Here is a 144,179-nt window from a genome sequence, read left to right as displayed (position 1 = left end):
AGAAATTAAAGATGTGGGGCGCCTGGGTGGCTCAGTCAGTTAAGCGTCTGACTTCAGCTCAGGTCATGACCTCACACTCTGTGAGTTTGAGCCCCGCGTCAGGCTCTGTGAGGACAGCTCAGAGCCTGGAGCCTGCTTCAGATTCTGTATCTCCCCCTCTCTCTGCCCCTCCCCTGTTCATGCTCTGTCTCTCTCTGTCTCAAAAATAAATAAAAACATTTTAAATATTAAAAAAAAAAAGATGTAATCAAGGTCTTTTACTCCTCTCTAATCCCATTCTCCTCCCTACCTTCTCAAAAATAACTGTTAGGAAGTTTGTGTGTATACTTCTTGTCCATGTTTTTATCGTTTTGTTATATATATATGTGTATCCATAAACAATAAGAAGTGTCATTTATAAGCTCATTTTTAATTAACCAATTAATTAACATTATGTTTCTAAGATCTAGTCCATTATACAAAAAGCCATAATTTATTCATTTCTCTACTGACTGATACTTAGGTTTTTCCAATTTTGCATTATTATAAATAAAGCTGCAATGAATATATTTGACGTGAACTTTACATGTATGTGCATAAACATAAAAAGTTATTACAAGTGGATTGAAAGAATACACCCCAACTTATGATAAAAATTCTGGGCATAGGGTGGGAGGAAAATGGGATTCGATAGGAATAATGAAAATATAAGAGTTATGTAACATTTTTTTCTTTAAAAAACACTGAACACATATACAACAAGACATTAATATATGTTAATTCTTAATTGTAGGAATATAATTTTTGAATCCTTTTTTTTCTATTTTTACAATTGTTATAAAATATTTCAAAAATGCAGAAATGTTGAAAAAATTATGCAGTGAACACCCATATACCTACCACCTAGATTCTACAGTTAACATTTTACTATATTTGCTTTATAACATAACTATCTACTCCTCATGTCTTTCTATTCATATCATCCAGATTTTTTTTTATACATTTAAAAACAAGTTGCCAGCATCAATACATTTTATCCCTAAACACAAAACATGGGTATCATTAACTTAGGTGGAATAATTGTTTACAGGTTTGGCTTCTTTTTTAGGTAAAACTGACATGTAATAAAATATATAAATCTTAGGTGTTACCTACACCTCTACCAAAATATAATATGTTGCCCTAGAAATATATAACCCCTAGAAAGTTCCTTTATATCCCTTCATGGCTAACACAAGCCATCATTCATCCCCCAGAGGCAGCTCTGTTCTGATTTTTTCCCCACCATTGATTAGTTTTGTTTGCTCTTGAACTTCATATAGATGCAATCATACATTTTGTGTCTGTCTTTTGTTGTCTGGCTTCATTTGATCAACACTACGGTTTTAAGATTAATCTCAAAATTGTTGCATGCTGTAGCAGTTCATTCCTTTTTACAAACAGATAATAAACAGATTTCTTATTACAATTCGTTTATCCACTCACTTGTTGATGGATAATTAGTTTGTTTCCACTTTGAGTCTATTACAATGAATAAAGTACTATGAACATTCTTTTACCTGTCTTTTTGTGGTCATACGTTTTTGTTTACTTTGGGTAGATATCTAGAAGTAGAATGGTTGGATCATAAAGTATTTAACTTTATAAGAAAATGTCAAGCAGTTTTGTAACGTGATTGTACCACTTTATACTCCAACCAGCAATGTGAGAGAGTTCAAGCAATCAACTTTTTGCCTTGAACACTGTATTAGGTACAAAAGAACTAAAAAAATCATCCTTGTCTAAAAACTTTACAATACAATTTGCAAGATTAGGCAAATACAGATAAAACAAACGAAGTTTGAATATTCAACTGTGAAAAGGTGATTTTACATACAGAAAGAATTATGTGGTCTTTTTTTTTTTTTTTTCTCCCAGAAATATTATGTGGTCTTAAGATGCCTGAAGCACCTGGCTGGCTCAGTTGATAGAGCATGCAACTCTTGATCTCCACTCGCAGTCATGAGTTTGAAGTTCCACGTTGGGTGTACAGATTACTTTAAAAAGAAAAGAAAATGGGGTACCTGGGTGACTCAGTTGTCTGGGCATCCGAATTGGGCTTGGGTCATGATCTCATAGTTTGTGAGTTTGAGCCCCGCGTTGGGCTTTGTGCTGACAGTTCGGAGCCTGGAGCCTGGAGCCTGTTTCGGATTCTGTGTCTCCCTGTGTCTCTGTTCCTCCCCCACTTGCACTCTGTCTCTCTGTCTCTCTCTCAAAAACAAAGATTTTTTAAAAAATTAAAAAGTAAAGAAAAAAAACCAAAATGCAGGAGGCCTATTACCTCAGAAATTTATTGAGTCAGGTGCTGCAGCTAACCTCTAGAAGGGAAGGAGGTACCGCATAGACTGTTCCTTATGGTAATATATTTCCTTCGTACAGTTCACAGGGCAGGACTAAGCAGGTAATCACTGAAATTATCAAGAAATTCATCCCATCCTAAACTACTAGGTAGCCTAGTATGAATCCGAACAGCCCTGTTGGATCATTGATGCGAGCAAGATCATTTTTAAAATCAATATTAAGACACATATTTCATGTTTTCTTACATATGTCACATCACGATATTTTAAATAGTGTCTTCCCTTGGACTACATCAAAATTTAAAACTTTTGTGCATCAAGAGACACTCTCCACAGAGTGAAAGGCAACCTATAGAATGGGAGAAAATATTGTAAGTCATATATCCATAGGAGGTTAATATCTAGGAGCGCCCACCTGGCTCAGTTGGTGGAGTATGTAACTCTTGATCTTGAGGTTGTGGGTTTGAGCACCATGTTGGTTGTAGAGATTGCTTAAAAATAAAATCTTTAAAAATATGTTGAAAAAGAGGTTATCATCTAGATATATAAAGAACTCCTACAACTCAAAGACAACAACAAAAACAACCTGATTAAAAAATGGGCAAAGGACTTCAAGAGGTCCAGGTTCTGCTGAGGTCATGATCTCACGGTTCATGGGTTCAAGCTCCTCATCCGGCTCAGTGCTGGCAGCAGGGAGTCTGCTTGGGATTCTCTCTCTCTGCCCTTCCTCTGCTCTTTCTCTCTCAAAAATAAATAAACTTTAAAAAACCCCACAATGAGATGTCAATTCACACCTATTAGGATGGCTATTATAATAACAAAACCAAGCAAGCAAGCAAACAATAAAATAACAAGCATTGACAAGGATTTGGAGAAATTGGAACACTTGTGCTCTGTTACAGGGATTGTAAAATGGTGCACCCATTATGGGAACAGTATGGGGTTTCCTCAAAAAGTTAAAAATAAAATTACCATATGATCCATTAATTCCACTCCGGGTAGATTCCCAAAAGAATTGAAGGCAGGAATTCAAACAGATATTTGTGCAGCCATGTTCAGAGAAGCGTCATTCACAAGAGCCAAAAGGTGGAAGAAACTCAAGAGCCCCGTCAATAGACGAATGGCCAAACGAGATGTGGTGTATACAAACAGCGGAGTATTACTCCGCTCTAAATAAGAAGGACATTCTGACAAATGCTATAGCAAGGAATAACCTTGAAGACATTATTCGAAGTGAAGTAAGCCAGTCATAAAAGGACAGATACTATCTAATTCCACTTACAGGAGGTACCTAGAATAGTCAAATTCCTAGAAATAGAAAGTTGAACGCCCGTTGCCAGGAGGTGAAGGCAGGCAGGCATGAGGAGTTACTGTGTAATGGGTACATTTGGAAGACAAGAAAATGTTCCGGAGATGGATGGCGCTGAAGGTTGCACAACAGTGTGAATGTACTTATGCTGCTGAACTGTGCACTGAAAGATGTTTAAAATGGTAAATTTTGTGATATGTATATTTTACCACAGTTAATAAAAAGTAACTTGTAGTAAGACATTACCCCTCTCTGACGTGGCAGAGCACATCTGTGTGTCCTTTTTCCTCGGGGAACAATGTTTCTGACAATGCCTCTGGAATCTCTCTCTTAAGGATTATGACTTTTCAAATTAATCAAGTTTTTCATTGTAATTAGTACAGAATGTCACAAGATGTCACTCTTTAGCTGAGAAACGATTCCAATTCCGTTCAGTAGCCGATCAGAAGTCATGCCAGAGCAACAGACAAGTCTGTAACTCTCCTTAGCGGTGCTTTACTCTACAGACATGGTTTTCTGGGAAAGAGAGAAGTTTCCATCTTTGAAGTACATTAATATGCTACTCTTGTTTATGAAACTTACATTAATATTTGTTAACTGCATAGGTACTAATTGCTTTTCATTAAACATCGAATTGATGTAACAAAGACATAACTGACTTGGAAAGTGATAATGTAATACAAAACTGAAATGTAAAGGTTATTGATTGCTGAAAGCTTGTGGCTTTATCGCTAAATGATGTGTGACCTTGGGTAAGTCATTTAATCTGTCTGATCTCACCAGAGATAAAAATTTCCATTCTTAGATCAGTATAGACTACTATATATTTAATATATACTAACATATATTTAAATTCATTCTTCTAATTCTGAAATATTTTGGTTTTTATAAGTGATCAAATTATAACTGTTCAAATACAATATCAAAAAGGAGTTCAGTCATAGAAAATACTGTCTGCAGTAAAACACTAGGAAATATAATGAGACTTCTTGACATCTTGGGTAATTATTTTAGGAAAATACTCACATGTATAGAACAATTATAAAGTGTTACAAACTCTTGAAATGAAAAAACACATTTGTTACTGAGAACATTTTTTTAAAGATGGAATATTTTAAGCTTTGCTTAAATATAAAAATTTCAAGATTCAAGAATACATTAACTCTTAAAGATGACAGCATTTGAATTGGTAATATTACCTTGTAACTATAATCCAAATAAGTTATTTTTTTAAACTTCTAATTTTTGCAAGCAGTTTTATAATCGATTTATAATACTTAAAAATAATCAAAAGCCCAAATGCCCATCCCTGGGTGAACTGCAGGACACTATGGTATATTAATAAACTAGGATACATTTTTATTAGTACATTTTATTATTTTTATTCAGATTACATTATTAGGATAAGAAGCACTACGGAAGTGCTGGGTGAAAATATAGAACTCAGAATGATATGACGAGAGTGCAATGCCTGGTTTAGAACACGGACAGTTGTTTTGTTTCTAACATGAAATTTTTTATTAACTCTTAAAATTTAGATCTGTTTAACTTTATGCTCGGATGGTTAAATATGTAAAAGGAAAGAAAAGAATGACTTGTTAAAATTTGCATGATTATTTTAAACATGGGAAGCTAAACACAAGATGTATATTTCATGCCAGTGTCACTTCTATCATACATTTGGGGTGTGTATGTATGTGTGTGGTGGTGGGAAATCTCCCAGTGTGAGAGAAGTCTGGGAGGGGCACAGTGGGGGAGGCCCCTCCTGTCCCATTCATAACACGTTCATTCACTGGGAGCCGGCTAAGACCGACTAATCTCTCACGCAGTCATTCCCTCTACCCTAATAAAGATCCACCACCTCTCCTAGAACTCGGTAAGTCCGAAGTGCAGTCAAAATGCATGTTTCCCAGAAATAATCTGAAATGTTTTTGTAGATAGTTTACTGGAGGGTGAAGAAGGGAGGGGGTGGAAGCGGCAATTTTCAGGCATCGCTTTCTTTTCGTCTTCGCGCAGGGTTTCAAAAAGATTTAAAACGATTTTTCAGACAGTAATTGATTTTCTCAGAGGGCCTCTCTCAGGCTGATGTGGGAAGGGGAATTCGTAGATGCGTTTGCAGCAGCGGTCTCTGCTTCTGTGCCCAGGTCCGAGGGACGCTGCTCTCCTGGCCCTGCCACCACTGAAGCGCCCAGGCGTCCCGGAAGATCCGACCTGAGCGCAGACCCCGCGGACCATGAGTCCTCGGAGGCAGCGAGCGTCGGTCCCGCTGCTGCTGCTGCTGCCGCTGCTGCTGCTGGGCGGCTGCCTCCTCGTGGCCGCCCGGAGAGACAAGGGGGCGGCAGGCAGCGCGGCCCAGCCGGCCCCGGGTCCCGCGGGCGGCTCCTCCGGCCGCTTCGTCAGCCCCGAGCGGCACGCGTGCAGCTGGCAGCTCCTGCTGCCCGCCCCGGGGCCAGCGGCGGGCAGCGAGCTGGCGCTGCGCTGCCAGGACCCGGACGGGACGCGCCACCAGTGCGCCTACCGCGGGGAGCCGGAGCGCTGCGCCGCCTACGCCGCCCGCGGCGCGCACTACTGGAAGCAGGTGCTGGGCGGGCTGCGCAAGAAGCGGCGGCCGTGCCAGGACCCCGCTCCGCTCAAGGCTCGCGTGTGCGCGGGCAAGAAGGGCCACGGCGCTGAGCTGCGCCTGGTGCCCCACGCGTCCTCACCCACGCGCCCCACTGCGGCGGGCTTCCCCCCGGATCCCAAGCCCCGCGCCAGGAGCCGGGGGCGCCTCCGGGAGCCCGCGCCCGGCCCCTCCGGAGGGGCCCGACTTCCCGCCGGCGCGTCTCCCAGAGGGAAGCCCTCTGAGACCAACGGCGGCAAGAGGAAGGCGGCCTCGGACCCAGACCAGGAGCGACCCCTGGGGACCGGGCCCGATCCCGACGGGCTGGACGAGAACGCGAAGCTCACGGAGACCTACTGTGCTGAGAAGTGGCACTCCCTCTGCAACTTCTTTGTCAATTTCTGGAATGGCTGAGGCTGCCCGCCTGGGGAGGAACCTGGGTGGGGGGAGGTACGCAGCCGGGGAGGAGAAGTTAAGGGCATCTTAGGCCAGGAGATAAGGGATGGAGAGTGGGGAGGAGTCCAGGTTCTAGAATGGGGCGAGGGGGTGGGAGGGCGTGGGCCTTGGGATGAGAATGTAAGGGGTATGGAGAATCTCTGAGACAGCAGAGACGTTAAACATTTTTGAAGAGTCTCAACCCTGATTAAGAGCAGAAAAAATAGTGGAAACAGAAGTAGGCATACCTTAAATGTGCAAAAACTGTAGACTGGGGAGAGAGACAGGAGTACAGAGGGGAAAAAACTAAGGGGGAAAAGTGAGGAGAGTGATGTAAATCTCATGTGGGAAGCAGGATACAACATGTACTGTTTAACACATTTGTATTAAAATGTAATCAGGATCTATTGATACCCTGAGCCAGGTTGAATTGTTTAGTGACTTCTCACCCAATCAGCTGACGAGATTCCCAACTTTTTTTTTTTCTCCCCCTTTTGGAATTAGTATGAACTTGGGTACTGCTTCGTGTCATAGATGACCTCTATTGGGATAGAAGCCATTCAGAGGTCGAAATTGCCTCCAATGAAAAGATTTTCAGGATGGTTGCCCTTGAATTCTTTTAGATGTGTTACTTTTAAACAGAGGGATGCCTTATGTTCTGAAATTTTCCCATTAATCTTCTAAATTCAGAGGTGGATTGTAGTGCTCCAGTAGGTTTTAAAAAAGAATTCTCTTTACATTTGACCATATATTTTTTAAAAACCTGAAATTAAGTATATATCTCAGAGTCATTTGGACCATCATGGAAGTTGTATCTGTTTCATGTAATTAATTGTTAACATATTTCATTTTAAGTAAGATGCGATGACCACTTTGCACATGTTAGGTGCTCAATAAAGACTGTATGGGTAACTTGAAAGAGCTGGCAGGGCAATGGAAATTCTGACTGCATTTGATATAGTTCTGAGTGTAGCTTGAAGTAAGTTCCCAAACACCTCTTGAATGGTAAGGAAAAGACAAGAAGTCTGCATAAAGCAGGAGTGTCAAACTGGCAAACCTTGGGTTGTATCATTGTTCTTTTGGCCTGCATGTGGTTCTCTCAGTTTTCCTCTCTTCTTCCTCCCTCTCAATTTGGAGGTGTTGCCAGCATTTAAAAATTAAATAATTTCATATAAAAATTAAGATTTCTGAATTCTCTTGAAAAATCAGATCTATACATGTTTTGATCTATCTTCCAACAAGGCTGACACTGAATATTGATTGCCCATTGTAGTTCAGGCATGTTGTGTAGTTTTCTGCTGTGCCTAGAAATCTTATCTATAAACTTTATTCATTCATATTACAGGCCTGAGCCCATGAGACTTTTAAGCCACTGCTAGATATAAGGTTACCTTTTTCTGACCTTCTGTTCTTCTCACACCCACTCCTTTAAAACAGTGGTAAGTGCAACAATCTTACAGATACCGAACATCTCCTGAACTCTTCTTTGACCAGCCTCTAAGAAATGTTAACTGTGTCTCACCTTTTTGTACCTTCTTGTAGTCACACAATTGGCAAAACATTCAGACTGCACATGGTTTCAGGCCAGGTTTATGAGGCCATATTCTGAGTAACATTGACCATTAGATAAAATTCATCTTGGCCGTGGAAAGGAAGTTCAGAGTAGTTAGAGACCACTCCCTTAAGACTGGGGCCAGGGGGCGCCTGGGTGGCTCAGTCGGTTAAGCGTCCGACTTCAGCTCAGGTCACGACCTCACGGTCCGTGAGTTCGAGCCCTGCGTCGGGCTCTGGGCTGACGGCTCAGAGCCTGGAGCCTGCTTCCGATTCTGTGTCTCCCTCTCTCTCTGCCCTTCCTCCATTCATGCTCTGTCTCTCTCTGTCTCAAAAATAAATAAACATTAAAAAAAAAATTAAAAAAATAAAAATCAATTTAACTAAACAATATATACTTGTTGATACTGTGCCAGATGTCCTGGACTTTGTTTGGTGCTGAGGAAGCGGGGTGGGTACACCCTGACAGAGGACTAGACGTCAACAAGCTGGAATTTAGGATTATACACGAAACCCTTCGAGAACAACAATAAAAGAAATTAGGCTTCTACATGTAAGAGATTAGGAAGATGAGCTTTAAGTGTAGGTCTGGTTATCTGGGAAGCCCACTTAGAAGGTGTTAGCTTGAGGTAAACTTGGGTGTACTGTAACTCAAAAAACAGGTGTGGGAAATGAATGAAAATCTAAATGAAATGATGAAGAGAAATGATGTAAATTTAAAATTCCTGGGCCATGTCCCAGTTCTGCCTCTAGGTCTAATTCTGGGCAAGTCATAAAAATTTTTGTGCCTCAGTATGGCATAAGGAAAAAATATATACTATGCCGCTGAAGGCTCCAGAAAACAAGAGTTAAGATAACATCGGTGGGGGTGTAAATTGGTGTAACCTCAATGGAAGAGAAGTTGGCAGTTTATTTTCTCAAAATTTCAAATACCCATACCCTTTAACCTGGATAGTTTTTTTTTTTGTTTGTTTGTTTTTTTAAAGAGAGAGAGGGAGGGACACACAGCATCCAAAGCAGGCTCTGTGCTGACAGCATAGAGCCCCATATGAGGCTCAAACTCACTAACCATGAGATCATGACCTGAGTCAGAGTCGGACACTTAACCAACTAAGCCACCCAGGAGTGGCTAAAGACAAATTAATACAAGGTGCGAGAAGTGAGATGATTCATTTTCAAAAATTCCAAATAAAAGCTGTGCTGTCTAGTTAACAATAGGTTTACAATCTATTGGAAATATGTACAACTCCCCATCCCCACCCCCTTCCACACACACACACACACACACACACACACACACACACACACACACAATGGAGTCCCAAACCCTTAGACATTTCACTTCTTGGTTCTTCTTCCCCTCACCATTTCACAGGCTTATTTTTTCATGGGCTTGGCAATGAGTATGCACCAAAAAACTGAAGTATCTGAGTCACCTCAAGGAATGTACATTTGTTCCAATCAAAATACTTTTTACTTTACATGGGCATTGGCGGCTTCCAGGTAAGACTAACCTCAGTAGTCCTCAGCCAATGAGGAATTGGGGGAGGGACTTGCACACTAGGAGATAAATTGTCTGCCATGACTGCCCTGAGTGTGCCTGTCCATCAGTCACCCACTTTTTTTTTTAATGTTTATTTATTTTTGAGAGACAGAGAGACAAAGCATGAGCGCCGAGGGACAGAGAGAGAGGGAGACACAGAATCTGAAGCAGGCTACAGACAGTGAGCTGTCAGCACAGAGCTTGACAAGGGACTTAAACTCATGAACCACAAGATCATGACCTGAGCTGAAGTCAGATGCTTAACCGACAGAGCCACCCAGGTGGCCCCAGACACCTACTCTTGCAGCAAGAACATTGATTAAAGCCTTGCTTCTCCGTGCTCCGCGTCTCCTCATCCCTCCTTTGATTGGGTCAGTGGGCTTATTTCTCACACAAAGACACATAGAAACACATACAAAGTTATTAATAGCAACATTGTTTATATTGGCCAAAAAACAGAAATAACTTCAATCAATGGGAAAGTAAGTTGCAACTCATTTATCTTTTTTAAAATTTTTATTTATTTGAGAGAGAGAGAGAGAGACAGAGAGAGAGAGAGAGAGAGAGAGAGAGAGAGAGAGAGAGATAGCAGGGGAGGGACAGAGAGAGGGAGACAGAGGATCCGTCTCACGAACCACAAGATCATGACCTGAGCCAAAGTCTGACCTTAACAGACTGAGCCACCCAGGTGCCCCAAGCAACCCATTTATATGGGATTGAGCCATATTGTGTGAACCAAACTAAGGCCATCTTGGACAAATCCACTTTGATGACTGTGTTGTGACCAGAAACCTTCTTGAGCATCCCTGCCCCTCCCACATTCTTTCCTTTTGTTTAACCACACTCTTAAGTACATCCCAGGAGCATAACATCCTTGATCTGCCCTGGAGCTATAACTGTGACACACAACTACCCTTAAACATTTCCCCTTGGGTGGTCCCCCAACAAGTACTCTCAGCTTCTAGGGCTATAGGAGTAGGTTTTTTGTTTTTGTTTTTTTTAACGTTTATTCATTTTTGAGAGACAGAATGGGAGCAGGGGAGGGGCAGAGAGAGAGGGAGACACAGGATCCGAAGCAGAATCCAGGCTCTGAACTGTCAGCACAGAGCCCAATGCAAGGCTTGAACCCAGGAACGGTGAGCTCATGACCTGAGCCGAAGTGGGATGCTCAATGACTGAGCCACCCAGTCACCTTAGATGAGGGTAGGTTTTAAGAGAGGCAGGGTCCAGGAGATCTACTGGTTTTGTGGAGCCCAAGACATGCTTCTGTCTGTAAGTCCCCTTAATGAGCCATTTCTTGTCAAGCTAGCTTTTTTCTTCCCTTTTATGGCTCCTTCAGCCTTTGGAAGTCATTTTGCATATTCTTCTCTTTCACAGAATACACGTGGACCTGTTACTTGACCATTCTGACCTACAGAAAAATGTCAATTTTATGTGGTTCAACTTAATACAATACTACGTGGCCATTTAAAAAATGAAAGATCTAACTGGGAGGCTCAGTGGGTTAAGCTTCTGACTCTTGATTTCAGCTCAGGTCATGATCTCATGGTTCATGGGATCGAGCCTGCATCAGGTTCTGCATCAGGGTCCTCACAGGTGTGGAGCCTGCTTGGTATTCTCCCTCTCTCCCTCCTCTGCCCCTCCCTCGCTCTCTCTCTGTCTCAAAATAAAATTTATAGAAATATCTCGGGGCATTCACTTTCGAATGTCCCCTGTCTGTAAAGACAGCTTTCCTACTATTCTTCATTTCTAATCTTACCCTGGGGTAAGGTGGCGAGGGGAGGGGAGAGGATGTCAGAATACCACTTAATGATTATTAGTGAAAAAACTTCTTGGAAGAATGCAAGGAGACCATGTGACAAATACTTACTCCCAAGCTTGAAGTTCAGCCCTCATGGTCATTTTCTTCTTAGCTAGGCAGGATAGTTTTATTCTGAACATTTGGGTCCTCCATTTGGAACATATAGCTACATATTACATTAAAACAATAAGTTGTTGGTCCTTACAACCTAAACACCTATGACTCCAAATGCTAAAGAAAACAAAATCTATCTAAAAGAAATCAAAGTTGGGGCTCCTGGCTAAGGTGGAAAAGCATGTGACTCTTGATCCTGGGATTGTGAGTTTGAGCCACACGTTGGGTGTAGAGATTACTTAAAAAAAAAAAACTTAAAAAATTAAAAAAAAAAAGAAATCCAAGTTAAATCCAAATTTTTCAAATAAAAGTATTTTATTTTATTAACTCTATGAGTTATATACTGTGGCAGATGTATATGTGAGTATATAACTAATATAATTACTTATATTATCCTGCCTCCTAGTATTCACACCCCTGTGTAATCCCTTCTCCTTGAGTGTAGGCAGGACCAGGTAGCTTGCTTCTAATCTCAAAGGAATGCAACGAAGGAGATGAAATCTCACTTCATTAAAAAAAAAATTTTTTTAATGTCTTTTGGGGGGGGCGCGCAGAGAGAAAGGCAGACACAGAATCTGAAGCAGCACAGAGCTCCACATGGGGCTTGAACGCACGAACTTCGAGATCATGAGCTGAGCCGAAGTCGGCCACTTAACCGACTGAACCCCCCAGGCACCCCTTCATTTGTTTTTTAATGTTTATTTATTTTAGGGAGGGGGGAGGGGCAGGGAGAGAGTGTCAGAAGATCCGAAGCAGGCTCTGTGCTGACAGCAGCGAGCCCCAAGATCACGACCACAAGATCATGACCTGAACCGAAGTCAGATACTTAACCAACTGAGCCACCTTTGCACCCTGAAATGTCACTTCTGTAACTACATCACATAATACTGTATCTTCTCTCTTGCTAGCTGACTCTTTTGCTGAATTTGATGGAGTAAAGCCACCATGTGGAAAAGCCCACATGGCAAGGAACTGAAAACAGACTCTAGCTGACAGCTAGCAAAGAGCTGAGGCCCTCAGCCTGACATCCACAAGAAATTAAATCCTGCTAACAACTCCGAGTTTAGAAGCAGATCCTTCCTCAGCTGAGCCTCAGATGAGACTCAGCCCTGTTTAAGACTCTACAGGGTCATGAAAGAATGTGAAGCAGAAGACCTAGCTAAGCTGTGTCTGACCCACAGAATATGAGATAATAAATGTGTGTCCTTTAAGCCACTCAGTCTGGGCAATTTGGTACACAGCAATAGATAACTAATGTAAGTACATATAAATAACTTTAAAATTATTTTATCATGTATACATGCAAGTATATCTACAAGATAAACTTAAAACAATTTTTTTTTAACATTTATTCATTTTTGAGAGTGTGAGAGAGACAGAGTGTGAGCAGGGGAGGGATAGAGAGAGAGGGAGACACAGAATCCAAGGCAGGCTCCAGGTTTTGAGCTGTCAACATAGATCCCAAAGCGGGACTTGAACTCACAAACTGTGAGACCATGACCTGAGCTGAAGTCAGATGCTTAACCCACTGAGCCCCCCAGGCCCCCCAGATAAAGTCTTATACATGGAGTTTGTGGCTTAAAGGGTATATGCACTTAGGACTTTAAAAGGTATTGATATACATCTTCATTAAAATTTCCTAAAACAAGTAAAATGTGAAAACCCCTATTCAGCTTCTTTCTCGTCTCCTTCCTCTTCACAGAAGTAACCACTGACTGTTAGAATTTGGTGGGAACCATTAGGGTTTCGTTTTTCCCTCTGGATGTGATAGATACTTAGACCACTGAGAAGTGGCCTGAGGTTCTCAAATTTGGATATATGTAAAGTTTCAGACTTTGTTCAATACAAAGTGCATATATGTATTTAATATATATGTTGTTTCTTTCGTACATAAATGGAATCATGCTATATATATTAAGCTACAATTTACTTTTCACATAATATATTTTCAAGATCCTTCTAAATTAGCATGTGAATATAAATATACCTGAGGCTTTTTCATCGATACATAGTACACAGCATGAACATAAAATAAGTAAAGTTTTTTTAACTACTTCTCTCATTTTTCTTTTTTTTTAATTTTTTAACGTTTATTTATTTTTGAGACAGAGAGAGACAGAGCATGAACGGGGAAGGGTCAGAGAGAGGGAGACACAGAATCCGAAACAGGCTCCAGGCTCTGAGCTGTCAGCACAGAGCCCGACGCGGGGCTCGAACCCATGGACCGTGAGATCATGACCTGAGCCGAAGTCGGCCACTTAACCGACTGAGCCACCCAGGCGCCCCAACTTCTCCCATTTTTCACTGAAGTATAGTTGACACACAACGTCACATCAATTTCAGGTATACAACATAGTGAGTCAACAACTCTGTAACGTTATGCTATGCTCACCACAAGTATAACTACCATCTGTCGCCATAGAAAGTTATTACAATGCCACTGACTATATTCCCTATGCTGTGCTTTTTATTCCTGTGACTTACTCATTCCATAACTGGAAACCTGTGTCTCCCATGCTCTTTTGCCCATTTTGCCCTTCCCACAACCCCTTCCCTCTGGCAACCACCAGTTTGTTCTCTGTATTTATGGTCTGGCTCTACTTTGTTGATTTTGCTTTTTTGATTCTACATATAAATGAAATCTTATGGTATTTGTCTTTGACTTACTCACCTAGCATCATACCCTCTAGGTCCATCCATGTTGTCACAAACGTCAAGATCTCATTCTTTTTTGGTGGCTTAGTCGATCGAGTGTCCCACTCTTGATTTCAGCTCAGGTCATGATCCCAGAGTCGTGGGATGGAACCCCATGTTGGGCTCTGCACTGAGCATGGAGCCTGCTTAAGATTCTCTCTCTCTTGGGTAGCTGGGTGGCTCAGTCATTAAGCATCTGACTTTGGCTCAGATCATGATCTCAAAGTTTGTGAGCTCAAGCCCCACTTCGGGTGAGCATGGGCCCTGCTTTGAGTAAAACACAAGCCCTGGGTAAGCCCCACTTCTCTCTCTGTCTCTGTCTCTCTCTCTCTGCTTCTTGTGGGATTCTTTCTCTCTGCCCTTCACTCACTTGTGTCCTCTTATAATCAGCATGTCTTTATCCACTCATCTATCGATAACTTAGGTTACTTTCATATCCTTGGCTCTTGTAAATAATGCTGCAACAAACATTGAGGTGCATTTATCTTTTTAAATTAGTGTTTTTGTCTTCTTTGGGTAAATATCTGGTGGTGGAATTACTGGATTGTATAGTATTTCTATTTTTAATTTTTTGAGGAAACTCCACACCGTTTTCCACAGTAACCACTTCCCACTTGATGAACAAAAGCTAAATCTGTTGGGGCAGCTGGCTGGCTCAGTCAGTGGAGTGTGCTACTCTTAATCTCGAGGTTGTAGGGTCGAGTTCTACCTTGGGTGTAGAGATTACTTAAAAGAAAAATAAAATCTTTTTTTTTTTTCTTATTGAGAAGGGGGGGTGCAAGTGAGCAAAGAGCAGAAAGAGAGAGAATCCCACGAGGGACAAAGGGAGAGAGAGAGAGGGGAAAGAGAGAGAGAGACAGACAGACAGACAAAGAAGTGGGGCTCACCTGAAGTAGGGTTCCAGGTCACCCATGCGGGACTCGAACTCATCTGACCATGAGATCATGACCTAAGCCAAAGTCAGATGCTTAACTAACTGAGCCACCCACGTGCCCAAAGAAAAATAAAATCTTAAAAAATTATTATTTAAACAAACACTAAATCTCTTTAGTTGCATAGGAAATGATTACAAAGTTGATATCACCTGAGTATTTCCATAAAGTTTTATTCTCTGCTTAGATCTTTAAATAACTGTGCTAGTTTGCTAAGGCTGCTGTAACAGAATACCACAAACTGGGTGGCTTAAACAATAGAAATTTATTGTCTCATAATTCTGGAGTCTAGAAGTCCAGATTAAGGTATCAGCAAGGTTGGTTCCTTCTGAAGGCTATGAGACATGATCTGTTCCATCTCTCTGTCCAGACTTCTGGTAGTTTGTTGGCATAATATTTGACACTCCTTGGCTTTTAAAGTCCTGTCTTCTTCATATGGCATTTCCCTTGTGTGTGTCTGACTCCAAACATCCCATTCTGATAAAGATACCAGACCTTACAAAAGGGCACCAGATAAGAGGCCCACCCTCCTCTAGGAGGACCTCATTTGAATGGCATCTGCTATGACTCTATTTCCAAATAAGGTCACATTCTGAGGCACTGGGGATTAGGACTTTAACTGAATTTTACGGGGGATACAATTCAACCCATTGTAGTAATAAACCTCTCTGACCCCCTCAACTGCCACACACACACACACACACACACACACACACACACACACACACAAACAGTCCTTTGTTGTTATACACAAACATATTCCCTTTTCCTATGGATATTGTTTTTGTTTATTTTCTCTCTCTCTCAATTTTATTTAACTAGAAAGAGATATCTAAGAGACTAGTCCAATTTGACTATAAATCTCCTTGGCACTCATGGGAAATGGCTAGTCACAATATGCTTGGCATGCTGTCAGTCTACCCTGCATTTTCAATCCAGGGTACTATCAATCCTGTACTAATATGTACAGGAATATTAGTAGGCTCATAAATGCCAACTTTCTACCATATCTCATTGCCTGGGCAGATTGTCACTGAAAAACGTGACTTAATTTTCTGCATTCTGATGACTCAAAGACAATTCTAGGGGTAAACCTCAACAGGACAAAGTTCAAGGCCAAAACAAGATTCCTTAAAAAGGTCCAACTAGAAGCAGCGGGCAGTCAGGCCCACCTGAGAGAAAATACACAATGGAGAATCCATTTCCTGCCCTTTCCAGTTTCTGGAGGCTGCCCACATTCCTCGGGTCATGGACGCCTTCCATCTTCAAAGACAGCAATCACCTCACTCTGACCTCTGCTTTCATTACCGCAACTCCTCTCTCCCTCTCTAGCCTCTGTCTTTTACATAAAAGGAGCCTTGTGACTATGTTGGACCCACCCAAATAATCCCGGATAGTCTCTTCATCTCAAGGTCAGTTGATTAGCAACCTCAAATCCATCTGCAGCCTTAGTTCCCTAAAGCTATCCAACATAATTTATGCGCAAATTCTGGGGATTAAGACATGGGCATCTTTGGGGCACCATTATTCTGCCTACCACAAGGGGCTATGCTAATATCCAACAAAGTAAATTCCAACACAATGAAAAATGACAAAGAGTGACATTACAGGGGCGCCTGGCTGGCGCAGTTGGTAGCACGTGCTACTCTTGATCTCGGGGTTGTAAGTTTGAGCCCCATGTTGGGGAGCACCTCTGAGTCCTATGGAGGGAGAGCGGTAGGAAAGAGGATTGGAAAGGAAAAGGCTTAGGTCTTGCAGCTCTGAGGAGCCCTCAGCCAGGCCGGTGGGGAGCCCCAACACTGAGGTTGGAGGAGTCCCACAGAGGACAGGAATGGCCTGGTTCTAGCACTCTGGCAGGCACAGTCATTGGCTGGGAGTGGCCTGGGAAGAACATGTTCTGGGTGTGGACGCTGTGATGGATTCTGAAGGTGTTGCAGCTGGACACGTCCCCTAACTACATTGCTCACAACAGGCCCTCGCTAGGGCAGATCCAAGCAGTGCACTGCCACTGTTATAAAATAATATTTCGGTTTGGTCGAGGCATAATTTAGGTCTCTTTTTCCTCCACCACCACAAAAAGATATTACCGCTTAAAGCTACCAACACTTTAGGTGACAGAGACCAATACTCCTGGGTTCAAACTTTGCGGTTGCTACTAAGCAGCTGTGTGACCTTGGAACAATTTATTCATCTCTCTGAGCCTCAGTCTTCTCCTATGTAAAATAGGAAGGAAAAGGATAGTAATTTCCCACAGGGCTCTTGGTGGGATTCAATGAGATGCTTATGGTAAAGCACAGTTCCTGGCACATCTCAAACAAGCATTAAGTATATCCTCCGTGCTCACACATTCCTTCAGTGTGGCCATGCAAGCATCCAAAGGGAACCTACCATCTTAAAGGGCACTTACACAAAATGGTGATCAGCAATGCTGCATCTTAGCTAAGAACAGTGTGAAAAAAAAAATATGCAAGAAATGTGTGGTTGTGGAAGAGAGAATGATCTGACAATGTGTACGATACACAGTGATGGCGCCCGTAATGTGGAAGCAGGGGGTACATGACACCTCCTTGGATGGGGGTGACTTGAACAGAGACAAGGATGTTTGTGGTCTCAGAAGGCTTGGGGACCACAACTGACCTCCCAGCTTCCCGGCTTTGTCACAACTTCAAAGGGCAGCTCTCCTTACTTTTCGACCAGTGCTTACAGCCGCAGGGCTTTGATGAACTTACCCCAAGTTTGTCCCTCCTGTGACCTCTAGCTCACCACATTCAAACTCTTCCCTGTTTCAGTGTTTAAAAGCAGGCCAAAGCCCTCCTCTCCCTTTTAAAGTAAGAAGGCCATTTCGGCAATATTCTTGGGTGGTCATCATATACAGACAACAGCAGTTAGAAAAGACGATGGAAAGTGCCGTTAGTAACAGCAACACAAGGTAAAGTGTCTAAGAATACACTCAAGAATTTTGCAAGAGCTATGTGAGGAACACAGAAATACTTCTGAGGTCAGAAAAGGAAGGCCTGAATAAATGAAAACATATATACGCTCAATGCCATAATTAAACAAAGGTCCTAACATTTAAAACAATGTCCATCTGTAAATAATCTACTCATTTAAGACAATATTTACATTTACGTCACACAAAATATTTAATCATGTAGCAATGGCTACAATAAAAAACTACCAACAGGATTTTAGAGTGTGAGGCAACTGCTTCTCGAGCACTCAGGGAAAACCAAAATGAATTTGGGGGCTGGAGGGATGCAGGACTGTATGTTTCAGAAGGACAAAAAAAAAAAAAAGAGAGAGAGAGAGAGAGAAAGGATGCTTTCATTAAGCAGACAACTTGAAATGGCTAAATACAGAATCTCCAAAGGAGTATTAGCAGCACAGTGCAAAACAATGTCAATGACGTGAGGGGACTGTTTCTAGGTAACCATAGGGACTTTCCATGAAAGGCCAGAAGCTTCCGACCAGCACTTCAGTTGACAGTTGCCTCCTTTGAGCTGGGTGGTCATGTGATCGTGGTGGGGCTGACGACCCTAAACCTTTGATCCATATGTTCTTTTGTTCCCACGCACAATGGTTACAATGAGAACGATTCTTCTCCAAATCGAGACAGGGATAGGGCCCTTGTGCATTGATTTGAAGACGTGGGGAGACGGGTGAAGGGAAGATGGCTAGTGTGGGATCCCCCAGGAGGGTGAGATGTCACAGCTGATGTTTAACCGTGAACAAGTATTCCTTCACAGTGCCCCAGGGTGAAATATTTACCGGCATTCAGAAGAGTTATTTACCCTTCCCTCTTCTTATCCCTTCCAATGACTGCCCAAGGCTCTCTGGAATGCTCTCAATTTAAAAAAAAAAAAAAAAAAAAAAAGGCAAGGCAAAACAACACACAACAGCACACATACACAAGCACACACAGGATTGGAGTATTTTGAAAACGTACCAGCAGCAAGCGCCTAGCGGAAAGACATTTAGGACAGCCCTATCTTGAATTCCTTAGTTCACACCAACAGCCTCAACCTGTGGCTATGCAACCAGTTCTTAAAAATGTGTTAATGTTTACTTTTGAGAGAGAGAGACAGTGTGCAAGCAGGGGAGTGGCAGAGAGAGAGGGAGGCACAGCATCTGAAGCTGTCTTCAGGCTCTGAGCTGTCAGCACAAACTCAGGAACCCGGGAACGGCGAGATCGTGACCCAAGCTGAAGCTGGCCGCTTAACCACCTGAGCCACCCTGGCATCCATGCACCAGTCAGTTCCTTAGAGGCGTTTAGATGTTCTGCAAATCCATGTTAAACTTTGCAACATAAACCCTCCGGAAAATCTGGAGGGTGAAACCACTTTGAGTAACTGTGAATGGCTGGAGCCTACGAGTGTTCTCCAAACTCTGAGTGAGTCGCCCAGAAGGAAGGAGGACCTCACTGCAAGCATGTGTGCCTGAAAGCAAGTAGGTGCCTTAAAAAGGCTGGGGGCAGATTGAAGGCTGAGCGCTGAAGTTATTCGCCAGCAGGATAATCGGCCTTGTGGAACCAGCTGGTGGGATGTAAGAGGGGAGGGGCAGGAAGTGGCTAGTGGGGGCATTTGGCTGCAGCCTTAAGTTACCAGCAGCCTCAAATTTGACAACTGCTTAGCGGTTAATTTGTTTAAAATAGCAGAAGAGGTCGTGTCTTGTAATAGCCACCCAGTTCCATTTGCCATTAAAAAAGTAACAACTACTGTTTAATGTCTAAAGTATCTTCTTTGGATTTTGAAAAGCATTTGGAAGACAATTTAGGCATGACTGGTATGTTATTTTGGTAGTGCAGTTTTACAAAATTCAATACTGACAACATGAAAGTCCCTTTGTTTATCATTTTACTGTTTATCTCAAAGTTCGCCATGAGATCCGAATTGAAATTCATAGACTTCCCAGCACTTGCTAAATATTGAAAGGGAGCGCTCAGATCTAAGCGTGGGAGGGTACTTAATGAGCTCTGTGAGTTTGTGGATGGGCCCCGGTGGCCTGTTCCCCAGGCCTGAACCCTGCCTGTGGTTGGGGAACAATCGCTGCCTATTAACCTCCCAGGTGTAAGAGCCGGTGGGGATCAAAGGCACCCTATGCTGTGTGGCATTACTCAGATGACTGGGGTCCAACCCCCAGTAAATTGTGCCAGGTCCCCAGGGAGGGATGGGCCACACTAAACTGAGAGGCACATGTCAAAGAAGCTCTGTCTCATTAGTGTTATCTTTGGAAACCCAAAAGGGAGAGGGCAAGACACCAGGAGAGTTCTTGGAAGTAAAGGTCTGAGAGCTGTGGAAATAGGGGTGGGCAATACTGAGATTATTTAGGCAGAAACCTCACACCAAATAGCAGTTGCCTCTCTAGGTCTCCCTCCGACATTTGCAGGACCTTTGGCAAAAGTTCCAATGGAGGGAAATTCACTTATATGTCTAAATATTAATCTAAATATCACATAATCATAACAAGATCTTATATATTCCATCCTATCTTGACTATACCTTCAAACAACAAAATTTTAAATATTTACATATGAAAACTATGATTTTACATGGATGAAAGTTGGCAAAATGTCCAAGACAACGAAATTTAATGATTATGGTGCATGTCTGGTGTTCTGTTGATAGGGCAGTGAACATAAGATGAATAATAGCAACATATAATTCACAAATTATTGTGTATTTATTTTTAATCCTCATTTCAGCAAAATGGCTAATTATGTTGTCGGGATTATAACAGCATAGCCTGTGGTCTATTGCCAGAAACGCCAAATTGGAGAATAATTTTTGAGTCATTATGGTTCTTAGATGGTTTTTATTCAATTCAATTTTGAGATACTTTATTCTGCTGAGGCAGTAGTAATTTATTTGTCAATAGATTTCTTCAATTCAGAAATGAACCCGCAGTTTTACAAATTACATTCGTTGTATTGGAATTGTGCATGATAAACGGACATCCCAGAAAATGTTATTAAATAATTTAATTTCATCATGTAAATTGCTATCACTTATATTGCAATGTTTCCTTTCTTGGAGTAATATCTAGAGCCATACAATGTTTCTTCCTTTAAAAGTTTTTTTAAATTGAAAACTATTTCTTTTAGTAATCTCTATACCAACGTGGGGCTCAAACTCACAATTTGGGGATTAAGAGTCGCATGCTCTTCCGACAGAGCCAGCCAGGTGCCTCCATACAATATTTCTTAAGTTCTTCTTTCAAAGTTTCCTGTTTGTTCAAATGTCTTTTCAGTTGAGATTATACCAATGACCAGAAAATAGGCTGTATGAAATTAGTGTAGGGGCGCCTGGGTGGCTCAGTTGGTGAAGCGTCCGACTTCGGCTCAGGTCATGATCTCGCGGTTTGTGAGTTCGGGCCTGGCTTCGGGCTCTGTGCTGACAGCCCAGAGCCTGGAGCCTGTTTCAGATTCTGTGTCTCCGCCTCTCTCTGCCCCTCCCATGCTCATGCTCTGTCTCTCTTTGTCTCTTAATAATAAATAAATGTTAAAAAAAATTTAAAAAAAGAAATTAGTATACGGTTTTTATCAATAAATCTTTCTTCAGAGTCACGCAAACATTTTCTCCTCCTTGTTTTGAATTCCTTGTTTTATCGGAATGTTACTTTTATTTACATATCACATTACAATTTCATGTAATTAAAAAAAACGATTTTCAGGGTCCCTGGGTGTTTCGCTCAGCCAGTTAAACTTCGACTTTGGCTCAGGTCACAAGTCCTGTATCAGGCTCTCTGCTGTCAGCACAGACCCCACTTCAGATCCTCTGTCCCCTCTTTCTCTGTCCCTCCCCCACTCCTGCTTGCTCTCTCTCTCTCTTAAAAATAAGCATTTAAATAAATAAATAACTGATTTTCTGAAAAATTAAAAAAGCATTTTTATTCCTCTTAAAAGTGAAATATGCTTAGCATAATACTCTCTAGTTCCATCCACGTTGTTGCAAACGGCAAGATTTCAATCTTTTTGATTGCTGAGTAATACTCCATTGTGTGTGTGTGTGCGTGTGTGTGTGTGCGCGTGCACACACACACACACACCACATTTTCTTTATCCATTCACCTGTCAATGGACATTTGGGCTCTTTCCATATTTTGGCTGTTGTCGATAGTGCTGCTATATAAACATTGGGGTGCATGTGCCCCTATGATCAGCACTCCCGTATCCCTTGGATAAATTCCTAGTAGTGCTATTTTTGGGTGATAGGGTAGTCCTATTTTTAATTTTTTGAGGAACCTCCACACTGTTTTCCAGAGTGGCTGCACCAGCTTGCATTCCCACCAACAATGCAAAAGAGATCCTCTTTCTCCACATCCTCACCAACATCTGTTGTTGCCTGAGTTGTTCATTTTAGCCATTCTGACAGGTGTGAGGTGGTATCTCATTGTGGTTTTGATTTGTATTTCCCTGATGATGAATGATGTTGAGCGTTTTTTCATGTGTAGGTTGGCCATCTGGATGTCTTCTTTGGAGAAGTGTCTATTCATGTCTTTTACCCTTCATTGGATTATTAATTTTTGAGGTGTTGAGTTTGATAAGTTCTTTAAAGATTTTGGATACTAACCCTTTATCTGATATGTCATTTGCAAATATCTTCTCTCATTCCATCAGTTGCCTTTTAGTTTTGCTGATTGTTTCCTTTACTGTGCAGAAGTTTTCATTTTGATGAGGTCCCACTAGTTCATTTTTGCTTTGGTTTCCCTTGCCTCCAGAGACATGTTGAGTAAGAAGTTGCTGCGGTCGAGGTCAAAGAGGTTTTTGCCTGCTTTCTCCTCGAGCAGTCTGATGGCTTCCTGTCTTGTGTTTAGGTCTTTCATCCATTTTGAGTTTCTTTTTGTGTCTGGTGGAAGAAAGTGGTCCAGGTTCATTTCTCTGCATGTCACAGTCCAGTTTTCCCAGCACCATTTGCTGAAGAGACTGTCTTTATTCCATTGGATATTCTTTCCTGCTTTGTCAAAGATTAGTTGGCCATATGTTTGTGGGTCCATTTCTGGGTTCCCTATTCTGTTTCACTGATCTGAGTATCTGTTTTTGTGCCAGTACCATACTGTCTTCATGATTACAGCTTTGTAATATAGCTTGAAGTCCAGGATTGTGATGCCTCTAGCTTTGGTTTTCTTTTTCAAGATTGCTTTGGCTATTCGTCGTCTTTTCTGGCTCCATACAAATTTTAGGATTGTTTGTTCTAGCTCTGTGAAGAATGCTGGTGTTATTTTGATAGGGATTGCATTGAAGATGTAGATTGCTTTGAGTAGTATCAACATTTTAACAATATTTGTTCTTCCAATCCATGAGCATGGAATATTTTTCCTTTTTTTATGTGTCTTCAATTTCTTTCATAAGCTTTCTATAGTTTCCAGTGTATAGATTTTTCACCTCTTTGGTTAGGTTTATTCCTAGGTATTTTGACAGTCATGTTCTTTTCACAGAGAATCTAAATGTGTCCTTCATTGCCCAAAGCTCATCATGAAGATGGCTGTGAAAAATGTGAGGGGAGCAACAGAATACTTTGCCTTTGTTGCCTGGAATATAAAAGTTAGTTTCATAGGTTCTCCATTGGCAGCAATTTTTACGTAAAATGAAATACTAAACTTTCTGCCAAGTTAATACAATGGAAAATTGGATAATCATTTATTTGAAAAAAAATTTTTTTTTGCTAGAAACATTCTCATGCTGGCACAAGAATGTGATGACCATTTTTCCAGTATTCTTACCCCCAAAACATGGTTAAGTTCTAGAGGTCCTCTCCTTGTTACCTAGCTTGCTGATTTCGTGGATGTCATTTTCTTCATCTCCTAATAGTCCAGAGTAGTATTTGAGCTTTTGAATTGTGATTTAAAAGTAATAATTCTCTTTTATACTTTATGCCTCTTATTTTTTTGTAAGATTTTATTATTTTTTTAAGTAATCTCTACACCCAATATGGGGCTTAAACTTACAACCCTGAGATCAAGAGTTGCATGCTCTACTGACTGAGCTAGCCAGACACCCCGGAATAATTCTCTTTTAAAATTCTCATTGCTTTGATCAGTCATTATTTCTCCCTTTAGTGAAGAATTTGGAGATGTAGAGATTTTCATCTACTTCTTCAAGCTGTAGATTTGATGAGAGTAATTTTCTAGATATAATTTTTTTTCAAGATTTTATTTATAAGTAATCTGTACATCCAACGTGGGATTCAAACTTACAACCCTGTGATCAAAAGTGACACACGCCAGGGCACCCTGGTGGCTCAGTCAGTTGAGCATCTGACTCTTAGTTTCAGCTCAGGTCATGATCTCACAGTTTGTGAAATCAAGCCTCAAGTCAGGCTCTTTGCTGTCAGCACAGGGATTCTCTCTCTCCCTTTCTCTCTCTCTCTCTCTCTCTCTGTGCCCCTCCCCTGTGCACATGGGCATGTTCTTTCTCTCTCAAAATAAATAAACATTAAAAAAAAAGCGAACTTAAAAAAAAAAGTCACACATGCCACCAACTAAGCCAGTCAGGCACCCCCAGATTTCATTGTTTTGATAAGTTCTAAACAGATAGATTGGATATGTCCTCTTTGCACATTTTATGTGGTTATGTCCTAAGTTAGGGTTTAATTTATAAATAAATTTTTATCTTTAATTAATTAATTTATTTATTTATTTATTTATTATTTTTTAATGTTTTATTTGTTTTTGAGACAGAGAGAGAGAGAGCATGAACAGGGCAGGGTCAGAGAAAGAGGGAGACACAGAATCTGAAACAGGCTCCAGGCTCTGAGCTGTCAGCACAGAGCCCGACGCGGGGCTCAAACCCACAGACCGGGAGATCATGACCTGAGCCGAAGTCGGACGCTTAACCGACTGAGCCACCCAGGTGCCCCCCTTTTTTTAAAAAAAAATTTTTTTTTAACATTTATTTTTGAGACAGAGAGAGACAGAGCATGAACGGGGGAGGGGCAGAGAGAGAGGGAGATACAGAATCTGAAACAGGCTCCAGGCTCTGAGCTGTCCTCACAGAGCCCGACACGGGGCTCAAACCCACAGACCGCGAGATCATGACCTGAGCCGAAGTCGGACGCTTAAGCGACTGAGCCACCCAGGCGCCCCTAAATTTATTTATTTTGACAGAGAACGCGTGCGAGTGGGGGAGGGGCAGAAAGAGAGAAAGGAATCCCAAGCAGGCTCCAAGCTGTCAACGCAGAGCCTTACCCATGAAACGTGAGATCATAACCTGAGCCGAGATCAAGAGTTGGATGCTTAACCAACTAAATCACCCAGGCACCCCAGAGCTTAAAATTTTAAACAGATCACTCTGAAAAAAAATTTTTTTTTCAGTTTTTCTTTCTTTTTTTTTTGCCTGCTCTGATTGCATTTCATGTTTTCTATCACAATCTTGGCTACTATTCAGTCTCAGTGATCTAAGGGATTAAAATATAAAATGTAGAGGTGCCTGGCTGGCTCAGATGGTGGAGAATGCAACTTTTGATCTCCTGTTTGTGAGTTCAAGACCCATGTTGGGTGTAGAGATTACTTAAAAATAAAATCTTAAAGGAGCGCCTGGGTGGCTCAGTTGGTTAAGCGTCTGACATCTGACATCTGCTCAGGTCATGATCTCACGGTTAGTGGGTTCGGCCCCGCATTGGGCTCTGTGTTGACAGCTCAGGGCTTGAAGCGTGCTTCAGATTCTGTGTCTCCCTCTCTCTCTGTCCCTCTCCTGCTCACACTCTGTCTCTGTTTCTCTCAAAAATAAATAAACAGGGGCACCTGGGTGGCTCAGTCGGTTAAGCGTCCGACTTCGGCTCAGGTCATGATCTCACATTCCGTGAGTTCGAGCCCCGCGTCGGGCTCTGTGCTGACAGCTCAGAGCCTGGAGCCTGTTTCAGATTCTGTGTCTCCCTCTCTCTGACCCTCCCCATTCATGCTCTGTCTCTCTCTGTCTCAAAAATAAATAAACGTTGAAAAAAATTTTTTTTAAAAAATAAACATTAAAAAACAATAACTATTGTTTAAAAAAATAAAAGAAAATCTTAAAAATAAATAAATAAGTGTAATAATATTATTCAGTGGCTACAAAATGATATATACTTGTTTAAAACATGTACATCTTAGGAGCACTTCGGTGGCTCAGTCCTTTAAGCATCAGACTCTATCTTGGCTCAGATCATGATCTCACAGTTCTTGAGTTCACATCCCTAGTCGGGCTCTGCCCTGACAGGACAGATTCTCTTTCTGCCTCCCTCTCTCTCTGCTCCTCCCCCATGCTCTGTCTCTCCCAAAACAAACAAACTTTAAAAAATATTTGTTTTGAACTGCGAAAATGGAAGTGTGGTCTAAATGTTAAGAGATATTTAATTAGGGTTAATTTTCTTAAGTGTGATAGTTGTGGTTATGAAGGAAAACATCCTTATTCCTAGTTGCTGTATGTAAAAAAGATGTCCTGAGATCAGCAATTTACTTTCAAGTAATGCAGGAGAAAGAAATCTCTCTACAGATAGATGATAAAGCTAAGAAGGCAAAATACTGCCAACAGGTGAATCTAGATGAAAGAGGAATGTTCACTTCTCTTATGGCACCACACTGGCAACTTTTCTGTAAGTTGACTATTTCCTAAATAAAAAGTCTGAAGAAAAACTAACTGGGGGGAAAAAAAAAACCCAAAACCCAAAACTAACTGGAAACTGACCATGCCTCTGTTTAGTAAGATAATTTACAGAGAAGGGGAGAAAAGTAAGAGACAGGGCTTCTACCTCGGGGCTCCCACGTGTAAAGTGTGGAGGAGGCGCAGTTTTAAGAGCCTGCATGGTCGCTGGCTCCCCTCTGACGGGCGCTTGTGCCGGGACTTCCAGTAAGACAAGCCGCCAACGTTGCATTGGCTTCCCGGGGCCCACAATGACCTTAAAATGTTTTCTAAATCATCTGAGCTGTAGTGAGACTCTAGGGTTCCGGGAGACGCGATCACAGCGATTACATGACGAGATTAAAACAAAAACAAAAAGACAACAGTGACAGAGCCACGCGTCCCCGCGGAGACAAGGAAACTCGGCGGGCGCGGGCTCGGCGGGCGGGGCTCCGCCTGGGGCGCGCACAGGGTTAACGGCAGGCCGAGGGGCCCGCGCCCCCCGCCCGCCCACATTCTGCCTTTGAATGGAGGCGATGGCCTGATGCCGGTGGGGTGATGTCGCTGCTCCGCGTCCGACCTTCCCACTGGCCAGGCCCGCGCCCCTCCCGGGGCGACCCCGCGCGGCGCGGTCACGTTACCTTCGCCGCCTTTCACGCGGCCCGGCGGGGTTACAAAGCGGGACATTAGCGAGTCTGTCGGCGTCGCCGAAGCTGGAGATGCGGGGCCGAGAACGTGGAGACAATTACGGCGGTTCTGAAGGCCCCCGTCGCCCGGCGGTGTAATCTGACCCCTTCGGTGATGTTACAGGGGGCCTGTGTTTGTAGATCTGTTTCTTTGTCTGATTTTGGAAATAAAGCGTGGTTCAACTTCAGAAATGTGCGCGCGTGCGCGCGTGTGTGTACGCGCGTGCGCGCTACCTTTCATTAAATCCGTATGGGCTGGGCAAAATGTACGTTTTTACTGATTTGCCTTTAATTTTGTAAAGCATAGCCTGTAAACTTTTTTTTTTTTTTTTAATAAAAGGGAAAAATCAGGTTTCGAGTCTACAGAAACCCAAGTGAAGATAAAGATGTTTCACTCATAACGCTCCTGAACCAATTCTAATCATTTAACCCCCTCTTGTGAAAACAAAACAAAACAAAAAACACATTTTGAGATCTTTTGATAGCTTCAGCTGGCAGTAGTTCCTAAAATATTTAATAAGATACAGAAAAGATAAAATACTGCAAATGCTTTTTATTACATGATCCAATGACCACGAACATTGGAAGAAGGTGTGATTAAGTGGGCAATTCACAAATTTATTGTCACCAGAGAAAGTAAATCGGCATGGTCAGGATGAGTGAAATGAACTGTTCGAATAGAAAATTAATTCACTCCTTCAACTAGAACTTAGCTCAGGATGGGCCTCGCTGTGGGGATTCGCTCAGTCCTGAGCTCAGGAAATCTCTCAGAGGGGCACTCGCTGCATATTTCAGCTCAGGTCAGGATCTCACCTTTTGTGAGCCAGGCTGGTTGCTGGCATCACAGAGCCTGCTTGGGATCCTCTCCCTCTCTCTCTGCCCCTCCCCTGCTCTCACAAGCTCTCTCTCCTCTCTCTCAAAATAAATAAACTTTAAAAAAAAAAAAAGAAAGAAAAGAATTTCCCAGTATTCCTGAGGAAGAGTGTTGGGTAAAGCGACCAGTATTAGGAAAGGCTAAGTACCAGGTGCCGCAGGAGCCCATGGGAGGGCCACCCCACAGGGTCAGGGTCAGGAGTGTATGGAGATGATAAGAGAGGCAGGGAAATCAGGGAAGTCTTCCTGAAGGAAGAAATAGAAGTTAGGGTGGTGGTTCCCATTAGAATCACCTGGGGAACTTTTAAAAATCTTGGTGGTTTATGTCACATCCCAATTAAATCAAAGTGGGGGTGAGAATGTGGTGTCAGTATATATATATATTTTTTTAAGTAGTGTCTAGGTATGGGGCACCTGTGTGACAGTCGGTAAAGCATCCTACTTCGTGAGTTCGAGCCCTGCCTGGGGCTCTCTGCTGTCAGCACAGAGCCTGCTTCAGATCCTGTCTCCTTCTTACTCTCTGCCCCCTTCTCCGCTCTTGCATGCACTCTCTCTCTCTCAAAAATAAACATTAACAATTTGATTTAAAAATAGACATAAATAAAAAATAAAATAAAAATGAATAAACGAGCACCCAGGTAATTAATTCCAACATACAGCAAAATTTGGACAATTACTAAGTCAAAGGGAAGGAAGATGATGGTTTTTAATTTTCTGTAGGAAAACATTCACTGGCAGGAGCTTAATATGTGCTAATAATTGTTCTTTGCTTCCTCCTCCTCCTCAGCCTCCTTTACACCACCAGGTCTCTAAAAAGCATTCAGGAAATGTTTCCTGAAGTTGGAACAAAAGTAAATCAAAATCTAGATGTATAAGAAAACCAGGTCTTCTTGGGCTGCCTGGGTGGCTCAGTCAGTTAAGCTTCTGACTCTTGATTTGGGCTCCGGTCATGATCCCAGAGTCGTGGGATCCAGCCCTGAGTCGGGCTGGGCTCTGAGTTGAACATGAAGCCTGCTTAAAATTCTCTCTCTCCCTTCCCCTCTCAGGAAGGAAACCGGGTCTTCTTAAAGAATGCCCTTCCTTTCACACTCACCGTGCACTAATTAGGGCAACATAGAGACAACTGGGGAAAATGTACTCTTCTCTTGATTTCCCTGCTTCACCTTCAGCTGTGTGCTATAATTGTTGCTTCATAGGCAACAGTTGACAGACTATTGTTCCTATCTTCAAATGGCCTTCCCCCCCCCCCCCTTTTTAAGGTTTATTTATTTTTGAGAGAGAGACAGAGCTCGAGTAGGGTAGAGGCAGAGAGAGAGGGGGACAAAGAATCCAAAGCAGGCTCCAGGCTCCGAGCTGTCAGCATAGAGCCCAATGCAGCGCTCGAGCCCATGAACTGTGAGATCCTGAACTGAGCCGAAGTAGGATGCCCAACAGACTGAGCCACCCAGGCGCCTCTGGCTTCCCCTTCTTTATTAAAAAATCGCCAGGCCTGCCAAAATGATGAATACATTAGTCAAGAAAGGTCAAGAACAGCCAGCCTGAGAAGGAGGCCACACGAAGGAAGAGTCCTTCGTGTCAGTTAAAGGAAGCTACGTGGGCTGGAATCTAGGGCTCTCCCTGACCAGGGCCACTCTCCTTGCCCATCCCTCTCTCGTCGCTAACTAACATTCTTTGAGATTCGATACCACCTCGGCATGAAATGCCCTCTTGCAATGTATCTCTGGTTTTAATGGTAGTTCCAAGTCTGCAGGCACTTTAAAAGGGAGCGAGAAAAGAAAATCTTTTTTTTTTTTTTTTTTTAATTTTTTTTTTCAACGTTTTTTTTTATTTATTTTTGGGACAGAGAGAGACAGAGCATGAACGGGGGAGGGGCAGAGAGAGAGGGAGACACAGAATCGGAAACAGGCTCCAGGCTCCGAGCCATCAGCCCAGAGCCTGGCGCGGGGCTCGAACTCACGGACCGCGAGATCGTGACCTGGCTGAAGTCGGACGCTTAACCGACTGCACCACCCAGGCGCCCCGAAAAGAAAATCTTTTAATCCAGGCTGAGGCAGGCTGCATTTTCATTAGATGGGAGACCACAGAGTACAAACTTCTTTTCTGGGAGGAGGGTGTGCTATTACCTGACATCCTAAGAGACCCACTGAAGGCCTGACTAAACTACCTCTGACTCAACATCACACCCCTCAGACAGAGCCCCAGGGAGCAAACCTCACTCTGGCTCCATTTCATTAACCTTTAGGTACTTGTGCGGCTCTCTGTAGGAAAGGGGGAGAAGCAAATGTAAGGCGTTTATTCCGTTTCATTGGTCCTCCTCTGAAGCTCTGGGCACAACTGTGACCCCATGGGATTAACAAAGGCAATTGTGTGACCTAGATTCAAGCCAGAAAGGCACCCCTAAGTCCAGGAGGTATGGAAGGGCAGGGCCACCTACAGGTCTGCAGGGAGAGGACCCTTCATTGTCCCATACCTGATGCCACAAGAAGTCTGAGGCTCTGACATCGACCAATTAGCACCAAGTCCTGAAAACGGGAAGCTGACCCAAAATGAAGTCACAGGCAAAGCCCACCGACAAAGGAAGGAGAGGAATGTTTAGTCGGAAGATAGTGTGGATTCTGAAGCAGACTTCCCAAGGGTAGCTGGGAGCTGTTGCTGAGCTCTGAAAATAAATCAGGCTCTTCCAGATATCTTCCTCTTGGGCACAGTGAGGTAACGCCTCCTCACATTTATATGCAGCTTACACTTTGTCAAATATTTTCACAGACATTACCTCATCTGAACCTCAGAGCTCCCCTGTGAGGCATGATCTTTCTCCACACTTACCATTGTGAGAAACGGAGGCTCAGAGCAGGTGTCTTGAGGGAAAGAGCTGTCTCGGAACCCGTATCTGACTCTAGAATGCTCCTCCTATTCACTGGTATTTTCTTCAAATCTGGGCTGAGCATTAGCTCTATTTGAACCACTCAGGAAGCTTGTGAACACAGATTTCTGCACCCCCACTCTGATCTTCTCAAAGTGACCCTGTGGGGCAGCACCTGGGAAACTGCTTTTAACCTGCAAATTGCCCAGATGCTTCTGATAAGAAAACCATGATCGGGGGCACCTGGGGGGCTCAGTCGGTTAAGTGACCTTGGTTTTGGCTCAGGTCATGATTCACGGTTCCTGGGATTGAGCCCCATGGGGATTCTCTCTCCATTCTCTCTCTGCCCCTCCCCTATGCATGCTCATCTCTCTCAAAATAAATAAGTGAACATTTAAAAAAAAGGATACCATGATCAGTAACTACCGGTGCAATTCATCTGGACAAGACCCAAAAGTGTTTCATTTTGGTTCATGGATCTGGCATTTCTTTGGCCTCGTACTGATTAGACTCGTAAGCTACAGGGGAGACCGGAAGTCTACCTACGGTCTTCTTCCCCTAATGTTCTCCCAGAGGTTCTGCTAGAATGCCCCGAATGTCCACTGATCAAGCAGGTCTTTGGGCTCAAGTGGTGTCGGCAATAACACGCACACATGCCATCTGGAGGGTACTGATTAATCTTTTTTTTTAATGTTTATTTATTTTTTGAGCGAGGGGAGGGGCAGAGAGAGGGAGACACAGAATCTGAAGCAGGCTCTGAGCTGTCAGCACAGAGCCCCATACGGGCCTCAAACTCATGGATCAGGAGACCATGACCTGAGCCGGAGTCGGACGACCCAGGTGCCCCTGGAGGGAACTGGTTAAATGCTCTGCTGCCATCTTAGGACACAACCTGTCCTGAGAGGGTAAAGATTGTGACATGAGGAGAGAAGAAAGATGTAGGCATTACTTGGGAGACCCGGGTTCTGGTCCTTCTTATACCAGTGGGGTGACCTTGAATAAGGTCTCTTGTCTTCACTACCCTCTTCTGAAATCCAAGGGGGTATATCAGACACAAATCCTTATTTCTAACAAGATCTTATGCTAAACACCAATGCATAAAGTAGGTGAAGGCTGAATGGGGTAGGAGATCTGCAGCTTGAAGTGAAGGATTCCAGGAGTCCCCAGCTCTTGGCAAGTCAGAGAGTACAGAACATTTGGGAGGCTTCATTTCAGGTTTTACCTCCTGAGTCCTTCTTCCTCTCACATTATGGTTCAGAGATGGAAATGCAAATAGGACATTTAAATAATAAGACAAATCCCCCAAATCACACACATCTTAAAAACCTGTAAGAGTTTTTTCTAACTCTATGAGAATCTTGGGCTTGAGCTAAATTGCTTTCTGGCTGGATGAGAAAAGAAATTAAAAAGAATGATTACAACTGTACCACACTGAGTATGGCTAGAAAATTCCCCTTTAGACTGAGGCAACATTATACTGACACGGAAATATCTTGGAGATTTATTGTAGACAGAGAGAGAGAGAGAGAAAGCAAGGTGTCTTGTGTACTACTATTTGGGTTAAAAAATAAGAATAAAAGAAAGAAGGGGGCGCCTGGGTGGCTCGTCGGTTAAGCGTCTGACTTCGGCTCAGGTCATGATCTCACGGTCCATGAGTTCGAGCCCCGCGTCGGGCTCTGTGCTGACCGCTCAGAGCCTGGAGCCTGTTTCAGATTCTGTGTCTCCCTCTCTCTCTGACCCTCCCCTGTTCATGCTCTGTCTCTCTCTGTCTCAAAAATAAATAAATGTTAAAAAAAAAAAAGAATAAAAGAAAGAAGACATATATATATATATATATATATATATATATATATATATATATATATATATATATATTTGATTATGCACATAATCTCTGGGGAAATACACAGGAAACAAATAATGCTGGCTGTTTATGAAGGGAGCTGAGTGGCAGGGATGGTGTGGGAGGGAGGCTTGCTTTTCACTCTATACCCTTTTATACCTTTTGCATTTTGCACTAAATCCATTTGGTTCCCCCCAGCACTCTCTCTGACCCTTTGGCCAGCAATTCCACTTCTGGAAATTGATCCTAAAGATATACTCACACAGGTAAAATGTGACCATATAGTTGTTCTGAAGCATACTGTTTTTGTTTTTTTTTTTTTGTAATGACAAATATTTGAAACATTGTCCATGCCTATCAGTACGAGTCTGCTAACGTGGATTGTGGCACATCCACAAAATGGAATCCCATGCATTTGTCAAGAAGCTGGGGATGCTGTCTGTATACTAATATGGAAAGATCCACAAGATAGTCATTGAGAGAAAACAGGAAAAATCAGACTAGCGTGTACAGGGGCACCTGGGGGGCTCAGTTGGTTAAGCGTCCGACTCTTGATTTCGTCTCAGGTCATGATCTCAGGGTTTGTGCTTGAACTCTGTGCTGACAGAGTGGAGGCTGCTTGAAATTCTCTCTCTCCCTCTCAAAATAAATAAACATTAAAAAAAAAAAAGAATAGCGTGTATAATACAAATTTTAAAAGGGGGTTAAAGTATATTTGTACATATACATTCATATTTGCTTGCGTAGGTAAAAAAATCTCCAGTAGGGTTACACTAGAACCATGATAGCATTAATCAACTGTGGGAGAGCTGGGTGACTGAGGAATGAGGATAGGAGAGAGGCTTTATTGAGTATCTTTCTGTACTTTAATGATTTTGAATCATGGTAAATATAATACCTATCCAAAATTAAACAAAATATTTTTTTTGAAAATTTGAATGTTTCAAAACAATATTTGAAATATCTGAATATTGAAATATTTCAAAACAAGCCAATATATAAAAATCACGCCTTGGTGTCCCCCTCCCTTACACCAAGCACCGCCATTATGATTTTGCTTCAGGGCCGGAAACAAAACAAAATAACTCTTAAAGAAGCCAAGCCTTGGGCCTCCCTTCATCCTTTCAAACAGGGACTTGCAGAGAAAATCCAAAGCAGCATCTCTTCTAGTCTTTGGAACTGTTCTATGCCAGCGTTTTATCCTTCTTCCCCTACCCATCCCCCTTACTCAAGTCTCATCAATCTTCCCTGGGTGTCTACTCTGACACTGCCGTAGGCTCTACAGCTCTGATTTACAGCACAACTTCGTGCCTGGAATTACAGGAAAGCAGAAGCAGACCTCTGCACACAGGCGTCTCCACAGCTCCCTAGGTTTGGCCAACTCCTGTCTCTACTGCAGGCTCTTAGCTGGCCCCACATTTCACTTTTCTCATGCAGTTGATATCCCAGGGTCCTTCAAGGAGCAAGTAAATTCAGCCTTTCACACCGAGTCAGTTTTCCTGCACTCAAGGCCGGCTGAGCCTGCCCCCAACCCTTGCTAAAACCCCCACGTACCCTGGTCAGCCATGATGTACTCATCTTCACTTGCTTCCTCCAGGTACCTCCACACTTTGTTCAAACTGGTTCTTACAGCCTACGGTCCCTCCACCTCCTCCCGCCCCTCCCCCAAAGCCAGTGCTGGGTCTAAACAAGCTGCCATTCAGGCTTTAAAAAAATCAGTGAACTCCAAAGGGCATCATTATATTCATTTAATACCGATGTCCCTGCCATTGGGCTGGGTGCTGAGTGCTGGGAAGATAGTCATGAACAAGACTGATGTGGCCCCTGTCTACATGAAGCCGCAGCCCAGTTGGAAAGGCAATTTGAACAAGGAATGAAATACTGCAGCTTTCAACTCTGGCTGCACATTAGAACTGTTTGGGATTTAAAAACATACACCAATAGTCTAAGTCCATCCTTTTTTTTTTTTTTTTTTTTTAGATAAAAAAAATTTTTTTTAACGTTCATTTATTTTTGAGAGATTGAGAGAGACAGAGTGTGAGCAGGGAAGGGGTAGAGAGAGAGGGAGACACAAATCTGAAGCTGGCTCCAGGCTTTGAGCTGTCAGCACTGAGCCTGATGCGGGGGCTCCAGCCCACAACCGTGAGATCATGACGTGAGCCAAAGTCAGATGCTTAACCGACTGAGCCACCCAGACACCCCTAGATTTTTTTTTAAAGTGTCTTTCTTAATTTTGAAAGAGAGAGAGCTGAAGGGGCAGAGAGAGGCAGAGAGAGAGAATCCCAAGCAGGCTCCACATCATCAGGAATTGACCTCGCAAACCGTGAGATCATGACATGAGCCAAAATCAAGAGTCAGATGCTCAACTGACTGAGCCACCCAGGTGCTTCGTGTCCATTCTTGACCAACTGAATCAGAATCTCTGGAGGTGAGGCCGAGGCCCACACAGCATTCTTTTCAAACTTTCCAGGCGATTCGAATGGCAGCTAGCATTGGGAGCCCCTCTCTAGCACAATGGATTTACACAACCTCCCACTTAATCATACAATCTACATGACTCCTAGATGATAGTCCTTATTTGACTAATAAAATCCGGGTTTATTTTCCATAGACACAAAGCTAGGAACTAGGGTAGTATTCTGAAAACCCATTTCATACCACAGACAACAATTTAATCCTGAAAATAAAAGACAAGAAGCCCAAACACGTGCTTTAAAAAATATCCAATGGCAGACATACAATCTTCTAACATGCCGTAGAGTGATCGGGGCTTATGCATGAGACAGGATGGACTACCTTGGTGGTAATAATGGGAGAAAAAGAAACAAAGGCCAGACTTGGCTGCAGTTCACAGTCTCCAGGGAGATTTCCTGAGGCTTACAGATTGTAACCCTCCCACAGCTCTCTCAAGGACTTCCCTGGTTGCTTTACCGCTACAGCTTTGCTCTTGTTAGTGTCCCTTTCTCTGATAGCCATAAACACTCCCCAAGATATATGTTAGCGATCATCTCAAACACATGGCCCACAGAAGGATCTCAAGGCTGATGTTTTTCTAGGCAAGAGTCAATAACCTTATCTTAGCAGCAGCTAGCCCCTCATGGTCCTGAAAACTTTATTTCCAAATTCCTTCAAGACTTATGCTGTCCTTAGCCCCCATTAACTAAAACATATTTAATCAGTCACTTCTCACAAGACAAGTGAAGCTCTTTCTGAGCACGGGTCCTGCCCCCAGGCTATAGTAAAGGCACCTTTTGCACAAACACGGCTCAATAATTCTTTCTTGATCGTTTGCTCCCAGCCCGTGTTACATCATTTTGGCACACGAACGAATGTGGGCTCTGAATCTTCTTAACTGGACCCAGAGCCTCGTCGCAAAGTCGGTGAGTACTTTCTCTTCTTTTCCTTTCCTTTCATTTCAGGGCCTTTTCAAGGAGTACAGTCCTAGTGGGAACACGTTCACGTCTGGTTGCTCAGGCTGCAATCCTCTAACTCTACGGGGAGTAATAAAAGCTTGCCTTTGGGCTGGAAGTTAGGACCCTGGCCTGAATGGTAATGAGACCGGGAAACTTGATGCCCTCTCTTTATTCCTATTCTTACGCAAATTGTCTTTCTGGGGCTCGGGATAGCCACCTGTCACTAGGATGGCTGCCAATCTTAAGACTCCCGCGTAAGATTTCCTCCTCGTTGGTCTAATGTGATCTTCCTATCCACATCTATGGAGGCCAAGAGACCTCCCCTGGGAGCCGGCCGAAACAGTACCCGATTAAATTAAAACCCAACCAGGGACTGTTCTCTAGGAAAGTTGGCTGAAAAGGCTACATGACTTGGAATGTCGCTTACAGCATGATGGATTTCCATCTTTCCTGTTTTTCATCAATGTCCCCTACTGACTAACTTGCAATATTGGGTCATTTCCCCTTCTAAAGTTTTTCTTGTGTTTTCCATGGGTTAAAACAGCAGGTTCTTCTTCAGTCCATTCACTGGCACCCATTTGGAGCCTAGGATGCAATGCGGAAGCCAGGGGTGGTGGGGCGGGAGGCATCCCTCCTACAGGACAAGGTGGTATTCATAGTGATTTTCACTTGAGGGACACCTCTGGTCTCTTTGACACCAGGAACCTCTGACGTATCCTGCATGGGACACCTCCCTGGAGTTGGGAGGGATTTTCTTGGTAATGGACCTTCTCTGCTTTTCTAGGATCACAGATTGTCTTCCTCAGTTCTCAAGGACCCTCCCTTGGGGTGCCTTTTAGCCCACTGGAAACAATTTGGATTGCAAGATTTAAGAAAGAAAAAAATTGGGGATGCCTGGGTGGCTTAGTCGGTTGAGCAACCGACTTGGGCTCAGGTCATCATCTCATGGTTCGTGAGTTTGCATGAACCCCTGTGTCGGGCTCTGTGCTGACAGCTCAGAGCCTGGAGCCTGATTCAAATTCTGTCTCCCTCTCTCTCTGCTTCTCCCTCACTCACGTACTCTCTGTCTCTCAAGAATGAATAAACGTTAAAAAAAATTTTTAATAAAAAAAAAAAAGAAAAAACTGATCTTCTGTAACAGAGCATGGCCTCCCTACTCCTTAGGAGAGAAGAAAAAATGGCCCCGCTAATGGGACATTAAACTTCAATACCATTTGTCAGTTAGATCTCTTCTGCAGGAGACAAGGCAAATGGACTGAGGCACCCTATGTCCAGGCCTTCATGGACCTAAATCAGGACCCCGATACAATGGCCTCTTGCAGAATGTTAGCTGGTAACTAGGCTAACAAGCTCTCTTCTGATATATTGGATGATGATTGTCTCAACAGGCCTCTTCCTCCTCCTGACAAGCCCAGATTGCCAGAGGAATCACAGGCCATCCCTAATGAAGGGAATGCTGACTCTCTCACTGTTCCTCCTCCTAATGAACTCAGGTTACCAGAGGAAACTCAGAACTCTCCAAATAAAGGGGACGTTGATTCTGTCACTTCTCCTCTTCCTTACGAGCCCCCCTCACCACTCTTCTGCACCTGGCCCTACTGGACACACTAGGAGTAGGACTCCTTATTTCCCTGGAATTCCCCCTAAATCAGGATTTTATCCTTGCAGGGAGGTTGCTAATGGAGAAATGGGCGGTATCAGAGTCCGTGTCCTGTTCTCCAGAGCAGACTTGGTTCAAATAAAACAATTAGGATAATATTCCAAAAATCCTTCTCAATTTATTTTTATTTTATTTTATGTTATTTTTTATTTTTTAAAATTTACATCCAAATTAGTTAGCCTATGGTGCAACAATGATTTCAGGAGTAGGTTCCTTAGTGCCCCTTACCCATTTAGCCCGTCCCCCCTCCCACACCCCCTCCAGTAACCCTCAGTTTGTTCTCCATATTTATGAGTCTCTTCTGTTTTGTCCCCCTCCCTGTTTTTGTATGATTTTTGTTTCCTTTCCCTTATGTTCATCTGTTTTGTCTCTTAAAGTCCATATGAGTGAAGTCATATGATATTTGTCTTTCTCTGACTAATTTCACTTAGCATAATACCCTCCAGTTCCATCCATGTAGTTGCAATCCTTCTCAATTTATTGAGGTTTATCAACAAAGTATCCATTATGTTTGATTTGACCTAGCAAGATATCATATATGATATATATCATATATGATATATCATATCATATATGATATATATATATATATATATATGATATATATATCTTACTAACTCATTTCTGCATCCCTGAGGAAAGAGCGGGGTCTGGCAGGGGCTCAAGAGTTTGCTGATGGCCTGGCAATGGCGATAGGGGACGCTTTCCAGTAGGGGGCACTGCTGTCCCAATTACCCAACCACACTGGACCTAGCAGGAGGATAGTCAGGGAAGAAATCAGATGATCACCTGCCTGATGGAAGGAATGAAAAAAGGACTTACTAAACTTGTAAATTTTGACAAAATTTGAGAAGTTACGCCAAGAGCTGATGAAAATCCCGCTCTATTTCACGGTCACCTAATAGAGGCTATCTGTAAATACATAAACCTGGACCCAACTACATCTGAGAGAATAACTATCTAATTATTAATTATTATTTTTTTTAAGAGGGAGAGGGAATCTTAAGCAGGCTCCATGCCCACCGTGAAGCCCTATGTGGGGCTCGATCTCACAACCCTGAGATCACGACCTGAGCTAAAACCAAGTGTCGGACATTTAACTGGCTGAGCCACCCAGGTGCCCCTATTTTATTTATTTTTATTTTTAAGAATTATTTATTTTAAGTAATTGCTACACCCAACGTGGGGCTTGACCTCACAACTCTGAGATCAAGAATTTCACGTTCCTCCAACTGAGCCCGCTAGGCACCCCAGGAGTAACTATTTTAAACATGCATTTTATGAGTCAGTCGGCACCTGACATCTGCTGAAAGTTAACTAAAATGGCTTTAGGCCCTCAAATCCCCCACTCAACGCCTCCTAGAGGTAGCTACAGTTTTTAATAATAGAGACGTGGCATTAAGACAGGAAAAGGACCAGCGTGTGAAGTTACAGGGCAAGATATAGGCTTGAGCACTGACTGACACCCTTGCAGACTCCCTCCCCACCACATCAGAATCACCAGGGGCAAGGGCCAACTCCAGACCAGAAGTCAGGTAAGACCCCACGTTTCAGATGCGGCCAGATTGGACACTGGAGCAGAAAATGTCCCAACAGAGGCTTTGTTCCTGGGCCATGTCCTGCTTGTAAAAAAAAGAAGGGCATCGGAAGAGAGACTGTTCTTGTCTTCAGGGAGAGGAGCTTAGGCACTCACTTCCCCGTCTGGGTCAAAACCGGAGGGTCTGGCATGATGGGACCCTAAGGCTGGTCCAGCTCCTTTTACACCAAAATGACTGAGCCCTGGGTTACCCTGGATGTGGGAGGGAAGCTCATTGATTTTCTTATTGCTACAGGAGCCACTTACTCTGTCCTTATTCAGAACTCTGGCCCTACTTGTCCTTCTAATCATAAAATTGTTGACACAGAATGGGAAACTAAAACGTGCCCACCAGACAACGCCTGTAACTTGTACATCCAAAACACCATCGGTTACTCATGTTTTTCTGGTCCTTCCGTCTTGTTCCACTCCATCACTTGGATGAGACTTGATGTAAAAACTAGGGAGCAAATCTGCTCTTATTAAAGAAGAGGATGGCTTGTTCTCTTTAACACTTGGAGAACCAAGACCTTGTACTGATCTCCCTTCTAGTATCTGGAAGGAAGTAAATCCACAGGATGGGACTGTGACGTCCCAGGCTGGGCTCTTAAAGCTCAACCAGTTAAAGGGACTTTAAAGAACCCAACCATTATACCTCACAAAAGACAATACCTTTTAAACCCTGAGGAGAAGCCTGAGTTACAATCACTTATTGATAAACTTCTTAAACATGGTATTTTAAGGCTTTGTCAATCTCCTATTAACACTCCGATTTTACTGGTAAAAAAGCCAAATGGAGAATATTGGGTGGTACAAGATTTGAGAGCTGTGAATGAGACGGTGGTGCCTATTCCATAGATCCAAATCCATATACTCTTCTCACCCGGGTCCCTGGTGGTGTGAATTGGTTTACGGCACTGGATTTAAAAGACCCCTTCTCTTGCATCCCTCTAAGTGAAGAGATGCGGCCGCTATCTGCCTTTGAATGGGCCTCACATTCAAGTCCACAGGCTGCTCAATTAACCTGGACGGTCTCTCCGCAGGGATTTGGAGACAGTACTCATTTATTGGGGGCTGTACTTAGTAAAGACCTTCGTGATATATCCCTGCCTCCGAGGACTGTAATTCAATATGTGGATGTTTTCATCTGCAGTCCCACAAAGGAAATGTCTGACAGTGATTCTGTAACCTTACTTCGTTTCCTGGCAGAGGGTGTCGCGTCTCCCCTAAAAAGGCACAAATATCTAAACAGAAAGTACAGCATTTAGGATATGAGCTAATAACACCAGGTGACCATACTCTAGTTACTGACAGAAAAAAGGCTATATTAGACCTTGAGCCCCCAACTACAAAGAAACAACCCTGCACCGTCCTAGGCATGGCAGGCTTTTGCCCTCTGTGGGTTCCTGGATTCAGGCTCTAGGCCAGTTAAGGGCCCTGATGAAGAGCCTTTACTCTGGACTAAAGGCCAGCACACGGCCTTCAAGACATTAAAAGCTAAGTTTTTATCAGCCCCAGCCTTGGCTCTACCAAATGAAGAAAAAAACCTTTCACTTTATATGTAGCAGAGAAACAGGGTCAAGCTTTGGGAGTTCTTACCCAGAAATTAGGAAATGAAACAAGAGCAGTGGGTTATTTGTCAAAGCCACTTGACAATGTAGCACAAGGGTGGCTGGCTTGTCTCTGAGTGGTGGCTGCAACAGCCCTCCCGGTAGAGGAAGCCTGAAAACTTACTATGCGACAGTCCCTGACTGATGGCTTCACATCAGGTCCCAAGTATTTCAGCAACTAAAGGCCATTCATCAATAGATGATGGAGGTGCCGACTTAATGCCAGTCTATACTCGTAGATACACCTGAAGTCGTCTTTAAGACCTGTCAGACTTTAAACCCAGCTGCCCTTACACCTGGATCTGACCATTGTACTTCTGTAGAACATAACTGGGTAGAAGTTATTGATCTCGTTTATTCTAGCAGATCAGACTTAAAAGATTCTCCTCTTGGTAATGCAGATGACCACTGGTTGACCGATGGCAGGAGTTTCATAGAAAAGGGGATACGAAAAGCTGGGCATGCTTTAGTCAGTCTAACCCCAGACTATTGAGGCCAAAGCCCTTCCAGCAAATATGTCCGCCCAGAAACTGGAGGTAATGGCACTCACTTGTGCTTTACAATTGGCAGAAGGGCTCAAGATTAATATCTATATTGCCTCTCACTATGCCGTCCTAGTCCCACACGAGCATGCGGCAATTTGGAAAGAGGGTCCTTAAGAAGTCCTAACTCTCCCATCAAACGTGGACCTAAAATAATAGCCCTTTTAGACGCTGTACACAACCCCAGCCCTAAAGAGGTGGCTGTAAGTCACCTCAGGGGACATCAAAAGGACATGTCTATGGAATCTAAAGGATATAACATGGCAGAGCACACAGCCACCCAAATTGCACAAAGCCTGAGTCTCATACCAGTCCTAACACCAGTAAAAGATATATCCCCTGTCTGTTCAGATCATGAAATCTGAGTATCCCAGGAACAGGGATTTTCAAAAAATGCACAAGGCTGAGTTTATAAATAAATGATAGAGGAAAAGTCTTCAGACCCAAAAGCAGTTAATGGAAACTAGTGCAGGGTATACATCAGGCTACTCACCTGGGTAAAAAGGCCCTGGGACAAATGGTTAAGAGCACCTTTAATGGAATTAACGTAACCACTACCAGGGCACCTGGGTGGCTCTGCTGGTTGAGCGTCTGACTCTTGACTTCAGTTCAGGTCATGATCTCGTGGTTCGTGAGTTCAAGCCCCACACCCAGCTCTGCACTGACAGCACAGAGCCTGCTTAAGAGTCTCTCTCTCTTCCCCTCTTTCTGTAGCTCCCCTGCTCTCTCTCTCTCTCAAAATAAATAAATAAACTTAAAAAAAAAACAACCACTAATCACTACCATAAAACAGGTCTGTCAATCATGATCAATTCTTACCACCCCCTTTTCCAAAGGCAGGGGACATATCCTGGGGAGCAATTAGATTTTACACAAATGCCATCTTGTAAAGAATATAAATACTTACTGGTTTATGTAGACACCTTTATAGGATGGATAGAGGCCTTCCCTTGCAAAACAGAAAAGGCCATTGAAGTGACAAAAATTCTATTAAGGGAGATTGTCCTTAGGTTTGGACCTAGTTCTTACAAAGTGACAAAGAACTGTCTTTTCTTGCAGAAATAACTCAGCAAATAGCTCAGGCCCTAAAAATCAATACCTATTTGCATTTGGCCTGGCATCCACAATCTTCCGGAAAGGTGGAAAAGGCTAACCATGCCTTAAAAAGACACCTTACTAAACTAAGCATTGAGACTCAAGAAAATTGGATCGCTCTGTTACTCATAGGGCTTCTCAGAATGAGAATTGCCCCAAACAATCAATAGGGCTGAGCCACTTTGAATTATTATACGGAAAGCCTTTTCTCACTCTAGACCTATCAATAGATGCAGATTGTAATGCTCCGTTAAATTATTCGAGGCTGGGTTAATTCATATTAAACAAATACTAGACCATACCCTCCCCAACCCTGATTTCACTGTTACTAACAACCCACTTCAAGTAAATCCAGGAGACACAGTTTATTGAAAGGATTGGAAGTCTAGGGGCACCTGGGTGTCTCGGTCAGTTGAGCGTCTGACTTGTGATTTTGGCTCAGGTCATGAACCTAGGGTCGTGGGATAGAGCCCTGAGTTGGGCTCCGTGCGGACCATGGAACCTGCTTAAGATTCCCTCTGCCCCTCTCCCCTACTCGCACTCTCTCTCTGAAGTGAATGAATGAATGAATGAATGAATAAATAAAAAATAAATGATTGGAAGTCTAATACAGTAGGGGATTTAACTCCAAAATGGAAGGGCCCCTACGAGGTCATTTTATGTACTCTCCCGGCCATAAAATGAGAAGGACATTCCTCATGGACTCCTATATCAAGAATTAAATCTGTTATCTTTCTCACAGGGATCCAGTGTGCCAGCTAATGTGTCTTTTTACTCCTGTGAACCTGTGGAAGCTCTCATACTTCTCTTCAAAGGACAATGAAGGTTGTACCTGTCTTTCTCATTCTCTTTGCCCCGGTTTATACTGGTAATTTCTTCTTACAATGGGCTATGCATTATGCTTCAAAATCAAACAGCTTGCTGGATAGGTGGAATTCTGCTGGTATCGAGTACGTCCAGTCTGCCTTGTTGGGTCTCCCCATTTCAGGGCGCAGATTGGCATTCCTTCTGTAACCGTGTCTTAGATGTCATCTATGACTCAGACACTTTGTGATAGCTCTATAACAAAGCACAATGTCACTCTCTGGCCTATAGTCAGTACCACCTGGAATCTCCCAGGCCACAGATCAGACCTTTTCATACTCTCGAACCATTAAGGTTCTGACTGGCTTCACTCACGCACAAATGCACAGAGCAATATTATGAAATAGGATGGCATCAGACGTTTTAACTGCTGTACATGGTAGAACGCGTGTTATGATAAAAACGGAATGCCGTGTATACATCCCGGCTTACCACAAAAATATTTCTGGGTTTCTAACTGTCACGAACACTCGAGTTGGTGCTCTAAAAGACCCCTCCCTTTCTCTTACTGACTGATGAAGCTCCTGGACAGGAGGGGGATTTTGGTCAACTATCAAAGGACTCTTGTTTGGGCTTCTTTTTCTTCTTGTTACTCTAATCACGTTTTGCTGTTTCTCCGATGCCTCTTCACCTGGTGCCGAGACTCCTCCACTGACATAATTTCAAGCTGACAGATGATCCTCTCTGTTTAAGGAGACTCCTATATGTCATCAACTCTAGTTACAGGTGCGTCAGCCTTCCATAACTCCTGTTATTTTTTAAAATGTTTATTTATTGAGAGAGAGAGAGAGAGCGGGGGCAGGGGGCATAGAGAGAGGGAGAGAGAGAGAGAGAGAACCCCAAGCAGGCTCCCTGCGGTCAGCACAGAGCCTGATGTGGGGCTTGAACTCATGAATGGTGAGATCATGACTTGAGCTGAAATCGAGAGTCAGACGCTAAACTGACTGAGCCACCCAGGTGCCTCTCCATAACTCCTATTAAATTCCCAACTGACCAATGTTGACCATTAGGTAGGGACATTTCTATGCCCCTATTCAGTAGGAGGAAGTCACAGAAGACAGGACCTTCCATTGTCAACAACCTTAAGGGTCAAAGTTGTTCGGAGGGGGGGGAAAGGATGGGAGAAAAGGAAACAAAGGCCAGACTTGGCTGCAGTTCACAGTCTCCAGGGAGATTTCCTGAGGCTTACAGATTGTAACCCTCCCACAGCTCTCTCAAGGACTTCCCTGGTTGCTTTACCGCTACAGCTTTGCTCTTGTTAGTGTCCCTTTCTCTGATAGCCATAAACTATATATTAGCAATCATCTTTCAAACATGCGGCCCATTGAGGGGCACCTGGCTGGCTTAATTGGAGGAACATGCAACTCTTGACCTCGGGGTTGTGAGTTCGAGCCCCATGTTGGATGTAGAGTTTACTTAAAAAAAAATTAAAAATCTTAAACAACAGCAACAACAACGACAAGAAACACCATCTGGCCCGCTGATACACATCTGAAGGGTCTCAAGTCTGATGTTTTTCTAGGCAGTAGTAAATATAGCCTTATCTCAGTAGCAGCTAGGCCCTCATGGGCCTGAAAGCTTTAGAGACTTATGCTATCCTTAGCCTACACTAACTAAAAGGTATTTAATCAGTCACTTCTCACAGGCACAAGTGCAGCTCTTTCTGCCCATGGGTCCTGTCCCTGTGATATAATAATAATAACAAAAATAAAATAGTAATTTAAAAAGCCCCACCTTTTTTTGCACTGAAAACGTTTCAAGAATTCTTTCTTGACCGTTCATTCCTGGCCCACTGTATCACTAAGAGTCCTGGGAAATCAGGAAGGTATTTTCCGATCCTCTTTACTCAAAGTTTTGGATTTCTTGGCTCCCCTCCATTCCTTAGAGGGTTCCAATGGAATTTAAACTACATAAATAACCTACCACCCAAATCATCCCTTGCCTCTATGATGGGGACCCACATATATATATAGTGATGTCGTGATGTAACTCTTCAGTTGGGGGGGGCCTCACAGTATAGAAAGTGGGTACTCTTATATGCAGGTGGGAGTGTAAATTGGTGTAACCTCTCTGGAGGTTAATCTGTAAATCATAAAACAGCATTTCCCAGACTTCCTTTTTAGATATTAAAAGAAGTAATAACAAATATCATCTACTGTGTAGTGTTATATATCAGACTCTTTACCTAAATGACAACCATTAAATTTCTTTTTTTTTTTTTAATTTGAGAGAGAAAGAGAGGGGCAGAGGGAGAAAGAGAATTGTAAGCGGGCTTCACGGTCAGTGTGGAGCTTGATGAGGGGCTCAATCCCATGACCCTGGGATCATGACCTGAGCTGAAATTAAGAGTCAGGTACACAACCAACTGAGCCACCCAGGTGCTCCAATTTTGTTAATTCTAAAGTTGAACTTTTTTGGTCATATTTCTGGTCTATTTTGAATTTCTTTTTTGTATTTATGTATTTTTTTTACATATCAAATTCAATTTAAAAATGTAACCATATTGCTCAATCTTTTGATTTTTAACTTATTTTTTTTAAGCTTATTTATTTTGAGAGAGAGTGTGAGCAGGGGAGGGGCAGAGAGAGAGGAGAGAGAAAAATCCCAAGCTCTCATCTCAGAGCCAAAAATCCCAAGCTCTCATCTCAGAGCCAAAAATCCCAAGCTCTCATCTCAGAGCCTACTGCGGGGCTTGAACCCGTGAACCATGAGATCATGACCTGAGCTGAAACCAGGAGTTGATGCTTAACTGGCTGAGCCACCCAGGGGCCCCTTGATTTATAACTTCTTAAAGAATGCTTTTATGCTTCCTCATCTTGAGATCATATATTCACCCTTATTATTTAGTTCTATTTGAAACATTTTTTATTTTAGAAAGAGAGAAAGAGAGCACGAGCGGGGGAGGGGGGCAGAGGGAGAGAGAGAGAGAGAGAGAGAGAGAGAGAGAGAGAGAATCCCAAGCAGCCTCTTCACTGTCAGTGCAGAGCCCAATTGGGGCTCCGTCTCACGAATGGTACGATTATGACCCAAGCAGAAATCAAGAATATAGGTTGCTTAACCAACTGAGCCACCCAGGTGCCCCAAAGTTACCCATTTCTAAGAAACAGGATAATGGGTGATTTTCACTTTGCTGTAATTTTCAGCCTTTCCCAAAGTTTTACAATGAATGTGCTTTACTGTTACAGTCAGAACAATCGGTAATTAGTATTATGTAAATGGTGTTTTTAAGGCTCAAACTCTCACACCCTCCGGGCTTGTTTGGGCAATTGGGAGGAGTCAATCCCACCCCAGAGAGGAGACAATCTCTCTCTCTCTCTCTCTCTCTCTCTCCCTGGGGAGTCATGCACAGTAGCTAGCCCTGAAAGGGGATGCATTTACCACTTCAGCTCAGTCCTTTTGATTGGGAGATGCTGCCATTAAAAGATGTTAAATACCAAATAACATCATCTGGAATCTCACTGTGACCCTTTGTGTTGCCAGCTTGGAGAGGGGACTGTGGTGTCACCTCCTACTCGCCCTCTCCACACCCCACCCAGAAGGGCTGGGAAGGCACAAAGACTTGCGCGCTGTATCTGGGTGGTATGCAAATGCAGGCTTGTCTCCGACTGCCTAATCCTATCAGGAATGCTTAGGGTGTTAATTTGACCATCTTTCACAGCTCATAAATCTACTTGGGGGCAAAACCAAGCTGCCAGACGCCATCAAGCAAAACTCCTCCTGAGGCTGGCAGTTTCAGTAAAGCAGTCAGGATCATGCCTCAGTAAAGTCCAATAAAGAGCTTTGTATGTGGGGGACTGGAAAGCAGCTTCTCACATTTGGATACAATAGAACAAAACAGTGGGAAATGTGAATGTCTGATTATCCGGACTGGTGGCCTCCTCTATGCTCTGCCTGCCCACCGAGCCACGGATCCTCATTCATTCGCAATTCTTTGCACGCAGATGGATCTGTCTTGCTCCCGAACAACTGCCTGCAAAGAGTCCTGTCGGATTAGTTTATTTAATCCCTGCCTATAAATACAAATTGACTATATTTGCTTCCACTGCAATCTGCTAGCCTTTTTATATTAAAATCTATTAAACTTCAGCCAGCTCATTTCTGCCTAGATTCATTCTCCCTTAATTTAGTGGTCAGAACAGAAGAAATCTTTTCTTTCTGGGACAGAACACTCCCCAGGAGAGTTCCCACTTGCTCCTGACAGATAGGGTTGAAAGTGCCAACAGAAATCAGTTTCAACCTCTGGATTACAGCTTCATCCAGAATCCATCTGTTCTGACGATTGGTCAGTTTAAAATTCAGCTGATAAGAGATCCTCAGTAAAAATATCCTTTCCAGGGGCACCTGGGTGGCTCAGTCGGTTAAGTGTCCGACTTCAGCTCAGATCATGATCTCGTGGTTCGTGAGTTCCAGCCCTGCATCAGGCTCCGTGCTGACAGCTCAGAGCCTGGAGCCTGCTTCGGATTCTGTGTCTCCCTCTCTCTCTGCCCTCCCCACCCCCCCCCCCGCCCCCGCCCGCCCCCGCTCGTGCTCGGTCTCTCTCAAAAATAAATAAACATAACAAAACAAAACAAAACCCCCAAAACATCCTTTCCAGCCTCTGTGAGGGAGGCACTGAGGGCACACTGGGCTGGTGTTCTGCCTGTAGGGACATGAAGCTCCTCTGGCTGAACCTGCACAGAGATGGGAGGAAGTGTTGGCTCTGGGAGAGGAACACAGCAATAACTCCGCATGACCGCAGACTGGAAGTACCAGAAAAGTCAGAGATTTATCCATCCGGCATCTCCGCACGGTTCAGGCAACAAATAGCATTCCCCCAGAGTCTCGAGGAAAGACTCCATACAGCTTGCCAAGAGTGCTTACAAGGTCGAGGAACACGGAGGGAAGGGAATCTGAAAAGATTTATCAGCTTTGGCTCTGGGCTCTAGTTCCCTTATCTGAAAGATAATCTATGTGGGATTATCTGGCTCGTGGTGTAAGGACTTAATACATGGTAACTGGGATTACTGATATTACGTTACTGGTGGTGAACTTAAAAAATAATTATTGATATTATATTATTGCTACAGTGAATTGGATACATAATTATGACAATTGATATTATTATTGCTGGAAGTGGATTTGATAAATAACCACGTTGTTACAATTGTTACTACTGGCAATGCCACTATTAGCTATATGATGGTAAGTAGACTTTAAAAGAATCGAGTGAAGAACATACAAGACCACTCATTAACCACATGTTTATTATCTGTGTCAGTCACTGTTCTAGGCATTGGGCTACATCACTGCAATCCATCCTTGTGAAGCTTCTCTTTCAGTGGGGGAGATGGGCAATAAATATAATAAATACACTATGTTGAATTTATAAACTGTTTAATTGGAAAAACAGAGCAGGGTAAGGAGGATTGGAGCGAGTTGGGGAAGAGGGAGGTTGCAATACATTTAAAATAAGGTGGTTGCGGAAGGCTTCCCTGAGTTGACATTTGAACAATAAGGAAGGAAGCAGGGGAGTAAGTCACGGGGAATGCTGGGCATTCTGGGCAGCAGAAATAGTACCTGCAAAGGCCAGGGCTGGGGGAAGCATGCCTGCCTGTTCAGAGGCTGACATGGCCAGGGGGTAGAGTGGGACATGGTGACACAGGGGTGGCAGAGGCAGGTCATATATGTCAAGCTGTGAATTTAAAGGACTTCACCCCCCCACCTTTTTTTTTAAGATTTATTTTTAAGTAATCTCTACACCCAATGTGTGGCTTGAACTCACAGCCTCAAGAGTCACATGCTCCACTGACTGAACCAGACAGGTGCCCCAGGACATCATCTTTTTAAGTGACGTGGGGCGTCACTGCAGAATTTTGAACAAGAGGCATGACATGGTTTGACTTATGCTTCAACAGGATTACTCTGGTTCCTGAGTTGAAAATAGACTAGAGTTTACTAAAAAGAAAGAAAGGAAGAAGGAAAGAAGAAAGAGAAAGAAAGAAAAAAAGAAAGAATAAAAAGAAAGAAATAAAGAAAAGAGAAAGGAAGAAAGAAAGAAGAGAGAGAAACAAATAAAGAAAAGAGAAAGAAAGAAAGAAAGAAAGAAAGAAAAAAAAGAGAGAGAAAGAAAGAAAGAAAATAGAGCATGGGACGTGCAACGGGTGTGGTGGACAAGGGTGAAAGCAGGGAATCTAAATGGGATGACTCGGGCTGTGAGGGAAACATGAAGACCCAGGGTTCCTGTTTTGAACAACGGGAAGAATGGAGGCTATGAACCAGGAAGAGGCAGATGGCAGATGAAGCAGGTTTGGGTGACTTCTCAGTTCAGTTTTGGTCACACTTTAGCAGACTTGGAGCTTAAAAGAACCCTTCGATATTACCTAATTTAAGCCTCATCTTTAAACAAGTACTACCTATATCTTTATTTTTATGATATTCTTTTTAAGTAATCTCTACATCCAATGTGGGGCTTGAGCTTAGAACGCCGAGATCAAGAGTCTCATGCTCTACCGACTGAGCCAGTCAGGCGGCCCTAAACAAATTATGTTTAAATGAGCCCCTGTAGTACAAAATTCTAAGTCCAACGAATACAGCATGGAAAATTAGCTTTCATTTCCATCTGTAGGTATCCTGCCACCCAGATCTCTCAGATTACTGTTACCATGTATTTGCCATTTATTCCTCCCAACTCCTGAGAGATAGCCTGTGGACAAACAAGTCTGCATGTTGATATTTCTCCTCTATTTTTTTTACAATGGTAAGTCACCATGCACACTGCTCTGAATCTTGCTTCCCTCCCCACTCCCTTCCTCAATAATTTGTCTTCATCAGTACATAGGACTGACCCATTCTTTTCATGACTGCAGACTTTCTGGTGTATGCATGCACTGTAATTTACTTAACCAGTTCCCTACTGATACATGTGTTACTTACGACTCTTGTCATTTCAAATAAGGCTGCGATGTATTTCCTTACCATGTGTCCTCTCACGAAAGGGTATGTCCATTCACAATTTGGGCAAACACTGTTTTCCGAGGTTATTTTTCAACAATGCAAGAGAGGTACTCTCCACCAGGTCTGATAGGTAGCTGTGCTGCACCAGTGGTGTTGTACTGGTTAGGTACCATCATTTCCATACCCACTGGCAACAAGCTCTGTCCCAAGCCCCCTAAACGATTCGTTCTCTCGGGTAGCTCGGCAGCTCCGTTCCCCCCGCTCCCTCCCACAATCCACCATCTAAAGGACTGGCGCCAGGCAGAAGAGGGAATCTTGAATCTGTCCTGATTGACAAGTGTTCAGGGTGTTTATTACTTTGAGTATCACTCCTTGATCTTTGCTAATAGAGGTGGTGTTGTAGAGTATGAGTAAGCTGAATTTCTCTCCCTTAAATGGCATTATCCTTGCCTTTTCTGTATATTCATTTTCTGTTGGGTTATTGTTTTGCTTCTTGATTTTCAGGAGCTTTTTTATGTAAAAGAGAACCGATTCCTTGTCTACTGTGCACACTGCAAATATTTGTCAGTTTGGCATTATTTATCTTTTTGTTTGCAGACGTAACATTTTTCTGAAGTTGGATTTATTAATCCTCTCATTCATAGCTTCTGGGTTTTGTGTTACATCAGAAAGATCTTCCCTACACCTAGATTAGCAATATTGTGTTTCTCTTGTAACTTTGCAGTTTCATTTCTACCATGCCACATTTGACTCACCTGAAATATTCTGACATAAGGAGTAAGTCTTGTTTTTTCCAGATGGCTCCTCAGTTGTTGCAAGACCATTACCTTTCCCACAATTTCATAATATACTACCTTTATCACATACAGTGGATTTGAGCCTTCTGGGCTCTCTTCCATTCCACTGTGATTATCCTATGTGTCAGGATTACTGTTTTAATAACAGTTTAAGAACATTTTAAAAAAAAAAAATTTTTTTTTAACATTTATTTATTTTTGAGACAGAGAGAGACAGAGAATGAACAGGGGAGGGGCAGAGAGAGAGGGAGACACAGAATCTGAAACAGGCTCCAGGCTCTGAGCTGTCAGCACAGAGCCCGACGCGGGGCTCGAACTCACGGACCGTGAGATCATGACCTGAGCCGAAGTCGGATGCTTAACCAACCAAGCCACCCAGGCGCCCCAAGAACATTCTTAAGATGTGATACGGCCAGTAGCCCTTCACTCTTTCCTTAAATATTTAATAAGAATCCTCGTACATTCATTTTTCCATGGGAGCTTTAGAATCAATTTGTATGGGTTTCTACTCCTTCCCTCAATAAGGCTGACCTGTAGACAGAGACAAAAACCATATGATTTCACTTATACGTGAAATCTAAAAAGCAAGCGAATAAACAAACCAGAAGCAGAAACAGACCATTAATAGAGGACAAACTGGTGGTTGCAGAAGGAGGTGGAGGATGGGCGAAATGGGTGAAGGAGCGTGGGAGACACAGGCTTCCAGTTACGGAATGAGTAAGTCAGAAGGATTAAAGGTCCACCATGCAGTTGTACCGTATGGTGACACGCGGCGGCCACGCTGGTGGCACACACAGCGAAGCAGACTTGTGGAATTGCTGTGCCGTTCACCTGAAACTGTTAGTAGTTCATTTCATTAAAAAAGAAAAGGTTTGATATGTTATTAGGTCATGGGAAACTTACATGTTAATTAAGGGAGAAACGAAATCTTTGGAATAGTGAATCTTTCTGTCCGAGAACAGCATATGGTACTCTATTTGTGCCGACTTATTTTGTCTCTAAGTAGCATTAAATATGTTTTATGTATTATATATATATATATATATATATATATATATAATAAATGGGATCGTCCTTCCATTTCATCTTAAAACTGCTTTTTATGTATAAATAGGAAGCCTTCTACTTACTGCTTATTAATTTTGTACCTACTCATCTTACTGAATTTTCTTATTCTAGCAGTTTTTCAGGTGATCTTGAGTTTTTCAGTGTATCAACTGTAAGTAAAAAGAGCTTGACTGTCCCCTTTATCATTTTCCAGAAGAGTGCTAAATAGGGATGATGGACAGCCCTCGTCTGATTCTTGACTTTTGTTTCTCTCATAAGCAGGAGGCTGGCTTTTGGCATATATAGAAAATTGATTTAAATACATATTGATTTATATATGCAGTTTTTAATACAGTCTGAGTTTCTCTGCCCTTTACATGTGCTGCACATATTTTCTCCCACTTTGTGACTTGCCTTTTTACTTTCTTCACAGAGGTTATTAAATGAACAGATGTTCTTAATTTTAATATGATTTTATCAATCTTTTCTTTTAGGGCTAGCATTCATTAAAACTCAGTTAAAAGTTCTCTTTTGTCTCCAAATCAGAAAGTCTTCCAGAGTTTCTTCTCAACATTTAACATACTTTACTTTTCCTACAGAAGCCCTATAGAAAATACATTTAGAATTTTTGTTTATGCATCCAAATACATGTGTTTTTTCATATGGTTATCCATAACAATTTGTTGAAAAGGCCCTTCTTTCTGCATTATAATGATACTGTCATGCTATCTCTGGTATGTATAAAAATCCTATATATACTCCATTCAATTGGTCAAATGAGCCTATCCCTGCACCAATATCACACTTAGTTGCTAGAGCATTAATTCTATTCTCCATCTCTGGCCCTCTCCCCCAACCCCCTTCAGGCATGTCTAGCCTATTCTTAGCCCTTTATAGATATTTCCTACTGATCCTGGATTCTTTTATACCTCTGGGGAGAAAAAGGACATGCATTGCCTGTTATTTCCATTTCTACTGGAGTATTCAATTTTTTCTACCCTTTTTCACCTTTACAATTCTATTTCCACTCTGATTACCCTTAAAAATGTAATATGCATACTGAAGTTCATCAACATTTTAAGGTTTCTCTTATCTTCCTATATCATTGTCAAGTAGTACTTTAAATTCCACCTTGTTTTTGTTTTTTAATATTTATTTTTGAGAGAGACAGAGACAGAGCGTGAGGGGGCGAGGGGCAGAGAGAGGGAGACACAGAATCTGGAACAGGCTCCAGGCTCTGAGCTGGCAGCACAGAGCCCGACGCGGGGCTCAAACTCACGGACCGTGAGATCATGGTGAGCTGAAGTTGGACACCGAACCGACTGAGCCAGCCACCCAAGTGCCCCTAATTCCTTGTTTTTAAAACCTCAAATCTATTCTTTACTTCTTTAGTATTTTTATAGACAACACTTATTTTAAACAGATATATAGTGAAGTCTTTAACACCTTTGGTGTCCTCCCAAATTTATGTGTATCCTGGAGGCATTTTATGCATAAAGAATCAAATGTATATTGTATTTTTTCCTTTTATAGAAATAGCAGTAAAAAACAGGAAACCATCTATACTGGTCAACCTCTTGCTTTTGTTTTTCATTTGTTATGTCTTGAAGATTATTCTCTATCAGTTAATAAAACAGTCTGTTTTTACATGAGTATTTCAGTCCGTTTACCAATTTTTTCCCCCAATGTTTATTTTTTAAATGTCTATTTTTGAGAGATAGACAGAGAGCAGTGGAGGGACACAGAGAGACACGGAATCCAAAGCAGGCTCCAGGCTCTGAGCTGTCAGCACAGAGCTGGACGTGGGGCTCAAACCCAAACTGTGAGATCATGACCTGAGCTGAAGTCAGAGGCTCAACCAACTGAACCACCCAGGCGGCCCTATCAATTTCTTTGTTCACTCTGCTTCTTGCATTTAACTCCTTCCTTCTGGACTCAATTGCCTTTTTTCCTAAAAAACAAACCTATGAGTTCTTTCAGCAAAACCTGAAAATGCGTTTTTATCCTCCCTGCCCGCCCCTTTAAATGTCTACTCTTCCTCCTGCAGCTGTTAATTTCTTTTTTAATGTTTATTTTTTAGAGAAAGAGTGTGTGTGGGGGGGCGGGGCACAGAGAGAGGGAGACACAGAATCTGAAACAGGCTCCAGGCTCTGAGCTGCCAGCACAGAGCCTGATGCGGGGCTTGAACCCACGAACTGTGAGATCACGACCTGAGCTGAAGTCGGACGCCCAACCAACTTGAGCCACCCAGGCGCCCCTGTTAGCTTTTTTTTTTTTTTTAGAAGTTTTCATTTAATTTTGAGAGAAACAGAGCTGGCACACATGGGGGAGGGATCGGATCCCAAGCAGGCTCCATGCTGTCAGCACAGAGCCCTATGAGGGGCTTGATCTCACGAAACCATGAGATCATGATCTGAGCCAAAACCAAGAGTCAGTCACTTAACTGACTGAGCCACCCAGGCGCCCCATATCCTCCCTTTTAAATACTCCTTTATGTGTAGAATTCATAGCTAACTTGTTTCTTCCCCCTCAGTGCTTATTTTATTGTCCCCTGGCCTATATTGCTGTCATTGAAAAGCCTGCTGTTAATGTAATTATTCCTTTGCAGGTAATGTCTTTTCTCTTTGGTTGCTTTTATGTTTCTTTTTTTTTAAACTTTAAAAAAATTTTTTTTATGTTTATTTTTGAGAGAAAGAAGAGAGAGACAGAATCCAAAGCAGGCTCCAGGCTGAGCTGTCAGCACAGAGCCCGACGTGGGACTTGAACCCATGAACTGTGAGATCGTGACTTGAGCTGAAGTCTGACACCCAACTCACCGAGCCACCCAGGTGCCCCTGACTTTTCTCGCCTTTCATGATTCCACTACATGTCTAGAAGTAGATTTGTTTTCATGTGCTCTCCTGGTATGTCATGCTTCAACTTTATGTCTTTAATAAATTGCACAAAAATCTTCAAATCTCTTCCCTCCTATATTAAGTTGGATCTTCTATACTCCATCTCTCTCAGCCCTCTTCTATTTCTCATCTCTTTCTTTTATGTGGGTATTTTCCTGATTTATCTTGTAGTTCTCTCCACTTCTCTGTAGCACTGCTCTACCGGCAGACCATGTGGGGGGCTCTGTGCCTGTGTGTGACGGGGAGGGCAGCTGTGGGTGGATGATGAACTAGGAAGACAGTTCTGACAGTGGTGGCTTGTGAGGAGCAAGAACCACCGAAAAGGGTGTAATTAAGTATTTTAGGTCACTGTCTATCTAAGCTAGTAAGCATGAAAAGGAGGGGCGGGGAGGAGATTGAGCAGACAGCGAAAAGGCCACATTATAGTCTAACTTTATAAGAATATGACAGGTCTCCTGCCCTCCAAAGGAAGAAGGGGAGGCAGAGAATGGGTGGGGAGCTCGAGCACAAGCAACCTGGGTCTCTGAGACGCCTCCACTCTGCACCCCAAGCCAGGATGCCTCCACTGCACGGTTTTAGAAGTTTGACAATCCATAAAGCAAGTCAAATATTAAAAACTAAACCAAACTGGGGAAAAAGAGTCTGACCGTTCTCCTGGTGAAGAATCAGTATTCCTACTTGCTTTCTTCGTCACTTTTGTTTTCTAACAGAGAGAACAAAAGGTAAAGGGCCAGTCAGGAATACTAATTACAAAAGCTTATGGGAATTTATTTACATGTTTTCTTTCCTCACCACCATGAAAAGAACTGTATCGTATCATATACTAGGATGCTTAGGAACTAGCAAGCAAACATATTGTCCTAACTAAAGGAGTAAGACTAAGCTGCTGAAAAATCTTTCAAAGCCAAATGACTCATAGGTTATTTGCACCATTATTCTATTATTAGGGAAAGCAAAGAATTGATCACACACACACACGTGAACACTTATACTGTAATCTAAAATACATACATTACTATAATTTTTAAAAATGTTTTAATATTTTTGAGAGAGAGAGAAAGAGAGTACGTGTGCAGGCAGGGAAAGGGCAGAGAGAGAGGGAGACAGAGGATCCAAAGCAGGCTCTATGCTGGCGGCAGAGAGCCTGATGTGGGGCTCAAACTCATGAACCACGAAATCATGACCTGAGCTGAGGTCAGACGCTTAATGGACTGAACCACCCAGATGTCCCTATACTTTAAGAGTAATAAGTACCACTAACTTTAAGATTTTAAAACTTATAAAAATTGTTTTTAGGGGCACCTGGCTGGCTCCGTGAGTACAGCATGCAACTCTTGATCTTAGGGTTGTGAGTACAAACCCCATGTTGGGCCTACAGTAGCCTACTTAAAAAAAAAAATGTAGATATATATTCCGCTTTAGAAGAAGATAAATTTCCTGGGAATGACCTTTAAGGTTTGCTGAAAGTTGTATTGGATACAGTAAATGTCTAAAAGCATCACATATTAAAGCATCTGAGAGATTATGGTCACAAAACTCAATATTTCAAATTTTAAACTGCATTCTATCACTGTTAGACTCAGAACTGCATTGTTTTCCTGCAATTGTGGTTTATTGCGATCTTAATCCATTTTCTCAAGACCATTCAAAACATTTATACTATTCCAGTAATTACCATGCTACCCAGAAAAACAAATGAACACTTTATTAAGAATTAAATGAAGGTATGGAATGTGATACAGTACAAGTAAGACACCCAAGATGGATATAATAGTACTACCCACACAAAAAGTTAATTCTCACTCCCCCCCCCCCAAAAAAAAATCACAAGACAAAAGAAAAAGCAATTCCATCATTATAAAGTATGATATTTCATGCAAAAACTCCAAAAAAAAATCCCCCCAACCACCCCCCAAAATCCCTCAAACTGTCAACAAACCAAAAGCTATTTGAAAATATTGCCATGCTAACATATTAACCACAATATAATCATTCATAGAAAAATAACACACTAATTAAGCAATGGATTAGATGAAACAATACAGGCTGCAATATCATAAACTCAAAGATCTCGATGATTTTCCATGAAAAGTAATTCCAGATTCACCTACAGGGTGAGTAACGGGCTCAATGCTGAGAGATAAGGTAGGTAAATATAAATTCCATTAACTCATCTCATTAGCTTCTAATTATAAAATCTGGAAGCTTCCAGAATCTGAAAAATTATATAAAATTTGGCATACTCCATTTGTGTTCCAAGAAATTACTTTAGGATCATAACTGCAATTATTAGAGAACTGTATAAAAGCACTTCCAGGTCAGGAACTGACCTCTTAAATAATGATCACAATTTACATCATAGAAACAACTCCAGATATGCATTTACTCTGATTAACTCTCACTTAGGACAAGAAACATGATTTTCTAGCACTTTATGTACAAGTTACTGCAAAGGGCCAGATAATTTAGAGACGGAATAAAATGTAAAACAAAAGTGAACTGGCACAGAGACTGAAGGGGAACATTCCCACTTACAGAGACATAAGTCGGTAAAAATCTTGCCTTGCTTTCTGAGGGAGCTAGAGTCAACAACTAGACTGACAAGCTATAATTCATGTCTCTGTACCAAGATGCTTTCGCCTATTTCATGGAAAAGACAGTTTTACATTAGAAAACAGGAATGGCATTTTATGGGATAGCATTCCCCTCCACAGCTGCCAAACAAGCCTGGTCACCATGTGGTGCACACACAAAGTGTATTTCCAACTGACTGTTAGTGTCATGATGAGGCAACCGAGGACCAGGAAGCAATGGCTCACAGCACCTGCCCATTCAGGCGACCTGGAGAGAACTGGGACACCTATATTTCATGGTTCTGGGTTCAGTTTACCTACGGTGTAAAGATCGGCTCTAACAGTAAGGCCAAGGAGAAAAAACAAGAGAAAGTTACTTAGGATAAAAAGCGACCCACTCTCATTCGCTTCCCCTTCCATCCCCCCGCTTTAGATTTAGGGTAATTAGAATACATTGGAAAATTATTCAGAATTACCGTTCCTACCTCTGAAATGTAACTTCCTATTTACACTCCATGAAAAGAACACCATAATTGTTCACTGGCAGGATTTAGCCTCTAAAACACAGAAGCACTTGCTCTAATTTTTACAAAATGAAATGACAGAATTTTCCAATGTGAAACCTGAGAGTTTGAAGCCAGTAAAGAAGTATCTTTAATTATCAGGACGTTCATAATTAGAGCTCTTTGGAATGTGTCTTATACATACAAAGGTACCAGAAATTAAATCCCCAGAGTATTTATGAAGTAGGTTCTGAAATGGGAAAGATTTCTAATGAGAGATAAATGCTTCCATCAGCAAATTAAATCTGATGTATCAATCTTTCCTAACTGACCAAGTCTTTGCTAATAATAGCTCAACATAGCCTCTGGAATCAAACGTAAAGATCACTCAATCATGATGATGCACGATGAAGTACAGATGGGCAGTACATATGAAAAACAATTTGTAAACCGCTGCAGTTCTAAAACGGATTTATATTACAAAGCAATGTAAATAAATATTGGGCTAGTACAAAAGCTCTTATTTACAGTTTTACAAATGAAATTGTATTCAGTGTAAATGCTGTGTTTTAAAGAACACAGTACTGTATTAGTAAAATGAGTCTGTTGAGGGGATTACACTTTCTGTTAGAATCAATGCATAACATATAAAAGATTCAAGTTAACTTTGTTTATAATTTAGTACAGACAAACCCAGTTTAACCTGGAATGGCATCTGTTAAAGTGCTGAAAAACAGGAAATACTTAGAAAACACTGTACATTATTAAAGCTTTATCAAGTCAGAATGTTAAACTTCTTTCACATTTTTTTATCCTTTGGCCACAGGCTTGTGGACAAGATGACACTTCTCAGCAAAGGAGTAAAACTTAATAGGCCACCAGCTGCTTAGATGACTTTAGGTTCAGTGGATTTAGTTTCCTAAAACAACTATTTATCCATCAACCATACCTTCGGGCCTCACAATCTGGTAAGTAATTAAATATTCAGGGTAAGCCTGGAAGAGAAAGATCAATTTAAACACTGGTAAACAAACTTTTTTAAACATTTTACTATAAGGATTTCCAAACTTTAGAAAAGAGGTTCTAAATTAGTGCTGTGGATCAGAATCATCTAAGGACATTTTCTCAAAACATCCTTACCTTGATTCTAATCACTTGGGTTCTGAATCAGAAGGTCTAGGATGAATACTAAGTATGTGTTTGTTTTTAATAACTGAGGTGATTCTGCTACATTTCCTCAGTTAAGAACACTGCTCTAGAGACTGGATCTGTGTCACTAAGAGCAAGAGGGAATTGTTTGCTTCTTTGCTACAGATAGGTTAACTACTAAATACAGGATTCTGACTAACTATATTTTACAGAAGGTAAGAAAACAGAAAAAAGATCCACTGTAGTTGGCAAAATCTGAATAAAGTCTGTAAGTCAGATAGAATATTGTAACAATGGTATTTTCCCGATTTTGATAATTTTAAGACAATGTCCTTGTTTTGGGGAAATACACACTAAAGTACGTAAGGGTAAAGCAACAAGCCTACAACTTTCCCTCAAGCAGTTCAGGAAAAACTATTCACACACACGCGGGAGAGAACAAAATGTTGACAATGGGAAAATAAGGGACTTCTTGATTATTTTTGCAACTTTTCTGTAAATGAGAAATTATTTCCAAATAAAAGTTAAAAAAAACACAACAACCCAGTTCTCAGGGCAATATGCCGTGTCAGTTTAAGAGATTAGTAAGAAAAGGTTAAAGTATGGCTCTAAATAATTTCTGAAGATGAGCAAATAAAACTGAATTACCTGTTCTCCTCTGTAAATAACATATTCAGCTAAAGCTAGTCCATTTACACTGGGTCGACCAGTGACTGAGTGATGTCCTGGAGGAGAATGTGCCATTTTCATTGCACTGAACTGCAGGAAAGACTTTCCCAGGGTTACCCGGCAAAAGAGCAGCTGCCTATAACATGGAAGGGAAAAGATCTCTCTGAAGACAAGGCAGTATAAGACATTGTCTGTGTAGACTGCATAAGCTTTTTAATGTATTTATACATAAACACAAGTTGTTTTGTCATTTCACCCTTAAAAGAACTTTGTGAGAATGTCTTCTACTCTCATTAATGAATCTGTCACTTTAATCCTTATTTTAACTATAACAACTGAGAATGGAATGACCTTATAGAGACGGAGACTCCACTTGTTTGTATGCCAGCAAAAGCACAAACCACAGCCCAAGTGAGAAGGAGAAGCAAATTTAAGGAACCCCCATGAAGTAGCTTGCAAAGTTGGACATTTATCCAACTAAGTCTAGTTGATTCCACCTTCAAATTATATCTGAAACTCATTCTCTTAATTCTTAATTATATCTGAAACTAATTCTCTTAATTGGCTACCATTAAATTCAAATCACCAAAATTTTCAGTTGGATTGGGACCAATGGCCTCTGAACTACTCTATTTCTACTCTAATTCCTAAACTGTTTTCCATCCAAGCAACAAGTTATTTGGGAAAAAAAAAAAAAAATCCAACACATAAAACATTAATCAAATCACATCACTTTTCTGCTTAAAACCTTGTAGAGGTTACTCAGTATCCTTGGAAGAAAATCCAAATTCCTTACAATGGCTCCAAATTCTCTAATCTTACCTTGTGTTGTGTATCAGGAGCATTAATTTTCTTTCTTCACACAAACCAACTCTCTTACCTAGTGACCATCATACACAGTTTCCTTTACTATAGAGAATGGTATCTATTCTACCACTCTTCAAACGGGCTAACACTTGGTTTTTTTAGGTTTCGGCTGCAATGTTAGTTCCTCAAATAGGTCTTCCTTTACCAGAAGTTTAAGTGGATTACGCTCCCAATCCCCAGGCATATATATGATTGACTTGCCTTATTTCCAATAAGCCTTTTTTATTACTTCATGGCTTTTCTTCTTTTCCAAGGACAGAAAGAGATTTTGGTGAATGAGTTAATTCTATTCTCCAAAGAGAGGCTATCTATACTTTTTATTCTAAATAAGCCTGTTGGAAACCTTAGCATTGCTAATCAATATGTATTATAGTCCCAATCAGCCCTGTGATAATCCAAAGACAAAAGTCTTTTTAATGTTCATCTATTTTTGAGAGAGAGTGAGCATGAGCAGGAGAGGGGCAGAGAGAGGGAGACACAGAATCCAAAGCAGGCTCCAGCCTCTGAGTTGTCAGCACAGAGCCCGACACGGGGCTCGAACCCATGAACCATGAGACCATGACCTGAGCCAAAGTCAGACACCCAACCAACTGAGCCACCCAGGTGCCCCCCAAATTTTTTCTTTAATGTTTATTTATTTTTGAGAGAGAGAGAGAAAGAGAGAGAGAGAGAGAGAGAGAGAGAAAGAGAGAGAGAGAGAGAGAGAGAGAAAGAGAGAGAGAGAGAGAGAGAAAGAGAGAGAGAGAGAGAGAGAAAGAGAGAGAGAGAGAAAGAGAGAGAGAGAGAAAGAGAAAGAGAGAGAGAGAGAGAGAGAGAGAGACAGAGACAGAGACAGGGAGGGAGGGAGACCCACAGAATCTGAAGCAGGCTCCAGGCTCTGAGCTGTCAGCAGAGCCTGATGCGGGGCTCACACCCACGAACTGTGAGATAATGACCTGAGCTGAAGTCGGATGCTTAACTGACTGAGCCACCCAGGTGCCCCTAAAAATTTTAATAAACTTATTTCCAGACAGCCAACCACTCTGTTCTAAAAAGTAATGAGAGGTGGTACTAGAACATTATTATAATCTGAACTATTTTACCTCCAGATAATATGACTGCAGAGTTGAATTTACAGAATCTCAAGAGATTACAAGCTTTCTAAACTGTCCAATTTATGATCTAAAACAGAAGTGGATGGGAGTTCATATCCAAAAGGGCTGACTTCAGGCACCTACACAAGTCTAAACTTAGGGGGAAAACAAGAGTAATACAAAAACAAATCTTGTTTCTCCCCAGGACCAGAGTTCTTTACCTCGGCAACCTTTCAAAATCAGCTGGGAAGCCTTTACAAATCCTAATGCCAGACCAATTATATGAGAACCTCTGAGGGTGGGACACATGCATCAGTAGTTTTTAAAGCTGCCCAGGTGATTCCAATGTGTCACCAAGGCTGAGAACTGCTCTAGGGTTTTCTTCAAGATCAGTGATCAGAAACATTAGCATCACCTGACAACTTGGTAGAAATTCATATTCTAGGGCCTCCTCTCAGGCCTACTAAGTCAGCAACTCAGTAGGTAGGGCTCAGGAATCTGTGTTTCAGTGAGCTCTTTAGGTGATTCTCCTGCTTGCTAGTATCTGATGAAGACTGCTTCAGATCTGTATAAGCAGTACCCTAACTGTTGAGTGAATTTCAGTAATTAACCTTACTCAATTTTTCAAATGACAAAAGATAATTTATATTTACCTATGAGGATTAATTAGGGGCAAGTTATTTGAATGATTTTAACAATTGAGTTAGGCCAGAGTAAAACTGGGGGGAAAAAGTGCAAAGTAGTTATTTGATAATAATGTGTTTTATTTATTTTTTTTATTAAAAAAAAATTTTTTTTTAACATTTATTTATTTTTGAGACAGAGAGAGACAGAGCATGAATGGGGGAGGGGCAGAGAGAGAGGGAGACACAGAATCGGAAGCAGGCTCCAGGCTCTGAGCCATCAGCCCAGAGCCCGACGTGGGGCTCGAACTCCCGGATCGTGAGATTGTGACCTGAGCCGAAGTCGGACGCTCAACCGACTGAGCCACCCAGGCGCCCCAATAATGTGCTTTTTAAAAGGAATATGTTTCATGATAAGTTTTTCAAGTAGTAATATCACAAATTCAGGATTAGGATCATATCACAGTGGAAGAGAGACTCCTACAGGCATTCCTATGAAATACTAGACTTGGCAAAGGAATACTATTTTAGCATTTGAATACACATTTTTTAAAGAATCCACAGTCCTATAATATTTAAGGGCCACAATAAAATCTCTCATGCCCAACGATATTTCCTGCTTCATATTGTTTAAAGCACTAGGTGTTCTAATGATTAAATGAGTTAAATAGGTCAAGTGGTTTGAACTGTGCTTGGCTCACACAGATCATTTAATAAACACTGGCTCCTGTTACAACTGGTGAGAGAGCCAAAAGCAACCTGAAAAATACCTATCTTGGAGTCCTAAGGTTGTCCAAGATGATGCCTTGCTCCCCTAATTTCTCAAATATGAAACTAGTTCTTATTAAATTCTTATCAAACTAAATGAGAACAAGTGATCTCTTACCTGTGGCAAATGTAACAAGATCTGTCTTTGTGAACTGGACACCCAGTACCTCCTCCAATTCCATATACATACTGATTGCTTTTGGAAGAGTTTTCAGCAAAATAAATCCCAGCTCCAAACATGCCACCTATGTAGGCATGCCTTTCATCAAAGCCTTTATGGATAATCGCATTCACAAAGGGAGATCCTAAAACAGATGTAGATGGGTAAGAATTTAAAATTATCTTAGAAGAATAAAATGAAATCTTCATTGAAGTTAAATTCCTAAACATACATACTGACCACCGATATAAAGAATATTAAAAAAACAAGGATAACAAGTTACCTGTCACCTAGTTTATTCCTTTAGAATAACTACATTATTTTATTTTTAAAAATTTTTTAACGTTTATTCATTTTTGAGAGAGAGAAAGACAGAGCGTGAGTCGGGGAGGAGCCGAGAGAGAGGGAGACACAGAATCTGAAGCAGGCTGCAGGCTCCGAGCTGTCAGCACAGAGCCCAACATGGGGCTTGAACTCACAAATTGTGAGATCATGTCCTGAGCCGAAGTCGGACGCTTAACCCACTGAGCCACCCAGGCGCCCCAATAATTAACTACTTTAAAAGAAATGCTAACGTTGACTGACGTTTCTAATAAGGGGGTGGATCAAATGCCAAAAAATAGGACACACAAAGATTCAACTAGAAAAAAAGATCACTTAAAATATCAATGCTAAAGTTACCAAATTCCAGACCCTAAATCCAGAACCAAGAGTCTCATAATTCATCTCCTATAGCAAGGCTGTATGCAATTAAGCCTTACAGTGACATCCCATGTCTGTGTGCTTTTTCTAGATATCAAGTGGCCAAAGTGGTCTTTTCATGTTTATTCTCTTCTTTATACTTCCTTCTCATCTCTCCACTTCGCGGCCTTTCATCCTGTCACACCACATTCTATCTGCAAATGTGTGTTCCTTCACTCTCTGCATACTGACTACTCTCACCCCTTTCCGTGCATGGGTGCCAAGGAGAGCTTAGCCAAAGGAAAGGAGGTAGTCATGGGAACCAGGCCAGAGAGTAGGGTGAGGGGTGGGCGTTAGGAAAAGCCAATGTAACAGTTAACTGATTCATTAAGATTAGTGTCCCTGTTCATAAAGGAATAGGAAAATACACTGAATTCCACTACAGAACTACAGAAGACCAGAATCACTTATTTCAATTAATTTGGAAAAACCAAAATCATTTATTATAAAACAGAAAAATCATTCATTATAACCATCAAGTCAGTACCTAAATGAATATTACACTCTTTGACAAGAGAGCATCATGATGATTTTTAGAGTTTTAGAATGAGAAATACCATTTAGATATTATCCACCAATTCAGTCTGCTATAGCCATTCCTCCAGGGGACTGTAAAATTTAAATGTTGTGTTTCATAGAACTTTACAGGTCTCTAAAAATTTTCTGCAATCAAGGCCAAATGAAGAAACATACTGGAGTTACTATGTGCCTGAAGACTTGATAAACACTACGTTAACATTTACATTCATCTTTGCTATAAATCTCAAAGACCAATCAACACCTGTCAATTTGCAGCATAAAAGAAAACGGGAAATTTCAAGACAAATATTGCTTTCAATCCAACAGAAGTTCTTAGAAAATTCCCTAAGTTCAATGACAACAGCTCTTTATTTTAAAGATTTCATTTAAAAAAAATTTTTAGGTAATCTCCACCCTCAAATTGGGGCTTGAATTCATGACGCTGAGATCAAGAGTCACATGCTCTACCTACTGAGCCTGCCAGTGCTGCCCCCTGCCCTGAGGAATCTTACCATGAAATAGCATTCTTTCATTTGCATGGTTGTGGTTTTCTTCAGAAACTTCTTTTCTTCTGTGGGTGTATCTTTCCCACAGTTTCTTGTTACAAACTTTCTGAATCTATAAAAAAGAAACCAGAGGAATCAAAATCTTTACGTCATAATTACTTACCTACTTTACTTGTTCATCTTAACCTAAATAGGCCACATAGTCAGAAGAGAGGCAAAACTTCTCTGAAATATAAACTATGTTTTATTTTAGTCAGCTAAAAATACTTGGTCTCAAACATAAAGATAGAAATATAGCTACATTTTGGAAATGAAAAACTTCAAAGGGAAAAAAGCTATATACGGACTTATGGGAAGGTCAAGAATACCGTAAACTAAAATACTCCCATTCTCATTAATTTAGAATTATTACTAAAACAGCTCCAAATCAGGTATACTGAATTCTGTATGTAAGTATTAAAAAGAGAACGGTTATCTTTCACCTCATCCTATTTTATTTGGCTCAAAGTATCATCTGTATCTGCTTTTAATGAAAAATATTTGAAATAACCCCCAGCAAAAAACATTCTTAAAACACACACACACAGACACGCCTCTACTACTCTCTCTACCCTTCCCTATCCCTCCAATTCCTAAAATTTTTGTCTTGAGAAGAGTTAAAGATGGATGCTGGTCTCACTAGGAGTATTTCCAGGATCAAAATTCACAACCCTAGAGCTGTTTCTTGGCTGTGCTTAAAGGTGTTACAGCCCCCTGCTGGTCCTAGAGCACATCTGGGAGCTGGTGGATTTAGTCTTGGCTTAAAAAAACTCAAATATGGCTACAGATGTAACCAAGGAACACAACTGACACAGCGATCTCACTTATATTAAGAAAATAAAAGGCATGATTATTTGCCTTATTAAAAATATTACATATGTTCATGAATGGAAATATCAAGATGTCACTCTTGTCACACTATGATATAAACTAACAAATAGGAGCTCCCAGGATTTCTTTATCTTAAATCATCTAATAGGATGAACAAAGCAATCTCCTATAATTTTAGTATTCACTAACTCTAAAATACGACATCTAATATAACACTTGTAATAGTATATATATGACAATAATATAAAACAGCTGAAATATTTGATACTGTTCACTTCTGAGTTTAAAATTTAGGTATTAAAAAGATACTTGCCACATTTTATTTGTCTTATTCCATAATTATTAAGAATATACCAATGTAGTTAATAAAAAGATTTATTCATCTCAAGTAGAGCGTGCATTTTTGCTTGCTGCAGTTCAAGAAAAACACAGCAAGGTTGGAAAAGGCCCTGAGAAGAGTACCTGGTATCAAGAAAAGACAGGACTCTCCTCTGAATGACTTAAAACCTCAGACTATTTTTGGAAAGGATGAAGGTACAGAGGGAGTACTATTAAAATTATAAAAAAGTTGTATAGATGGGGGACTCATGGACACACGTAGTCGTCACAGGACAAATAAGTATAAAGATGGAGTCCTTTCTTGAGCCACAAAGAAAATTCAGCTTTGCTACAAAAGAGTACTTGAATAATTGATACATTTAAGGTCCTAAACCTCATGGATTTATCATGATCTCAAGATAATTCAACAAATGCTGAATTATTTGTTACGAAAACAGCACAAAAAAAGGAAGGAAGGAAGAAAGAAAGAAAGAAAAAATGAAACACAGTACAGGGATTTTGAGAATCTTAACCTTTAAGATCTACCCTTTCCCCAAATATCCCTTGATGCTATGTCAAAGACTTACTAGGCTAGACGATTATATTCTTATGAAAGTTAATTACTGTTTCAGGCTTTGAAAACTACGGTCTCAGAAAACTTTATTTTCACTAACTTATTACCTTGAGAATATTGTATCTGTTGAAGATTCCACCTGCATGACCTCCATCTCTGTGCTCTCGGACTGTACTTTGCATCTGATGGAAAAATATGTCAAATATATGTGTATTAACTTTTGTTTTTCCTTCAAAAATTTGTTTTAATATTTGTTTTTGAGAGAGCAAACAGGGGAGTGGCAGAGAAAGACACACAGAATCTGACGCAGGCTCCAGGCTCTGAGCTGTCCGCACAGAGCCCCATATGGGGCTCAAACTCAGGAACCCAGGAACTGTGAGATCATGACCTGAACCGAAGTCGGATGCTCAAGTGACTGAGCCACCCAGGCACCCCCTACTTTTGCTTTTTTTGATTTGGGGAAAATGGTTCTTGACACCTATGATTCTGTTTTTGAGAATACAAAATGAGATTTTAATATTTTTCTTGTATATATGAGAGTTCTTCTATAACTTCACAAGTACTACTTTCTAGAGATAGCTGTTAGCTAGTCAATCTGGAAACAATACTTTTAGGCGAAAATTATATAATGCAAACTAAAGGAAGAAAAAGGAGCAGATGCATGGGTGAGTTAAACATACAAAGCTAACCACCTCACATGCTAAAAAATAAAAAAAATCTGGGAGTGCAAGCTGGTGCAGCCATTCTGGAAATCAGTATGGAGGTTCCTCAAAAAACTAAAAATAGAACTATCCTACAACCCAGCAATTGCACTACTAGGTATTTATCCAAGGGATACAGGTGTGCTGTTTCAAAGGGACACATGAACCCCAATGTTTATAGCAGCACTGTCAATAATAGCCAAAGTATGGAAGGAGCCCAAATGTCCACTGATTGGATGAAGGGATAAAGATGTGGTATATATACACAATGGAGTATTACTCGGCAATCAAAAAGAATGAATTCTTGCCATTTGCAACTACATGGATAGAACTAGAGGGTATTATGTTAAGTGAAATGAGTCAGTCAGATAAAGACAAATATCATATGACTTCACTCATATGAGGACTTTAAGAGACAAAACAGATGAACATAAGGGAAGGGAAACAAAAATAATATAAAAACAGGGAGGGGAACAAAACAGAGAAGACTCATAAATATGGAGAACAAACGGAAGGTTACTGGAGGCGTTGTAGGAGGGGGGATGGGCTAAATGGGTAAGGGGCACTAAGGAATCTACTCCTGAAATCATTGTTGCACTACATGCTAATTTGGATGTAAATTAAAAAAAAAAAAATTTAAAAGAAAAAAAATAAAAAAATAAAACAAGCATTTATTTGCTCCCATTCATTTTGCCCTAGTAAAGCACAATATGTACTCCATTGAGAGCTGGAGTTTCTGGAGTATTAGAACTCAGTTTCACTCAAGTTTCTATCCCTGTGTTCCTCACACATATAGGATACGTGTTCTTCAAACTGTAAAGCACTATTCAAAGATTTCAGTGGATCCAAGAGTTCTGTGAAAAGAAAGCTGGAAGAAAAACTTCCTGGAAAAGTAGCATCCACATATTCTGGGTCTTGTATGAGATACTGGGGTTTGCAATTGCCTTCATGAAGGGAGGGAATATTTGCATCTCCCCCGCCCCCCCCCCCCATGACAGTAAACTCTTCTCCAACAGAATTCTGTGTCAGTATTAATTGTAGTATTGAACCAAGTTACTGGATTCAAGGTTTATTGAGGGAGTGTACCTTAAACGCTGATTTTGAACATTCATCCAGGTGGTAAAGAGTTAGGGACAATTAAAATCCTATTACATTTTCAAGATCTGGAAACCTCTAGGAAGTTCAGCTATTGAACCAACATTTATTTAAGGTATATGAACATACCTCTTCTTCCACAGACTGAAACTCTTTATCATCAGGAGATAGATCTATGAGAATTGTTCCACTTCCAGAGGTGTTCAGAGTTAAGTATGGGTTAAGACCTAGTAAATAAAATTTGAAGGTAAAAAAAAATTATGCCAAGTCCCCGTCCTCTCCAATTAACATCAACCCAAAATGGCCACCTGATTTATCTGATGCTTACTACTTTTTTTTCTTGCTTACTACCTATTTTTAAAAACTTTTAATTTTGGACTAATTTACATTTTCAGAAAGACTGACATCACGTAGAGAGTCCCTGTGTACCTTTTACTCAACTTCCTAATGTCACCATTAGGAATATTAATGCTCCTCCAATGTTCCCATTCTATATAGCCACAGTACAACACTGGTCACACTTGTCAAGTAAATTACAGAATTTATTTGGATTTCATTAGATTTTCCCATTAATGTTCTTTTTCTGTTTTAGGATCCAAACCAGAACACCACACTGCATTTAGGTTGCTAATTTTGACACAACAAGTTGTAAGGGTTTTGTGGGAATAATTCAGAAAAACCTTTCTATTCTTTACCCCTTATCCTTAAGGAGGTTGTCACAAAATTTCTTCTTCAGATTATTTCCTTTACTAACTATTCAGCACTTTCAGCATTTAGTCTCTTTAATTTCTGTAAATATGAGGAAGAATTAGGACAGAAATTTATACAGCTTCAGGTAATTTTAAATCATCCTAGAATGACACTCCATAGTTTACCGACTACTGAATGCTTATTCTTTTATTCATTTTTCATTTTTTCAATTTATTTATTTACTTAGAAGTTTGTGTGAGAGAGAATGTGTGCACGCTCAAGAGGGGGAGGGAGAGGGAGAGAGAGAGAATCCTGAAGCAGGCTCTGCACTGTCAGCACAGAACCCGATGCGAGGCCTGAACCCACAAACCAGGAGATCATGACCTGAGCCAAAACCAAGAGTTGGACGCTTAACCAACTGAACCACCCAGGCGTTCCCTGAATGCTTATTCTAACCCCTCACAGTCTCTAATTCAGCAATGAATGCTGTGTTTTCTGAATGTCAATGGTCAAGACAACTATGTATTTTGTACCTTTACTCTCACAAAAACTTTTCAAGTGGAATTTTAAACAGAATTTTCTAATTTCTTCCATGTATTTGTAACAAACCTTTCCTTCAGTCTCTACAAGATCTCTAAAGCTCTGGTGTTTTCCCAGGTAGGGCTCAAATCCATTACTGCTGGGTCAATGCATGGCAGTGTGAGTGTAGAGACTAAGAGCACTATTCTAGTTCTGAGTCTGGTCTGAATAACAAGACCACCACCAGATGCTAAACTCTGATAAAGACTTATCAGGTATGTAATGTGAATTACATTGTCTGAAGTACATTATCTACAGGAAGTATGGAGACTTTACAAAGAAGAATATTTCAGAGACTAAAGACTTAACAGAATAAAGACCATGGCACACGCTTGACGAAAGCATCTCTGGACCACCCCAAGATGTCTTATAAACACTAAAAGATCAGGACAAGTAATGTATTGACTTGATGCACTGAATGAGAGCTAAGGCTAAGCCAGCAAAATGAGAGACTGTCAGAAGACTGCCACTGGTTCCACTTTGCAAATTAGGTAGAATGTCGGTATAGAATCCTGGCTTCAAATGAAGACAAGGTAGGTGATAACTTTATGTAGGCAAGAGACCCTGATGTGCTAGAGCAGACACAGTCATTCTGAGTCGTGACATTTCTCCTCCATGTGGGAGTGAATGATCCTTTGCGATTGCAGCTGTATGTATCAGAATGACCACAGACCAGAAGTGGCACAGAGTTACACACCTCTGCCACTTGGAGGCGGTGTGCCTGTTTCTGTCATTGTTTCCTGAGCCTTTCAATGCAGTCTTAATAACTGTGTCCCAGACACTATATGTTTAATGAACAAACACTGTCTGATTTCCTTTTTAACCTGCCTCTTTCATAAGTGACCCTTGTTATTCCAGTACTCCACCGTAATTTCTATCCTACCGGATTGGTATTATTCTAGTAGAGTCATGACGGCTGTCTACAACTGCAGGTTCTAGTTTCTCTTCATTTTTGATACTTTTTATATTGTATACTAACATTCTAGGGAGTCACGGGTTTTCTCTCTTCTTTATCTCATACAATTTTGTCATCTATACTAGACATATCCCAGACTACCTCATATTTTAAACATTTTGCCCTAGTCCCTACCAGGAAAGTAAAGTGCATCCACTTTCAATCGATTCTATTCCAGAATTCCAGTGTAAAGTATTGCTTAGCTTCAGTCACCTACTTTTTAGAGGTAGTTTTTCCTTTTCAAGAGATGGCCCCTACCCTGCCTACCATACATCCTTCCCTGAAAAGCTCTTCATTTTTGCTAGTCTGGGTTTTTCTTCAACTCCAGTTGTACAGCCAGGACTTCAATGACAGGATGTGTCTGACCGCAGACAGGGTAAATCACACCCTTAGTTTAACAATTAAGTTAAAAATGCGGCCTTGATATTTAGAACAATTCACCTTTTCATACCTGGGACTTGGTACATGGGAAATGTTAACATCTGTTGAACAAATGCAATTTGCATTTTCTTTAAGTAATGTTCAGAAGAAATAAAGATATTATTCAATGCTGTTCTGTCAAGTGTTCTCAGTTACAACACTGTTTCCCAGTACTTTCACAGCAAGTGCTAAAGAATTTAGCCATTTACATACAACAAAAAAAGAGAGATTTACAACATTATTTTATGGGCAGACCTCAATGCCTAGGCATTGCCTATTATATTATCATAAGACAGAAAGATATTCAAGTTTCTGATCTTTTAGACTCATAATTTTAGGGCTAGAATAACTTCAGAAGTAACTGAATAGACTTAAGAGAAATACTTCAGAGCTAAAGCAATTCCCAAACTTCTGAATAGCCCAGAAATTTTACTTAAGTTCACCTACTAACTGCAGAAGCTCAATAAACTTAACACTAGCAGCATTAAGACCTGATACCAGGTTTCACAAATTCTAATTATTGCTCTTCCTATTAAATGGACTCTCTCTCATAGATTTTAAATTATCATTTAGTAAGTTGAGGGCTGCCTTTATACCAACCATTAAATTGTTAGCACTGATTTAAAATGAAATACCTTGTTGTCCAGAGAGAAGTCTTTCAACTCCTTTGATTAGTTTGTGTCTATGTCCATAAGCATTGATTCCAATCTCCTTCAGCTCCTTGTGCCCCATCTCAACTAACACATCCAAGGTGATCTTACAAAAGAGGATGAAACTGTTTAGAAGACTTCTATTTGGTAGACATTCACATACTGGTGTTCTCACAATGTATTAGATTCAAACATTTACTTTAGATTTTTTTGAACAGCTTAGAAATGAAAGCAAACCAGTTGTTAAACAGAAACCGAAAAGTTGCAGCTAACTGAAGTTCAGTCATGCACTACCAAAAAATAGCGTTATTTTCATTTAACATAAGAACCTGAACCGAATTAAGCTGCGAAACAAAAATGTACTTTCAAGTTAATCACATTCAGGTATTCTATTTTGTCTTTTCCACCATCACTCCACAACCCACCCATTTACACAAGGCCTTCACTGGTTCCTCCAGACTCCAGACTATGCTAACTGGTACTTGTGCCTCAGGGTTCAAACTATTTCTTTACCCTCAAATATTTTATTTCCACTTTGTGAAACCGAAGACATTCTAAAGATCCTGTTTTATTTATACGTCTTCCATGAAACTTTTCCTGAGTAGTCCAGCTTGCAATAACCTTTTTTTTCCCCTTTGAATTTCTAAAATCTATGCCCAAAACTTATTTCTTCATATGTTGTTAGAGCTCCATAAGTAGATCAAAAGTTCCTTAGGAGTACAAGTCTATGCTAACTATATTTTCTGAACCAAAAAAAGAAAAAAACACCAGTATTCTGATGGCATAAATTGGGACTACTCTGGAAAAGCCCAGATATATACTTAGCATATCTATATACCTTCCCATAGTGGCTAGCGAAGTGTCAGACTCAGAGCAGGCAATGAGTGACACAACTGAACTAAACAAACCAAGCTCAAGGATAACTTATTTTAAGGGCTAAATAAGCTAAGCTTTCTATTTGGGAAAGCTATTTTACTATTACTACACCACAGTCCATTTTTCCATATATTTTAAAATTTCTTCTTTGATTTCCTGGTTGACCCATTCATTGCTTAATACATGTTGTCTAATCTCCATGTATTTATGGTCTTTCCAAAAATTTTCTTATGGTTGACCTGGTTTCAAAGCGCTGTGGTCAGAAAATACGCATGGTATGATTTCAATCTTCTTGCATTTGTTGAGGCCTGATGTTGTGACTTAGTATGTGACCTATTCTGGCGCATGTCCCATGTGCACTTAAAAGAAGGTGTATTTTCATTAGTTTCAATGTACTTCTTATTTCATGAGAGTCCATTTTTATATGCTAATAAACTAAGCAGAAATTCCAAGATCAAGCCCAATTAGAAGAGTTAACTGATTTCCAGTCCCTTAAAAAAACATTCTCCTCTCCCCACAAACAGTTGAATGGTTTAAGGCACTTCAAGGATGTCCTAATTTTTTGTTGAGGTCTCACAGAACACCAAACCAAGCAAATCAATTCATTTACTCACCTGTTCTCTCTCAAATATATCCATCAGGTGCTCAAGCCCAAGATTCCTTACAAATTGAGTTATGCTAAAATCTACTGCTGGAACTGGAAAATAAAAAATCCAGAACAAACAGAATAAGGTATATCAACATTTTAGCAACAAGGTTATGTGGTATTACTATACACATCAAGAATGCAAAGACGAAGCAAAACATTGCATCAAAAATTGCAAAAAGAGAAAGCTACAAAATCTCAACATCATAGAAGAAACAGCCAATGGGGCACTTTCAGGTTAAAAAAAAAAACATTTCATTTAAACAAATTTATTTTTAACTGTATCTTTAAAATAAGTGCCCATACTGAAACTAGTATGTCAATTATATTTCCACTCAAAAAGTTTCCTTATCTTTGAGGATATAAGCTTCTTCACAAAAAAGTTTATGAAAACAAGTTCCACAATGTTACATAAGGTGAGATGAATTTTGACAGGTAAAAAGTAAAGAGAACAGCTTTATAGAGACCACAAGTATGCTGTCTTTTTCTTTCCTTTAAAAAAAAAAAGATCTTCACAACTGGGTATTCTGATAAGGAGAAAAGATATTTCCTAACTCTGTAATAATATACTGGACTAGGTAAAGGCATAACTACTCAAGCACAAGCCATCTAAACCTTTCGAAAGCATAATGTAAAGAAAACAACGAAAGACTAAAATTTTAAGGCTATGCTAATTAATCTGATACTAACAGTTGTATTTAAAAAATGACTTGTTTGCATTCTAAATGACAACTAGGCGGCTACAATACAAGTTAGAAAGTTATTCTCACCCTCCTTTTTCTCCAAGCTAGAGGCACCCTCTGTTCCACTTGAACTAACTACTGAAGACAGTTCAGAAAAACTCCCAGATAAGTTGTCAAGACTGCTGGCTGCAGAAAGACTTGATGGGCTGGATGGACCTGAAGACAGAGCATCTCCGGTAGCTCCTGGGCTTCTCACACCATTGAGCACTTGAGGTTTATAACATGAAGGCAGAGCAGAAGGGGGCATGGCTGCTGTCAGGAGAGCGCTAACATCATCTGCCTAGTGTGTGTGTCAGAGAGAGATTAAATCTGTAATAAGCAAGTTTTAAAATTCTCCTGTACCCAACAGAATACATTAAAAAATATGACAAAAACTCAGATTTGCACTAGAACTGCATATAACATAAAAATGATTATTTTAAAAAGTAAAGCAAGTAAGTGACATCCAGCTAAGCTGTTATTAAATATAAAACATAATTCAGAACATCTCTTCCAAGACACAGAGAATAAGAACAAACCTGTTAAATGTGGCTAAGCATAAAAAACCCTAACTTTCATACTATGATTTTCTGCAAAGCACTGAAATGAATTATATAACAGCAATTTTAATTTTTTTTAATGTTTATTTATTTTTGAGACAGAGACAGAGCGTGAACAGGGGAGGGGCAGAGAGAGAGGGAGACACAGAATCTGAGCTGTCAGCAGAGCCCGACGTGGGGCTAGAACCCATGAACCATGAGATTGTGACCTGAGCTGAAGTCACACACTTAACCGACTGAACCACCCAGGCACCCCTATAGTAATAGCAATTTTAAAAGGTAAGAATTTTTTAACACTATCGCAATTACTCTGAAAGAAGCAGTAAAACCCTGGATCGTGAGTAACTTGTTCTGTGAGCATTCCTCAAGATGAGCAGTACGTGACGCTGAACATCACATGATCAAAACGGAGCCAATGGTTCTTGAAATCCGCTTTAATATACAAATGCTCTGGATTATAAGCATGTTTCTGGAACGAATTATGCTCCCAAACCAAGGTTTTACTCTTATTCAATCTACATGGAACTTGAATCTGCATGGTGTATTTACATTTCCTGGAAAATATTCAGTGATACATCCTTAAAATTGAGTTATTTTTGGGGGGGAGAAAACAAAGATAATAATTTTAATCAAATCTACTAGTATGGGAAAAAAATCCTCAAACTTACTAGCTTTAATTTGCTTAATTAGTGACATATAGTATTTTTTCTTCACAATGCTCAAAACACTAATAGCAAGAAGTAAATCAGTACTTGTTTTCATGGTTAGTCACATTTATATTGCCTATTTTAATCCTTGTCTTTTTTCTTCCCAAGTCTGAGGACTTCCACGGCACCCACATTTTAAAATAATATTAGCATCATCTATGGGGTGCTTTTTATGTATCTGCTATCATGCCTGAGACTTTAAGTACATTACCTTAATTCTTGTATTAACCAGACACACACACACACACACACTCTCTCTCTCTTTTTAAAAATTTTATTTTTAAGTAATCGCTACACCCAACGTGGGGCTCGAACTCACAACCTTCAGATTAAGAGCTGCATGCTCTTCTGACAGCTGGCCAGGCACCCCTTAACCAGACATTTCACCCCCATTATAGATGACATGACTGAGGCTTAGAGATTAGGCAAGGTGAAAGACCGTACATCTTTAAGTGGTAGCCAGAATTCTAAGGCAAGTCTGTTAGGCTCTAAAGCCCACACCTATTCTCTAGAGCACTTTGTTTCATGTCAATTATGTCTGGTGGACTAACAGATGGGTGGAATGAATTAGAAAAGTGCGTTCCCAAGGTAGTTTGGGATTGGAAGGACACTTCCCTGAAGAAATGTTGCAAATATGGTTGGGCTGTCAGCCTGCTAAGAAAAATCTACTTAACCCCCAATGAAGCTGAACTGAATCAGCTTCTCAGTGTAACTTGTGACAGTGAAATCTCTCTCAGTAGAAAGCAATCTAAGAGACTGCTTTTCCTTTGTATCTCAACAAGAATTTCTTCTCTCTTTCCCTCCAGTGCCCTGGCCAATTTCCTCAGTGGTAGAGGTGAGAGAGGAGCCTGTGTCACACTGGCCAAAGAGGAAGTGGAGGCTACAACAGAGACTCCTACATGAGTTCCCTTGGGGGGGGAGGACCACAACCCAAAAAACTTAAGGAACAAGCTTGTTTTCTGAACACTTTTGGGGAGGTAAGCACGGAACCGGAACTCTGGGAACAGGCAGTGTGGGAGGAACTAGAATCCTGACAAGAAGCAGGCTTTGTGGCTGCAGCACCCTGAGGGCAATGAGGGGAAATTCATCAAGACCAGTGTCCTATGTGACCTTGCACAGTATGCCCCTTAACAGCCTTCGCTGAGGGCCTGTATTTGGAAATTTTATTTCCAAATTAACGTAAGCAGCTATACCTCGTACTTCTTTTTCCTATTTCCAAAGGCACTCAGGATACAATAGCTTATTGATAGTCTTATTATTTACATATTACATTTTAATACCAAAGAAATCCTATATTTAAACTGAGCTAAAAAAAGATTTTGCCACATTCACCATAAAGATATTTTATATGTACCAAGCAAACATTAAAAAGTTAAGAAAAGCACTGAGATTTTTCAAAGAGTCCATCACTTACTGAAACTAAATCTAAAGGCGTTTGTCCTTCCTGATTTTTAAGAGTAGGGTCGGCTCCGTGGGCCAACAGCAAAGCACAAAGCTGTGTTCGTCCCTTTTGGGCTGCTTCATGCAAAGGTGTGAAAGCCCACTTGTCCGTAGCATTGACACACGCATTATACTTTATTAGTAAAGCTGCTACATCTACATGCTGTAAAAGAAAATACTCCTGTTACAGTCTGAAATGTTATCACATTTTAGTTCCTAAGAAGAAATTAGCTACATACTTATTTTTCCATATTTTCAAACCTACTCTGGAAATGAAAAAAAAAATCGTGTTTCTCCCCAACATCATAATTTATGGGTAGCTGATTAAAAATTACAATAGACATTTTAATAACTTGAGAAATCAGAAAACATTTAAGAATTCTACACAGGACAGGAACTAAATAAATGAATGCGACTTAAACAACTTCTCATTTATCCAAGTGTTATAACTGCTGGACATCAGTTTAGAAACCAGCAACCTTCCCCAATTATTCAAACTACACCTACTGAAAATGGTCAATACTAATTGTAATATTTAGGGCTGTTATAAACTCAGGAACAATGCACCTGAATCTCTATGGACTCTTAGGAGTCCCAGTGGTTTTCCTGGTACCAACAAATAAACAAAATCATTAACATCTCACTGAAAATAAGAGGTGCTAAGGAAGATAATAAAATGAATGACAAATATGCTGCATGTCACACAGCAAGCTTACAACGGATTCAGAATTGAAACCTGGACATTATTTAATCTCTTTAGCCCTCATATTTATTCCTCTATAAAATGAAAAAGTCAAACTAAATGCCCTTTGAGAACTGCAATATTGATTTCCACTTTGAAAATTTTAGAGATTAAAAAAAAATTTTTTAACATTTATTTTTGAGAGACAGAGTGTGAGTGGGGGAGGGGCAGAGAGAGAGAGAGAGAGAGGGAAAGAGAGAGAGAATCCAAAGCAGGCTCCAGGCTCTGAGCTGTCAGCACAGAGCCCAACTTGGGCTTGAATCCATGAACTGTGAGATCATGATCTGAGCCAAAGTCAGTCGCCTGACTGAGCCATTCATGCGCCCTGAAAATTTTAGAGATTTTTTTAAAGGTAATATAAAAGAACTTACCCCATAAGATGCTGCATTATGTAAAGGAATAAGTCCTCCTTTGTCTTGGGCATTCACATCGGCTCCATGTTGCAACAAATACTCTGCAACTTCTAAATTATTATAACCGGCTAATTTAGAAAAGAATTAAAATTACTTCCACTTGTTAATATAAAAAATTAAATTTACGTGTCTGTATATATCTATATAAAAAGCATAGACATGCTTTGAAAAATAAAGCAAGTTTACAGAAATCTAAAATTCTCCACTAGAATATATTAAAAATTTATCTTATGAAAAAAACTGCCCACTGGTCTCAAGTTGGAAGCTTTCAGTGATATGCCTTCCACAGACTCTCAAAAGTTATACTGACTGATTTGCTAATATATCTTTCCTTTTAAAACCTTCTACCTAAGTCCCTGCCTTTATGGTTGTTATATACAACTTCCTGTACTCAGGTACATGGTCTCAAGGGCTACAAGCATATAAGGCATTTAAGCATATAAAAGCCAAGTTAGAAACACAAGTGGCCAGCAGAATAGGAGACAGCACACCAGCATGGGTCTCAAGACTCCATTTTCCCGGAAGGCTGCAAAGACATGCTTTTTGTAGAGTGAGATCTTAGGGATATACATCTGTGCGCGTCTGATAGTAGAACCTAATGTTGCTAAAGCCACATTTTATAAATATACCATAACTTCTTAGCTGTCATACTGGGAACTGTTAGTTACCTTAGTACATAGTCTTATGGTAAAGTATATTTTATTTGACACACAATCATAGATTGAAAGCAAATTGGGAACTTTGCCAACATAAAACCAGGTATCACTTGAAACTTTAAAATAGTTCAAAATATCTTATTCACATTTATTTTTTTGTAGCTTTTATTCTTTTGCTAAAGGATTTAAAGCCAAAACATTTAAGATCAAGAAGGGAGAAACAAAACCACAGAACTACCATAAACTAAGTATTACAATGAATCCAAAAGTTCTTTCAGGTCTCAAGTTATAAAACTGCACAAGTAGGCAGAAATGTTTTGCATAGACAACTTATTTACCTCTTACAAAGACAACACAGATTTAAATAGTTGTTGTTAAATGTTCTAGATAAGCTACCATAAAGATACAGAAGAGCTAATATAAATAAATATACACAGCATAATTCAAATCGGATGTCACATCACATCCTGTCTTATATGGATGAAAAACTGATTACCAGTGGAAGTATAAAAGCTTTTTGTCATCATGTTAGCGCTTGTGGTTATCACTTCCAAAATTCTCTAAAGACATAGAGTAATTCTTTTCCTTGGACAGTGGGGTCCCAACTTACAGGTGGTGAAAGTTTAAAGGTAAAAATCACATATCACCAAAATTGTCTTAAAAAAATTTTTTTTAACGTTTATTTTTCGAGAGACAGAGAAAGACAGAACATGAGCGGGGGAGGGGCACAGAGAGAGGGAATCACAGAATCTGAAGCAAGCTCCAGGTTGTCAGCACAGAGCCCAATGTGGGGCTCAAACTCACGAACCACGAGATCATGACCTGAGCCATAAGCTGGATGCTTAACCCAGTCGGAGCCACCCAGGCATCCCCCAAATTGTCTTTTAAATACTAAGAGCACACTCAGTTATTCACACTATGAGACTAACATAAACTGAGAGAGAGAGAGAGGAAAAAAAAATAAGAGTAGACATCCATCTCCCATATTACACAAAGTGGCAGAAACACCTGCATTACTTTTTTCTCTGATTTATTTTTCTTTCTAAACTATGTATATTTAGATAAACTTGTATGAGTCAAATTATGCCTTTAATGTGACACCAATGAAGCAATAGCTGTAAGTTCAGGGATTTTAATGGCCCGTTCCCTAGCATCTTCCACGCCGCTAAAGAAACCAGGCTGTACACCTGCACTAAAAAACAACTGCACTGTGCCCATTTCATGAGTGAAAACTTGTAAAAATGTTATGTGCTCAACTGTCTCCCAAATTCCTATGTTGGAGCTCTAACCATCAGTACCTTAGAATGGGACTGTATTTGGAGATGAGGTCTTGAAAGAGGTAATTATGTTAAAATGAGGCTGGTAGGGAAGGTCCTAATCCAAGCTGGCTGGTGTCCTTATAAGAGGAGATTAGGACATACTGTGAGAGACACCAGGCATGTGCACACAACAGAGAAAAGGCCATGTGACAGTAAGAAGGTGGCCATCTGCAGCCCAAGGAGAGACTAATCCTGCCGACACCTTGATCTCCAGACTGTGAGAAAAAAAGTTTGTTGTTGAAGCCTCCAGTACCTTCCTACGGCAGGACTAACAAATACAACAAATTACTTTGGCAACAGGCTTATGTAACTTTTTAGTCTTAAGATTTTTTTCTGCTTGTGCTTAATAGCTACCCCAAGAGTGGAGAGCTTTAGCACGAGGAGGAAAGCTGGCTCAAGCAGGCTAATTTTTCAAGTTTATATGGCCAAAACTCAATCACCAAAGAGGATTTAAAAATTATAGTGACCGGCAGAGCCTCTTTCAATTGTTCTTACCGAATGAAACACACTAGCACTAAAGTGAACATGAAATACAGTTGCCCTGTACAAATATACTCAGGTATAACGGTGGTAAAAGAAGACATCTGAGTTGCATCTTTTAAATTTACTTGCAGGAAATATTTTACTCCGATAAAATGAATCTTAGATGTCACCAGCTTAAAGGTATGCAACTTCATTCACTTACCTGCTAAATGTAAAGGTGTTGAATGTCGGCCTTGGGTATCACGGCAATTTACGTTATCAGGAGAAGACAACTTCTTTACTCTGGCTAAACAACCCTTCTTGGCAGCATCTAACAAAGCTGCGTCTCCCCGAAGCAGATCTTGGATGTCTGTATCTCCATCTTTAACAAGATCCAAAGGAGTATTTCCATCCCTGTTTTTCTTTGTAGGGTCTGCACCATGCTGGGCATGTGAAAAATAGACAAAGGGGTACTAGCTTAAGTTTGCCCTTAGTCAAGAAGAAAATAGTCAATGTAACTGTACCAAAAAACCTATCCTATTTTATATGGAGAGATTCTACCTTAAAGATGAACATGGTTGTTATATTTGATTTAGTACACAGAAAATTATAATAAAAAGAATACAGAGGCAGTTAAATATTATTGGGCTTTAATAATGCAATTAAATTATTACTATTATTATTTTATTTTTTTAAAGTAGGCTCCACATCCAACTTGGGGCTTGAACTCACAACCCTGGGATCAAGAGTCGCAAGCTCTACCAACTGAGCCACCCAGGGACCCCTATAATGCAATTTAATAAAAATTGTACATTACGTTCAAAATAAGGTAGTATTTCATTAACAACTGACTTTCATGTATGCTATTTTTAATTTTCACGAACACTGACATAAAGTATAGATTTAATTGAGTCATATGCTCTACCGACTGAGCCAGCCAAGTGCTCTAACTTTTGTTTTTAGTGTAAAATATCTACACTGGTACCTGTATTAAACCAGTACTATCACTTTTATTAGTGCCAAATAAATCTGGCTTATAAATTACATAATCCATCAAATGTCTTGAGGCTAAAGTACTATATAGGAAAAATTAAGACAATCATCAGAGAACTGTTACATGAAGATAGCTGACTTTATATAATAAATCTGTGTGTGGTAAACATCCTAGCAGATTCAGATATACAAGTGTTCATGACATTTATTCTGAAACTGAGGTAGAGAATTAGCTCTGTTTCATACTCCTTTACAAGTTTAAGTTTATATTAAAAGTTATTAGAAATATAAACATATTCTATGTAATAAACCCAGTCCACAGTAAGCAAATATACCTGGAGTAGGAGTTTGCAAATTTCATACTTTCCTTTTGCTGCAGCTTCATGTAAAGGTGTAAATTTCCATAAATCAGCTACATTAACTACTGCTCCATGCTTAACAAGAAGTTCTGCAACTTCATAATGTCCATAAGAACATGCATTGTGCAAAGGTACAAGGCCTCTGAAATGAAAAATTACATAAGGAATGCAACACAAAGATATATATATATATATTTAATTTTTATTAAAAAAATCTTTTAAAAAGTTTATTTATTTTAATATGAAGTTTATCGTCAAGTTGGTTTCCATACAACACCCAGTGCTCATCCCAACAGGTGCCCTCCTCAATGTCCATCGCCCACTTTCCCCTCCCTTCCACCCCCCATCAACCCTCAGTTTATTCTCAGTTTTGAAGAGTCTCTTATGGTTTGCCTTAAATGCTTATTTTTGAGAGAGTGAGCAAGAGGGAAAGCGAGCGCATGCATAAGCAGGGGAGGAGCAGAGAGAGAGAGGGAGACACAGAATCCAAAGCAGGCTCCAAGCTCTGAGCTGTCAGCACAGAGCCTGACACAGGGTTCGAACTTGTGAACCACGAGATCATGACCTGAGCTAAAAGCAGACGCTCAACTAACTGAGCCACTCAGGCACTCCTATTTATTTATCTTTCGATATTTATTTATTTCGAGAGAGAGCGCAAGCAGGGGAGGGACAGAGAATCTGAAGCAGGCTCCTTGCTGTTGGCACAAAGCCTATGCGGGGCTCAAGCCCACGAACGTTGAGATTGTGACCTGAGCCAAAGTCGGACACTCAACCAATGGCACCACCCAGGCGCCCCCACAAAGACAGATTTAACTTAGAATTACATATAACTGATATATTTCCTTTTATTTTATTATTTTAAAAGGTTTTTAACGTTTATTTTTTTTTTTTTGACAGAGAGAGAGCGCGCGCGTGAGTGGGGGAGGGGCAGAGAGAGAGGAGACACAGAATCCAAAGCAGGCTCCAGGCTCTGAGCTGTCAGCACAGAGCCCAACGCGGGGCTCGAACTCACAGACCGTGAGATCATGACCTAAGCCGAAGTCAGACGCTCAACCGACTGAGTCACCCAGGCACCCCTGACATATTTTTTGAACTGCATAAGAGATTACACTGCTTATTATTATTTTATAGAACGTAAATTTTTTGAAAACAGAAATGGAATTATTTTTGGAGGGTCTGGGAGGAAATTTAAAAAATTTTTTAAATTGCACAGAATATAACAAACACCTGTAGACTATCTAGAATTGAGAACTGTATACTTCTAAAGAAAAATACACACGAAGAATTCAAATATCCTCAATGCATACTGAAAAATTCACTATATTAAAAATCAAACACACTCATGTCCTTAGTCATTATAAGATCACAAAGCATTATACAAATAAGGCTTTATATAAATGCTAACCATTATAAAATCTATTTACTTACTTATTATTTTTAGAGAGACAGAGAAGAGTGTGCGAGCAGGGGAGGGGCAGAGGGAGAGAGAATCTCGACATGGGGCTTGATCCCAGAACCCTAGGACCATGACCCGAGCCCAAATCAAGAGACAGACGCTCAACCGACTGAACCACCCAGGCGCCCCAGATCCCTCGTAAAATCTTAACTGAAATTAAGAAGCTACATTTAAGCCAGTGTTAGGTAACAGACTTCTCTGAAAATAAAAGCGCTACCGACCCAACTATCCGAAAAAGATATTCAAAACAAATTTTTTTCACACTTTCCTAGAAAGGTCAGATAAAGGAAAAGAGGCCACAGCAATTCTTGGTACTTGCCCTTTATCTTTAGCATGCACATCAGCTCCGTGCTGCAGCAGATACTCCACCACAGACACCCTATTGTAGCCAGCTGCAAAATGGAGTGGTGTAGACTGACGCCCTTCAATGTCTCTGCAGTTGACACTCTGAACGGTGCACAATTTCTGTAGGATGGAACACAGTACACACATGATGCTGGCTACCCTGACTTCTTGTTTTCATTTAGTAGAAACTTCAAATGTCTGATTTATTTTCTTGTCTCATTAAATCAGTATTCTCAGAAACTACTTATTTTCTTTTTTTAAATTTACTTACTTATTTTGAGAGAGAGCTGGGGAGGGGCAGTTAGAAAGGCAGAGAGAGAATCCCAAGCTCTGCACTGTCAGCGCAGAGCCCCACACAGGGCTCAATCTCACGACCCTGGGATCATAGCCTGAGACATTAAGAGTTGGACACCCAACTGACTGAGCCACCCACACGCCCCATTATTTTACCTTGTCATTTAAAGGGAATTATATTCTTATTTTACCTTGTCATTTATAGGGAATCCATCCCTCTGGTCCTCTCATCTATGCCTAAAGATGAGGCTAAAGCTAGTGGGTAAATTTTATCATTATCACTACTACTATTTACACAAAGGTAATCTAAAGTACCAATTATCAGCAATCGTTCATGGCAAATATACGTAGAGGTAGACCGGGTCACAGAAGTATTGGCATCACCTGGGTTTTGTTACAAATGCAGAATCTCAGACCCTCATCTATGGAGCCAGAGCCTGCATTTTAACAAAATCCCGAGACGATCTGTAAGCAGGCTAAAGTCTGAAGTGCTACAAGTTCTAGAAGTACTGCTCTAGACAGGGGTTCTCAAATTTTCGTGCGTACTGGATCCTATCTCCAGATTTTCTAATTCAGTGTGTCTGGGGTGAGGCCTGAGAACCTGCATTTCTAACAAGTTCCCAGGTGATGCTTGTAGTCAAGGAACTACACTTATAATCCTCGGGAAAATTAAGAAAAGAGTCAAATAATTTTTTTGTGTTCTTTGCTTTAGATGAGGAAGCCTAACTGAGAAAAGCTGTAAGAATAACATTTTTATTCATGCTTGTATGAAAAGTACAAATGTTTGGGGGAAAAAAGAAACATAATAAATTGTGGTGCTTAAAAAAAGTCCAAAGAATATCAATATTAGTAAAAACTCTTACTTTTTACTATCCTACCTTAAAAGAAGGGATAACTTAAGCCTAATAAACCAAAGTAGGTAGCTATCCATGGGTTTAACTTCAGGGGGTTTAATCAGAGGACTGATAAAGCTTTTTTACACTTTCAAACAAGAGGCTGACAGATCTACAGATTCAGTGTTGCATTTGAGACAGTATTTCACGGCTTCGAAAAATGAATATTTTTAATACATGTGCCATGTGCTGCTAGTTTGGGTAGTTATCACCAGCCACTTTACTCCCTACCTCTCGGTTTAGTTTTGTATACTCTGAGACAAGTTTTCTAACACCTAGGAAGAAATATCTAGCCTGATGTATTTAAACAAACACAACTGAACACATAATTGAGTGTTCATTGGGTAATATGCAGATGTCACTGTCCCAGTGATTCACACCAAGTCCCCTGTCTACGGACAGATAAGGACTAGGAAGGCTGTGGAAATAAATTACCATCAGGTGATCTTAAAAGCAGAGATTAAATGAAGATGGCCTAATGCTTATTCCCAGAGAATGAGAAAGGAAGGGCTCTCCTCAATCCAATGGCATTATTTTGTTCTCTAAGTCCAATTCCTGCCCCCATCTCTTCTCTTTATCTCTTTCTTGCTCTGGACTCCTTTTATCTTTACAAAAACAAAGTCTAGTCTCCACTGTTATATATACCGGATATAGCTTTATGCTCTTGAATATATGTAAGTGAATGAATGCTTAACAATTTTTTTAATGTTTATTTTTGAGAGAGAGAGAGAGAGAGAATGCGCGAGCGAGCACGAGTGGGCGAGGGGCAGAGAGAGGGATACACAGCATCCAAAGCAGGCTCCGGGCTCCAAGCTGTCAGCACAGAGCCCAACGTGGGGCTTGAACTCACAAACTGTGAGATCATGACCTGAGCTGAAGTTGGACACTTAACTGACTGAATCACCCAGGTGCCCCAAGTGTTTAAAATTAACCCAGCACCCTCACCCCCACTCAAATCAGCTGGTAGCCCTTTAACTAGTTGACTTTAATTTTTTTTAAAGTTTATTTATTTATTCTGAGAGAATGAGTGAGCAAGAGCATGTGCACAGGGGAGGGGCAGAGAGAGAGAGGGAGACAGAGAATCCCAAACAGGCTCCATGCTGTCAGAGCAGAGCCTGACTCAGGGCTTGATCCCACAAACCTGTGAGATCATGACCTGAGCCAAAATCAAGAGTCAATGCTTAACTGACTGAGCCACGCAGGAGCCCTGCCTTTAATTTTTTTTAAGTGTTTATTTATTTTGAGACAGAGAGAGCACGAGAGCGCTAGTGCAAGCAGAAGGGCAGAGAGGGGGAGAGAGAGAGAATCCCAAGTAGGCTCTGTGCCACCAGTGCAGAGCCTGGAGTGGGGCAGGGCTTATACTCACGAACTGTGAAATCGTGACCTGAGCTGAAACCAAGAGCTGGATGCTTAACTGACTAATCACCCAGGCACCTTGCTTTTACTTTTTTAATCACTTTTCCAGGAAAAAAAAGAACCAGCTCACTACTTTTAACTCAAGTGACTTGTTTTTCTATAAGTCAGCAGTATTCAGTAATAGAAACCAAATCCTTTCAGTATCTTATTTAACCTCCTACTTAAATGAATAAGAATGTAAATATAAAACATATCAAACAATAAGACTGCATTATAGTGGTGTTTTTTTCTTTCAAAAATGAAATTATTTAAAAAATAAAATCTGAAGTTACTTGGAGATGATTATACTACTATCTACCCACATAAAGCAGCAGGAAAAGATTACGTGCACATTTAAATCAACTTTCAGAGGTCTCTTTTATATTTAAAAGGACAGTGAATAAGTTTCCTTAGAGCTCAAGCTCAGATGCCACCAACATATTTCATTCTCAGGAAATCTTTGTGTGGTGAGTCTGTTCAGGATTGAGGACACAAAAGAAACACAGTGAAATTGTTTTATTTGGCTACTTCTGTCACACATCAACAAATTTCGTTTATAAAACTTATTACCTATCACTGTTCCCTCAAATAGGACCAGCACTGTTTTTGAAAAAGTCTGAGGGCAACAGTGAAAAAATAACACCCATTGCGTTACTGAAGAATTATTAGAATTATTTAATTCATAAAACATGTTAATTTTAACCTATATTAGGTGAATTGAAAAATAGTCTTGCTCTTTCAGAATGTTAGGCTCTGAGTTATTTACTGGGATATGCAATTTCTGTAGGTAACAGAAATATCTGGTACAGGCATTCAACTACTACATATGACTCTATGGTAAAAAGTAAAGCAAAATGTGAAGAAGGGTAATTCAACAGAGGATAACCACAGGAGATGGGCCGCGTACGAACTGAAGTTGGCTAGATGAACTGAAGATTATTAGGAGACAGCGGATCCGAAAAGTGACAACACAGTGGTAGAAAAGGGCAAAGAAATGAAACCAGAAGAAATACGTAGACACAGTGACACACTGTTTAGTTCTTTTCCCCATTCCTGTTTTATGTGTCATATGTAAACAATGGACAATAATTTGGTATCTTATTCTTTTAAAGGGACAAATGAATAGGTGTTTTAGACAAAATGTATTTCCGTAAACATGCAGTTTACTTAATTAAGTTTGTGATTGTGAGGTATTTACTGAGATGCATGTGAAACTAAAGTTTCTTTCATTGCACAATGATCCTTACTTGGAGAGAAGAACTAGATTATCATTATTTACCTTTTTTTTTTTTTAAAGGGTTTTGTCTTTTTTAATTTGAGAGAGACTGTGAATGGGGGAGGAGCAGAGAGAGATGGAGAGTGGGAATCTATGTGCTGTCAGCTCAATTTCATGAACTGTGAGATCATGACCTGAGCTGGAATCAAGAGCTGGACGCTTAACCGACTAAGCCACCCAGCTGTCCCTCATTGTTTACCTTTTAAAACAAGGCACATATACATAACTAGGCTCTTCATTACAACAGTACAGATACATTAAACACCGTGAAAATAAAACCCAAAAGTTAACAAAAACACAAGATCATATCTTACTTTTACAGTTTCTACATCGCCAGCCTTTGCAGCTTCCAGCAATTGTCTGTCTGCCTCTGAATTGCCTAATGGGATGCCCTCTAAAAACAGAGAAGGAAAGAGTGATTAGCTCTTATTTAGAAGGCAGGACCAAGCTTTAAGGGAGGCATCTTATCTCAAAGTAAAGTTCTTTTTGCAGTTTGGTAGATTACATAATAAATCTCCAAGGTAGTAGGGGAAAACCATTAAGACACTGTTAAGAACTTTTTTGAGACAAAAAAAGAATTTTGGGAAACATTAAACATATAAACAGGCAAAATGTATGTAAATGCGAATAACAACTATAAACTGTGATTTAAACAATATAACGGAATGTAAAATAGATGAAAGATGGCATATTCTACAACCAAGGCCACTGGATGGTGGAAAAGCTTTACATTAGGAGAGCAATGGCCAGAGATCTAACCATGGTTCTGCCCTTAACTAGCTATCTGAACTGGGGTGAAGGGCCTCAGATTTTTTCAGTTCTAAAAAGAGAAAAGATGGACTAGAAGATAACTAAAGTCATCTTCAGGTCTGAAATTTTGTTTTATAGCTCACTTAAAATCTCATAGAAAAGAAAGAAAACATGTACTTTGTATCTTAGAACAAAAATTCCAATGGACTGAAGACTGAAGGATAAAAAATTAAACCTTAAAAATACTCAAAGACAATCTAAGTGAATATTTTTATACCTGGAGTAAAAAAGCATCTTAGAGTAGTACACCAAGGCAGGACCCAAATCAATTAGGAAAAATATGTCAGGCAATAACATAACATTAAAATTATGAAGGCAAATAAAAAAAAAAAAGGAAAAAATACTGCAACCTGTATCTTAGAAATGCAAATTAAAATACTGCGATACTAGATTTTTCTTTTTTATCCATTAGTGGGCAAGGTGGAAATGGGGGAAGCTACCCTGACAATATTTCTGTATTTTGCATTAAAAAAAAGCATCTATTACTTCTGAAATTCACACACATTCACCCAACGAAAAGATTAAGAATCATACTAGCGCTGACAAACAGGTCTTGTCATACACTGTCAGTAGGAGTATAAAATGGTACTTAAAAACCTTTCTAGAAGATGATTCAACAATTACATGTTATCCTTTGACCTGGAAATTCTACTTTGACAATTTAAGAAACTCGCTGGAAAGGTAAGAAATCGCTTAGCACAAAACTAGCAAGACTGTAAATGTCCATCACTATGCAAGTGAATAGGACCAGTGTTATAACCCCAAACCTGACACCAGAACAAACATATCGTATACGGGGAACTAAAGACAATCTTCAAAGAGTCTTGTAGTTAGTTCAGCTTTGGCAGTTTCCAGGAGGTTTTACCAACCTGCCTTCATCTATTCAGTGTTTTTCTCAAAAGCTGGTTTCTAAGACCACACGCATAAGGATCATCAAAAGTAACTGTTAAAGATATAAGAGGCTTGATCTGTTAGATTTCTTCTCATTTGAGCCCTGAGATGTCAAAGTCACTTTCAAATTTATTGGACCAGATTTCTAGGCTGAAACGTAAAACCTAGGCAAAATGTAGATATTTGATCTAAATATTTAAAAATGTAATGAATATGCAGGGATTCAATAAATGTTTTATTAAGTCAAATAGTTGGTTACCTGGTACAAATTCTACATGCCTCATATATAAAGGAGATAATAAAACAGCAAAGAGGTAGGGCCAGTCTTTAGAGTATTATTTATCATTATGGATCAACTAAGAGACACCTACCTTTTTATGTTTTCCTTTCTTTAAAGAAATAGCAACTATTATAGCTCACTCTTAAACATTTTCTAGATAAAAACTTAAGAGAAACTGGGCAGAAAACACTACTGGAAAATCATAACTAAGACTTCATGACATCTGGAGCACTGAGTAGAAAAAGTTATGAAATAACAGCCAAATAGTCTACATTTTCTTTTTACTACCAACTCCCATGTAATATGTGAAAAAATTTAAAGGATAATTTTATTTTTATTTTTATTATTATTTTTTAACACGTATTTATTTTTGAAACAGAGGGAGACAGAGCATGAACGGGGGACGGTCAGAGAGAAAGGGAGACACAGAATCCAACGCAGGCTCCACGCTCTGAGCTGTCAAGCACAGAGCCTGACACAGGGCTCGAACTCACAGACCGTGAGATCATGACCTGAGCCGAAGTCGGACGCTCAACCGACTGAGCCACCCAGGCGCCCCTAAAGGATAATTTTAAAAAGTTGATTTCATGAAAGCATTTAATACCTTGAAGAAGTTGCTGCACGTTTTCATTTCCCATCTGTAAGGCAGTAAAGCCCTGAAGGGATATGATGTTAGGATCACACCCATAGCTCAGGAGTAGGCGGCAGGTCTGCAGATGACCACAATGTGCGGCTCTGTGCAGAGAAGTCTGACCAAGATTATCCAGAGCATTAACCTTAACAATGCAGAAAAAGCCAAAATTAGCCTGCAACACAAAACTTAAAACCATCCAATTATGAATTTAACACTTGCTACTGATTTAAAAATCCCAATTATTCTCTTATGAAGCCTCTTATCTGGTGCCAAAACAAGTGTTTTTGCTCAAATCTAGAGCATAAATTCACTAATTCATGAAGGCCGATACCAGAAAAGACCTTTTTTTGGGTTAAAAGCAGGAAATGTTGAATAACAGTTGTGTTTGACATTCAAGTATTAGTAAATTTACTGCATTTTGAGGCAGACACTGCCTAAAAAAGTTTAATCCGTGTGTTTTTAAAGATCTCTGAAGTCCAGAAACGCGGAGACTAACCCTCAAGATACACGACAGTAACAAAGCCAGAGACTAAGTTAGCATTGAAAACATTTATTCCTATCGGCTTAATCTTCTACCTTTTTTAATCATCCAAATATAATCTGTATAGATACACAAACACATTACATACATTTACACAACAGAATACTTCTAAGCAATAAAAAGGAACAAGCTATTGGTACATGGATCAATCTCCAAAATATACTGAAGAGAAAGCCTTACACTGAGTATGTATTGTATGATTCCACAGACATGAAGGCCTAGAACAGGCAAATCTAATCTATATAGGAAATCATCAAAATGGTTGTTGCCTTATGGGTGGAGATTGCCTTGGATGGGGCCCTGCTTCTGCCATGAAATAACATTTTATATCTTGGTAAGTTTTGGTTACACAGGTGTATGCGTTAGTCAAAACTCAGCAAACGTACATTTAAGATTTGTGCATTTCAGTGCACGTAAGTTTTAGATCCCACCAAAAACCTGTACACAAATACTGACCTCTAGATAATGCCTATATGGAAATATTTAGGGAGAAGTGTATAGCAATTTGCAAATTATTCTGAAATATGTAATATGTATATATACACGTATGGACAGAGGGAGAAACTGATGGGTATGTAATAAAACAACATAGTAAAATGTTAATTCCCCCATCTCATCTCTACCTGCACCCCTCCCTACCAGGGAAGTAATTCTTTAAACATAAGTGAGAAATTAAGTTCCTCAGTAATCAATCCTGTGGCCACTAGTGTGATTTGAGACACATCCAATTCATATTCATAGAATTGGAGAATATTTGAACAGGAATATATTAAGACTTTCTCAATGAATCTCAAACTAGATTATAGAGAGCTAGTCTCCATGCTTTTGGAAACTGAAAACTGATTTAAAATGCTCAGGACAATCAATCTATTTATTCCCAAAACAAAACTCACTGAAATGTGAAATACATCCCACTTGACAACTTTATTTGGGTACCACTTTGTGTGAAGATCAGGGTGACAAACTTGTCCTGGTTTGCCTGGGATTTCTCTGGTTTTAGCACCGAAAGTCCTGTTTCTGGAAATCCCACAGTTCCTGAACAAACCTGGATAGTTTGCCACCCTCATCAAGATTGCTTCGTTGAGTTTCACAACTCAAATTTAGTATGTATCCAGATATTCTTCTAGTAATGCACCACATGTATGAAAAAAGCAATCTATGAAAAGTTATAGAACAGACGAGATATGCCAAGCAGTCAAGCAGAAATAAACTTTATTTTATTCAGTAATTTACAATAGGAAAGACTGAGATTATACATTATCAAGAATTCCCCCAAATCAAAGAGAAATTAGAACAGTGAAAGGAAACACAAACAAGAAATTGTAGAAAGAATTCTGAGTGATTCCTTGAGTGGGATCCCACAGAAGGACAGATCAGAAAACTATTCTGGCAAAGCACATTTAGGGAAGAGCCTTGGGGCCACCCAAGGGCTAAAGGGTCTCTACTCCTTTCTTTTCCTTTCATTCAGAGCAGCTCCATTCTTTGTTACATAATGAGTTTCTACTCAAGATTCTGTTTGGAAAAGGCAAGGTTCTGTGGCTAAAAACTGTGAGAGCTGTTGAATCAGATGACTGTCATCTCTTCCAATCTGGGATGCCATGTGTATCTTTTACTGAGTGGTATTTTTTAAAGTTCCTGGGTAACAAGTGATGATCTCTAGCCTGATGAAAACATAAGTATTCTAAGAATGAAATGCTTTGTATACAAATGTCAACTAAAGAATACTAACTTCCCAATATGGGGAGCTATGAATGGGGAGTCGAATTTTTTAAATAATTTACTTCCTTCTGTTCCAAGTCCTTTGGCTTAGTCACAGAAATAACAGACAGTAAGAAAGACTGTGGCTGAGGATAACAAGAGTATCATGGTAACCAAGGAATAGAAGACATGAGTGAGAGGAGACTGGAGATGATGGGTCAGAATCAGTGTGTCTCCAGCTGAGGATATTCTCAAGAGTATTGTTAAAAAAAGACCTCAAAGGTAAACTTGACCAGTGGGGTGTGGGTAACAGGAATGGAGAAGGAAGCATGTATTTGAGGCATGTACTTTTGAATAAATCCTTAGGTTTCCTAGCAAAAAATCAGATAAAGAAAAGTACCTGCTAGTCTATTTTTAAGTATAGATTAAGACGAAAGAAATAGCACTCGTGAGAGAGAATACAGTTTAGGAAGCCAGGTATTTCATCTGCTAAACAGGAAATAATTCACTGGATTACCAAAGATTACCAAAAAGGAAGTATACCTTTGCTTCATGTTTCACTACTACTTCGACAACATCATTATGAGCTTTCTCAGATGCCACGTGTAGAGGAGTCAAGAATCTTAAAAAGAAAAAGTCAGCCAGACAGTGAATATATTATCCAAAAAATAAAAGGTCAATAATTTTTAATTACTAAATGTATACTTACTCTTTAGTCTTTTCATTGATGTTTGCTCCTTTTCTTAGCAAGAGTTCACATATTTGCTTTCTTTTGGGGTACGGAGATGCGGCAGCACAATGCTAGATAATTTAAATTGCAGCATTAATCAAGGACTATACATGACTGATTTTTATTTAAGAACATTTGTGTTTCCAATCAAGAACAACCAAGAAGTTATTTAATTTCTTTGTTTTATTTTTGACCTAACTTTGCTACTCAAAGACTTTCTATTGGATAAAATGTACAACAGTTACCAAATTCTGGCAGGGCCTGCAAATCCTATTTACCAGAGGGTATCTGTTGCTAAATATTCTGGTTGAGTTTTACAGTTGTCCTACATCTTTGAAAAAGTCAATAGTGATGTGATGAAAATTCAAATTACTGTGACCAATGCTCCTTTTAAAACTATTCCCACATAACATGGTATTTATGTTATTTTTAAAGGTTAATTAATGAAACACCCCAAAGGTTGGAGTTTCTTCACATGAAGAAATAAAAGACACTCATCAGCTCTGGAGGCTGCTTGGTAACAGCACGGATCAAATAGCTGCCAAGATTAGTATTTACTTCTTTCTCAACTAGTTGCTTCAACAGAATAAGGAGCTTGGATTAGTCAAAATCAATGGGAGAAGATGAAATGCTCTACAATGAAGGCTGTAGCATCTATATCTATGATACGTCAAAGAGGAAAGGAGTCAGGAAGTGGGGATTTGCCAGTTATAAACCTAGTATGTATCTCATGGTCATGTCCCAAACTCTTTGCATCTCTAATATCCAGGATAATACTCCTATACAATAGGTGTTCAACAAATGTCTGAACATGTGAATGACGAGATCAATGTAAAGATACTAAGTTCAACCGAAGCCTGAGAATTCATGGAATAAAAGTTCTGGATAACTGTTAAGCTAAGTTGTTCTATATATCTAAATTCAAAGTACATATGAAATTTGTTCTCTTACTTTAACCTATTAATTATAAAGCTTATCTGATCTTCATGACTGCTTCAGATTCATTCTGTGTTGTTGCTGTCACCAAAATCATTCCTTTGCCCTCAATAAAAACCATTTCTAACTGGTAAACACGGCTCCTTTGGTATGTCAGGAGTTACCATCCCAGGACATCTATCTATCAGGGCAGCACACAAAATAGAAATAGTTTATTTCCAATTCTTGATCACATTCATCTCAAAACTGCACTCCTACTCCTCAGCCCCATCCTGGGGCAGCACCTGTAATTTCTGGAAGCCTGGAAAATACTGCCCCTCCCTGCACCACAACTATCCACCAATACTTAACTCCTAGTAGGTTTTAACGTTAGTAACAGAAATAAGTTGTTTAATAGCAGACTACTTACAGGGAAAATAATATATAGTATTAGCTTTTCAGACCAGAAAATTTTCCTGTCAGTCTTTTTAGATTTCTCTGTACCATCTTGATAATTTGCACTAGCATTTCTTATTAGTCTGCAGCTTTACCATTTTTTTTGCTTAGATATTTTTTACAACTAGAGTGGCAAAAAGGCCTAAAATGTGTTATAGATAGGTTCCTACATGACCTTCACATAGTTTACATCATGGCATAAGGAAGGAAATTAACCAATAACCAAGAAAATGAATTATCTACAAGATACTAGGTAAGTAGGACTATGAGTTAAATTTGCCCCTAACCATATTTGTTTACTTAGGGTCCTCTTCCCTCACTCAAAGCACATTCTGCAATTCATACAGCAGCACTGACTTTGTTCCTTTTAAACCGTTAGTTCTAAGACAGTCTGATTACACCATTCTCTTTCTATCTGCCATCACTTTATCCCTACTAGATCCCATTCTTTTCTGCTTTTCCACAGACTGTCCAATTCTCATCTACTTTGTTACAGCTCCACAGAAGTGTTACTACCTCTATCTGAGAAGCAGCCTCTACTCACATAGACACATTATTCACACAGTATAGAGGGGATATATACAGACCTTAGACTGATTCTGAAAAAAATTATAATACTGGAAGGAAAAGCAAGTGGTTTTTATATGGATGGCAGAATTATTTTTTTTTTTCATTACTCTGAGTGGGTTCAAAATTCTCGATCACAAGCATTTACAATTTATGTAACAAAAAAGGAAATGATATGTACTATTATGATAGTAAAAAGGCTACCTATAATATATGTCAGTATATGAACAGTTTTTTTTTTCTGGAAGGATACTTAAATGAATAATACTATTGCCTTTTAGAGGGGTGAGGTTGTCTATTTTTCTGTACTGTTTGAAATTTTTTCTTTATACATGTTCAGGTACTAATTTAAAAAAAACAAATCTTTAAAACAATTCTATTAGTAAAAGTAGGACATTATGTTATTCTGTGTCATCAAAAGAAGTATGACGTTATGATTAGTTTAGCATGTTTTTGGTTATTGCATCTTAAAAACTTTAATCTGAAACATTACCAATGCTGTTTCATGTGTTTGAGGATGCTTGAAATTCACCATTTCCAGAGAGAGATGTTTTTTGATTCGTGTAACATCAGCTTCCCGTGCAGCCTGCAGCAACGAGTGGCCTTTAAATTCATCTAGATGAAGAAAAAGCATGTAAATTATTGAGGTTCTGAAGATATTCTCCAAATATAACCCCCCAAAAGGGAGACAGTGCTATACCAGCTTTTCTCAGTTATGACCCAATTCATCCCCAAATGTATACACAGATTTAGCCCATGGCTGACTCAGGGTCTATTTTGGTCTGTAGGGACCCAGAGTACTGCAATGTATTCCCAGACCTGAGAGTTCTAAGAATTTTCCAAAGCAGAGAATTTTTCTCAGTAAACAAATAAAACAAAAAGTGATCATGGTCCCTACACTAGCATGGCAGCAGCAGGTAATTTTGCTCACACATCAGAGAACTGGTGACCAGAAAATCAAGTATTTTTAAGAGCCACCTACTGATGAATAAATGAAAGAGTATTTTCTCAACATTCCTTTCATGCATCAGATTTGTGACACCACCCATTAGCCTTTATTGTTCCAGAAGAATACAAATGTTAACACCAGTTTCCTACTTCTATGTAGTAATACTGTATCTGAACCAGGTGGCTGTTTCTCACTACATCTGTATCAGTTATAGACCGAAAACCATAGAACTGCCTACATAACCAAAGCATATTAGATGGTAAAATCTGGGGACTATGTTTACAAGACAGCAATCCTACAAATAACACTGTAACTTCATGGCAAATTAATCAGAAACTCACACCAAAGATAGGAACAAAACCTAAATTCTTTCTTTTCAAACCCATACCAACTATCTAGACTAATACATATAAAAAGCATTGAACTTGACTTGAAAAAACAAATACAAATATATTTTCTTTTCACGCATCTTAAGACTAGAAGTTCTCGAGTAGAAACCTCCAAGTGACTAAATATGCTAGCACGAAAAACAATAGATACCCATGGCTAAGGGTATCATAGCTATTATTTAAAAATTTCTAAAAACAGTGAGAAAGAACAAATTTTTAGTTTATTGGTATCTTAATATTCGAGGTTGAACATTCATCATTTTATACTCACATGCTAATCTTTCTTTTAACTGTGGTGTGGGAGCCAAGTCTATAGCACTTTTATTATGACAATTCAGCAGTGTTGGATCTGCACCATAACTTAGGAGAAGAGAACACACTTCAACCCTGTTCTTTGAAGCTGCTTCATGAAGAGGAGTGAATTGCCACAAGTCCATTGCATTTACACAGGCACCATGCTGAGGGATGGGAAGGAGGGTAGAGCATATATTTAGTGTTCAATTTGTAAGAGAGTTTAGAATTATTAGTACTGTGTAATTTAACATCATGCATGCTTAAACAAGTTATGTTCTCAAAGTTCACTTTTCAAACTAATTATTTCAGAAATACATTTCTCCCCCCACGGAAAACCAGCAGCTTGTTGCTAGGCCTATGCACAAGGGCCTTATTTAACTCTTTTATTGTTAAAAACACAGTTAAGAACGAAGCTTTAACTTGCATCTTTTCCAATTTCTATTTTTTTTTTTTTGTGGTATAATTTACATATGGTAAAACACAGTACTTCAGTGAATAATCTGACAAGTTTTGACAAATATATACAGCCATGATAACATCACCCAATCAAGATATAGGATACTTTCATTACCCCAGAATGTTCCCTCACGCTCCTTTTATAGATAATTCCTGGCCCCATTCTGTTAGCACCATATGTTAGATTTACCTGTTCTTGAACTTCATAAAAATAGAATAACATAGTATGTACTTTTGTGTCTAGCTTCTTTCACATACAGTGTTTCTGAGATTCATTCATGTTGTATCAACAGTTCATTTTTATTGCTGAATAGCATTCCATTGTACAGATACACCATAATTTACTTATCCATTACTCTGTTGATGGGCATTTGGACTATTTCTAGTTTTTGACTATTATGAATAAACTGTTATGAACATTCATGTACGAGTCCCTTTATGGACACATGCTATGTCCCTACGAATGGAATTGCTGGATGATACGGTAAGTATAGGTTTACTTTTATTAGAAACTGCCAAATAGTCTTCTAAAGTGGCTGTATTACTTTTGCATTGCCATCAGCAATGTTTGAGTTCTAGTGCTCCCCCATCCTTGTCAGTCTTTTTAATTTCAGCCATTTCAAGTAATGGGGTTGGACAGAGCACAGAAGTCATTCCAGTTCAATCTCATCTCTCACAATCCCTTCCACAGTATTCCTGCACAAGACAAATGAATTCCTTACCCTTTTTGGTATTCTCAATAATGGGAAACTAATTCTCAACTAACATGATTTTTCATAATTACCAGGTAAATCTTATTATAAGTTATCTTCTATCTTGAGTTAAACATGTATTTTAAACTTTGATGTACTGATATTCGGAGCAAATGAGATCAATATTCTTTGCAGTATTTGAAAGCAACTCTTATGTTTTTCTTTTTGAGTCTAAATACCTTCAGCTCCTTCACTCATCTTTCTTATCAGATGGTTTCTAGACTTCCTTTCACCCTAGCTGCCCTCAGCTAAATATACTTCAGTTTAAGAACTTCATTAAAAGGAACTCCTGGGGGCACCTGGCTGGCTCAGTTGGAAGCCAATGTGACTCTTCATCTTGGGGTTGTGAGTTCGAGGCCCATGTGGAATGGAGCGATTACTTAAATAGCATACATACATAGATACGTACATACAAATACTTCATTAAAAAAAAAATACTGAGAGCTGGGGTGCCTAGGTGGCTCAGTTGGTTAAGCCTCTGGCTCTTGACTTCAGCTTAGGTCATGATCTCACAGTTCGGGAGTTTGAGCCCTGTGTTGGGTTCTGTGTTGACAGCTGGGAGCCTGAAGCCAGCTTTGGATTCTGTGTCTCCCTCTCTCTCTGTCCCTCCCCTCCCTGCACCCCTCCCTTGCTTGTGCTCTGTCTCTCTCTCAAAAATAAACAAACATTAAAAAAATTTTTTGGAAAAAATAAAATAAAACCATATGGTACCTCATAAACCTCAAAGCGGTCAAATGCTGACCTATAAATCATCTATGTAAGGATTATACATATTCCTTCTATACCCACCAAGCACTGAAAACACATAGTGAACAGATATACGATGTATTTCAAATTGGTTTTATAATTCTAAGAAAAACAGAAGAGAACTAACCTTGACCAGAAGTTCAGTTACTTCATAATGACCATAAGAACAGGCATTGTGTAAGGGCACCAGATCACTGCAGTATGGGGTGAGGGTGAAAAGAAGTCTGTGTTATTACAGATCCCCTAGGCGTAATTGTAATTAACTTAAATATACACTTAGATTTAAATAGCAAATGGCTTTTGTGACCTTCACACAGAAATGTACAGAATTTAACATCCATTTAAGTACTAAATTCTAACAATCCTAACTCCCAAGTCGCTTCCAAATCCATCTTTTCTTTCCTGCACGGCTAACACCACGGCCTTTATTATTTCTTCTTATACTACTGAAACAGCCTCCACTTCAATTTACCCTCCAAACTGTAGCCAGATTTTTCTAAAAGGTAAATCTGACATAGTTACTCCTTGTTTTAATGCCCTTCACTGGTTCTTCCTTGCTTTTGAAAGCTGGTTCCAACTGCTTACCCTGGCATGCAATGGTCTGGCCTTCTGGAAGCTTACCCTTCAATGATGGTACACTCAAGCACTTGCAGTTCCCTTGATGCCTCTGCACATACTATCCCCTTGGTGTAGAACAGACTTCCCTCCCTCCTGGCTTCTACAATCTTTTCCAGACTCAGAGCTCAAAAACTGGCTCTTCTTTGAGACTTTTTTTTTTCAGATTCTGTAGGGTATATTACTTAATAAACTAAAACCCAATTCCTTCATGATGGCAATGGAAAAAGAACTTTCTGTATAGGAAGGTACGGTGGAACCTTAAAACCCTGACTTGTACCTTTAAGCTGCTCTTCCTTGGGGATCACTTATTCATTAATTACCACAGACACTATCGTGATGGCTTCTGGTGAGGAAGAGCCACTCACAGTTTAGCCTTTAATTTTACCTGTCCTCTCTTTAAAGGCTCGTGGCTTTCCTCACCGTTTTTCATTGTAGGATTTCTTTCCTGAGCACCGATTTCATTCCCAACTATCTACTGGGTCTCTCTACTTGAGCCCTCATCATCATCTCATAAAACCGAGAGTTCTAAAAGTGAACTCAGGGGTGCCTGGGTGGCTCAGTCGGTTAAGTGCCCAGACTCTTGATTTTGGCTCAGGTCATGATCTCATGGTTCTTGAGTTCGAGCCCCGCATTGGCCTCTGCCCTGACTACATGGAGCCTGCTTGGGATTCTCTACCTGTCTCTCTGCACCCCCCTCCATCGCCCGTTCGTGCATGCTCACTGTCTCTCTCTCAAAAATAAATAAACATAAAAAAAAAAAAAAAAAAAAGGGAACTCAACGTTTTCTTCCAAGATTTCCCTCCTGGATTTTAGCATGTGTATCACTGGGTCTCAGTCATTCAGCTTCAGAATTTGAAATGTAGTTATCTTTGTATTCCTTTCTCATTCATCATATTCAGTCAACAAATCTTGGCCATACTTACCTTGTAATGTATCTCCTGCACCTATGTCTTCATTTCCATTCCTCTGCAACATTATTATAGATTCTCATCGTGCTTGAACCCCTACAATGATTACTCTAACTGCTCTTTTCCTTCTGGCTCTTTGTCTCCAAACTACTCTACACATTCCTGCCAGAGTGTGTCCCCTAAAACCCCTCTTTTAGAAAAAAATTTCCCCTTACTTAAGATCCTTCAATGGCTCACAGCTCACAGCTTGAATTCTTTAGGCTAGAATACCAAGTCTTCTAAAACTTGCTTCTTACCTACTTCTCCAACCCTAAACTTCATGTCTCCCTCCTGCATAAATCATCTGCTTCAGCCATACTGGTTTAGTCTTTGTTTCTTAAAGATGTTGTAATATATGCTTCAGCATCTCCTCTCACACAGATTCTCTTGCACAAAGATGTTTCCTAAGCTCTCTGCTCTCTTGAACTGAGTCCAGGTCAAGTATCACCTCCTCCTGAAGGATTTTCCAGCCACTACAGCCATCACTGAGAGTTCCCTCCTGGGAACTCCTAAAGTACTATCTCTATTATACCTCACACTCGGTAGAGATCTTATATTGTTAGCTATCTTTCCATTCTCCCTAAATGCAGTGTAAGCCTTATGAGTGGGAGCTTTAAGATTTTATAATTCTCAGATTCCTGAGAGCAATCTGCATATTGTAAAAACTCAATAATGTTTATGCTGTTTAGCAAACAGTAAGATTTTTATAAGATTACAGAGATTATTGCAAGGACAGAAACATCTGAGAAATCCTCACCTGTTTCAAATGCTTACTTACCCTTTGTCTTTAGCATGGACATCGGCTCCGTGTTGCAGTAACAGCTGTACAATTTTTACTCTGTTGTATCCTGCTGCCAAATGCAATGGAGTTGACTGAAATATTAATCAAATTAATGAAATTAAAATAATAGCTAAAAAAATGTGTGAAAAGGTAAAAATCCAAATACCAAAAAACTTGATAAAGGTATTAATTTGGTTTTATAGAATCCAACATATGTACTGAAGGCATAAAAGTTTGTAAGCTCGTTATTAAATAAGAAGCAAACAACTATATATTTATTTTCAATAAAGTATTACTAAATTTAAGAATCCAAACTATTACTTAAAAGAAATATTAGCATTTGCATCAAACGTTTTCTTTTTTTTTAAGTTTATTTCTTTCGAAAGAGAGAGAGAGAAAGAGCGCAGGGTGGGGGGTGCAGATAGAGAGGGAGAGAGAATCCCAAGCAAGCTCTGCACTGTCAGAACAGAGCCTGATGCAGGGTTTGATCTCACAAACCATGAGATCATGAGCTGGGCCACAATCAAGAGTTGAAAGCTTAACTGACTGAGCTCTCCAGGTGCCCCTTCATCAAATGTTTTAATTTTTAGTGACACAAATGCATTTTCATGTTACCAGGAGGATGAACACAAGTTTAGTTGCAAAAGGAAGTACCTTTCTGCCATCACTTGCATGGCAGTTGACATTTAATGGTGTAAGAAGAGCCATCATTTTTTCTTCATTGCCACTCCTAGCACACAAAAAAATGTATTAGTAATTTGTATTCTTTATCAGAGCCTATATGGAGGCATATATGTGACTATTAAAAAAATCATTCTCTTTTAATGTTTGCTTGTTGTTAAAAAAAAATTAATGATGAAGTTATTCATGGTATGTATTTATTACACCAGTACATACCTGGCACTTTCCAAAAGTTCATCTTTCTTATATTCACCTGTGAATTAGGGGAAAAAAGGAGATTAAAGAAAACTGAGTTACAAAAGTAGTAACAGTTTTATGCATAAAGATCCTCATGAACTATATTTGAAGTAGATAAACGAAATTTCCAACAAATGGAAAATGGTTAATTAAGAAAATATTGTACAGTTTAAGAATAATTATAAAGAACATGGAATAATTTTTATAAAAGTAAAAAAAAAAAATCCAATATTACATAATGAAGCTATATGAAAACAATATTCACCAAAAAATGAAAGCCAAGAAGAAAATAAACCAAACTTTCAAAAGTTTGTTCTACGTGGTAGGTTATTGGTGAGCTTTTCCTTTTCTTTTGTAAAGGAAAGAATTTTCCAAATTTCCTAAAACCAATTATGTTATTTGTTCAACAGACAAAATGCACCCACAACTTCACTCAAAGGTAAAACAAAACAAAATTCAATATACCAACATTATAGAGATAACAAAAGATAATCTACGGCATTATCAACTGAACATATTGTTAACATTTTTATGGATCCAGAAGATTTTTCAACACTAAAATTATATTTATTATAATGCTACTTAAATATATGCAAATAAAAATTGGATCAAATATAAACTCTTTATGCCTATAGCTTTCATATTTACAAACGAATACAAACAAAATTTTAAAATGAATATAACTTAAATTAACCTAATGGATAGTGTTTACTGATTTGCTGAAATAAAATCCAAACTGCTGCCCACAGTGCAAATTATATATTGATCACTAGTGCAAGGCTTCTTTCAGCCCCAAGGTATTTAAAAAGAAAAAAGCAGGGAATAGCATGGAATAGGGAAGGGGGAAATAAACACTGGATTTATAGTTACAGCAGTTCACTTCTCTAGAACCCCTTTGAGGGACTAGTCTAAATTTTCTCAGTAGTACCAGAAGAAACATCACAAATTCCAAGCACAAGAGCTCATAGCACAAGCTCTCAGGCTCTTGACTATTGGACTGGACATGATTCTAATGGTGATCACACAGTGAAGAAGAATCCAGAAAATAATATGGCAGAGAGCTGCTTAAAAGGAAACAGTCTGATGAAGGAGAAACATTTGAAGTGGATACTACCACTTGAAAAGGCTTGACAGTCTAAGTAAACCTAGAGACTAAGCCTTACACATCCTAAGAGGTTCCAAAGACATGAATATGTTATGCGAGAACAATAATTGACACTCTTCATGGTAATGAAATTGGTATGGCCAGAATCCTCTGTCTAGAAAAGGGAATGGTTAGAGCTCTTAGAGCTTTTTGAAAGGGTTTCATAAAAAAAGAGAGAAAAAGAAAAAGATTAAAAAATACATTAAAAAAAAATAGTATATTAGGGGTGCCTAGGTGCCTAGTTGGTTAAGTGTCCGACTTTGGCTCAGGTCATGATCTCATGGTTTGTGGGTTTGAGCCTCATGTCAGGCTCAGAGCCTGGAGCCTGCTTGGATTCTATGTCTCTCTCTGCCCCTCCCCGACTCGTGCTCCACCTGTCTCTCTGTCTTTCTCTCTCTAAATAAACATTAAAAAAAAAAAGCTTAAAAAAATAGTATATTAAAAGGGTAAACATGTGATCTTGAAAAATCAGGACATTTATTTTTTTAACTTCTTATAAACTGACAGCCTATACAGAACCTTGTAAAACCATATATATCACAAAAAAATTTTAGCAGAACAACTGCAATGCCTGGAAAAGTAGCATTTTTAGGCAGCTTTAGCTTGGAAACAGAGATTCTCTGATTTCAAAATGAGATGTTTCCTTATTCACTGGCTAATAAAAATTTCTGAGATTTCACTTATTTTAAGCTATTCTTTTTTTTTTTTTTTTTGAAGCTTTTAATTACCTGATACTCCTTACAACAAGTGTACTCCTTAATCCTCATCACCTATTTAACCTGTCCCCCCACCAACCTCCCCTCTGGTAACCATCAGCTTGTTCTCTATAGTTAAGCGTCTGTTTCTTGGTTTCTTGCTCTTTTTGTCCCCTTTGCCACCCCCCCCCCCTTTTTGTTTAAGTTCCTCATATGAGTCAAATCATATGATATTTGTTTTTCTCTGACTTATTCTGCTTAGCATTATACTCTCTAGCTCCATCTATGTTGTTGTCAATGGCAAGATTTCATTCTGTTTTATGGCTCAGTAATATTGCATTGTGTGTGTTTATGTATCTATGTATGTATGTTATACATGTGTGTGTGTGCGCACACCACATTTTCTTTATCCGTTTACCTATTGATGGACATTTGGCCTGCTTCTGTATCTTGCCTATTGTAAATAATCCTGCTATAAACATCGAGGTGCACCTATCCCTTTGAATTAGTGTTTTTGTATTCTTTGGGTAAATACCCAGTAGTGTGATTACTGCATTGTAGGGTAGTTCTATTTTTAACTTTTTGAGTTAAATCTCCATACTGTTTTCCACAGTTGCAACACCAGTTTGCATTCCCACAAACGGTGCACGAGGGTTCCTTCTTCTCTACATCCTCACCAATACCTGCTGCTTCTTGTGTTGTTGATTTTAGCCATTCTGTAAGGTGTGAGGTGGTACCTCATTGTAGTTTTGATTTGCATTTCCCTGACAATCAGTAATGCTGAGCATCATTTCATGTGTCTGTTGGTCATCAGGTATGTCTTCTTTGAAGAAATGTCTGTTCGTGTCTTCTGCTCATGTTTTAATTGGATTATTTGTTTTTTTGGGTGTTGAATTTTGTGAGTTCTTCATATATTTTGGATACTAACCCTTTATCAGATATGTCATTTGCAAATATCTGCTCCTGTTCCCTAGGGTGCCTTTTAGTTTTATTGATTGTTTCCTTCTCTGTGCAGAAGCTTTTTATTTTGATGTTGTTCCAATTGTTTATTTTTGCTTGGAAAAATCAGGGACATTTAAAAATCCTGAATACGTGATAGTAACACACAACTATCTAACACCCCTGACCCAAAATAAGGCAGAAATCACATATTTAAAGACCAATTTAAAAAGAAAAAAGAAAAGCTTTACTTTTCTTACACAAAAATCAAATATCAACTGTCCAGATGTAGAAAAGAGTTAACAATTGAACTGACAGCATTTTGAAAATCTAGTTGACATCATTAACCGCAGGAAGCAGACTGTCTACCTAGCGAGCTCAATTCTTTATATTCTTCCTGGAATACCCAAAGAGAGGACATCGGCTTACCAGTCAGCACTGCTTTGGCAGACGGGTCTGCTAAATCCAACGCTGTCCTTCCATCTGTATTTCGGATGGTTGGCTCAGCTCCGTGCTGTAAGAGCACTGCAACACAGAAACACTACCTTTCAAAATGGTAACCATGACAATATTCTTTTAGTAAATCATTTTCTCAAAAACTCTGGTCCAGAAGTCTTAGAGTTATTTAAAGACCTTTCATATCCTGACAGTATGGTAAATGTTATATTTTAAAGATAAGAATATAGAAAATATTGCGTTATTTAATGTATAAGACACCTTAAATAAATGTCCCCTAAGATTAATGTCAGGTTTCCTTTGCTCTGTGACTGAAGACAGATCAGAGTATATAAAGAAATAAAAGACTAGTTTACTTAAAAGCTTGTTTTCTCATTCCAAAGGAACACTGCCTATGTTACAAAGAATGTCCTACCATAACAAAAATAGAAGTTCCAAAGCTATGAAAGCCCGGGAACAGGGATCTGTGGAATTAAAAAAGGAGGAAAAAAAAAAAAATCACACAGGTAAATTCTTTGAAAAAGAAAAGAAAAATACTCTGTAGGGTTAACAAACCCCAAATCAAAACTGCTATGTTACATCCTAGAGCACATGAAAAGAACAGATTTGAGCTATATTCTCTACTGTTACTTGTTATATAAAGATATTCTAGGGGTGCCTGGGTGGCTCAGTTGGTTCAGCTGATGCTTGATTTCGTGAGATCCAGCCCTGCATTGGGCTCTGTGCTGTCTCTGGAAAGAAATACATACATAAACATGGAAGAAAATTTTTTAAAAAATATTCTAGCATACTCTTTAAGTAAGTGCTGGTGAAAGACAGGCAAATACATGCAGAGCAGGAAGCCTACCTCCTGTTCTTTGACAGGGTTATCATATTCATTCCACTCTACCACTACCTGTAATAGTGCTGTCCGATAGAAATAAAACGGGAGCACGTATGTAATTTAAAATTTACTAGTAGCCACATTAAAAACAGGATAAGTTATTTTCAATATTTTATTTAATCCAATATACCCAAAATACCATCATCTCAACATTTATATTTATATTGTGATCAATATAAAATTGAGATTTTTGCATTCCTTTCTTTCATGGTTTTTGAAATATGGTATGTTAAAAGTATATCTCCATTCAGACTAGCTGCATCACACGTGCTCAGTTACCATACTGGACAGTGCAGATCTATAACCGTATTTGGAAAATGCTGCATTATTAAAGCTGATGATTTATATGTCTATGACTCAGGAACTAGAAAAGGGCTGTGAGCAGAGGGCAGCAGCAATTTCAGATAACACCCAGGAAAGGAGAACAGGGCAGAGGCTACTAGGTAAAGTGTTTTGTATCTTGATTATAAATGACCTAACTTGAGCTAGGCTGGGACTGGTATAAATAGTTATAAATAGCGATATGGGTTTTGGGGTGAGGAGAGAGCGACTTTTTTTTTTTTAAATGTTTATTTATTTTTGAGATAGCGCAAGCGGGGGAGGGGCAGAGACAGCAGGAGACAGAATCCAAAGTAAGCTGCAGGCTCGGAGCTGTCTGCACACAGAGCCAGCCCAATGTGGGGCTGGAACTCACAAACAGTGAGATCATGACCTAAGCTGGAGTCGGATGCTTAACCGACTGAGACACCCAGGTGCCCCAAGAGAGCAACTTTTAAATCCAGCATAGAGCACCTGGACTTTTCCTAGTGCACCGAACTGGTTTTCTAGCTGTCTCAAGGATTTCAGCTGTCCTTGTTTTGAATCAAGAAATAGAGCTAAGGTAAGCAGAGTCTGAAACCCTTGACTGTTAGGCTCAGAAAAGTCAATACCAGGGTTAATGAAAACTCTCAAATAATCTTTTCAATTATAATTTTCTGCCAGTGACCAACCAACCTATCAGGCCAATCCTGTATCATTTGTTAACTGATCATTTGTCCTTCAAATGCTTCTTTACTTATCCTGCCATTTCTATTCTACAACCCTCCTTGATGCCCTCATTTCTCATCGGGATTATTTTACAGCTTCCAAGCTAGTCTGTCTGATGCCATCCATTCAACCCAGCACTGTACCAGATTGTTCTTTCAAAAATATACTACTCTTACCAGACTGTCTCCTCCAAAGTCTTCAATGATTTCACACTACCTACATAACAGTATCAAGCTCCTTAATCTGCAATTCAAAGCTTTTTACAAAGAAGTCTACCTACCTTTTCAATCTTTCTCCCACAACTTCCTGGAAAGACTCCAGGAAGGAGAAACTTGACTCCAACCCAGTCATGGTACTCAGTATCCTCTAACACTCTCTGTTCACTTCTATCATGACTTTACTTGCTTCTTCATGTGTCTTATCTAAATTTCTACAGAATGGGAATTTTGTGCTCTCTTCTTTAAAGAACTTAAGCTCAATAACATACAAAAACAGACACTCAGTAAATAATGGTTAGATTAAATCACAAAGTATTCTCTAGTATTTAAATAAAGTCTGGCAGAATTTGATCACATTAACAAATGAATTTAACTTAGATTCAGAATAGTTACTTCAAGAATATTCTGGAAAGTAAACAGACTTACCAATGCAAACATCAATCTTTCCTTTAATTGCAGCTTCATGGAGGGGAGTATAATTCCAATTATCACGAGCATTTGGGTCCGCACCATGTCGCAAAAGGAGACCGACTACTTCAGCATGACCGAAAGAACATGCATTATGAAGAGGAATAAGCCCTCCATCATCACGTGCTTGGACATTTGCACCATTCTGAAGCAAATATTCAACCACATCTTTACGCCCAAAACCTAAAAGAAAACAAATTATCCACATTTAAGTTTGCCAAAGAAAATACATCAATTAGTATCAATAAATACTAGCCACGCTAAAATGTCTTTGGATGAAGAATAACAAAAGATATAACAATTAAAAAAATAATTGATGAAAAGAGGGTCTGAAATACATCACTTACTAATAAGAAAGCAGAGGGACTCTCCAATGCTTTAGGTAGTATAGCTGACTCTTGAACAACATTGGTTTAAATTGCATGGGTCCACTTATAAGCAGATTTTTTTACAGTACTATAAATGTATTTTATTTTCTCTTTGTTATTACTCTAAGAATACAGTATATAATACATATGACATATGAAATATTATTACTTGACTGTTTATGTTATCAGTAAGGTTGCTGTGGGCAACAGTAGGCTATTAGTAGTTAAGTTTTTGAGGAGTTAAAAGTTATATGTGGATTTCTGACTGCACAGAGATCAACACCCCAACCCCCACGTTGCTCAAGGGTCAAGTGTACTAACTAACTTCAGAGAAAGGTTATGAAGTAAGTGACTGAAAGCCCAGAGTTCAAATGTTTCCCACTCTCTAATGGCATTTCTAATTGCAAATATGGAGTTCTGCATATTTAGCGTGCATACATTTTCAGATATTCAAAGTATATAACTCTTGCTAGAATCTCTTTCCCACATCTATCTCAAAAAAAATGGTTCCACTAAATTAGGGACTATGAGATAGCAACACAAAAAATATCTGCTTACAGTTAGTCTATGCAATGAAAATAGAAGCGATCTTGGGCAACAGTGTGACATCAGGTGTCTTCAAAGGAGCCCCTACGTTGTCACGTGCACAACACAAGCAACCTCTTTCTAGGTAGGAGACCTCCTTCAGAAAACCACGTTCCACAGTTCTGCTGTAACTGGCCCCATATCAAACAAGAGAAAAAAGTCTGACAACTCATTTATACTGGTTTACAGAATCAGTACTAATGAATTTCAATCTCTTAACCATTCTCACATAACAACGTTAAAAACCTTTTTTACAGCTAAAACAAAATGAAATGGGAAGAATTTCAGGCATATGTTAAAGCAGATGGGGAGGTTATACCTGAGTGCTAGGAGAGACAGAAGCCCCTTCTCACTCATCTAAAGTTTTACCCCAATATTCTTTTTTGCTAAAAAAATTTTTTTAAATTATTTTTGGGGAAGTGCAAGTAGGAGAGGGGCAGAGAGAGGGGGACAGAGGATCCAGAGCAGGCTCAACGCTGAAAGGCTGACAGCAATAAGGCCAACACGGGGCTTGAACTAATGAACCACAAGATCATGACCTGAGCTGAAGATGCTCAACTGACTGAGCCACCCAGATGACCCTTACCCGAATATTCTCAAAACCACCAACCCTGAATACAGTTTTTCTAAAACCAGAGTGGGAGCTGAATGAGAAAGCAGCAGTAGTGGGGTGCCTGGGTGTCTCAGTCGGTTAAGTGTCCAACTCCTGATTTCAGCTCAGGTCATGGTTTTAGGGTTTGAGGAGTTCGAGCCCTGTATGGGCTGAGGTGACAGTGTGGATCCTGCTTGAGATTCTCCTTATTTCTCTGCCTCTCCCCTGCTTGCACTCTCTCTCAAAATAAATAAACTTAAAAAAAACAAAAAAAAGCAGCAGTAGAATCTTTTTAAGGTGTATGCCTGGGGCTGGCCTAGTTGCAGCCGATGTAAGAATTAGATGGTTGGAAAGATTAACTGGATTCTTTGTTTTAATATTGCTAGGCTCCATGTCACAAAGATAAGTATCTTCCTATCTCTGATTCTCCCTATTCTCAAAGAGCTCACAATTTAAGATGTGGAAAAACAAAAAAAGGCAATCATTTCAATACAACTGCCATAACAGAGGTATACCAAAAATGTTACTAAAGTCCAAAGAAAGGAATACCTAAATTGGGGGAAAAGCAGAGAATAGGAAGGACTACCCAAGGAGATTCCAGTGAAATCTGAATTGAAGACTTACAGAAAAATCAAGGGATTTTTCTTCAAGGGATCATGAAGAAAATGAGGAGAGGAGAGGTGGGTGGGAAGGATCTGAGCAAGGGTAGAACACTGCAGTCCAAGCAGAAGAGACAAAATGTACACAGACACGGAAGCATGAAAAAGCAAATCATTCACGATAAGACAGAGAATGCCAATTAGGCAGATAACCAGATGAGGAAAAATCTTTTATGTCATGCTAAGGTGGCATCTGGACTTTGTCTTATGGAATACTGTTTTTAAAACTGTTTTCAGGCAGGTTTTAGTGGAATCTTTTGCCTTTAAAAAAAAAAAATTGAGACACAACTCACAAATAATGTATTAGTTTCAAGTGTACAACATAGTAATCCAGCATTTTTATATACTGTCAAATGAACAGCACGTTAAGTCTAGTTAACATCCATCAGCACACATAATTACAAATTTCCTTTTCTTGTGATGAGAACTTTTAAGATCTACTCTCTTAGCAACTTTCAAATATACAGTGATTAAAATAGTCAGCATACTGTACATTACATCCCCAGGACTTATTTATTATGTAACTGGAAGCTTTTATCTTTGGACCACCTTCACTGATTCACCCACCCCTTCACCTCCCACTTCTGACAACTACCAATCTGTTCTAGGAGGGGTTTTTTTTTGGGGGGGGGGGGTGTGTGGGGGGGTAAGCTTTCATACATAAGTGAGATCACACAGTATTTCTTTCTTTTACTTACATAATGCCCTCAAGGTCAATCCATGTTACAAATGGCAAGATTTCATTCTTATGGGTGAATAATATTCCATTAAATATACATATACCACATTTCCTTCATCCATCAATTGACACTTAGGTTGCTTCAGGTCTTGACTATTGTAAATAATGCCGCAATGAACAGGGAGGAGAGGAGGGTGCATGTATCTCTGTGAGCTTACAATTCCTAATGAAATCTTATAAAATTCATGATCACTGCAAAAATACCCAACACCTGGTACATAACTGGCACTCACAGAGTTGCAAATTAACTGAATTCAATTTAATAATACAATTCAGGTTGAATCCTCCTTGAAAAGCCCTCACAAAGACCCAAAGGAAATTACTCCTATATTACCAAGCCTCCTCTTAGAAACAGCATAAATATACTGCTACAACATAAAAGTGCTTACTGAAGGACAAATACCTACTAGTATTTAAAAACAGCAAAAAGAGTTTTCGCATCCTCCTTTAAAAACTCTCGTAATATCCCAGAAATCAACTCCTATCATTACCTAATTTATCTGTTGGAAGTACCATAATTTAACTACAAATCTTCCTCAACTTACAACGGGGTTATATCCTGGTAAACCCATTTAGTTGAAAATACTGTATGTCCAAAATGCACTAAATACACCTAACCCACTGAACATCAATCACAACTTAGCCTAGCCCACCTTAAACATGCTTAGAATACTTACGTATTGCTTAAAGTTGGGCAAAATCTAACAGAAAGCCTATTTTATAATAAAGTGTTGGGTATCTCATATAATTTACTGAACACTATACTGAAAGTGAGTAACAGAATGGTTTTAAGTGTATCGGTTGTTTACCCTTGTCATTACAGGGTCACAGGCTGACTGGGAGCTGCAGCTCAATGCCTCTGCCCAGAATCACCAACATGTATTGCACGGTGCCAGCCCAGCACGAGATCAAAATTCAAAATTCGAACTATGGATTCTACTGACATACCGCTTTTGCACCATTGTAAAATAGTACAATCGTAAGTCAAGCCATCAACAGCTGGAGACCTGTAGGTCCTTTCTCGGGGATAAATTGGTTCTAATTTTTTCTACTGTACACAGGAGTAACTAAAGAGACGAGAAAGCACCTGGTAACTTCTTTACTCTGGGGAAAGAGGAGAAGGAAGGGGTGGCCGTCAGATCTTTGAGAAACAGGTTTCATGGGATAAGATCATTTGGATTTGGAAATGCTTAGTTTGAGGTGCCTGTGGAATGAATGCCAAGTAGAAAGCTCCGCAGATCTTGAACTCAGGAAACTGGTATGAGCTGGAGCTGTGACCGTCAAAATTGCATCTGAAGCTAGTTTTCTGTTGTGTTGAAGTGTACTTTCTATCAAAGATCAATCCCTTTTCATCTTGTACTTTAGTCCCTTCTCAAAGTCTTTGTTCTCTCCCCACTCCCAACAATACCTCCCTCTCTACTAGATCATTCCTGACAGTATGTAAACATGTTCTGTATCTTCCATTTTATACAAAATATTCTCCCTAAATTCAAATTTCCGTTTTTCTGCTCCACTTCATAATCAAATCTCTAGAGGCTGCCATCAATTCTTTCTCTTATTCACTCCTCTTCCAAATCCAATCTGGCTTCTGCTGCTTCTTTACAACTGCTTTCATCAAGGTTACTTAAAATCTCCATGTTACCAAATCCAAGGGATATATGTCTGTTTTCATTTGACTAGACCTCTCAACAACATTGGGCAACTGACTACTCCCTTCCTTCCTGAAATAGTGTCTCCAAAACTTCCATTTCATCACACACTACTGGTTTTCCTCCTGTCTCATCCATTCATTCAACAAATGATTAGGGAATATCTACTATATGAGAGACACTTTTTTTGGTGCCTGGGACATGCTAGTGAATGAGAGACCAAATCCCTGCCTGTGAGGAACTTCTATTCTGTGGAGGTGGGAGAGATGAGCAATAAATGCAAAAAATAATTATGTTAGAAGGTAATGAGAACAAAAGCAGAATAAGAAGTGATCAGGGTGTGTGTAAGGAGATGGGTTGTAAAGTTGAACAAGGAGGTCATCATAGGCAGTGTTGTTCTTGGTTTATTTCTTTAAAAATTTTTTCTTAACATTTATTTTTGAGAGAGAGAGAGAGAGAGAGAGAGAGAGAGAGAGTGAGTGCGCGCGCATGAGTAAGCAAGTGGGAGAGGGGCACACAGAGGGGGACAGAGCATCTGAAGCAGACTCTAAGCTTGGAGCTGTCAGCACAGAGCTGAATGCAGGGTTTGAACTCCTGAACTGTGAGATCATAACCTGTACTGAAGTCAGACCCTTAACCAACTGAGCCACCCAGGCGCCCCTTTGCTGTTCTAATTAAAATCCAAGTTAGTTAACATATAGTTAATGATGATTTCAGGAATAAAATTTAGTGATGCATCACTTACATAGAACACCTAGTGCTCATTCCAACAAGTGCCCTCCTTTTACTTAAAAAAATTTTTAATGTTTATTTTTGAAAGAGAGAGAGAGAGAGAGCACGAGAGAGAGAGCGCGCACGCATGAGCACACAGGGGAGGGGCAGAGAGAGAGGGAGACACAGAATCTGAAGCAGGCTCCAACCTATCAGCATACAGCTGGACACGGGGCTCAAACTCACAAACAGTGAGATCATAACCTGAGCCAAAGTCAGACACTTAACCAAATGAGTGATCCAGGTGCCAACAACTGCCCTCCTTAATGCCCATCACCCATTTAGCCCATCCCTCCACCCAACACCCCTCCGCCAACTCTCAGTTTGTTCTATGGTTTGTCTCCCTGTTTTTATCTTGTTTTGCTTTCCTTTCCCTATGTTCATCTGTTTTACTTCTTAAATTCCACGAGTGAAATCATTTATTTGTCTCTGACTTATTTTGCTTAGCATAATACACTCTAGTTTCACCCACATTGTTACAAATGGCAAGATTTCATTCTTTTTGATCGCTGAGTAATATTTCACACACTACATCTTCTTTATCCATTCGTCAGTTGATGGACTTTTAGGCTCTTTTCATAATTGGGCTGTTATCAAAAGCGCTGCTATAACCATAGGTATTGCTGTGATGGTAACATTTGATCAAAGACTTGAAAGAACAGCCAACAGTAAGGCCAGAGTGACTGGAGCTGAGTGAGAAAGCTGTAGCAAAGTAGGAGATGAGGTCAGAATTAATGAGGGCCAGAAAGACAGGCTTGAGGACCACTCTAAGAATCTGGTGGCAATTGTGAGAGTAATTAGGGCATATTCTGGGTACTCTGAAGGTAGAAGCAGTATAGTTTCTTCATGGATTGGATGTGGGGTGAGGGTAGGGGTAAAAAGGTGAGAGAGAGAGAGGAGTCGTGGATGATGTTAAGGTTTTTGAACTGAGAAACAGAGGGGTGGAGCTGGCATCAACTCAGATGAGGAAGGCTACAGACAAAACAGGTCTCTGGCAGAAGAGGAGTTCAAGTCTTGGACAGTCCTATCTAGCTGAGGCCTTCTTGCTTCCTCCACCCAATTTCTAAATGTCAGCATTCCTCAAGATTCAGTTTTCTATCCTCTTTTCCCTTCCTAGGTGATCTCATCTACTCCTACAGCATTAAGTACCAACTACATACATAACCTCCAAATTTAAATCTCCAGTGTAGCTAGACTTTTCACTTGAATTACAGACAATTTACTGGACATATCTCTACCTGGATATTCTAAAGGCATCTTAAACTCAACATGTTCCGGAACTTCTCTTCATTTCCAATCACCCTGCCCTGACCCAATCACTATTGTCTCCAGCCTGTATTATTACAACAGTCTAATTGGGCCCCTCACTCTACTTCTGTCCCAAGGGACCTTTTGAAAACAATCATCATCGGAGCACCTGGGTGGTTCAGTTGGTTGACTTCAGCTCAGGTCATGATCTCATGGTTTGTGGTTTCGAGCCCTGCACCGGGCTCTGGGCTGACAGCTCAGAGCCTAGAGCCTGGAGCCTGGAGCCTGGAGCCTGGAGCCTGGAGCCTGGAGCCTGGAGCCTGGAGCCTGGAGCCCGGTTCAGGTTCTGTCTGTCTTTCTCCCTCTCCCTCTGTGCCCCTTCCCCACTTGTGCTCTCTCTCTCTCCCAAAAATAAACTTAAAAAACAAAATAAAATCATCATTAGTAAGTTACTTAAATTTACCTAAATTATTTAAATATGTACCAATATTACATTATCATTATATCATCAGTGATACTTTAGAATAGTTCACTGGCTATCGCTTCTCAGCCTTTTGGCTAAGATCAAGTGTAGAATAGTTCACTGGCTAAATGTACTACATTTAAATTCTTGATTACTTCTGTTCCTGAAATATAATAAAAGTTTGAGTAATTGGGGAAAAAAAAAAAGCTCACTGGCTTCCCACTGATGCTCACAGAATAAAATTTAATCACTGTGCTGTGTCCTGCAAGGCCTGTTGCATGAAAACTGGCTCTTACCTACTTCTCTTAAGTACATTTCACACCACTCTATGCTTTCTGAGCTATGATCCAGCTTTTTTTCTGTTTCAAGTGTGCCAACATTACTTCAGGGACTTGGTACATGCTGCCCTTCTGCTTGGACTGCTCCTCCCTTGTTCTCTGCATTTCTCACTACGCACGGTAGCCGTCACTCACTATTCATTCCTCCTAGTGTCTATTCTGTTCAAATATCACCACCTTAAGGAGGCCATCCCTGACCATCCTATCTAAAGGAGTCCATTCTACCCACCAGTGTTACTTTCTATCTTAACATTCTTTATTTGGTCTCCCCCTTTTCTCTAGTAGAACGCAACCTGCGGAGAAATGGAGATTTTTTTTTTTTCTTGGTTGTTCATGGCAATAACCTCTGACACTTACTAAAATCTGGATTTACCATTTACTCATCTTCTGGACTCTTAAGTTCCATAAAAGGCAGGAGCCATGTCTTTTAGTTTATTATTACTTTCCCAGTGTCCTTCACACTGTGTGGCACACAGCAATTTGTTGATATTTGCTGAATTACTATGAGAAAAGGAGCCTAAGAAGTAAAATTAAGAATAGATGGCACTGCAGAACCCAAGAGGGAAAATTTTAAGGAGGAAAAGGCCAAATATCTTGCCACTATGTTCTGACTTTCGTCTTCCTTATCTCTGCCTGAGCGTTGTTGATCTTACTGTCCTCTCCAAGTAAGCCATCCACAGTTGCCCCAATTAATAGTTCTGCTTTCCCAGCCATTCAGCACCCACCTGGAGGAAATGCTTTTATAAAAGAATTTTTTTTTTTAAACTTTATTTATTTATTTATTTTTTTTAATGTTTATTCATTTTAGAGACAGAGAGAGACAGAGCATGAATGGGGGAAGGTCAGAGAGAGAGGGAGACACAGAATCCGAAACAGGCTCCAGGCTCCGAGCTGTCAGCACAGAGCTCGATGCGGGGCTCGAACTCACGGACCGTGAGATCACGACCTGAGCCGAAGTTGGTCGCGAGATCACGACCTGAGCCGAAGTTGGTCGCCCACCCGACTGAGCCACCCAGGCGCCCCTTTTATAAAAGAATTCTTAAACTGGAGAGTAGGAGAAAAGGAATCAGAACAAAGAAAAATTAGTCAAAGTATCTCTTCTTAGGGAACGCTACTTGATGTGCCCACTTTTAGAAGGAGGATCACTATTTCTTCAATGGTAATCAGCACATCTGAAGTAATCAAAATGGTAATTCACAGGCTAACTTCTCAAAAAAGAAACAGCTTTAGTTGAACATGTAATTATTACAAGATATTGTGTCAATTATGAAGGTATCTATCCCAAAGGACTGGTGATCTAGCTGAAGTCAAGTAGTAGCCTTCTATTAAAATATCATTTGGGAATTGAAGAAGGTTGCTTAAAACCAGTTAAAGAGACTCAATACTGACATGTATGACTAAATACTAAAACTGAAGTTTTAGCTGGGGAAGAAACAGGGGTGGAATGGGTCAAGTTATTATACCTACACAGTTACCAACAGTCCAAGACACAGATGACTGTTCAGTAACTTTGTATTAACATGATTCTCTAGCCATTAGGATGACTAAAACCTGTCAGGAGGCTGACAGCAGATATAGGCACTTTTTACAAGTCACGTTGTAATGACCATACTATGTGAGTAGAGATCATGTTGCTATCCTAAAAGAGTAGATGAGGACTCTCAGCTTTTGAATGCCTGAAGCCACTTCCTTGGCATGGAGGGGGGGGGGTTAGAGGGGGGTCAGTAGGTAGCTATTTCAAATTCTAAGCATTTTATTGTTGGGAGTTTGGCAAAACCTTTAGATTTAAGATGCTTCCCGAACTCTGAGGGCTAATCCTTGATGAAATCTTCATTCATATGGTCTCAAAAACAGTTCAAAGTCTTCTGTTAAGTACTCAGTTCTTTAAAAACAAACAAAAAAAGCATTTCAGGATATATAGGATATATTTTGATAATGCTCTCACTGGCCAGGTAAAACCTGAGAAGGTATATCCTTAGAGTTAGTGCCAATCTCTAAATCCCAAGGATCTCATTGGCAGTCATGGCTGCTCAGGATACACTGGATACAATGCAGTCTATTTGATAATTATGGGACAGCACTCATCTTCAAACACTGCTCTAAATTTGAGAACACTGATGAAATCAGGGGTGCCTGGGTGGCTGAATTGGTTAAGCGTCCAATTCTTGATTTTGGCTCAGGTCATGATCTCACGGTTCATGAGTTCCAACCTTGTGTCAGGCTCTGTGCTGGATTGGGATTCTCTCCCTACTCCCTCCCTCTCAAAACAAATAAACATTAAAAAAAGAAAGAAAGAAAGAACTGATGAAATCATACTTGAGCTTGAATTCACTAAAAAGCACTGACAGTGAAACAAAGCAGACTTATTTGTAAAGTGAATTTACTGATCAATAAACTGTGTCACTTAATGGTAGGTATTGTATCCTGTTCATTTCTGTTCACTGGCCAAAGCCAGTATCTGGCATAAAACAGGACTTAATAAACATCTGTTTAGTGCAATGTTTAATATTTTGTTGGAACAGTAAGCAAATGACCCTCACAGAGAGTATGGAGTTGATGATTTGTGGCTATTAAGAAATCTATTCAGTTTCTTTCTTGTCAAATTTCACCACTATCTAGGTGCTATCAGTCTCGGAACTATTGCCAACTCTTGTCAGAGCAGTATTCTTAATACTACTGTATTGTTAACAGTATCTTATTTTGCTCCCATACTAAAATATGCTTTCAGTGAATGGCTTCCAAAGTTTTTGGAATGGTTTTCCACAGTATTGTGGAAGTCACAATAGAAATCAATTTGGATGCTTAGGAATATTCACCAAAAGCCACCATCTCTCCTTCCTTTTACAGTCCGAAGGTGGGATGGGCCATCGATATAACCAGTCCAATACAAAATGATAATGGTGTCCCTGTGTCCTGCTAGTCTAAAGGTAGGCTGGTCTCTTGTAGGACTTTGCCAAAAGGAAAAGCTCAAAAACAGAAAATGTCAACAAGGCCATGAAACTGAGAAGGCTCTTGTGGTCTGAGAGTTGGGAATGTATAATCAAGCGGCCTTCAGCTTTGACTTATATAGCCAGGACTCTCACCAAATTTTTCTGAGGAATATCATTTTAAACCTCTCATTTACTATTAACTTTACTAACATCCGGAAACATATTTTCCACATATATTTTAGAATGAAGAATACAGAGAAAAACGCTTTGCCTAGCTCAACTTAGGACAGATATACTACCTCTCTGGTCAGACTAGGAGAAACTTGGAAAAGAATGCCATAGCCTTTGGGTTGATCAAATCCTGATAATCTGAATGGGGAAGTACTGAAACAAGTACTCCAAACTATTGTTATTGAAGTCAATCTCTAAGTCTAGCAAGATCTGAAGAAAGAAGTACAGCTCAAGTCTTGAGAATATACTGGGAGATCTGGTAAGTCAAGAAAGGATTCTAAAGTGGTTTTTTTTGTTTGTTTTATTTTTGGGGGGGGGGGGAGAGGGGGAGAGAGAGAGAGAGAGAGAGAGAGAGAGAGAGAGAGAGAGAGAATGAATGAATGAATGAATATCTTAAGCTGGACTTGATTCCACAACTCTGGGATCATGACCTGAGCCAAAAATCAAAGTTGGATGTTTAACTGACTGAGCCAACCAGGTGCCCCAAAGATTCTAAATTCTTTTTAAAAAATGTTTATTTATTAATTTCAAGAGAGAGAATCCCAAACAGGCTCCACACTGCCATCAAGGAACTTGATGTGGGGCTTGATTGCATGAACTGTGAGATCGTGACTTGAGCCAAAATCAAGAGTTGCACACAACCAACTGAGCCACCCAGGGGTTCCCTGAATTCTTATATAGACTGGTCTTTATTTCAGATTCGGGTTTTTTACTGATATAGGATTTAATCATCTCCCACAGCAAAAACCAATGCTGGAAACAATCTATAATTCTAGTCCTAGAGGCGCCTGGGTGGCTCAGTCGGTTTGAGCATCCGACTTTAGCTCAGGTCATGATCTCACAGTTCATGAGTTCGAGCCCCACATTAGGCCCTGCTCAGAGCCTGGAGCCTGCTTCAGATTCTGTGTCTCCCTCTCTCTCTGCCCCTCCCCTGCTCACACTCACTCTCTCTCTGTCTCTCAAAAATAAAAAACTTAAAAAAAATTCTAGTCCTAGGTAAGGAATATGGGTATATCTTGTGTATCTCCCATAATTATGGTATTGGCCTACAGCCAAGAATAGGAAATGCTATTGAAATGTTTTTGGAGGTCTTCAACAGCACCGTTTTGGGAAAGGATATGAATGGCAATCACAAAAGCTATTATATCTTTGGTAGCTGAGCTGTTAAAACCTTCAATTGGGGGTAAACATTCCACTTTCTTATACCAATCCAGATTCTGACCTGTTGGTCCAGTTGCCCACCTGTATGCAGGAATCCTTCCCACATTTCTGAAAGATGCCAATCCAACCACTGTTTGGACACTTGCAGCCAATTCCACAGTTAAACAGATTGTTAAAGTCAGTCTGACTCCTTGTAACCTTTCACCTACTGGCCCCGGTTTTGATTGCCCAAGCCACTTAAGTCATATCCAATATCCATTTCACTCTTCTACTTGTCTTCTACATATGTGAAGACAGTAACATTCTGTCTAACACTGTCTAACCTTAGTCTTCTTTCATCCCTAAAGTAACTCTAGTTTTTGTATCTGTTGCTTTTATAATAATTTCCAGATGCTCTAATTCCACTACCCTCCTCTGAATAAAAAACCAAACTGAACCAAAAAAATAAAACAAACAACCCTTTGCAATTCACTCCATTGAATATAAGAACTGAAACTGAGTCTGACTAGTCCAATGTAGATGGCTGAGTAGCACACAACTGCAGAACAAGTGATACCTTGTTTAGCTAGAACTCCACAATGCAAGCTCTTTTCAACTTGTCATTCTCCAATAACATACAACTATGTACCTCATCTCTTCCCACCATTTCTATACCTGAATTCTTTAAACCTAATAAATGATTTTACATATTTCTCTACTGAATGATACCTCTCCACACACCCCAAAGACCGAAGTCATGGAATTCTATCCCCACCCCCAACCCCATCCTAAGATTCTACAGCACGCTATGTACTTCTTTGGCTGTGACAGACAACAACATGGCTTTTTCCTAAAGTTTCTGTCCCTCTTCTTCATCTTTCAGAAATAAATTCAGAGAACCAATCTCCTTTACTGAAAACTGCTGTTTTCTAGGGGATTACACTGTCAAGAATTTCAGGTGTTATTGCTTTTAGCAAAATTAGAGCTGCAGTCTCCCTACCATCAACTTGCCGCTACAAGTTTTGTGATGCATTACAAAAAAATCATTCATATCCTGTGTGTGTGGTGGGGGACTGAAGAGGAAACAATTTTTCTCATAAGAAATGGCTTCTTAAAGAGTATTTATCTAGAGGAAATGCAATCTAGTTTAATAATAAAAAGCACCTAATAGGAAAAAAGTTCCTATTTATGTTATTTTTCATTAACAGAAGAACTTAACTCCTTTGGGTTTAGCAATTTATTCTTTATAGCTAAGTATTTTAGACCCTTAACCGACTGAGCCATACCAAATTTTTCTAAACTGTTCTTCTATCATGATTCATTTCCTTGGTCTGCAGAGATCTCTCATTCCTATTCCCTGGACATCAAAACAGAAAGACAAAAACATGTCCCCTTCCCCCTTTAATTGGCTTAAAAGTATATATATATTTTTTTCTGGGCTCCTGGATAGTTCAGTTGATTAAGCTACACATAATTCCAGCTCATGATCTCAGCTCAGGTCCTGATCTTAGGGTTGTGAGTTCAAGCCCCTCATTGGGCTCTGTGTTGGGCACGAAGCCTACTGAAAACAAAACAAAACAAAACATTTTTCCCCTTTGTACCTTACTCTATAATGTACAAACACAAGAAACTACTTGGTCAGGCAGTTACATAGTCCCCACACCTACAATGAGCTTCCAACGGCGTGTTTACATGCATATCAACATGACTGACAGCTATCTACAAGAGATTATTAAATGTATTTTCCATATGTAAGAGTAAATGCAGCTAAATGCATTTATTTAAAAATTAAAACAGGTTCTGGGGTGTCTGGGCAGCTCAATTAAGTGTCCAACTCTTTTTTTTTTTCAACGTTTTTTATTTATTTTTGGGACAGAGAGACACAGAGCATGAACGGGGGAGGGGCAGAGAGAGAGGGAGACACAGAAATGGAAACAGGCTCCAGGCTCTGAGCCATCAGCCCAGAGCCTGACGCGGGGCTCGAACTCACGGACCGCGAGATCGTGACCTGGCTGAAGTCGGACGCTTAACCGACTGCGCCACCCAGGCGCCCCAAGTGTCCAACTCTTAATGTTCGGCACAGGTCACAGTCTCACGGTTGATGGGATCTAGCACGAAGCCTGCTTGAGATTCTCTCTGTCCCTACCCTGTTTACGCTCTTTCTCTCTCTCTCTCTCAAAATAAATATAAACTTAAAAACAAAAAACATATTTTCTCATTAATAACTCAGATTGAATTTACAAAACTAATTTTTAAATAAGTTTCTCATATGCCTGGGTTTAAATGCAGGGCTTTTATTTTTAATGCTCTGATTTAATGTACACCATTCACAATTTTTATTTTATTATTCTCCCTTTGTACCTTAAATTCTTAGTCATATGACCTGTACCAGATAATTTGGGTAAATAGTGAGATAGATTGGTTCCTAAAACAAGTTTTTTTACTTCAGTCTGAGTCACATGAAATCTATGTAAAAAAGTACTTCGAAATGTTGGGACAGAACCGAGGGTGGGATTGTGGGGGAGGAACAAGGTCAATAAGAAAAGCTAATCCCATAATCTCTAAATACTACTATTTTCAGACATGAACTCATTAATACATCAGATTCTTGAAAGGTAGCAACTAAGATCTTGCTTGGTTATTTTTATCCCACAGATCAAGTGAACAGAATCTAAGTAACACTACCCTTTGGATTACTTATCAGTTGGTTATGAGTTTGCCAAATCAGTTGCTTAAATGTTGACTACATGGCCAAATGAGACAACCCAAATTAGCTGAGAAAAGACTAAAATTTTAGGCAAAATGGCAAACAGGCGAGATCTGACTTCAGTGGCTTTCCCCCTTTCCTTTCTGCTGCCCACAGGCTGTTTCTAGTTCTCCCACCATACCTTCCTCTTAAAAAGGCTCCCCAATAGGAACCCAACAAAGTTGTACCTGATATAGAAAGCATTACCTCTTAGTAGTATTTAGATTTTAAAACAGGGCAAGTTAAAGCAAACAAATCAAGTAAAAGCAATTATCTGTGAACAAGGAAATTTTTCTTACACTCTTTCTCGCTCATCATGCCTACTCCAAAAGAAGGGAATGCTTTAAAACTCATCCTTCTGCTTTTTTCAAAATTGTTTTAAACAACCATGTAATACAAAATAAAAAAAAAACAACAAGATTATCCTAAGTATGAGAACCCACACCCATTTTCAATCATGCATGGCTCACTTGAGGATATATAACCTCTCCTCGAAGCGAAAAGTTTAAATGCTTTATGGAAATAAACTGAGTGTCTCATTTCTAGTTCTTTTAAATTCTTCAATTAAACCTAGTACACTTATAAAGCCAACCTAGTAAATAATTAAGTAAAAGTAATTCAAACAATCTAAACTCAGAATGAGGCGAGATTAGTCCCAACTTCAGTTCTAGATGCAAGTTCAAGTTCCTGTACCATCTTTTCCCTCATCCTACCACTGTCCACCCCAACTTGTGAGTGTTAATGTAGCAGCCACTACCCACCCGCACCCAGCCCAAGTCAGATCTCAGGTTTCCCAAACTTGACTATTTCCAGTTCTAGCCTCTCCAGAAACTTGCTAATGATTGACGACCCTGATAAACCCATTAACACTAACGTGTCAACGGCTAATTAAGCTACTCCTCCTGAATTACATCGTCACATTTTACAAAGGAAGAGCTGTAGTGGAACTTGCAAGAACGACAGATTTTGGAAGATCACTGGCCTTTCAAATCACAAAGTCTACTAGGTCCCCTACTCTTTCTTGTGTCTGGAAGTCTTTGAGAGTAGCAAGACCGGAAGTTGGTACAGGTATTGTTGATACAAAACAAAGCAAAAAAAAAAAAAAAAAAAAAAAAAATTCCAGGGAGTGGGACACGCTCGCCCCCTAGCCCCAAGTCCTCGCCTCGGTCCCCAATCGGCGAGAGCGAGACGACCAGCACCCGAGTCCTACGAGGAAAAGCAGAGGACCACCGTGCCTGCTTTCAGGCCTGAGAGCCCGGGTGCGCAGGTGGGGCGAGGCGAGGAGGCACTGGTCCCTGTTACCTGCGGCGAAGTGGAGCGGGGTGGATTTCCTGCCCGCCGTGTCGCGGCTGTTCACCTTCTCGGGGGTCACTAGCCTCTTGACTCGCTCCACGTCCCCGTTGCGGCACGCCTCGAACAGCTCGCGGGCAGCCGGCTCCACAGCCTCGGCCGCCGCGCCCGCGCAGGCCGCGCCCCCGCCGGCGCAGCGGCGGCCCGACATGATCCTGGCCGCCGCCGCCGCCGCCAGCAGCAGCGCCAGCAACGGCAGCAGGAGCCCCGGCCCTGCGAGCAAGAGGGCGAGGCCCCCGGAGGAGACGCGCTCAGGGCCCGGGCCGCTGGGCTCCCTACTGTCACCGGGGTCGGCGCAGTCCCATGGCCACGCTGCCGCGCGCCCCTCGCTTGGCCCCGCGACCCCCGGGTGCCCCGCGGCGGCGGCAGAGGCAGCACGAACCCGCCGTTCGAGCCCCGAAGCGACGCGGCGGCGGAAGCTGGCAAGGCCCCTCCTGCCAGCTCCGCTGAGCCCTGGAAGGGCACGTGACGTGGTGCCGCGCTTGCGCAGTGGTCCGCGACCGGCCCGGCAGGTTTCTGCGAGCCGGGCGGCGCGGAGGGGTTTGTGGGAAATGCGAGGCGAGGACCTTTGGCGGCGAGAGGAGAAGGGGCTTCGTCCCACCGCCATCTTTGCAGTGGGTTTTGCTGAAGTCGAATGATTGTTTCTTGCCTTTTTTTTTTTTTTTTTTTTAAGGCATGGTTTTCCTGAGCTGAATTTCCTTATTGTTGTACACTGAAAAGAGCGCTTGAAAGGTTTTCCCCGATCTTGCATATTTTTTTTAGAATTCTTAGTCTCCACTTTTCAGTTTCCACAATCCCTTTCTCCTGGGGGTGGGGTGAGGGCGGGGGATTTCTTTTCTGTTTACTGTCTCTTCCCTTCCCCTGCAACTGCTGTTTTGTTGCTTCTTGTAAGTCACTTCTCGAAAACGAATGAGTTGCTTTCCACTTCATGGGAAGTTTGGATGAGCTGCCCCAAGTTCATTTAAAGGAAATTAGGAGAGCGATGAAAGTTTGTTCCTATTCTAAATTATTGAGAGGGATGGCTCTGATTAATTACTCTTGCTATCGTTATTAGCTCAGAACTAACGGGCCCATACATATATCGATATTGTACTGATTTGAATGAGGTGTGGATACACTGGGTATACGGATGGCTGACAAAGTTTAATGATTTGCGATGTATATGTGGACCACAGAAGCAAGAAAACCACAGAGATAATTGTCACGGTTAAGGTAGTGATCTAGCCAGGCGCCTGGGTGGCTTAGTCGGTTGAGCCTCTAAGTTTGGGTCATGATCCCAGGGTCGTGGGATGGAGCCCTGCCTGGGGCGGGGTGGGGGCGGGGAGGGGGGGGGGGTCTTTGCTCTTTGCTGATAGCACAGAGCCTGCTTGGGATTCTCTCTCCCTCTCTCTTTCAAAACTAAGAGGAAGAAAATGGTAGTGATCTAGCTATTTATCATTCCCTACTCCCTGCCCTGGCCTCTGGGAACTTTTGAAAGTTAAGATATGCTTACATGAAATGATACATGTTGACCTTTGGCATGCTGACAGGCATTTTCCCCCTGTGGTCTTTAACTTCTTAACCTGTTTTTCAGGAAATTCAGTTTCTATTGGGTTGATTCACTACTGTGCAAGAAGACAGAGAATATGCACTTTTAGGAAGGAACCTTTTAATACATATGTAAGTTATATAATTACATATAAATATATTTAGTATAAATTTAAATTATGTTGCATATTAATAAAATGAATATCCATGAATACATAAGACCTATGACACCAATACTATTGCATCTTTTTTTCCCCGTTTCATTCACCTGCCAAATGTATTCCTAATTTTATTATTCCCTATTTACTGGGAATTCCCTATTTACTGATTTGTTCTTATTAATCCCTTCCCATGTGTGTATCTCTCAACAACATATTGTTCAGTTTTACTCGTTTGGAAGCTTTATAAAAACGTCAGTCTTGGGGCACCTGGGTGGCTAGGCCGAATTCGAGACTCTTGATCTCGGCTCAGGTCATCATCTCACTGTTTGTGGCCCCACATCAGGCTCTGCACTGATGGCTCCGAGCCTGCTTGGGATTCGATCTCTCCTTCTCTCTGCCCCTCCCTTGCTTGTGCTCTCTTTCTCAAAATAAATAAACTTTAAAAAATTAAAAAAACAAAAATAAAAAAATGTCAGTCTTTGTGGTGTTTTTTTCACTTAAGGATACGTATGTAAGTCGCATGCATGCGTTTTCATTGCTTTATAGATTTGCCTTGTAGGAACACACCACAAATTTACAATTTTATGGGCCACTAGGTTTGCTTCCGATTTTTGTTACTATGAACATTCTTATACATTCTCTTGGTATGCGTGTGCAAGAATTAATGAGAGGTTTTCAAACTTTTTCACCATTACTCATAGTGTAAGAAATGCAATTAGTGTCTTCCACCAGTAAACATACATATATAAAACAAAAGTTTCACAAAATAATAAAACAACATTTACTTCTCCAGGGCTAATTGTGACTCTTAGTAAATGGATTACAGAACTCACAAATGAGTGTGGACTCAAGGTTTAAAAAGCACTGCAGGAACCAACTACCTAGGACTGGAATTACTGAATCTTAGGGAAAATGAATTCACTTTACAAGGTAATGCCAAATTGTCCTTCAAAAGAGATTGTTAATAATTTACATGCCCCCCAGCAGCATGTTTTTTAAAAGTCTCTGTCTCATCAATTCTTAGTATTGTCAGATTAACTTTTCCAATACATATAGTGGATGTAAATGGTATCTCAAAAAGGTCTTAGCATTTTTAAAAACCGAATGATCATTAGGAAAATGCAAATCAAAACCACAGTGGGATACTACTGCACATCCATCAGGATGACTACTATCAAAAAGCCAGAAAATAATAAGGGCTGGTAAGGATGCAGAGAAATTTTATAAGTCTTGTGCGCTGTTGGTGGGACTATAAAGTGGTGCACCTACTGGGGAAAGCAGTATGATGTTTCCTCAAAAAATTTAAAATCACACTACCATATGATCCAGTAATGCCTCTTGCATATATACAGAAGAATTGAAAGCAGGCTCTCTAAGAGATATTTGCACACCCATGTTCACAGCAGCATTATTCACAATAGCCAGGAGGTAGAAACAACTTACGTGTTCACAGCAGATGAATGGATAAACAAAATGTGGTATATATGTACCATAGAATATTATTCCATCTTTTAAATTTTTTTATTTTTATTTTTTTAAGTTTATTTATTTTTGAGACAGAGAGAGACAGAGCATGAACGGGGGAGGGTCAGAGAGAGAGGGAGACACAGTATCGGAAGCAGGCTCCAGGCTCTGAGCCATCAGCCCAGAGCCCGAGGCGGGGCTCAAACTCACAGACCGTGACCTGAGCCGAAGTCGGACGCTCAACCGACTGAGCCACCCAGGCGCCCCTGTTCCATCTTTTAAAAAAGAAGGAATTCCTGTCATATGTTGTAACATGGATGAAGCTTGAGGACAAGTGAAATAAGCTGGTAACAAAAAGGATAAACACTGTATGATCCCATTTATATAAAGTGGACTAGTTTGTTAGGGTTGCTGTAAGGTATTTTTTCTATACCTTAGAAAAAATAAGTAGAAAATATAATTTTAAAGTCTATTGTGGACAATTTCAAACATGCACAAAAATAAGGAGAATAGTATAATGAACTCCCACGTATCTATTACCCAGCTTCAACACTTGTCACTATTTTGCCATTCTTCTTTTAGCTCTTCCTCATTTGTAAAATAAACTATTTAAAATGATTTTTATTAACTTTTAAACAAATGAAACATCATGTCACTTTACCAGTAAATATTCAAATATAAGTTTGTAATACACAAAGGTCTTACTTTCTTTTACCATAATGAATACCATTTAAACATATTAACCTAACCAAATTCACATCAATACCTTAGTATCATCTAATATTCAGCCTGTATTAAAATCTCTCAAAGTGCTTTAAAAAAATTTTTTTACAGTAGTTTGATAAGCCATATTTTTTAAAAAAAGTTGCTACTTATGATAGCAATAAAACTAGAATGTGCAAGACCTGTATGAAGGAAACGATAAAACTTTATTGAAATTCACTAAAGAAGACCTAAATAAATGGAGAGATATGCCATGGCCAAGGATGGGAGGACTCAATATGATTAACATAGCAATCCTTCCCAGATTGATCCATAAATTCAATGCAAGTCTCATCAAAATCCCAATGGGGTTTTCAAGGAACTCGAGATGGATCCTGAAACGTATATGGGAGACCAAATCTAAAAAAAAAAAACCAAAACAAAAAAAACAAAGAAGAGTTAGGTGTGAGGTTTGCCCTACCTGATATCAAAATTTATTACCAAGTTGTACTAAGCTAGTATTGGAGGATGTGTTACGATGTAGTGGCGGAGGAATATCTAAATCGATCAATGGAATGAAATATAGTCCAGAAATAGACTCATGAATACATGGAGGCTTGATGTGGCCCTGCAGCTCTCATCTGAAAGGTGGGAGTTCTTAATGAATGGTGACAGGACAATGCAAATATACTTAACGCTTCTGTACTGTACACATAAAAATGATTAAGATGATGTAAAAATGCAAATAAAGTTGTGTATCTCTTCATATGTTTACAGTCTATTTGTATTTACTCTTCATTAAATGCTTACTTACATCTTTAGCCCATTTTTCTGTTGGGTTGTTTGCCTTCTACTACTGAGCTCTGGGAATTCTTTATACATTCTGGATACTAATCCTTTGTCAGTGTTGAAACTACCTCCTCCCAGTTTGTGGTTTGCTTGTTTACTTTCCCAAAGAAAAGACGTCTCAATTTTAATATAGTTGAATTATGAATATTTTCATCTACTTTGTGTCCCTGTGTGTGTTTATTTAAGAAAATTTCCCTTATCCTAGGATGGAAAACACATCCTTTATTTTCTCCTACAAGTGAAAATTTTTGCCTTTTACATGTAAGTGTCCTTAATCCTTCTGGACTTGATTTTGGAGTACGGTATGAGATAGGTATTCAATATCCTTTATTTTTTTTCAGAGAGAGAGCAAATGGATTGTTGATATTTAGATTTAATGCTGCCATGCATTAAGGTTTGGGGGGGATTTGGAGATAGGGTAAAATGTATTTTGCACATGGGATGGATGTGAGTCTGGGAGAGCCCGAGGGCAGACTATACATACTGAGTTGAATAGTATCTCCTCTAAAATCATGTGCAATTTGAATCTCAGTATGTGACCTTATTTGGAAATAGAGCCTTTGCTGATGTAATTAAGTTGAGGTCATACTGGATTAAGATGGGCCCCAACTACAACCACTAGAGCCCTTACAAGAAAGATAAGGACACATAGACACAGACACATAGGGGAAAATTCATGTGAGGATTGCTGGCAATCGCCAGTAGCTAGAAGAAGCATGGGAGGTTCTTCCATAGAGTGTTTCAGAGAAAGCATGGACCTGCTGAGACCTTGATTTCAAACTTCTAGCTTCCAGGATTATGAGACAATACATTTCTGTCATTATGAGCCACCTAGTTTGTGGTACTTCGTTACAACAGTCCTGGGAAATTAATACACAGAGCCACTGATCGCTGTAAGAAATGCTTGTCAGACACAGGTATGTATAGGATTGACAGCTCACAAGATAATGGTAGACTGGGCAGGTAGGTTGGTCAAATGAACGAGTGGTGAGGGAACTCTTTAGGCTTACTAAGTGACCTCTGCTCAAGTGTGATGTTGCAGGAGCTTGGGAAGGAGACAGCCACTGCAAAATGATTTAGCGAGGAAGTTTTGGCTTGGTATTTAACTTGCTACCTAATGGGAACTGATTATATGTGCATCTACTTTTCATTTGTGTATTCCTTTGAATTCCTCTGATTAAATAGGGATGGTATTTTGACTTTTCAATGTCTACGTATTTTCAGTTATTTTATGTTCGCCAGAGACAAAAAATCCGGCACATTTTGTTATTGCTAAAGCCGATAGAAATACATCCTCATCATATTTTGTAAAAACAAAACCAAAAACAAAGCACACACAAAAAACTTCTGTATTTTTTCTTTTCCCGGAATGTTTGTTGCTGAAAGTTTGAAAAATGGAGGTCAGCAAAAGAGAAAAATACATCAACAAAGGTTAACACACATGTACTTATGTTAATGTTTGTGTCACAACTTGAGTTCTTTGGGAAGCTGATTCTGAGACAGATTGGCGTGCAAGACATTTATTAGTCAGCGGTCTTTATTGGGGAGGTGAATGAAACAGGATTGGGTAGAGGGAGAAAGTTGAACTGAGATGCAGTCCCAATCAACCAACCTGATGACAAAGTCTGCATCTGGAATGGCCCTTCAAAACTATCCCAAGTCTGGGCAAGGGGAACAGATACTTATACCTCCTGCACTGATCAGTTACTGGATATGAGCTACCTTTGGAAGGAGGTATGATCTTGGGCCATTTTTCTTCAGGCAAAACAATGCCCAAAGAAAGCTGAGAGCTGAGGGCTGCCTTCCTGCAGCACTTCCAGTGGCTGAGGGAAGAAGTCCTCCATTTCTGGAGAGGGGTCTCAGTGGCAAATGCAGCATTTACCACATACAGCTACAGACCATTGAGTTAATCATAGAACACAGTTCATGGCTGCTATGGACTGAATGGGTCTCCACCAAAACTCGTATGTCGAAGCCCTGATCCCCAGTGTAAAGGTTTTTGGATGTGGAGACTTTGGGAGGTAATTAGGCCATGAGTCCTCACAATGGGATTAGTGCCCTCAGAAGAAACACAAGAGAGTTGATCTCTCCGCCATGTGAAGATCCAGCAAGAAGGCGGCCATCTGCAAACCAAAAAGAGGGCTTTCACTGGACGTGAATTTGCTGGCCTCAGCATCCAGAGCTGTGAGAAATACTTCTTATTTTGCATATTTATTTTTCTCATTCGTTTCTGGACAAAATAGTCCAATGATAAGTTCTATAAATTTAAATGTATATTTTGTCATAGGACACACTAATTACAGTTGGGATTTAGAGACCATCATATACCTGATTTAAGAAAAACGATTGGGGTGCCTAGGTGGTTCAGTGGGTTAAGCATCTGACTTTTGATCTTGCCTCAGGTCATGATCTCAGGGTTAGTGAGTTAGAGCTCTGTGCTGACAGCTCGGACCCTGCTTGGGATTCTCTTTCTCTCTCTGCCCCTACCCTGCTTCTGCTCATGCATGCACTCAATCTCTCTCTCTCTCTCTCTGTCAATAATAATTAAAAAAAGATAAATTCTCTTATTCAGCGGTTTAGCTTCCTGACTGATAATCAATAGCTTTAATGGAGGGGGAGCTCTAAAACTCTGTGCTTAGAACTTCTACTTTTATTTAGTATGATAGAGTAACTTATGGCACAATAATGCATCCCTTAAGAATAACTAGAGAGGTTGAATTAAAAAAAAATCTTGGGGAAGACTGCGTGGCTCAGTCGGTTGAGCATCTGACTTCGGCTCAGGTCACGATCTTGCGGGTTGTGAGTTCAAGCCCCACGTCAGGCTCTGTGCTGCTGACAGCTCAGGGCCTGGAGCCCACTCTGGATTCTGTGTCTCCCTCTCTCTCTCTGCCCCTCCCCCACTCATGCTCTGTCTCTCCCTGTCAAAAATAAATAAACATTTAAAAAAATTTAAAAAAAAATCTTGAGTCTAGGGATGCTGCTAAGGCAACTTAGAACTTGAGAGGTCAAAATTTTGATCAGGGGAAAACCATGGAGAGCTGAACTAACATCCTGCAGTTGTGTTTTTTCCACGGGGAATTTCACAATTATGGATTCAAGGAATGTGGCTGAAAACCCATAAAATTCTTGGGGAAAGGGCCGCTGCTGGAAGGCAGAGAAACCATCAGAGCTTTTGGTGATCCTGTGGAGCTAAAGAGACTGAAGCCTGGCCGGGCAGAAAACTGATCCCCATTGGTTAGTTTTTTTCCAAGCTATTTTGATGAATTCTGAACCTGCAAAGTATAGGAGGCAAGAAGCTGGGCAGAGGCTTTCTGAAAAGCAGAGTGGAGATTGTGGCCATCTCAGGCTACTAAAGTATCAAGGATTAGAGTTCGAGACAGGTCTGTAGAGTTCCAACCTACAGTCTGGGCAGTTCCCTGAGGTTCCGCCTCCATGACCTGTGGGAATGATGAAGGGGTAGAAAAAGCCTTTAGGAAAACTGCAGCCCGATACTGAGTCATTTCATTCCTGAGTAGATTAAGGTGATCAGCCCTAACTCTGCCTGCCTAGCAGAGTAAATGGAGAACATTCCTTGGAGATTCCCTCATCATCCAGAGCTTCTGTAAATTTTCAAACAATATCTGACTGTCAATCAAGAGGTATCAAGCATACCAAGGAACAGTACAAAATGACCAAAAACACAAGAGAAAGCTCAGACAGGTGATTCAGATTTATAGATATCAGCCAAATTTTAAGCATAACTTTGATGAATAGATATAAGAAAATAGAGAAAAAGGAGAAGATGGATTAAGAAAAAGAGAATCTCAGCAGACACAGATGGGACATAGTGAACAGGTCTGACATATAGGTAAATTGAAGATCCAGCAGACTAAGAGAAAAAGGGAAAGCAGGGGCGCCTGGGTGGCTCAGTGGGCTAAGCGGCCGACTTCGGCTCAGGTCATGATTTCACAGCTCGTGAGTTTGAGCCCCACGTCGGGCTCTGTGCTGACAGCTCGGAACCTGGAGCCTGCTTCAGATTCTGTGTCTCCCTCTCTCTCTGCCCTCCCTTGCTTGTGCTCTGTCTCTCTCTGTCTCTCAAAAATGAATAAATGTAAAAAAAAATTTTTTTTTTAATATGTAGAATTAATATACAATAACAATAACACAAAAGGCAGGAAATGGTAAATGGGGTTAAAGTGTTCTAAAGTCCTGGATGTGAGGGTGATCTGGCTGCGACATCTGTCACCCCATTGATTGCCAGGGTTGATTCGGCTGATCTGGCTGGCAAGGCGGGTGTCCCCTTCCTCCCTCACCGCTCCATGTGCATCCCTCCTGAAGCTGTGCGCTCGGTCCAAGAGGATGACCTTCCCTGATAGAGGAGGACATTCTTCGGTCAAGGGTATAGGAGTAGGTGCACTCCCCTGCTAGAACCTCCAAACAAGCTTTCAAGGTCCATTTGTAGGAGAACGTAGGGTAGTCAAGCTTCCAAGATTCCAGACACATCCAAATGAGGCACTGCACGTGGCAGTCTGCCTTTCTTTAAAAAAAAAAAAAACAAAAACAAAAACTCTAAAGTCCTAACATTGCCAGGGAAGTACTAAAAGTAATAAGTAATTTAAGGCTGTGTAGTGGCTTAAATTGTGTTCTTCCAAAAAGATACAGGGAAATTTGTAGCTTTAAGTTATTTTGAAAGAGAGAATGAGAGAGTGCAAGCTGGGGAGAGAGGCAGAAAGAGGGAGGGGGAGAGAGAGAGAAAGAGAGAGAGAGAGAGAGAGAGAGAATTCCAAGCAGGCTCCACACCGCCTACAAGCAGCCAGATGTGGGATGTGGGGCTCGAACCTATGAACCATGAGATCATGACCTGAGCAGAGACCCAGAGTTGGACGCTGAACCAACTGAGCCACACAGGTGCCCCAGAAATCCATAGCTGGAAATGAAAGACTGAAAATGAAGAAAGACTGAAAATGAAGTATTTAAATATTCATCTTGAGAATTTAGAAAAACAACAGCAAGATACACCTATAAAAGTAGGAGGAAGTAATTAAAGATGTGAACAGAAATTAATTCAATAGAGAGCAAATGCATAGTAGAGAAAAATGACAGGCACAAAAGGTGGGTCTTTGAAAAGACTAGTAAATTTGAGAGACCTCTAGCAAAGTAAGTCAGGGAAAAAAGATAGAGAAAGCACAAAATTCCAATATCAGTAATAAAAAGAGGCCATTGCTATAGATTATATAGGCATTAAAATATAATAAGATGATACACACAGCACAGAGTGTATAGTCAGTCCCATATCAACTAAATACGTTGATTCTGAAATTAAAAACTTTCTCATGAAGAAGTTTTCAGTCCCACATGGCCTTATGGGTAAATCCTTTCAAATATTTCAGGAAGAAATGACATTAATTTTATACAACTCCTCCAGAGAAAAGAAAAAGATGAAACACTTCCAATTCATTTTAAACATAACCTCTGGTACCAAAGCTTGAAAAGGACATTAAGAAATGAAATGAAAATTGGCCTATAAGGCCAATCCCTTCTAAGAAGAGATATGCAGGGGCGTCTGGGTGGCTCAGTCGGTTAAGCGGGTGACTCTTGAATTTAGGTCAGATCACGGCATCATGGTGGTGGGACTGAGCTCCGAGTCGAACCCTGTACTGGGTGTGGAACCTGCTTAAGATTCTTTCTCTCCCTCTCCCTCTGCCCTTCCCCTGCTGGTGCACACATTTGCATGCTTTCTTCCTCTCTCTCTCAAAAAAAGAAGAGATATGCAGAAATTCTAAACAAAATATGAGTACATTCAATCGATCAATGTGTACATAGGATGATGTATAATGACCAAACTGACTTTTGTTGAGGTTGGTTTGACATTTGAAAATTACCAGTGTATGGGGCGCCTGGGTGGCGCAGTCGGTTAAGCGTCTGACTTCAGCCAGGTCACGATCTCGCAGTCTGTGAGTTCGAGCCCCGCGTCAGGCTCTGGGCTGATGGCTCGGAGCCTGGAGCCTGTTTCCGATTTTGTGTCTCCTTCTCTCTCTCTGCCCCTCCCCCGTTCATGCTATGTCTCTCTCTGTCCCAAAAATAAATAAAAAACGTTGAAAAAAAAATTAAAAAAAAAAAAAGAAAATTACCAGTGTAACTCACCATATTAACAGAAAAAAGAAGAAACTCATGATCATCTCAGTAGATGCAGAAGAAACATTTGATCACGCAAAAACCATTCGTGATAATTTTTTTAATGTTTATTTATTTTTGAGAGAGAGAGAGAGAGAGACAGAGTATGAGCAGGGGAGGGGCAGAGAGAGAGAGAGGGAGAGGGAGAGAGAGACAGAATCCTAAGCAATCTCCAGGCTCTGAGCTGTCAGCACAGTTTGAGCTGGGCTCAAACTCACGAGTGTGAGATCATGACCTGAGCTGAAGTTGGACGCTTAACCGACTGAGCCACCCAGGTGCAATAAAACCATTCATGATAAAAACTCTTAGCAAATTTAGAGTAGAAGGAATTTCTTTTATCTGACAAGGAATATCTGCAAAAAACCTATGGGAAATATAATATTCAAGAGTGAATTATTTACAAACCCTCCCTTGAGATGGGCAGTGAGACACGGTTACCTTTTTTTTTTTAAAGGTTTATTTTTGAGAGAGAGAGAGCGAACAAGCAAGCGGGGGAGGGGCAGAGAGAGAAGGAGACACAGAATCCGAAGCAGGCTCCAGGCTCTGAACTGAGCTGTCAGCACAGAGCCCCACACGAGTGGGGTTCGAACCCGCGAATGGTGAGATCATGTCCTGAGCTGAAGTTGGACGCTTAACCAGCTGAGCCACCCAGGCGCCCCGACAAGGTTACCTTTTATTACCACTGCTACTCAGTACTATACTAGAGGTCCCAGGCAGTCCAAAAAAGGAAAAGGAAGAAGGGAACACATTAATCTCAGATATCATGATTGTATATGTAGAACATCCAAAAGTGTTCATGAATTATTAAAACTAAATTTAAGCAAGGTTGTAGGATACATGTAGGATACATGATCGAAATGTAAAAATCAACTTGTATTTTTATCTACCAGTCGCAAACAGTAGCAAATGAAATTTAAAAAGATGAAATCTCCAATTGCATCAAAAACATCACATACCTGGCAATAAATATAATAAAAGTTGGGCAAGACCATCACACCAAAGAACTACAAATCATTATTGAGAGAAACTAAAGACGATCAAATTAACAGAAGTCAGAGGAGGTGAAAGAGGAGTCACAGGAAGTTGGAACAACTGCAGGCCCCACGCGGTTCCCAGGTCAACAAGGGGAGCCGTGAGGTAAGAGAGAGAAGGGACAACGTGTACCAGCTAGAACAGTGCCTGCTGCGGAGTTCTAAACATGAAAATCATGGCTGCTGCGTCGCTTCTGCCCTCCAAATCTCAGGGTGGGGGGGCAGGGGGAGGGAAGAAAAGTAGGGGCACCTGGGTGGTGCAGTCGGTTGAGCGTTCAACTTCAGCTCAGGTCATGATCCCACAGTTCATGAGTTCGAGCCCCTCGTCAGGCTCTGTGCTGACAGCTCAGAGCCTGGAACCTACTTCGGATTCTGTCTCTCTCGCTCTCTCTCTCTCTGCCCTTCCCCTGCTCGTACTCTCTCTCTCTCTCTTTCTCAAATAAACATTAAAAAAATTTTTTTAAAGAATTATTTCTACTAATCAAATAACAAGTCATTAAATACTAATATGTAACAAAGCATTTAAAGGGAAGAAACAATCTCATTGATAACCAGAGGAGAAACTGTGTAGCACATGATAAATTCTACTCAGTAGATTATATTTTAACTTAAAAATACTATCACTTGGAGAAAAGATATAAAACAAATGCCAACTATAAATAGCAATAGCCAATTGCTTCTCCCAAATGTCGTGCACAATTTTTAGAACCAACAAGTACTTTAAAAATTAAAAAAAATATTTAATTTAATTTACTTATTCTTTTAATGTTTTTATTTATTTTCGAGAGAGAGAGACAGAGCATGAGCTGGGGGGGGGGGGGGGGTGGGGAGAGGCAGAGAGAGAGGGAGACACAGGATTCGAAGCAGGTTCCAGGCTCTGAGCTGTCAGCACAGAGCCTCATATGGGGCTCAAACTCACAAACCATGAGATCATGACCTGAACTGAAGTCGTACACCCAACCAACTGAGCCATCCAGGAGCCCCTAAAAAAAAAAATTAATGTTTATTCATTTATTTTGAGAGAGAGAGAGAGAGAGAGAGAGAGAGAGAGAGAGAATCCCAAGCTTGCTCCATGCTGTCAGCACAGAATCAGATGTGGGGCTCAATCCCACAAACTGTGAAATCATGTCCTGATCTGAAATCAAGAGTCAGATGCTTAACCGACTGAGCCACTCAGGTGCCCAACAGGTATTTTTTGATCTGAGACTATGAACGACAATTACAAGAGATAATTTTTTAGATATGTCTTTCAGTCTTTCTTCTGGGAGAAAGTCCTTATTTCTTCAAGAATATTTTCAGGTGCTGTTTAAGGCAACAAACCAGAGAATGGTAAAGAAGTCCCAAAGGTCTAATGCACAGTAACAGTGACCAGAAACACCAATATTGTTTTACCATCATCAAACTTGCTATGAGACTAGAACTTAACTATCCCAATTAAATGACAAACACGTAACATGATAGAGGTGCTAATTATCACTAGTCATATTGCAGCATATGAATGTAACAGATTAACATGCTGACGCCTTAAATTGACACAGTTATAGGTCAAATATGTTTCAACCCAAAAAAGAAAATAACAAAGAAAAATTTCAACTTGAAACACGATTTCTCTTCTGTTTTTTTTCAAGACTTAGTTATTATTTTTTTATTTTATTTTTTTAATGTTTATTTATTTTTGAGACAGAGAGAGACAGAGCATGAACAAGGGAGGGTCAGAGAGAGAGGGAGACACAGAATCTGAAGCAGGCTCCAGGCTCTGAGCAGTCAGCACAGAGCCCGACGCGGGGCCCGAACTCACGGACTGTGAGATCATGACCTGAGCCGAAGTCGGCCGCTTAACCGACTGAGCCACCCAGGCGCCCCTCTTCTGTTTTTAAAAAGCACATTATATTTGCATTTATTGGCTTTTTCCACAGTGGGGGCTAAAAAAATGGAATCACAGACAGAAGGTTTGTATGAGTAAGTATACTCACCTCTCTGAAAGGCAGGCTTTGCAACTTGTAAATTGCCACCAGCTGGCATAGCTCTTACAGTTCTTGGTAAAGACCGCCATCTAGTGGAAACAGTTCTGCTGAGTTTTAAAGACCCGTTAAATAGGATGAATATGAACCTTCAGCCCAACTGCAATCCATAATGTTGGTTCAAGGTATAGAAAAAAAAAAGTATTCAGTTTTCAGCCACTTCCTTGTTTTACGTGCAGGTCTGGAAGTGAAGTGGGAGGCAGGCTGTGGGGTAGGGAGAGAAACTGGTGCTTTGCACTAATACATACGAAAGAGAGAACAGGTGCTTTGCATTTGTGATGTAGGAACTTCAGTTAGCTAGTGGCCATCAACTCAGAGATCTAGGATAATAAGCATTCCTTTAAGTTGAGGGTTTAAACAACCAGAGCAATATGTCAACTATACTAAAAAAACCACAGAAAAAAAGAATACTAAATAAGAAAAAAAACCCCAAAAACAAAAAACAAAGCCAGGGGTGCCTGGGTGGCTCAGTTGGTTAAGTGTCAGATTTCAGCTCAGGTCATGATTTCACAGGTTGGTGAGTTTGAGACCCGCATGGGGCTCTGTGCTGACAGCTCAGAGCTTGGAGCCTGCTTTGGATTCTCTGTCTCCCTTTCTCTCTGCCCCTCCCCCGGCTCGCGTTCTTTCTCTCTCTCTCTCAAAAAATGACTTAAAAGGAAAAATTAAAAAATCTTTAAAAATCAAACAAAACAAACCAAAAGGCATTGTACTATGCCAAATATACCCAAAGTCTCCAATGCTGAGAAAGAATGGGGTAAATCAGACTCTGAATTAGGGGTGAGAAGATCTGTGTTCGGTCTGCTTCTCGTGTGTCTAATCTATATGACTCTGCTCATTTTACTTACCTAAACTACAGTTTTCTTATTTATAAAAATAGTATGGCATAGTGATAATATCTACTTCCATGACTCCTAAGTAGGAAGAGAATGACTCTGCCTCTGGTTCCTGCCTGAAACCTTGGATGCTAGCTGTAGATCAGTGGTGTGCAGGAACAGAGTAAAACACTCTCTCATCATAACTTATTATAAGTCTGTGTTTCTCTTTTTGGGGGGAGAGGAAGGGAAGAGAGAGAATCTTTAGCAGGCTGGGAGCCTGACGTGGGGCTCGATCTCATGACCGTGAGATCTGTGACCCGAGCCATAATTGAGGGTCAAATGCTTAACCGACTGAGCCCCGCCCCGGGCACCTCTCTCTAACTTTTAATGTCCATGGCCAACTTAATGGAGTTTTAGAGCATATACAATGAGTCAATTTTAAGTTTACAATCTATTAGCATTTTAAAAAGTAAAGCATATTAAAATTAATAATCTCTGACAGGTTTGATCATGGCTGACCTGAACTGCAGTTCGGGTTTTATGTAGCTGTTTTCTTACTCTTTGTTTTCTTCTAAGTTAGAACATGCTAATTCACAATTACAAGTCATCAGAAGTGGGAACAAATGTTTGCAGACTTTGTCAGATAGTTTTGGATTTTTGGACTGAATACAGATCCAAAACTGTGGGGAGATCCAAAAGTGTGGGGAGATTTTTCTCTGAACAGCACATTTGGTTCTCAGTCAGATGCTAATGTTTCAAGTGTTTCAAACATTTGAATATCTAATAACACTCTTTGGTTGTGTGTGGCTCTAAGAAATATTTCTTGATGGGGCGCCTGGGTGGCTCAGTCAGTTAAGCGTCCGACTTGGGCTCAGGTCATGATCTCCCAGTTTGTGAGTTCGAGCCCCATGTCAGGCTCTGTGCTCACAGCTCAGAGCCTAGAGCCTGCTTTGGATTCTGTGTCTCCCTCTCTCTGCCCCTGCTCTGCTCGTGCTCTGCCTCCCCACCCCTCTCTCTCTCTCTCTCAAAAAAAAAAAAAAAAATTAAAAAAAGAGAGAAATATTTCTTGATGTTCTCTTGTAGCATCTGGTTGCAGTTTTAAGATCTGCCCATTAATATACCATAGGTTTCTTTCTTTGAAGAATAAAGAGAATTAAGGGCTGGCAGAGTGCAATTCTTGACTATTGAATCATTTTCACTGCAATTCAGTTTTCTTATGAATTCTTAGCATGTTAACTTCAGCATTATGACCATCATGATATTTTTAACCTTAAAATAAGAAGTTCTGGCTATTCAAGATACTAGGCATATTTCTGAGATGCGCAGCTTAAGGAAGCCATTTGAAATCTTAAAAAGGGTCTTTACAAGCATGATGAGAATCTAGAACAATATTTTATTCTCAGCATTTTAAACACTGTGTGATCAAATGGCTACTTTGACATGAAAAAACAATTTTACTCTTAAAATTTCCTCTCATCACAAACATGAAATATTAGCTGCACCTTGGGGCGCCTGGGTGGCTCAGTCGGGTAAGCATCCAACTCTCCGTTTTGGCTCAGGTCGTGATTTCACGGTTCGTGGGTTCAAGCCCCACGTTGGGCTCTGTGCTGACAGTGCAGGGCCTGCTTAGGATTCTCTTTCCCTCTCTCTCTGTCCCTCCCCTGCTCATGCTCTCTCTCTCTCTCTCAAAATAAATAAACAAAAAAATATTAGCTGCACCTTGATGATTGTCACACTTGTCACCATTTCCTCTACACTGAGTAAAGACCCGGAGGCAGGAGTACATAGCTGGCTGGGCTCTGTGGCTGGCCATGGCAGCCTGTGGATCAGCTCTGGGCTGCCGCGTCTTTGATTTGCACAGAAGCACATCCCCTGCTCTAACGTATAGCTGCTACTCCGTCACTACCAGATCCGTTATCCATTTTCCGTTTCACACCACAGACTCACAAAATATTTGTTAACCACGGTCTCATTCCGTGTAGCATGCATTTGCTGTGATAAACACATGAAGCCATCAAGGGCCTCTCCATTATCTAATATATACCTAATATATAATATCTATCTATTATCTATCTATCATCATAATGTATAGAACCATGTAATATCATGTGTACAATGTTAAAGGTGATTCATAATTTCAGTGATTTTGAACAACTGTAAATTTTTTTTTTTTTTTGAGAAAGAGAGGGCACAAGTGAACGAGGGGCAGAGAGAGAGGGAGAGAGAGAGAATCCCACAAGGGGCAGAGAAAGAGAGAGAGAGAGAGACAGAGAGAGAGAGAGAAGCGGGGCTTGTGCTCACCTGAAGTGGGGCTCAAGCTCACAAACCATGAGATCACAAACTACGCTGAAGTCAGGCATTTGACCGACTGAGCCACCCAGGCGTCCCGGTTTTGGGCAACTACAGAGTGAGATATCTTCTGGCATGGATACGTGATAGTAATGGCCTTCCACAACTGTGTTCCAGATATTCAGACTCCAGTAGTCTTATCTGACAAAGAAATTTTGCCAGTAGGTTGTTATGCTTTATTCTAAGAGAAAAACACCACTTTTACTGATCGTGGTTCTTGTCACAAAGTTCCTATCAACTGTATAACTTACACCTGTTTTTACTACAAGGCCTGCAACTTGGAGCAAGGCCTCTGTAATGTCAGCCTCTTTTTCGCCTTTAGCAACCAAAATTCCTCATTTTAGGACAATTTAAGCATTATCTTACGCACATTGGGCTTACTGAAAAGACCTGGGTGCTTTAATCAGAAACAACCCTGATGTTTCAAAGGCGTGAACTATTTGACACATTGCTATGACAGATGCTGCTCTGGAAACTAAGCAAATGGATTGCCAGTTTTCAGAAATCTTATATTCAGATACCAACCGTACTTAATTGTGATTTTCTTTTGCAGTTCTTGTATGGAATAATCATGCTCAGCGATGTCTCTGAACCAACTCTAGTTTTTTTTTTTTTTTTAACTTTATTTGTTTAATTTACATACAAGTTAGCATGTGGTGCAACCATGATTTCAGGAGTAGATTCTTTAATGCCCCTTTCCCAGTCCGACAATTCCACCTCCCGCTACCTCTCCGGCAACGCTCTGAACCAATTCTAGTTATGTATTCACGCTGTAGACTTGTGGTATAGGTTTTTAAAGTTTTTTTTTAAAGTTTTTATTTAAATTCTAGTTACCTAACAGTGTAATATTAGTTAAGGTGTATAATGCAATGATGCAACACTTCCATAGGTCACCTGATGCTCATCACAGCAAGTGCACTCCTTGATCCCCACCAGCTACTTAACCCATCGCTGCCCCCCCCCCCCATCCCCTCTGGTAACCATAAGTTTGTTTGCTATAATTACGAGTCTGTTTCTTGGTTTCCCTCTCTTTCTCTCTCTCTCTTCCCCTCTTTTTCCTTTGTTTGTTTTGTTTCTAACATTTCACCTATGAGTGAAATCATATGGCATATGACTTTCTCTGACTTATTTCGCTAAGCATAATACTTGCTAGCTCCATCCATGTCATTGCAAATGGCCAGATATCATTCTTTTTTATGGGTGAGTAATATTCCGTTGTATATATATACCACATCTTCTTTATCCATTCACCAGTTGATGGATACTTAGTCTGTTTACACAGTTTGGCTATTGTAAATAATGCTGCTTATAAACATTGAGGTTCATGTATCCCTTTTTAAAAAAAAAGTTATTTATTCTGAGAGGGAGAGAGAGAGAGAGAGAGAGAGAGAATCCCAAGCAGGCTCTTCACTGTCAGAGCAGAGCCCGACTTGAGGCTCAAACCCATGAACCATGAGATCATGACCTGAGCTGAAATAACCAACTGAGCCACCCAGGTGCCCCTGCATGTATCCCTTTGAATTAGGATTTTTGGATTCTTTGGGTAAATAGCCAGTAGTGCCTTTGCTCCATCATAGGATAGTTCTATTTTTAACTTTTTACTGTTTCCCATGATGGCTGCACCAGTTTGCAAGGAATAGTTATTTATAATAGCACATGATTTCTTTGATTTATAAGATTATGGATTTTGATAGAACCTTCTTTATTTACTTAGAAATGAGTCTAAAATGTCATTTACTCCATCTTTATTTTCAGAATGAATTGCCTTTTCACTACGGGCAAACTACATATGGCAAAAATATAAAATGTTAGTACGTTTTTGGGGGGGGGTAGCTTTTACTTTTCAAAAATTAATTTTTAAAAGCTTTTATCGTAAATTACTAAATTTTGGTTTGTTAATTTTGCACTAAAGCTGGCTTTTGATGCTGTAGCTTTTGCTTAAAAAAACTAAGTAGCTTTGTTAAAATAGAGGAGTGGAATTCTTTCTAAACACCACTTCCCTATGATGAAGACAAACGGTTTTTTTTTTTAAGTTTTAAAATTTATTTTGAGATAGAGGAAGCACGCATGAATGAGGGATAGTCAGAGACAGGAAGAGAGAGAATCCCAAGCAGGCTCCATACTGTCAGTGCAGAGCCTGACGCTGACCTTGAACTCATGGAATCGTGAGATCATGACTTCAGCCAAAGTCGGATGCTTAACTGACTGAGCCACCCAGGCGCCCCCAAATATTTTTTTTAAAGTAACATTTAAAATTTTTACCATTTCTGTTCTTAAAACAAATAAAGAAACAAAATTATTATGATCCTTAGGTTCATTTCCCTAACTGGTTCAATTACCAGCTACTCTAGAATCCTTAGGTTTGCTCACGGCTGTGTCCATAGTCTCATGTCATGGCCCTGTGTTTATATATCTTTCCTCATAACTCTTCGCCTGTAAACTACATAAATAAACAAACAAGAAGCTCTTCTCTTTTGCAACTATAAAGGGACTTTTAATTTTTTTAAATCTTTTTTTAAACATTTATTCATTTTTGAGAGACAGAGTGAGACAGAGCATGAGTTGGGGAGGGGCAGAGAGAAGGAGACACATAATCCAAAGCAGGCTCCAAGCTGTCAGCAGAAAGCCTGATGCGGGGCTCGAACCCATGGACCAGGAGATCATGATCTGAGCCAAAGTCAGATGCTTAAACGACTGAGCCACCCAGGCACCCCCATACAGGGACTTTTTAGGTTGGTCTCATTCTCAAAGACCAGCTGTTAGCTTCCCTCTTGAGGTAGAAACTAAAAAAGAGCTGATAGTCCTGTAAAACATTCCTACAGTGTTTTTTTTTCTTTTAAAAATCAAGAAATGGTTCTTCAACTGTTAGTGAAAACTTGGATTAAAAAAAGACTTTACTTCTGTTCATTTTCTTTGACTACTTGCTTTCCAGGGACATCTATAATCTTCTTTAGGTAAAG

At 40.2% G+C, this 144,179-nt stretch overlaps 2 protein-coding genes, 1 long non-coding RNA gene and 1 other non-coding gene across 6 annotated transcripts; 3 read left to right on the top strand and 1 right to left on the bottom strand.

Moving 5' to 3' along the window:
• The first annotated feature begins 5,860 nt into the window (after nucleotides 1-5,860).
• FGFBP3 (fibroblast growth factor binding protein 3) lies at nucleotides 5,861-6,640 on the top strand. The gene has a single exon (XM_042907636.1). The coding sequence runs from the start codon at nucleotides 5,861-5,863 to the stop codon at nucleotides 6,638-6,640; it is 780 nt and encodes a 259-aa protein (XP_042763570.1).
• Nucleotides 6,641-51,976: 45,336 nt separating this feature from the next.
• Nucleotides 51,977-124,544, bottom strand: TNKS2 (tankyrase 2). Of its 2 annotated transcripts, XM_042907432.1 has the most exons (28): nucleotides 124,100-124,544; nucleotides 108,297-108,521; nucleotides 105,717-105,812; nucleotides 102,489-102,525; nucleotides 102,246-102,321; nucleotides 101,589-101,683; nucleotides 99,373-99,439; nucleotides 97,268-97,454; nucleotides 96,152-96,273; nucleotides 93,700-93,791; nucleotides 93,534-93,612; nucleotides 90,722-90,893; nucleotides 88,451-88,530; nucleotides 84,253-84,398; nucleotides 82,454-82,619; nucleotides 81,349-81,568; nucleotides 78,647-78,756; nucleotides 77,508-77,696; nucleotides 74,875-75,127; nucleotides 74,073-74,155; nucleotides 72,568-72,688; nucleotides 69,418-69,515; nucleotides 67,600-67,674; nucleotides 65,737-65,842; nucleotides 63,923-64,109; nucleotides 60,453-60,609; nucleotides 59,605-59,650; nucleotides 51,977-52,475 (listed from the first exon to the last, which is right to left on the bottom strand). In XM_042907432.1, the coding sequence occupies exons 1-28, from the start codon at nucleotides 124,296-124,298 to the stop codon at nucleotides 52,345-52,347; spliced, it is 3,615 nt and encodes a 1,204-aa protein (XP_042763366.1). In that variant the 5' UTR covers nucleotides 124,299-124,544; the 3' UTR covers nucleotides 51,977-52,344. The 2 variants fall into 2 exon arrangements, with proteins under 2 accessions (XP_042763366.1, XP_042763367.1); XM_042907433.1 differs by lacking the exon at nucleotides 51,977-52,475 and having other exon boundaries at nucleotides 57,266-59,650.
• LOC122201632 lies at nucleotides 92,570-94,616 on the top strand. Of its 2 annotated transcripts, none has more exons than XR_006194281.1 (2): nucleotides 92,570-93,272; nucleotides 94,156-94,616. It is a non-coding gene; the product is annotated as an uncharacterized LOC122201632 (long non-coding RNA). The 2 variants fall into 2 exon arrangements; XR_006194282.1 differs by having other exon boundaries at nucleotides 92,570-93,665.
• On the top strand, nucleotides 115,488-115,682 carry LOC122202942. The gene has a single exon (XR_006194986.1). It is a non-coding gene; the product is annotated as a U2 spliceosomal RNA (small nuclear RNA).
• Nucleotides 124,545-144,179: the final 19,635 nt, after the last annotated feature.

This window comes from Panthera leo, chromosome D2, assembly GCF_018350215.1.
Source record: "Panthera leo isolate Ple1 chromosome D2, P.leo_Ple1_pat1.1, whole genome shotgun sequence".
Lineage (NCBI taxonomy): Eukaryota > Metazoa > Chordata > Mammalia > Carnivora > Felidae > Panthera > Panthera leo.
Note: the sequence above shows the minus strand (reverse complement) of the source record. Positions and strands in the feature narration are given on the sequence as shown.

Coding starts and splice junctions, on each gene's coding strand:
- FGFBP3 (XM_042907636.1), top strand. CDS start 5,861: ATGAGTCCTCGGAGGCAGCGAGCGTCGGTCCCGCTGCTGCTGCTGCTG.
- TNKS2 (XM_042907432.1), bottom strand. CDS start 124,298: ATGTCGGGCCGCCGCTGCGCCGGCGGGGGCGCGGCCTGCGCGGGCGCG. Junction 101,684..102,245: donor ATGCAAGTGATGGCAGAAAG/GTACTTCCTTTT, acceptor TTAATATTTCAG/TCAACTCCATTGCATTTGGC. Junction 69,516..72,567: donor ACTTCTCTCTGGACAACAAG/GTATTTCATTTT, acceptor TTTATTTACTAG/GTCTTAACCCATACTTAACT.